The following is a 144,179-nucleotide window of genomic DNA, read 5'->3' on the forward strand; positions in this document are numbered from 1 at the left end:
GCAATTATAATTTTAAATTCAACCATATAAAAGTAGTATAATATTAGATATCACAATGCACAAAGAGAGAACAAGATTTACCTTGAGAAAACCAACTAAGGAGCAAAACCAACAACCTTTTCAATAGATAAATTCATCTATTCAACAAGAAACACGCCTAGTCTTTTAGTCAACAACTAGGTCAAACTTACCTTCAACAAATCTATGATTAAACCTAGTCAAACCATCCAAGACAATCCTTCCAATCTAATCTAGAAACTTGCTTTCTTGTTCTACTTTAGGCTGAATTCTAGCCTCCCAATAACTACCAGAATCCCAAAATTTTGGCCCCCTACAACTAACCAAAAATTTCACCCCCCCTACAACTGCAATTGCCTAAAAAAAATGTGAACTCGAGAGAGGGATTCCTTCCACATGTGCGAGCTAGATATAGATAGAAAGAAATGAATTTCATCCTTCTTTCATCTTTATTGTCCTTGTCCTTTGCTTGGATTCCCGAAAGATTCTTGATGAGAGAGATTGAAGTTTTACTTTGTGGAGGAGGTTGATCTATCTTTATATAGTGTTGTGATTAGTCGAATGGGTTTATTTTTCCTAGGCGAATTGACTTGGAGGGAGGCTGACTTGACTATTTTGGAGCCAAAATTTAAATTTTCTTCTTTTAAAATTCCAACTGGACATGACTCAAAAAAATATTTTTCTTTTGACTCTAGCATGAAGGACATGTTTTACAATAATCTTTTTTGCTAAGGCAAGAGCAGATCCTTCTATTCAATTAAAAAAGGGAAATAGTGTACAATAGGCGACCTCAATGGTAAGGCCCACCAATATGACAGGCCTACCCCAAAACATGGTCTCAAGACGACAAAGTAACCCAAGGACTCGGGCCCGTCAAATCAAACAAGCAGTCCAAAACTGGTCGTTGGATCTTGTGTTGCAAATCCAGTGGATGAAAAACACATCAGTTGGCCAACAAGCACACCTGTTAACAAATAAATCGGACCCGAAGAACCCAATGGACCATAATCTATAATCCAATCGAGTCCGATTTTGACTTATCCTTCGATCACTTTAACCACCTGAAATCCACCGTTTGCGCGCGATCCCAGAGAAGTCAAGTGAACAGCATGAAACATAACCACTGTTGTGGACCCACCAACATGCACACAAAAACCTGGCTGTAGATTAGCCTCTCTAGATCCAACAGTTCAGGATCATATCAGACGCACTAAAAGTGTTGATAGTTAGCGTGCGATGAAGGCAGTAATTCCTCCCCGCCCTTAGCCACGTGTCGCGTGGTGAGTGGAATCGCTCCCCATTGAGAAAAACCGCTTTCGACTTGATGAGCATGCGATATACCAGAAACCACTTCAAGGGTCGTAAAGCTGTTTACAGGGATAAAAGCTGGGGTTTTGCGTTCACCGCGGAAATCTGGGCTCTGGCGCAAGGGCCAAAGGGAGATGAAGATCCCTCCATCCAGTCGACCCCCTGAGACATCTGGATTGTCGATACCTGAGGTAATGAGGCCGACATAGACCTGCATCCTAAAAAGGATCTCACTTATGTCAAAACACTTCATGAAGAAACCAAATCAACTAGACCCTGTCTCTGTGGCTCTGTGTCATCAAGTACTGTCTCTCAAATTTTCCTGATAGTGTTGTCAGTCGATGAGGGCCCTGGATGCGCATCCCTCCTTCAACCTATCATCCATTAAGTCCTCCCACCAGCAACATAAATCGATATGCTTGTTTCGAACCCCCTCATTGGCCAGCCAGTCTACAAATTTGTTGGCTCCCCTATGAACATGCACCAACCTTAGGGTTCTTAGCATTCTTAGGTGCACTTGGATTCTTTGATAGACTTGCAGAAGCCTCCAATGTTCTGAGATTTTCTTAGGAGTAGCGCCGCATTTATCCTTTTCACTGAGTTAATGACTAATTCTGAATCTACCTCAATGATGACATTTTGAATGTTGTACTTGAGCAGTATTTCTAGGCATAATTCCATCGCCATGAGCTCAGCCATATTGTTGGTTTCTTTGCCTAGATAGCTATGGAAGATGACTTGTATGTTTCCTTCCTCGTCCCTCAAGACCCCTCCATAACCATCTTCTCCCGGATTCCCTTTTGAAGCCTCATCTATGTTTAATTTTAAAAATCCCTGAGAAGGGGGTTGCCAAGAAGACTTTTCTGCTGAAGTTTTCTTGCTAATCTGCATAGAACCCGGAGGGTTAATAACCCTGAACTCTAAATGCTCCAAAATTCTGGCCTCTCTTTGTCCAATGGGTTTACCTGTAGCTGCACCTCCCAAGATATGAACAGTTTCTTTGATTTGTTTAAGGACTAGCTTGAGGATGTTGCTCACCAGACTCACTTTCTCCTTGAAAATCCTGTCGTTGCGCTCCTTCCAGACATTCCAGATTAGGAATCCTAGCATCAACATCTAGGCGGAGTTTATGATCTCATTATCCGAGAAATTTTTCCTCCAATTCTTCAAAGTATTGATGATGTCATTAACATCTCTATCTATCTGCTCAAAGACTTCTCTAACCCAATTCCAAAGTGTTGTGGTGAAAGTGCATCTATTCAGGAGATGATTTGTAGTTTCTTCCTGTTGGCTACATAAGTGACATCTTGAGGGGCCAACAAAGCCTCTTTTTCTGAGATTATCCCATGTCAGAATCTTGCCCTGGTGAACCAGCCACTTGAACAATTTGACTTTCATCCAATGAGGATTTTCCCAGATTTCTTTCCACGTTTTATCTGTGTTTGACAGGTTCAACCCTGCATCTATCCTTTTGGCCTCCTTGAGGTTGAAGAGGCCTACCTTTTTCTTTCCCCATCTCAGTTGATCATTCAAGTTTGAATTTAAGATTTGTCTCTTGTCTAAAAGACCTTTAAGGGCTATAGCTTGAGTATGCAGCATTCCCATTCCTCTGTAATCTGGAAGTTTCCATGTTCTCCATTTCCCATTGTTCCTTGATTGGTCCCAGTAGTCACTTACCCACCTCAATCCTTTGTTGATGGTATCAGTGTGAATGTCTGCTAATTCTTCAGTTCAGATATTGTCCTCCTGTTGCCAGTTATCCTCCTAGACCCAAGGCAGGTTTCCATTTCTGATCTCCCAGAAACTGTGATTTTGGACTAGGGCCCTATTCTCCAATGCCCTATTCCAAATTGTAGAACCTTTTACTTGTCCTGTCATTCTGATTAGATTCTTCTCCTGCCATTCGCTAGCATATTTTTGCTTCCAAAGTTTTGCCAAGGGGGCTTGTATTTCTTTTAGCCATCTCCACTAGATTTTGGCACCAAGAACTCTATTAAGAATTCCTGGGTCATGAAGACCCAGGCCACCATGGGACTTAGGTTTGCACACTCTGTCCCATGCCACCAGGGCCCATTTCTTCTTTTCTTCACCTTTCCCCCAGAGAAAGTCTCTCTGAATGTTTCTTATATTAGTAACTACACCGGTTGGTGCTGGGATGGCAGATAGCATATAGATAGGGATACTTTGGAGGACAGTCTTAGTGAGAATTAGTCTCCCTGCTAGATTTAGTGCTCTATGTGTCCATTTGTTGATCTTGTCTTTTAGCTTATTAATTACAACCTCCCAGATATCTTTGTGAAGCGGTTTGCCAGTGAGAGGAACTCCTAGGTACTTCATAGGCAGTGACTCCCTTTGAAAGCCCAAAATTCTAGAAATATTTCTTTGAATTAAAATATCCGTATTGAAAAAGAAAATCTTAGATTTAGTAAGACTTACCTCTAAGCCTGCTACCCTGGAAAACTCACTCAGAATCTTTTTGAATACTTTGGCTTCGTTGACAGCGGGTGTGCCTTGAAGCATGGTATCATCCACAAATTGCTGATGTGTCACTGTGTCCCAACCTTGAGTGAGTCTCAGACCATGAATTCTCCCTTCCTCCTTAGCAGCTTTGATAGCTCCCCCTAACCCTTCCATCATTAGAATGAAAAGGAAAGAAGAAAGAGGATCTCCTTTCCTGAGACCCCTAGAAGGCTTGAAAGTTCTTGAAGGAGAGCCATTGAGAAGGATTGAACAGCTGGCGGTGATAACTAGCGCCATAACCCATTTAATCCAATAGTGATCAAAGCCATAGGCTTTTAATATTGCTCTTATGTACGACTAGCTAAGCTTGTCATAGGCCTTTGCTATTTCCAGCTGCATAATCATTCCTGCCTGTTTGTTGGTAATGAGTGAATGAACCATTTCATGAGCTGGAATTGTATTATCTAAAATTTGTCTTCCTTCCACATAGCCCGTTTTCTCCTCTGACACTAGGGTTGGGAGGAGAGGTTTGAGGCGGTTGGCAATGACTTTGGATATAATTTTTTATTTCACATTTCATAAAGCTATAGGTCTAAATCTGTCTGGAGAGGTGGCCTTTTCCTGTTTGGGGATTAAGGCTATGAAAGATTCGTTGAGTTCCTTTAAAATTGTCTTAAATATTCAAGAGTCTTCCACTACCTCCAAGATGTCTTGTTTCACTATCCTCCAACAAGCTTTGAAAAAATATACATTAAAGCCATATGGGCTTGGTGATTTCCCGTTTTGCATCTCTTTCATGGCTTCCTCTATTTCTTCCTTTGTTACTGGTCCGTTTATGTTGAAATTATCTTCTCTAGTAACCAATTTAGGGATGTACTGAGTAAATCTTTTCATGGACTGGTATCTGTCTTCCAAGGTTTCCTCAACAATTTTCTGAAAATGCTGGAGTAGAACCTTCTCCATCTCCTCATGAGTGTTTCTCTCTATTCCATGATGGTCTGTAAGTTTCACAATTCTATTGTTGTTTCTGTGAGCTATGGTGGATCTATGGAAGAATTTGGTGTTTCTCTCCCCTTCTTTTAACTATTGTACTCTGGATTTCTGTCTCCAGAATATTTCCTCTTGAAGACATCTATTGTCCCACTCCTGCTGAAGTGAATCTGCCATCTCTTTCCTTTCTTATATATAGCCTTCAGTTATAAGAATCTAGTTTATTTCCTTTAGTTTCTTTTCCACATCTTCCTTAGCTTTGAAGATGTTACTAGATTCTTTTTTATTCCACTCTTTGAGTTTTCCTTTAATGTGTTTGAGCCTACTGTGTAGAAGGAACATTTTTGTACCTTGCAGGTGAAGATCTTCCTTCCACCATTCTTCAATGTTTTTGAGTAATTTTGAATGTGTGAGACAAGAATTCTCAAATTTGAAGGGGGTGTTCCTTGGTTTTCCAAATAGGGAAGCTTCCAATTGGATAGGCCAGTGATCTAAACCTCCAAAAGGTAGAATGAGTGTAGTAAAGTTTCCTCCCTTGAGAAGAAGTTCCTCTGAAACAATAAATCTATCTAGTTTTGAGGCTACTTGGGTAAGCCCCCTCTTTTGTTATTCCAAGTGAAGATTACATTGCTTGTTTCCATGTCAACCAATTTCATATTGGTGATGAAGTTCTGGAAGGCAATTGAGTCTCTACCAAGTGTTCTAGTTCCTCCTTTCTTCTCCGTGAGTGATTTTGTTATGTTAAAATCACCTCTAAGTATCCAGGGTAGAGTTGGGTATCTCTTCTTCATATCCTCCAGTGTTGTGAGGAGTCGAAGTTTGTCCTCCATTGGCTGCAGTCCATAGACATTGGTGATCATGTAACATTTCCTGTCTCCCACCAGTTGGAAAATCAATGAAAGGTGATGTCTGGATGCCTCCGCATCAATCACACCAAATTTCTGTGGATACCATAGAGTGAGAATGCCACTAGAAGATTTATTTGCCTTAAATTCAAGGTATTCATATCTATTTAACCATTTGCTATGTTTTTCACGGATCCTCTCCACAGATCATTTTGTTTCCTATATGAATACTATGTCAGTTTTTTCCTCTTTGATCCTTTTACCTAGATTCCTCTGTTTTCTTCTGCTCCCTAGTCCTCTAATGTTCCAGGTTGTGAGTTTCATTGAGGTGGGGTTGTAAAGGAGTAACTGGAAAGTTCTTTCATCCTTCCTGAGTCAATCATGAGTTTTCCACACTCCAGTAGTAGTTCTTTCTGTCTTTTTCTTCCCCTCCTCTTGCCTAGATTCTTTGTTAGTTTTCCTGTTATTAATCCTATTGAGGAAGACCCTTTGTTTTCCTGGTTTTCATGTCCTCTTTTGACTCCTGCCACTGTTTGGTGTGACTTGTTAAGGAATATCTTTTGGACCTTGTCCACATCCTCCTGAGGGATGGAGTTTATTCCTAGGTTCCCTCCCTGTTCTAGAAACTTTTCTAGCTCTAGGTTTTCCCTTTCTAGGATCTCCTGTAAATCTTGATCCTCTGTGCCACTTTCACTTTGAGACATTTCCTGGTATTTTTCTATTTCCATGGTACTCAAAGGATCCATTGTGTATTCGTTCTATTCCTGCATGAACTCCTTGTTGGTCCCTCTTCCTTTCCCTTTTGTTGTCTTCTTCTCTATACTCTCTTGATCCCCTCCATCTGCCTCTTTTTCTCCTAAGATCTTAAACCTGTTGTGACTTTTTTTTATCATTCCCAATAGGGTTATTATGTGTTTTCCTTCCCCCTTCTTTTCCTCTTCCTTCTACTTTGGTAAAACCTATCTAGTCTTTCCCTTTGCTAGTATTTAGGTTTTCCTCCCTTATATTAAGAGGACAGTCTCTGGATAGGTGCCCATGCTCATGACATTTGTGACATCTGAACGGGATATGTTCATAGTCAACTGTTTGAACGCATTCCTTGTCATAGACTTCTAGGATGACCTCATCTAGAAGGGATCCTGATAGGTCTATCTCCACACATATACGGGCACAGAATGTATATTTTCCCCTTAGAGTTGCCTCTGATATTTTTAAGAAATGATCTAATTTATTGCCTATAGCTTTTAAATAATCTGGCATCCAATAATCTAAAGGTAAGGAGTATGGTCTAATCCATACCAGTACCAAAGTGAAGGTTTTTCTGGCACGATGTTCATTGTCCATGGCCGCATATAGAGACTAGCAGTTGCAAAGAAGTATGGCCCTCCTTCAAAAATCATGTCTCTGTCTTCCATGTTCGTAAACACCACAGTAAAAAAACCTTTGGATCTAAGATGTATATTTAACTCCCCCTTTGGTTTCCAGTTGTATTTTATCCAAGTGTACAACGCTTTCTCTGATGGCTAGATCCCCATAAATTTTCATATGATGGCATAGTTTGCCAAGTGATCCCTATGCACTTGCAGAGCTAGATGATTCAGAATAACCTGAGGTTTAGTTGTGGTGTTAGGTTTACAGGGCCCCATCTTGGCTCTGTTCTCTATTCCGTGACCTCTGTCTTCCTATTTTTCCTCCTAACACTCTTCTTCGTGGGCCCCTTGATCTGCATGGGTTTTGCTACCTTCTACCTTCTGAGTTTCAGTGTTTTTTGTCTTGCTCTCCAAGGATTGTGTAGCTTTGTTCTTTTTCCCTCTTCTTCCTCTATTTGCTACCATATTACTATAGGAGGGAGCGGAGCTCCCTCCTCCCTGTGTCTCCATGTGTGCCTGTTGCCCTCCTTCCCTCGCTTAGTGAAACCCTAGCACCAGAGTATTTCATAATACTCTTGAATATTCCACCATCTAAACAATGTCTCACATAATATTCAAAGTATATACTTTGAGATAATCATGTTTTACAATAATCAATATAAATACATCAAGTGCAAAAATACATTATGAATATATGACCATAGTTACAAAATTCAACACTTTCTTCATGATTCAAACATTGTATATGAAAAATATGATCAAGCCATCAAGTAAGTGGATTCCTTCGATTTGAAATGATAAAAACAAAGTTTTAAAACTTTCATTATCTTAGCTAGACATGAAGTTTTAAGGGGATAATGCTTTTTAGATATACAAAGACAATACAAAATTGTCATCTCAAAACCAACAATTATTCAAGTTTTCCAAGAAATGGTATAAGAAAGATAACTTATTATCTTTGTATAGTAATACATTGATTAGGATACCTAAAGCCAAAGAGAGGAGGATATATGGGTCATTTTTCTTTAATTTTGAGAATATTAGCTACCTCTTTGGTTTGGATGAGGACATGCAAATTTTCTAGTGTGGGGGAGATGTTGGGCCCTTATTTTGACATGATTTCGAAGGTCATTTTATCTCATATTCTATCATTTTCCCATTATTCTACATTCATTATTACCTTCATTGCCATATATTTGTCCATTTTCATCTCATACAAACTTCATAAGACATGAGCATTAATATGGTTGATTTCCATGATTTGATGGTTAGTTTGAATGGATTTTTTTTCCTAACTTTATTCTAAAGATTTTGTTGTTTTCTATCATTTTTGTAGCTACAAAAAACCTATTGTAGCTACAGAAAATTCGTAGATAAAAATTGCAGAGGAATTTTTCCCACATCATTTAAAAATCAATGAAGATGAATTAATAAAATATAAAACATTATTTTTGTGATAAATATAGTTGTTTAGGTGAATTGTGAGCATAATCCTCAAAAATAAAAAAAAGCAGATGTTTGGATGAGGTTTCAAAAGGGATTTATTAAAATTGTTCCCTCAAAATTTGTACTTCCCTATTTAACCAGCAAGCCTTGTGTATAAATTTTTGGCATGTGGAACTTGTTGAAGAATCTAGGGAAAAGTAGTGCAGTGTGATTCTTCGTTACTTGATAATAATTTGTGGCATCTTTTTACTTTTCTTGTTAGCTTATTATTATTCTTTTTATTATTAATGCATATGTGTGTACTTCATCAAACTACTACCAAAACATAAATAACAATAACACAAAGTTTGGCTCTCTTCCAGGGACAAAACCTGTCCACTCTTGAGAGGAAAACCCTTGGTAAGTTTTCTCTTATTGAAGCTTATTATTTGAATGACTTCCAAACCCTAGAACCTTGACTAGGATATCCTCCAAGCACAAGTCAAATCCTTCCTCTTTTTGTACTATAACTTCTGGCACATGGACCTCTGTGTTCTGGTACTTATCTCCTTAGCACTCTGTCCTCCTTCTCATGTTTGTCTAAGTTAGGAAACCATAGAACATTAGGGCTTCTTTACTTCGTTATAGAGAGAGTCTTCTTCGCTTTCCTTTGGATACCTTTTAGACCTAGATACACATCAAATGTTGTTGCCTTCTTCTGCTGTCAAATCTGCAAGGGTTTACTTGTTGCATGTGTGGACAGAAACCCTAAAACAATCTCCTTCTCCTCATTGTCTTTTCCTTCTTCTTCACTGGTTGGGGAGGCCTTATGGTCCTTGCTTCTTAGCCCAAAACCAAGATACTTGTTACTGTTGTAATGACCGTAGGAAGCCTCTTTTATCTTTGGATGTGTGGTTGTAGAAACCACAAAAAACATTTATTCTTCTTCATTCTTCTTCCTCCTTGCTTGTTGCCCTTGTAAAAACCCTTTACCTTAGCTTTCTTCGTCCTCCTTAGTACTCTTTTTCCTGCCTTATACCCTTGCTGATTTCAAAGAGAATTTTTTATACTTTTGAGGAGTGGGCAGCCTCTATAAATAGAGTTTTGTCCCTCCTCTTCAAGCCAACTTGACTGTCTATTAGGTTGACTTGACAGTTTCGCTATAATTCATCTTTTCTTCATTATTTTTCTGCTTGGAGACTTTGTTGATGCTAGGGGAGGATTTTGACTTGTCTTGGAGGTGTTCCCATGACCTTGTACATTGAAATTCATGATGTAGCATACCCTCAAAGGGTCTCATCATAATTACAATTTGACTTTGACTTTCTAGAAGCACTTTAAAATGTGCTAGACCTATTTTCATTGAGCAGGAAACTCATTGACAAATACTATAAACATAATTTATCTTTTCTTGAATAAATACAAATATTAAAATTACATTTATGAATACTGAACCTAGTTACATTTCCTTCAACACTCTCTCTTAACTAGGGAGGTATTTATACAACATTACAAGGTGTTTTTCAAAGTTCAATCTTGAAGAATTCACATAAGAGAAACTAGATTAGCAATCCATCTGTTATAGCATCATATCCATCAGAGTTGTCATAGTGTGAGGCCTTCACTAACAGCTCCATCTCTTTACGAGACCATGAGCTACAATTTTGGCGAGACCAATGATTTATAGACACCTTCATAATTGTCTCTCAAGGTACATACCCACCCGAGTGTTCACCGAGTATTACCTTCTAGGACTATTCTTATCTTGGGTTTCCAACCCTCAAAGAATATTGATCCTCTTGTCTACTCTTTTCTTGGATGCCCTACACATCCTCAAAGAGTATCGATGCCAAATGATTACCTAATACTCCCATTCTTTCTTCCTAAATGAATACAAGAATTTTTTGTCTATCTTGTGTCTACATTTCCATTCATGGTCTTCATCTAGACTTACGACTGTTAGTCCTGGTCTATTGCATAAATCATGAAATGAAAATCACAATTGTTACTCCTTTGTAATCAAGGGTGATTCAAAACTACCTCTTGATCAGGGACCTGTCAAAGCGCCCTCTTAACTAGGGACTCTTTCCTTCATCAGCAACTTCTTCTTTGTGGGTTCTTTAGCTAATTGATCTCCTTCCTTTCTTGATGTCATGAAGTCTTTGATCAAAATCCTTCCAGGTAGTGCACCATCCATCGATCACTTTCCTTATTGGTTTTTCATGTAATTGCTTCGTGGAAAGTGACTATCAAGTTTTCTTGTCATCTTGGCTACTCCTTTGTCATCTTGTCCATCCTTTGGAATACTCTCCTCATGGATGCTTCATAGTACTTGCTAGGTTACATACTTTGTCCTAGTAACCTATCATGAATTCATCCTGATATTGCTTCAGCAATTCTTTTTCTTTTGTTGGATGGCTTCTTCATCATGACATATCTGTAGAGTAGAATCAGTTATTTGCACCTTTATATCTCCAAGGCCTTCATAGGTGTCAAGGGTCCTTTCTTTCTTTATCAAAGTTTTCTTGCCTTCTTTCGGGAGATATCTTCAAGGCATTTTGTCAAATAGTGATTCTTGGTGATCATGGTGTCTTTCACATGATTGATCTCTTTCTTCATTTTCTTCTTCTCAAATAGATAGGTCAACCATATAATGCTTCTTTGTGAGAGAATTCCTTCATTTCTTTCTTTCTGTACTTATCAGCATTTCTTATTTCTTCTTAGTCAGCAATCTTATGCTCCTTATGTGGGGATATTCTTTTATTGACCTTCATTGCATTGGTACATGCCTTCAAGCATATTCTTGGTGAAAGAGATTATTTCATGCTTGATCATGTTATAGAATTGTACCAATGACTCAATAATATACAAATGAAAACATGACTTAAACTTTGATGCATACATACCTCATCTTGATTCTCCTTTGATCATTCGTAGGTGAGACCCTTATTGCTTCATCTTAGCTTGCCTGCATATCATTATTTTCTTGAAACCCATGAATGGGATTCCCAATGAGACATATGCTTTGTTCCATGAACCTTCTTTTGAAGATTCCATCATAGGATCTTAAAATATCCTTGCCTTGCAAATGTTTCCTTTCTTTTGATGATGTAGGTCTTCTAAGATTCTTATCATGATCAAATTTTATTTCATCATTTATGAGGTCCTATACTAGGTATTCTTCTTCTACATGAATATTTTGAGCTATATCTGTCATGATCCTAGATATTTCTAATTATGCATTTTTGTTCTTATAATAAATGCTACATCTACATGAGTATCTAGAACTCTATGTACATCATGTTGCTAGATTCTATAGGATGTTTCTAGTCATTCAATTTAAATTTATTTCTACATTCTCCTATTCTATTCAAAACTTTTAAACAAGTCTAGAAGTAAAGAGTTTTACCTAGTCATAGTAGAGATATAGAGGATATTCCTTCTTTTGATTATTTCCTTATTCTTTTATTTCTTGAGTTATTTGAGCTTCTTCCCTCTTCCTTTTGTTGTTTTCCTTTTTAATCTTAGGACAATTCGTTTTGTAGTGTCCATATTATTGGCATCCAAAACACTAGATCTTGGACATGTCTTTGTTGTTTGTTCTTTGTGGACCAAACTTACCAAAATTACCCTTTCTTTTGGCCATGGTAGAAAATGCTTGCTCCTTTGACCCCACATCTTCTTTTTACTTAAGTCTGGTTTCCTCTATTCGGCATAGAGACCACATTTCACTGAGAGTGATTGCTTCCTTCTTGGCATATATGCTAGATGTGAAGTTTCCCCACTCCTCAAGTAGATCATTGATTACCACAGTTGTCATCTCTCTATCAGACATGACTTCCCCAAGTTCTTGAAGTTGATATCTCATTTCAAAGATTTTCATGAAGTAGGTAGCTATACCTTCATTTGTTATCTTCATCTTGTATAATTCATTCCTTAGAGATATTACTTCTCCGGTTGTAGATACTGAGAATAGCTCTACTAGCTTATCATAGATTTCTTTCGATGTCTCAAACTTGAAGACATAGGGCTATCATAATCCTTTGAGCTCTTGTCTCGTCCTTATTGTACTTGGCTAAGGCTTGAGTCTGTTACTTAGCAGGGATAGTGATATTCCCTTTGACATGCTTTGACATGCTCTAGGAGGTCATTTTCCTTGAGTAGTAGATCAGTCCTCTTCTTCCATGCAAGAAAGTTATTGGTACCTACCAATTTATTGCTTTCCTAGCAAAAATAAATTGATGTATATTCAGAAGGGGACATGTAATTACTTGATAGACTTTGAGATGTAATGGTTTTGCTTCCTCCTAGAAGGCTTGATGGATTGTCTTCCTTGGATCTTGATGTTATTCAATTTTCCTTCTCCAAGTGGACTTGCTTGGTGATGATGTTTGCTTGAAGACTTGTACCTTGATGTAGGTCCTGCTTCAATCTGCTCTGCTTTGTAGGTTCTTTTATGTAAGGCTCTTCTTCTAGCTTTGTAAACCTCCTTGATGGATGATGGATTGTAGACCCTTCTTGTCCTTGAAGTGGTTGATACTTCTAGGCTTTATGCTTCAACTTTGTAGATGCTTCTTCTTGATGAGTGTTCTTGATTTCCCTTTCTTTGATGTGTCACCTTACTTCTGATACCATGTTGAAGAATATAGCGAAAAGTATTGTAGTTTGATTATTCTTTACTTGATAAAAAATTATGGAGTTTTTTTACTTTTCTTGTTAGCTTATCTTCTTCTTATTCTTATTAGTTCATATGTTTGCACTTCATCAAACTTCTACCAAAACATAAATAACAAGAACACAAATTTTGTCTCTCTGCCAGGGACAAAACCTCTCCACTCTTGAGAGGAAAACCCTTCGTAATCTTTCTATTATTGAAGCTTATTATTTGAAAAAATGACAAACCCTTGACCCTTGACTAGGATATCCTCCAAGCACAAGTCAAATCCTTCCTCTTTCTGCACTATAACTTCCAGCACATGGACCTCTGCCTTCCGACACTTAGCTCCTTAGCACTTTGTCCTTCTTATGCTGCTTGTCTAAGTTAGGAAACCCTAGAACATTAGGGATTATTTACTTAATTATAGAGAGTGTCTTATTCACTTTCCTTTGGATACCTTGTAGACCTAGATACACATTGAATGTTGCTTCCATCTTCTACTATCAAATCTGCAAGGGTTTACTTGTTGCACATGTGGACAGAAACCCTAAAACAGTCTCCTTATCCTCGTTGTCTTTTCCTTCTTCTTCATTGGTTGGGGAGGCCTTATGGTCCTTGTTTCTTAGACCAAAACCAAGATAATTATTACTTTTGTAATGACCAGAGGAAGCCTCCTTTATCTTCGCACGTGTGGCTGCAGAAACCCTAGAAAACATCTCTTCTTCTTCATTGTTCTTCCTCCTTGCTTGCTGCCCTTGTAAACACTTTACCTTTGATTTCTTCATCCTCCTTAGTACTCTTTTTCCTACCTTATACCCTCACTGATTTCAGAGAGAATTCATTATACTTTTGAGGAGTGGACAACCTCTATAAATAGAGGTATGTCCCTCCTCTTCAAGCTGACTTGACAGTTTCGCTATAATTCATCTTTTCTTCATTATTTTGCTGCTTGGAGACTTTGTTGATGCTAGGAGAGGATTTGACTTGTCTTGGAGGTGTTCCCATGACCTTGTACATTGACATTCATGATGTAACATTCCCTCAAAGGGTCTCATCATAATTACATTTCGACTTTGACTTTCTAGAAGCACTTTAAAATGTGTTTGACATATTTTCAATGAGCAAGAAACTCACTGACAAATACTATAAAAATAATTTATCTTTTCTTGAATAAATACAAAAATCAAAATTACATTTATGAAGACTGAACCTAGTTACAGCAGTTTGATGCCATTTTACCTTCTTATATGCCTCAATTATGCATTTATCCATACTACTTTACTACGTAGTTACTAGAGAGTGGTCTCGCCAATTATTGTTCTCGGTGTACTATTGTAACAAGGTGATCGATTAGCTTATCTAGAGTGTATTTAGGTAGACCTAAAGGAATTCTTATATACGCAGAGGTACATGGAATTGATATTTGTATACAATTATTGTCTAATTGGGTACTACTCTAAGGGGTACCAACATGGTTTATAGGGACTTCCAACAAGGTGAAACCATGTGTAGTTATGTTGTGTATTCTTCCCCAACCACAAATTTACCCATTGAACAAAAAATCATTATTGTTGTCTAAAGACATTAGAACATATGTCTAGATAAAATAAGAAAACTATCTGGATAACCCCAAATGAAGCTCTTAGAATGACCAAACAAGAACTTGTACAAGGTAGGGCTTGAGGCCAAAATTTTAAAATAATCACAAATTTTTATACTTACTAGATTGGTTGTTATGGCCCAAATTATGAAATGACACAAATTTTATAGATCTAATAGCATTGTTTTAACTAAAATATGTTATTTATCAAATAATATTCAATTTTTGAAACTCGCAATCTTCCCCACAATAAACCCTAGAAAATTTGTTGATTTTAAATTGTGGATAACTTCACTTCCTTGATGCCATATTGGATTATTATTTTCTTGAAATCAGAAATTTTTTTAGAGGAATTTAGTTCTTGGATTAGATTCTTGAAATTCAATGTAGAAAGTTTCAAAAATAGAACAAATTGTTGTCATCTTCCTTTGTTCTACCAAAAAGCAGCAAAAAGGGAAAAGAAAAAAAAAACACTTTGTGCCCAAAAATCTCCCACTTCATGCCCAAGAAAAATCTTTGATACCAATTGTATTATAATTCACATTAAATATAGTGCAAAACAGATAACACGAGAAAAGAGAGATAAACCATAAGAATTATCTTTTTGATCATAGAAAATAGATAGTTATGTTCACTTGCCTCTTCAAGATGGAAACCTTCAAAAGCAATGCTTTAAATATGATCACAATTCCTAAAAGAAAAATTACATAACTTTCCACACAATATGTATCTATCCATAGATATGATTAAATACCTATAGGCCCACTTATAATGAGATCCCCCTAACTAGTTTGGGTTTTATTAAAAAAATATTACCATTTTTACAATGAATGTCTATTAAGTAACTATTTAATGGGCCATATATAATAATAATTTGGAAATGTGAGGAAAAAACTCTATGGTGAGTAGTTTCAAGGAAGAAAGGGTGGCCGAAGTTACATATCCATAACCATAAATAAATAAATAAAAATAAAAAACTTGCATATATCATCCTAGAATCCTATATCTATTACGACTACAGGTGAGAGGGTCCTCTCTTTAGAAAATGTGAAAAGTATCAACCCTTCTAATTCAAGATTGACTCTTTTAAGCACATAGAAATCACCAATAAATTCATTTATTAGAAGACAAAACTCTTGGAAATCCACTTCTAAATCAAATCAAGGAGATTAATGGACTAAAATAATGGATGGACAATATCTCTACTTTGTGTTTGGAATATCTTAATGGGACAATTCCACCTCTAGTCTATAGAAAAAGTGGAAAACTTTAGACATTTACAACTCACCTAAAATATCAATGGGACATTATGATGTATAATATAAACATGGATACTCCATTGAGTAAATAAATCTCATTCAGCAGAGGCTAGGATCCATATGGAACTCCTTATATAGTTAAATATCAATTCAACTTTCAAATAGAAGAAATAAATAAACAACTAATACAGCCATTTAGAAGGTAACCTCAAAAAGAGATGGCTTTCCAAAAGTTAAGGTATTGTGCTAGATATTGATCCATGGAAAAATATTCATAGTTGAAAATTTGAAGGAAAAAATGGGAACTCATACTCCCACTTGATGCCCTCCATGAAATGAGAATGAAGAATCCTCAACCCATGTTTTCATATAATGTTAATTTACTAGGTAATAATGGAGTATTGCTTTTGCAAATCTAGGGAAATGATACGGCCATGCCTCAAAATAGGAGGGAGGTGATCCAAAATTGGAACAAAATTATGCAAGAACTTTCCAAAATAAACCATTGTTAAAGAGTCTAGATACCATTTCCTTTAAATCTATATTTAAAGTGGTTTAGATAGGTGATGTTTTAGCAATGATCTATAAACTATTTCGTATATTCCACTGGGCAGTTGGTAACAACAAATATATGAAATAAACCAACATATCTACTATGAATGGTTAATTCCTTTTAGATTCTAGATTTGTTATTATTTTTTTGTTGTTTATGCATGAAATAGATAATATACAAAAATAGAGAATAGGTACATCAATCACATGCATATTGTTGAAGAAAGTGTAACTAGGTTCAGTTTTCATAATGACATGATCTTTGTAAATGATGAAATAAAAGGAGTAAAATTATTTTTGTATGCCTTGCTGCATGGGTTTCATGACAAAGAGGTTTGTATATTAGTGGCTCCCATTGAGAGCCTTAGGATTTATTATTGACTCAAAGAGTCAAAGTCATGTATGAAGAGCTCTTCTTGAGCCTATGTTAAATGTATACAATTCTATAGAAATGTCTAACAACCCTCCAAAGACAAGCACAATCCCTCTTAAAGAAGTCAGCAAGAAAATAGAATTAAAAGAAGTGATGTCAGTTCATATAAGGAGACACATTGGTTCACTCAGTCAAGTCAGCCTATTATGGAGATGAAACTACTATAAATACCCAACTAGGGTCTGTGCAAAATTCAATCACAACAACTCGGATTCTCTTTAATTTTTGGATGGTACAACTTTGAGATTCTTCGCAGTGAGGTTCAATGTTCCAGATGGAGGAGCATCTCTATGTTTTTCGGATGGGTATCACATAAGATGATGTCTCAGCCTCTTCACAGTGAACATTTTCTTGGCATATTAAAAATGTAGCCATAGTCTCATGTGTAATGAAGAGTAATACACCCTCGGCAGACTCTCTAGACACGGTCACAGTCTCTGATGATAAAGATCTCGGTGATCTCATAGTAAACACTCTCTATCTCAATCTACATTCTAGATGAAGTCATGATCTCAACATACATGTTATCATGGTGTTCGCAGAGATACAGTCATGACCTTGATGGAGAAGATCATTATCTCGGTGGATCTAAGTGTAGCTCTCATACACATATATCTCTCAGATCTCGTTGTTATGGTGAATATCTCGGTGAGGGTGCAGCAGTCATGATCTCGATGGTGCAGTAATAATGATCTTAATGTTGCAGCAGTGATAAATTCAATAGTAGTGATGATGATGATGTCAGTAGTGACAAAGCAGAGGGTTGGGGTCTTGGTCCTGGAGTGGCCTAATAGTTCAAGGGTCATGGTCTTGGTATTCATCAATTGGAATCTCTATAAGAAGAATTTGTGCAGATTTTCCTCTCAAAGAGGCAGAGGTTTTGGCCATGCCTCATAGCCTACATGTTGTGTATCTTGTCTACTTTTGTTCATGCATTAGTTACTGTTTGATGAAGAATAATGTTAATAATCTAAACAAGAAGAAGAACCTAATCTAAACAAGTTAAAAATGCATTCACAAGCAGTTACTAATAAAGAATAAATCTCCTAATTTCAATGCCCTAGATTTCTTCAACATGGGATCAAAGTTATGGTTATTGTCTAAGGAAAAGGGCATCAAATTCAAGGTCGCAGTAACATTAATGTCTTGACACAATCGCAGGTAGGAAGATCCTAGTAAATCTTGAATAGGCAACTCGGTTTTGTTGGGAAAAATTGCAGTGATTACAGTATCACTCTATGCAGCAGTTCAAAGGCTCTGCAAATACATACTTTTATAACTGGATGGCATACCTCAGATGTGCCACACAGTGATTGATTCAACCTAGATTATACTACACATCACTTGGACAAATTTTTGATAAAAGCAGATTACAGTAAGGATAACAAAACAGAGTTTTTGGTGATATATTATAGTATGGTTCAGTGCTAAAGTTATCAACACAAAAAGGACATCAATATCATCATAGCCACATGTTCTTGATCCTACATCTTGGTGATACAATCTTGATGGAATCTTTGTAAGAGTCTCGATGTTATCTCAGTCAAGTGTAAGGGCACAAGTAATCTCAGTTCAGTGCAAAATGCTACAAATAATTCCACAGTAATATGCCTCAAGAATATACACATCAAAGTATCTAGGATTCTACACCAGCAAGGAGGATCTATAATGTATAGAAAAACATAAATCACATCAACTTGAAGATCACCCGAAAGAAGCATCAGTAACGTGATCAAGGTGAAGATTTCATCTTCACTTGTCAAGTATGTATTTTTCATTCTATAATCAAGTTTGGTTAAATGACTTTGTGTTTGCAAGGAGATCTATAAACTAGGTTGGGTCATCGAAATTCCTTGCATGAGAAAGGAGGATAGATAAACTCCCTGAAAAATAAGTCATTAATATCTATGGAAAAGTCCCTAAAGGTCAAGAATTTTTTGAATGCATGTAAAAGGATCAAGGGACTCATAGGATTCCTATGAAATCAGTCAAAGGTCCTCTCATCCCTATGTAGTAGAAGAGGAGACATAAAAGAGATATATGAAATGCTAGAAGATATACTATCTGAAATGCAATGAAGAGGGTCATATCACTTAGACCTGATTGAAGGTGTCAAAGAATGAAGGAATATCTTCATGAGATCTCAATTGGGAGATCCATGAGAGATGATAAGAAGATAATCATCATTGATATAACTGATAAGCAACGTAATAAATGTCTTTAAACAACAAGGTTACCTCATTCAACAACTTGTGGTCTCTATGCTAGATATAAAAAGACAAGTTGAAGGAAAAATTGTTGAACATTAAAGGACTCAAACATTTGCAGAAAGGAAAGGGAATTTTGGTCCTCAAGTAAGAAAAAACAGTGTTATGGAAAATTATGAAAATAAATCTCATATAGTTGGAAAAATATATGAATTTGAAGAAAATAACCAAGGAAAGAGGGAGTAATAGATCTATACTATTAGTGCGATGGTATCCCTCACAAAAGGGTCCTATCATAAGCTCCTAAGTCTTGTGTTATAGATATGACCATGATAATAAGATGCATTGTGGCATCATGAAAGCATTAGAAACAAGAGCTCCTAGCATCACCATGGGAATCATGAAGGAAAAAATCCATGGCCATTAAACATGAAGGATATAGCTCTTGGGAACCTAATTGAACATTGAAGGAAAGAAAGATGTCATTCAGGACAAGGCTCATCATACATCAAAAGGAAAACATCTTCCAGATGGGAATATACAACATCCTCAAGGTTCTCCGATGGAAACTTCATTGGAGGGTTCACTAATATAGAGAGGAAGCAAGTGTTTCATCAAGAAATCCAACTTTTGGAATTCATGGGATGATGGTAAGATGTAGCAAATCAAGGGATTGAACATATTCTCAATCAAGGAAGCTATTAGAAGAAGCCTAGATGACCTAAAGGTAAGAATGAGGTATGTATGCTTGTGTTTAATATTATAATGGAATGTCATATGGTTGCAAGTAACATGGATCGTTACTTCTATCTTGAGAAGCATGATCAAGGGAAAAGGATATACTCCTCTAAAAATATGCAGAAAGGTATAAGTCACACTAGATGAAATCAACATAATTTGTCCTCACATGAAGTATGAGCTGGTTGAATAAAATTAAGAAACTTTTATTGAAATCTCCTGGGAATGGAATGTGTGAGGAAGGAAGAGATCGTGATATATGCAACCATGATGAAGGCGATCAACATCCAAAATACCAAGAATATATGAATAGGAAATCTCCTCGAAGGATATGAAGGCTCTGATGAAAGTATGAAAAAATGAAGGCCCTTGACAATGAAAATCTTTGGGAGATGTGTCAACATGTATGTGGGATGTTGATACCTACAGGAATATGTCATGATGAAGAGCCATCTCGAAAGGTACAATTTGATTTAATGTCATGTTTTTATTTCTTGATTAATATTTGGATAAGTTCATGCAGGGCTACTTGAACAAGAGTTGTAAGCACAAGTACAACTAGCATTCATGTGGTGGATGGAAATTCCTGAAAGAAACGTGATGAGGAAGGAGTAGCCATATGACGAGGGCTCCATATATGTATCAAGAAGACCACTTTCCATGAATAAAGGAATGACATGACGAACCAAGAATGAAAGTGATGGATGGCTAATGCCCTACAAGGAAGAATATCAATTGAATTTCATGGCATCAAGGAAAGAAGTTGATCAAGCAGTTGAAGGACCCACAAAGAAGAAGTTTCTTATGAAAAAAGAGAGTACCTTGTTAAGAGGGAGCTTTGACAGGTCCTTGATCAAGAGGGAGCTTGGATTGGGTCACCCCTGATTAAGAATAAGTGACAGTTGTGTTTTTCTATTTCATGTGTCATGCACTAGACCAGGACTAACAATCGTAAGTCTTAGTGAAGGTTGTGAAGAAAAATGTAGACACGTGATGGATGTATCCTCCCTAATTGAGAGGGAGATATAGACACAACATTCTTGTCTTCACTTGGGAAGAAATAATGGAGGATTGGGTAATCATTTGGAATTTGATGCTCTTTGAGGATGTGTAGGGAATCCAAGATAAGAGTAAGCAAGAGGACCGATATTCTTTGAGGGATGAGAACCCAAGATAAGAATAGTCCTAGAAGGTCATATTCAGTGAACACCCAAGTGCGTATGTACATTGAGAGACAATGATGAAGGTGTCTATAGTCATTGGTCTGGCCAGCATTGTAGATCAAGATCTCGTGGAGAGATGGATTTGTTAGTCAAGGCCTTGCACCGTGACAATGTTGGTTGATATGCATTAGGGAAATTAATTAATTAATAAAAACACAATTAATCACCTAGACATTAATTATCAACCCAAGGAGCATCTTTTTATCAAGGCAATCGGAAAAATATATGCAAGAAACTACCAAAATATAACACTGGTTCTACATGATTGTGTTCTACACTACCAAACTCATTCAACAAGAAATAAAATGTAAGACTTGAAAAACAATACTAAATTAAAAAGAAAAAACTAAATGACAAAAAAATAATTATGATAATCACACGAATTAAATCAATACTGAATTAAACCATACCTTGTAGAATTGGAAATTTAACCTATTTCACCCAACATAATTCAAATGCTAATCTAGAGCAGTAAATTAAATGAGATCTAGAAATTGCAGGAAACAACAAATCTGGAAAATGCAACAACTAACAAATTACTTGATTAAAAATGAAATTTACTTTAAGTAATAAGAATTGAAATTCGAAGGAACAAACACATAACTAAACTACTTTAGATGCTCAAGGCAACACCTCGTCCAAGGTAGTGGGCCCAACTGCCCAAGACTCAGTTCTACCTTGAAAAATACTTCAAATCAGATTACAAGTAATAGATGTAGAACTCAATGGATAAATTCCTTCATTAAAATATCTATCAGAAATAATTACAACAAAATGAATTTCTTAGCTTTGCCTCAAATTCCACAATTGTTCATCCTCTCCCCTCTCCCTCTCTTTGATCTCTGTTTCCATTTAAATACACAGAGAGCAAAGGGAAGTTACAACAAAGTTGATTACAAAAATGATTTTACAATACAATTTTGGGTTGATTATATAATATCAATAAACAATATCAGATCTGAAATATCTTTCCATCAACATTCAACATGAGCAAGTCGAATTTGGTATTGCAATTGGAAGAATTTGGAAAACGGCCACAACAACAAATATGAGAAAATCATCTTTTAAGAACCTTGTGTTTCTCTCAATCCAAACCGAATTTTAGAAACCTTCTTTGTAGAAAACTAATTTGGTTCGTTATGCACAAAACCCATATCTCAGATTTTCAATATTCATCTTCATTTGCCCAAAACGTCCAACGCAAAACTGTCACTTCTTATCCCAACGAATTTCTGAGTTGGAATATTTGATTATGAGATGGAAATCAAATTTGCAATCTGGAAAAGATCTTGAAGGCTAAAATAATTAGTGATGTTATAAAAAGTTCATTAATAAACCATCATTAGCAAAATCATGCATAATAATCGTCAATTTATTAAAAATAAAGGAGAACAAGTATTATTTACTCATAAGAGTTTAAATAACTATAAAATGGAATTATATGATAGATTACAATAAATAACATGATAAAGAATGGTATAAATGGATGAAATAGACGTTAAAAAGTGATAATAATAATGACAAATTAGTGGTCCAACAATATGATGCTACATGGATGGGATTCTCAATTTGATTCTTCTTATAAGAATTTCTTCAGATTGAGAATGACCAAGTACTATTATGAATACCTCCCTAGTTAAGAGGGAATGTTGATGAAAGTTTAACTAGGTTCGATCTTCATAATAACATGATCTTTGTAAATGATTAAATAAAAGGAACAAAATTATTTATGTATGCCTTTCTGCATGGGTTTCATGAGCAAGAGGTTTATATATTAGTGGCTCCCATTGAGAGCCTTAGGATTTATTATTGATTCAAAGAGTCAAATTCATGTATGAAGAGCTCTTCTTGAGCCTATGTTAAATGTATACAAGTCTCTAGAAATGTCTAACATCCCTCCAAAGACAAGCACAATCCCTCTTGAAGAAGTCACCCAACAAATAGAATTAAAAGAAGTCATGTCGGCTCATATAAGGAGACACATCAGTTCACTTGGTCAAGTCGGCTTATTATGGAGATGAAAATACTATAAATATCTAGCTAGGGTCTGCACAAAAGTCAATCACAACAACTCGGATTCTCTGTCATTTTTAGATGGTACAGGTCTGATATTCTTCGTAGTGAGGTTCAGTGTTCCGGATGGGTATCGCAGAAGATGATGTCTCGACCTCCTCACATTGAGCATTGTCTCGGCATACTAAAAACATAGTCACAGTCTCATGTGTAATGAAGAGTAATACACCCTCGACATACTCTCTAGAAACAGTCACAGTATCGAATGATGAAGATCTCAGTGATCTCATAGTAAACACTCTCTGTCTCGGCCCACATTCTAGATGAAGTCATGATCTCGGCATAGATATCATAATGGTGTTTGTAGAGATAGAGCCATGACCTTGATGGAGAATATCATTATCTCGATGGATCTAAGTGTGGCTCTCATGCACATATATACCTCAAATCTCGTTTTTATGGTGAAGATCTCGGTGAGGGTGCAGCAGTAATGATCTTGGTGGTGCAGTAGTAATGATCTCAGTGTTGCAACAGTGATGACTTCAGTAGCAGTGATGTTCATGATCTCAACAGTGACAAAGAAGAGTATTGGTGTCTTGGTCTTGGAGTGGCCTAGTAGGTAAAGGGTCATGGTCTTAGTATTCGTCAATTGGAATTTCTATAAGAAGAATTTGTGCAGGTTTTACTCTCAAAGAGTGAGAGTTTTTGGCCATGTCTCATAGCCTACAGGTTGTGTCTCTTGTCTACTTTTGTTCATGCATTAGTTATTGTTTGATGAAGAAGAATGTTAATAATCTAGACAAGAAGAAGAACCTAATATAAAGAAGTTAAAAATTCATTCACAAGTAGTTACTAATGAAGAAGAAATCTCCTAATGTCGATGCCATAGATTTATTCAACACAAACCACAACCAAGATATGCTCTAGGAAACACAAATGGGAGGAAACTTAATTGGAAGGTGAGGTTTCTGTGCTCTCTTTTCTCTACGATGGAAGTGATGCATGTACAAAGGAGAAGGAGCTCTCTATGGATTTTATTGAGACCTGTGGCTCGTGGGATGATAAAAAATAGAAATCCCATATTTTATTCTCTCTCCCTCTCCCCACTAAGCTATTCTAATTTACTATAGACAAAAATGCAAGAAAATAGAATGGAGCCCATTTTCCTTTGAGTGGCTCAATTATAACTTAGCTTGTAGCTAACTAGGGGTCAAGTTTGACTCCAATTCTAAACTTGAGATACAAATTTGACCCTTATAGAGTATTCTTCATAGTTCCCACATGTATAGCCCCTTCTCCATGAGTAATGGGATTTTTTGTGGCATCCTCTCGAATTGTGGTGGTCATTAATGATAGGTCAAATTCCAAGAGGAATAACTTTCACATCTGAAATTTGACTTATATAATTCTTACATCATTGGAAATTTATTTGAGTGTAGAATAAAATCAAGGGGTCCAACATGTAAGTGGAAAATTTTATCCCCAAAATATGTCATTTAAGGCCTCAAAATGGCCTTAAAATGTTCTAGACCTCGATTCTCCAAATTGGGTCCTACCAATAAAACTTCTCTTGTAAGATGATTCATCCATTTTTTGCGCTCTAAAAGCATTGACATCAATGAAAATAATATAATGATCTAATATGGATTATACCTCCCCATTTAGACTTTCTTAGAAGTTATTATTTCAACCCAATCTAACAAAGTCATGCTACCCCATCTTGTAGTTTTTGACCTATTCTACAAAATTGCATAGCATCTAGTTTTAAATCCTCAATGGATGGTAGTACCTACTCCTCTTCCTAATCCAACATGGAAGGCTCATAGAGTTTCATATTTTCCACATTCATTGTTGAGTAAATGCACTTGTGTGGGGGTAGACTAAGTCTATAGCCATTATTCCCACCTTTCTAGTATCTCAAAAGGACTATATCGTAGAGCCTTGATTTTCTTACTAAGTCTTTGCATCCTCTTCTTGTTCAACTATAGCCATACTATGTCTCCCACTCTGAGTGACTTCTCTATTTTTTTTTATCATGCCTTGTCTTATATTTTTCCTGTGACTTCTTAAATGTATTCTATACTTGCAAATGGATCTAACGATTTTTTTCAATAATATTTTCTACTCTTAAATTTTCCCCTTTGAAATCCTCCCTTACTACTCCCTACTTCCTTTATACACATCTAAATTTGAAGGTGGAAAATATCCAAAACAAGTCTCAAATAGTGACTTTCCAGTTGAAGTGTGGACTGCTTTGTTGTAGGAGTATTGTATGTAGACTAGATTTTCATCCTATGTCTTTAGATTATCTTAATTGTAACCCCTCAAAAATTTACCAGACTTGTTGACTACTTCTGTTTTTCCATTTGTCTATGGATGGAATGTTGTAGACCTCTTCAATTTTATTTCCATCTTCTCCCAAAACATAATCCAAAATTCACTAAAAAATATAGTGTTCCAATCTAAAATAATGCTCCTTGGTTGACTTGTTCAAAGAACAAGTTTATTGCTTCTTGCACCCTAATGAGCCTTTTATATGGAATGAGAACACACATCTTGTTGAAACTATCAACTAACACAAAAAAGTAGTCATGTCCCTTCCTAAGACTTCGTAAACGTCCCACAAATTCCATGTAAATTCATTCCCAAGAACAAGTGGGTACAAGTAAGGGATGATATAGAACCTATTTCCAGTTATTGGGCTTGCTAGTATAGAAAATTATACACCCTATAATGAACCTAGCTAAATATTCTTTCATCCTAGGTTGGTACACATACCTATACAAATTAGCAATTGTCTTCCCAACACCAAAACACCCTCCAACCTTGAAGGTGTGAGCCTCTCTAATCAGCTACAATTGCTCACCTTTAGGAACACATAACTTGTCCAACCTATAGAGTAAATCATTATGGAGATTATATTTAATTGTGTTGTCACCATAATCCACATGTCAGTGAACTTTTTTTTGCTACCCTTCTTATACTTGATCACTAAATGGCACTACTCTAAGAACCCCATTCATTTGTAGTGTTTCATTCATTGTAACATACTCTAGGTCAAGTACTCTCACGACTGATGATCTATGTGGATGATGGTATCTTTACCCATCAAATAGTGTTTCCACTTTCCAATAGCGTGTACCAGGGCATAGAGCTCCTTGCCATAGGTACATTAGTTGAGAACCACCCCATGAAATACTATCTAATGGTAGCATATCCCTGAATTAATACCACTACCATAGCATACCCACTCCCATCCATCTCCACTTCAAAGGGTTTTTGCAAGTTCAATAATGCAAGAACAAATGTTTGATTGGTTTTCTTCTTTAACTCTTCAAAAGCCTTATGTTGACCCTTCCTCCACCACAAACCCTTGCCACTCATTTTAATGGCATGGAGTGATGCAACTAATGCTAAAAATGATTATATGAATTTCCTTAAGTGCTATGTTACCCTAACGAAACTCCTAACCTCAAACATTTGTATGCACTAACTAGGGAAAATTTTAAGGATGGAAATGTATTTAAAAGTGTAGAAGACTTAGAAAATATCAATAGACCATAATATGGGAACTACAAATTGTTTGGAAATATTTTATAAAAATATTCAAAATAAAATTGATTTTAAGTCTTTACAAAATGTTGGTCATTTTTAAGGTAAAATAATTTTATTCTATAAAATTTGGGTATATCACTTTTATAAAAACGAAAGTTAGCAAATATTTTTTTTTTTGGAAAAAAACATATAAAATTATCCCATTTGTGAAATCTAACTCGTATTTTTTTTTCTAGCACCGACCACTTCATGATGGCCTCCATCTTGGCAAGATCTATCTTGAGATCCCCTCCACCAATCACATAGCCTAAATACACCACAGATTGATATGCAAACTCGTAATTCTTGATATTTTCCAATAGTCGGTGTTTCTTCAAAGTCTTTTGCACTTGAATTAAGTGTGAGATGTGCTCATCCCAAGTAGAACTATAAACCAGTATATCATCCATATAAACAATGATAAATGAATCTCGATAAGGCACAATGCATCATTCATTAATCTCATCAACACAGTTGGTGCATCACATAGAAAAAATGGCATGAGTAAACACTCATACAAACCTTGTGTGGTTTTGAAAGTGTTCTTCTAGCTATCTTCTTCTCTGGCTCGAACCTAGTGATACCCTAATTTTAAATCTAGCTTGGTGAAGTATATTTGTTGTTGCAACTAGTCTAATAGGTCTTAAATCCTAGGAAATGGGTGTTTGTTCTCAAGTTTAATCTTGTTTAACAATTTATAATCATTGCACATTCACTAAGTCCCATTATTCTTTAGCATAATTATGATGGGTGACCCACATTCTAAGGTACTTGGTAGAATAAAACCCTACTCTATTCGTTGTTGCAAGTGCTTATTCACCTCATTTGATTTTAGAATGAATTTCTTATATATTTTAATGTTTATAAATGGAGAGTACGGTAACAATTAGATCATGTGCTCCACTTCCCTCTTGGGTGGTAGCCCTTTAGGCCCTTGGAACAATACCCTCTATACTTATAGAAACTCTTCTACTTTTTGTCTCTATTCCTTAGTGCACCCCTCCAAGGATGCGTTTTCTCTCATTGACTCTTATATAGACTAATTTTATCTTAATAATAATAAAACATATTTCTTGTGAAAATTGATCCATTTATTAGCTTGGTTGGCACTTTACCAATGAAATATTTGACTTTCCCTTATGTGCATTAATGATGACGAATTTTTTTTCCTTAATGAGGCAATATTGGCTGGCTCTCTACATGAATATTGCATATTGCATATACAAATAGGGACCCTCAAACATAACTCCACTCACATCAATTGGAACTACATCCATTTCTTCTTTATCAATAAAATCGGCACTGATAGAAAATTTAATTGACACTATCTAAGTACCTTTATCTCTACCTCTGTATTGACCCATCCCAATGGATATGAGTAGGGTTTTTGTGAACTTCCATTCCAAGTTTGCTGACTAGCTCTTTGAAAATGACATTTTCCTATGAACATAAGTCGAATAGAACATCTATCTTGGCCTTCTTGACCTGTATCCTTATATGGAAGAGTTTGGTCGTATCATTCTCTTCTTGTTACTGAAGGCTACTATATTCACCCCCTTTTGCACTAATGTGCAGAAATTATTCTCATCCATGTTAGAGCTACTTTCCACCTAATTGCTTGAATCTATGCATATGATATTTTTCTCCTTTGCATCCTTCTTATGGTTCTTCAGTTTGATCTTTGGACATAACTTCCAGCACTTCTCTGTGTGACAATAAATGTTGTAGTGGCTGGAGTGGTTTTTAGGATCCTTGTACTAGTGTGTTTTGGTTGTTGTCTTCTTGTTGTTTCCCTCTTTCCACTTCTTCTTTCCATCCTCGAAATATTCTTTTGTTCCTTCTCCTTTGAACCAATTGATTTCCCTTTCTTTTGGCCTATGTTTTCTAATTAATATGCCTACACACAAACCTTGTTCACCATTCTAGGTTTGAACAACATCACTAACTTTTCAAATATGGTTGTGTAAACCCTCTATATAATTTAGGAGTATATTTGGATTCTTGGGAGATATACCCAACATTATTTTGATATTCCTTAATTCTATGTTGTACTCATATACATTATGCCCTTGTCTCTACCTAAAGTAATTCCATAGGATACACTATTCCTCTACATACCTAATAGGGTAAAAATTTGACCTTATGAGTTTTAAAATCCTCCCACCTAGTTACAAGAGTATCTCGCTCTAGCCTAAGGGTTTCCATGTGGCTTTCCCATCAATTCAAGGCATGGACTTCTAATTTCAAATGGAAAAATGAAATTAAATGTTGCTCATATATGTGGTGAACACTAAAATAAACCTTTGAATCTTGATACTAGTGATTTAATTTTAGAGCACCGATCTAACCTCAATATAGCTTGATATCCACCTTTGCTTCCATTTCAAATACGGAATATAAATGGTTCATGGCTCTCAAACTAGGATGCTCTTTTTCATGTTATTTCTTGGACTCCTTCTGTAGTTCTTCGTGATCCCCTGATTTTCCCTACAATCTACCTCTAAGTTGAAATCTTTATCTAATCCAAACAACCTAATATTATTGGTTAGGACCTTTGTGAGGAGGCTCACATTAGGTTTATATGTGTGACTTATGATTTTGGCCATGCAAATATCCCCTCTAATGGATCTTGAGGATTATCATAAACTGATTCATTGGCCATGCCTTGGGTTTTATGGTTTTATACTCAAATTGATTTAATCCCCTACAACTTCCTATTGTTGGAAAATAAAAAATATTGTATATTATGTTTTACTTTCCTTTCCTAATAATTATTTGTGAAGTTATTTGGCCTTTTATTACTACTTTTAGTTCTCGATCCTCAATCAATTACCAAGCAAGAGACAAAGATACACAATATATAGGCTCCAAACCAGGGCAAAACCCCTCTAAGGGGAAAACCAAAAAATAATACTTCTCTTCTTATAGAATCTATCCAAAATGATACTTCCAAGACCCAAATACCAAAGCTCAGAATCGTCAAAAGCACCAAGTCATCACACTAGCAATAGCTCTTAAAAGCAACTTCAAAACTTCAACCTAGTAGCTTCACTCTAGAATGTGTTGTAACAGTTGCAACACCCTCCAAATTTTGGCTTGCACTCAAATGTCAAAGCCTTCCATGGTTTTTCCTTTGATGGTTGCAAACACTCGAGCTCATTCCTTGAGCTATGTCAGATTCTTTTAACCCTTTTGCTTTCTTAACCAATTGTCGTCTTTTGGCATGTTGATTTCTTTGTCATGCTTGTGATCTTGTTATGGTCATTTCGAAGGTTTGTATTTGTGTGTTTGGGTCACCTTAGCTATGTGAACACTCGTCACACTCTCACACAAATTTTTAAGCACTTTCGCACAAGCGTTGTCACGGTCGTCCAAAGGTCTATCCCAAGTGTCACACTTGTCACTTTCATCTCTAGACAGTCCCACAGAGGGTCATGCTTTGCTATGTTGTCCTGGTGGTTAGTTTTGTCATGTTTTTGAAGTATTCTAAGTGTGTGATCACAATGTCGAGTCATCACAAGTTCACTTGCCTCTCACACTTAGCCATTTTCCTAAAAACCTCTCAATGGAACAGCTTCACTTCACTGGACCCCGACTGAGTTTCATTGTGTAATCTCAACCCTTAGTGGTGCTTCTCTGCTTCCTGGAACTTCACAATGCTTAAGGTCATCCTTTGGGTTAATTTCATTGTGCAATCCCATAGGTGAGAAGCCTATCTTCCTCCCCAGAACTGTGGGTAAATTGCCTCATTTCCTATCTAAGTTTTGCACTTCGCAAAATCAGTCATCAAGCCGCCCTCCTATTTGCTAGAAACTTGCATTGCATAGATACCTAAGCCTGCACTTCTCCTAGAAATTGCACAGAGATGTCCTCCTAGTGACTTCCCTCAACCCGGACTCATTGCTCTCCAAAATCGCGCAGAACTATCCTTGGGTCCCTCTGTTGTCCTGCCTTGTCTTCCCTCTAGAAACTACGCAGAGGTGTCCCTAAGGGTCCCACCTTGTAGGTGCCACTCATGTCCTTGACTATGTAATTCTGCCTCCCAGTGTCATTTGTGCAGTTTTCCCCGACAATGAAGGTTGTGCCCTGGAGTTCCTTTTCCAAACCTGAGTTGCACTCTGCGTAGTCTCAGTGACCATTCCTCCCTCCTTGTTATCTTGAATTACACAGTGTGCAGTTACTAGGCCCTTTACCATCTTTTCATATGTCCCGGGCCCGAAACACAGAAAACAATGCATCATGCTAGACTATGAGGTTTTGTATTTGATGACAACCTATCATGAGTGAATTGGAGGAACAAGTACACTGATATATCATGGCAAGACGATGAACGGGATTAATAAGGAGAGCACATGCTAGAAGACTTACTTGAAACTGGACGGATGAACAAACCACACCAAGCAGCAAGCGAAAAGAACACATCCATGGAACCATCTTAAAATACCAAGACCATCAAATACCCTGCAACACTAAGCCATGCAGAGGAGAAGACAAAGTACACCAGAGATTACATCCATCACTTAGCAGTGCAGTATCTTGACATGGACACCACAGCCAACCAGTGCATGTCAACAGTGTCGTGTCAATTTGTGTCATGAGTTATCCAAGCCACATTACCACCACGGGCCATATCTGTTGTAACTGAATGTAATGTAGAGTGGAATTCCAATGGACGCACACAAGAAGTTGAAGATTCATGTCAGTTGAAAAATCATAGGAAGTTCAACGATCATGAGGGTAGTCCAAGAGTCACAAAGGTCAAGAATCACCCTTGCCTATATATACCCCTCCCATTGTATGAGCAAGGAATTTTCACCTTGGCTCCTCCCACATAGCCTTGAGAGTAGACAGTCAATTCTTTGAGGAGCGAGGAGTGGCTCCAATGTCCCACTACTGGGACTAGTGATGTATGGTGTACAAATGTGTCTTGGGACTTTTTCTTAATACAGAAGCCTTTTAAGGCCATCATGTTTTATAGATGTTTGTAAGACTATTCTTTCAACATTTGTAATGCATGTTTGTTTCACCTGTACTAAGATAGTTGAACTATTTTGGTTGTTTTAGTACTTACATTGTTGGGAATGTGTTGTATTGGTTATCACCATTGTCTCATCCCTATGGACTACTCCACGGGATACTAGACAAACCACCTTTGTGTATTGATTATCGCCATTGTCACATCCATGTGAACTACTCCAAGTGATACTCAATAGAGAATCTTTTTGTTCCGCTTACAACGATCATCACACCCATGTGGACTACTCCACTAGGTGTTGTACGTGTTGTCCCCTTCACTTTGATTTTAATGACTGCTGCATTCATTGTGGACTATTTCGTTGGATGCTAGACAAACATTTCTGGTTTGCGTGTGTCTCTTCCTCGGTGATGCTATTACCTCTCATTTAGAGGCTCACTTTACTCTCTCCCTTTGCAGTAAGAGAACCAAGACACAAGTTACATTGTGCACTCACCAGGCATACTCACCTCATTTTTTGAAGGCACTAGCATAATGCTCTCATGTGTTGAACAACAAGAGCTAAGGAAAATCTCTAAGTAAATGAAAATTGTGCCATCGTACTGGATGGGACTCCTACACCAAATGGTGTGAGGTCTAATTGGGACTTCATACCGGGGAGATCCCATAAATGTTGGCAGGTCTATCACCGTCAACAGAATGCCAGCCTTGTAGCTACACTTCATAAACTCGACCCTACAACTTTAGCTCATGCAACTTCGCAACTTCATAGAAACCCTAGTAGCTTCACATGTGTAGACAAAAAGAGATATTATCCTAAGAGACTTTGACTTATTATTCTTTTCTTCATCCTTCCAATTTTTTTTCCTTCTTCGTTATTACAGATCAAACTTGTGATGAAATGGATGCTCCAAATGAGCCAAGCTCCTCTTATTTATAGCCTTCTTGAGGAGTCAAATATCCCTCCTTAGGCCAACTTCATCTTGACTAGGATGACTTGGTCTTGGAGGATGAAATGTATTTCCTTGAATCAAAATAAATATTTTCGTTTGTTACAATGTGTCCAAATGGGATTATAATACATGACAAAAATTATTCTTTAACCAAGAAAGACCAAGAAATACCTAGAAGCACAAAGAACATGCTTTTTACCTAAATTAAAGCATGAAACCCATGCTTGAAAAAAAAACAAATTACATTTATATTTATTTATATACAAAATATACAATATCATGATTATAAAGTTCATTATGAAGACCGAACCTAGTTACAAATTCCAACACTTCCTCTTAACTAGGGAGGTATTCATAATCCCATCATGAAGTACAATAAATCTCAAACTTGAAGTATTCTCATAAGAAGAGTTGGATTGATAAGCCAACTTTCAAACATCTATATCACAACCAGCATTGTCAACAAGGCCTTAACTTAACAAGCTCTACTTGTATGAGAGCATCATGTTGGGAGGCTTTACATGAGATAGCACACTACCTTTAAAGAAACATACCCCATTCGAATGTTCATCGAGTATGTCCTTTTAGGAATATTTATATCTTAGATTGCCAATACTCAAACAATATCAATCCTCTTTGACTACTCTTATCTTGGATGCCCTACCTCATCCTCAAAGAGTATGATTCCGATGGTTACAATATTTGGGGACGATAGCTTTTAATTTTCAAGAACTTTTCTTGAATTTTTTTTGGGAAGGAAAGGAAGTTGAATTAAGGGGTATTGCAGGGAAACCAAGAAACATAATTAGCTTTAATGGAATGAAAAATCTTCTGAAGAAAGAATAATAGGGCATAATTACATAATTATTCTCACTAGACGTTCAAACATCAAAATCATCTATTTCTTCGAATCTCCAAAAAGCATTGGACAATCATTCCAAGGTATTTGAGACTCCCAAAGGCATCCCACCTATTTTTTATCATGATCATGCTATTCATTTGATTCTAAGAAGTGTTCCTCCAAACATCAAACCTTACAAATACCACTATGTCCAACATTTTGAAAATCTCATTCACTCATCACTATCTTAGGACACCCAAACCTTGTCAAGACATACTCAAATAGGAACTTCACGGTTGTAGCAGCACTACAATCCTTCACCAATTGTGATTCTGCCCACCTTGCCAAATACTTCGTTGCAGTAATAATGTATCGTGTGCCCATCTTTTTTCCTGGTGGTTGTATCGAACCCACAAAGTCAATAGCCCATTTTTCAAACACCTATAATGAAATCTGAGGATTCAAGGGAAATTCATCCCTTCGTGATGGCTTTCCCGTCCTCTGACATGCATCACATGCCTTGCAATATGCCTTAGAATCCTTATGTATCGTTGGCCACCATAACCTTGCACGCAAAATTTTCTGCACAGTTTCTCTACCTACAGTTTCTCTACCTGCATAGTGTCCTCCCTCCACTCCTCCATATGCTTTAGTGAGGATGCTAGAGCGTTCAAACTTTGGAACATATCAGCGCAATATTTCATCGGTACCCATCTTATATAAGTGTTTGCAATCACAGAAAAGTCGGCAGCGTGGACCACCAATTCCTTCTTCTGCTGAGTAGAATATACCTCTAGGGCTATTCCAGTAGTCAAAAACTGGATTATATCAACAAAATAATCATTCGTGACACGCACAGCAAATATTTTCACATCCATCAACCCTTCTTCCAAACTAGTAGGTTCTCCATCTGTCTCAATTCTAGATAGATGATCTAGTCCTACATTCAATCATCTAGGTTTTACAATCACTTCAAAATCATATTCCTGAAACAACAATAACCACCTACAATTCTTTCCCCCCAACATAGGCTTATTGACCAGGTACTTGAGAGAGGAGTGATTTGTATACATTTTTAAATGCACCTAGCAGGTAATGTCGAAATTTTTGCAACGCGTAGACCATCACCAATCCTTTGTGCTCTATAGTTGAATAATTTTTCTCAGCCTTTGATAGTTTCCTGGTCGCGAAGGCTATAGGATGATCTATCTCTCCTTCACCTGGCTGGGTCAATACCGCACCCAACACAATACAAGAGGCATCCACATGGACATGAAACTCTTTCTTCCATCCTAGAAACCCCAAAATGGGCACAGTCACCATCTTTCTTTTAACACATCCATACTATGCTAACACTCTTCATCCCAGCAGAAATTCATGTCCTTATTTATTAATTTCTCCATCGGCACAGTTATCTAAGCATAATATTTGATAAACTTTCTATAATATCCATTGTGTCCCAACGTTACACGCAACTACTTTACATTCTTTGGAGCTTCTAAATTGAAAATCACTGCAATTTTCGTAGGGTCTACCATTAGTCCTTGCTTGTAGACCACATGGCCAAGCAATATCCCGTAAGGCACACAAAATATACACTTCTTCAAATTTAAATCGATTTGGTATATGTGGCAAGTATCCAACATAAGGCGCAGACTTGCAACATGGTGCTTTACCAATCCAAACACAGTCCAGTCATCAAAATACACTTCTAAGAATTTATGGATGAATTCTTTGAATGTTGCAATTACAACTCTTGAAAAGATCACGGGCGCATTATTTAGTCTGAATGGCATCACTATGTATTGGAAGCATCCCCACTCCATCGTGAAGGTTGACTTGTTGTGATCTTTCATCGCAATCTTAATCTGATGGTACCCTGAGAACCCATCAGTGAACGAATAAGCTTCCTGCCCTCCAACATTCTCCAAAACTTCATCCGTAAATGGTGTTGGAAATGGGTCATGAACGCATGCATCATTGAGCTTCCTCAGGTCTACGCATATTCTGATTTCACCCTGTTGCTTCTTCTCTTGAACTACCATAGGGCTCACCCAATCAGATTCTTCTACTGGCTCAATAATTCCAGCTTCTAGCATTTTGTCTAGCTCTTTGCACACCTTCTCCTTATACTTTGGATTTAGGCGGTAGGGTCTCTATTTCACGGGCTTTGCATCAAGATTTAAAGTGATCTTCATCACTCCCAGATCCCCTACTATTCCTTTCAGGTCTGAGAACTTGGTGGGAAACAAGTCATGGTACTCACACAGTAGCTCTGCAACTTTATCAACTATATATTCATCCCAATAATTGCATATCTTTGCAAACTTAGGCTACGCATTGGACCCAATGTTTACTCCTTTTCTTCAAAGATTATAATATATCAAGGTTCACTACTTTAGGACCTTCAACCTCACATTGTCCTTCGGTCTCCGGAATGTTGATTTTTCACAGAACTTCTTCTTCTTCTTCTGTAGTCACATTGTAGCATTCCAACGCATGGCGCAGCTGTGTACTCCAATTTGGTTGATCCCATTCTACTGGCTCTTCAGACGTTCTAAAGATAGCAGCCTTGATTTCCTAGAGCACTTCATCAATGCACTAGAATCTGTCCTCAAAGCTAAAAGTTAATAAGAAGCTTTCCCTCGAGATATCCCATTCAGCTGTCCCATGGCGTAGATATGTTTCTAAATACCAATTCATTAGAATAGTATCTAGGGTATGACAAAAGACATGTACTCATTCTAGTTGAGGCTCTTCTCCCCAATATTTAGTCCACCATGCCAAATTCTCAATCATCCATGTATTAGCGTATCCAAACCTTAGCTTCATCATATGCTTGTATTTCCTCCAGTCAACAAAGCTTTCCTTATGCATACCCCACCAACGTGCAGGCATAGCACGCAGTGCTAATTCAAGTGCCTGGAAACAATGCTCTTCAGGCACCTCTCTTTCAAACTCATCCAAAACTAAATTAACATCATTTAATCCATCATAATGCAGAAGTTTTCTTACCACCGTAGATACGCACCGTGTTGAAAAGTGTGCAACAAGAAATGCTTGTTGAGAGTGCAACAAGATGATGGATCTTAGTGAAAAGAGTCACCTTCACTAAGTGGGCCCGCGGGCTATTTTTGGCGCAAGTCTATTTTTAGACTATGTCTATTTTTAGACATATGGATCATGTCTATGGATTGCAAGTTGCTATTTATGGATGATTGGTCAAGTTGGGAAAAATAGATGGACTTCTATTTTTTATCAAAGTGTGAATGATCACAGTGTGAGTGATCAGAGTCTATTTTTAGACTGGCTGTCAAAAATAGAAAAGTCAAATATTATTGTCTCCTAATAATATTTGGACTATAAACTTGATCTTATTCTCTTGGAGCACTTCAGGATGAGCTACGGATGTGGTACATGCAGATACCAGAGGGAAATACGTGGTTACCTATGGATGACTAATATTTTCATGCAGGACTTCAGTTAGAACTCAAGTGAGTTGAGTTTAGTGGACTGGAGGTGCAGTTGATGGAGTTGTGTTCAGTTTAGCTTTGTTAAACTGGTTGTATTTAGTCTAACTGATCAATAGACTAGAGATGAGTTGGGTGAATTAGTTATTAATTAATTCATAAGTTATTAACTCATAATACAACTATAGAATACATCAGTTAACTCAGTTGCATGTCAGTGCATGTTCAGTTCAATAGGGACAGGTGGTAGAGAATCAGATTGCTATCAGTTGTGACTCTAGTTGTGCACCAGATCTTGCACAATAAAGGGATTGAGTATGCCAATGATTTTTCTCACGTATTTTCCCAGTATTGTAGCCTTTTCTCACGTCCAACAAAGTGTGAGTGATTATTTTGAGGTGAAATACAAGTTTGGTGAGCCATTTTCATCAGTTCTTGAGCAGGTATTGAGCAGTGGAGGCAGGCAAGTAGTGGAATAGATTTGGAGATCAGATCTGAGCTGTATTATGTGTAACAGGTGGAGCTGGTACTGGATTTCTTGTGATAAGCATTGTACTTTGTAATATTACATGATTCAATCAATATAATATACAGATAGTGTGGGGTTTTTAGCAAGATGCTTTCCCCGGGATACATAATGTGTTAATGAGTTTGATTGATGCTTCTATGTGCGCCTGTGAATGTTTCTGCTTCTGTAAATTGATGATCAACGTAGAGGAGATTATGTATTATACATGTTCCACTTATAATTGTATGATCATGATAATCTCTGTGAATATGTGTTAAATTATTCAAAATTTATACATGGTATCGGAGCTAGATGATTTGTAGAAAAAATTTCTACATGGTATCAGAGCTGCTTGATTTGTAGAAGAGATTTTTACAGGATATCAAGCGAGGATTGATCATCGGATCTATTATTTAGAAAGTGTTTACATTTTATTTCTTCAGGCAGAGTCTGTAATCGGTCCAGGTATCCTCTGGATTCATCCTTCTTTTGGAAGGTGAGATATCCGGTGAATGCCCATACAGTCGATCTCTATACAAGAAATACTTTGTTCTCACGAATTCTAGATCGGAAGCGGTTGAGTTTTGAGCTGGTGGAATTCGAATTTAATTCCAAAGCAAGAGATAAAACTCAGAAACATTCAGTTTGAGAATGGAGACAGTATGCCCCAGTATCTCACGAAGTTCACCCAATGCCGGGATGATCTGGGAAGTGCGGGGGTGACTGGCGGATGAGGATGGTGAGTCTAGCACTCCTTGACCTTCCTAAGAGTTGGCATAGCTACCAGGACTTGGTCAATGGAAGGGAGAAACTGCCAAATTGGGAACGACTATGGTCGGATTTGATGCAGGAGGAGATTAGACGGAGCACCAGAGACAGTTCTTCATCCATGCAGGATGAGGAGAACTGTGCCTTAGCGAGTAAGGTGAAGAAGGGGAAGGGGAAGGTTTCTCTTTCCGAATCTTGTTCTTCCAGTGATGGGAAGAAGGTTGACAAGTCGAAGGTGAGATGCTTTCGTTGTCATGAGATTGGTTCACAGGTCAAGAACCTGTATGCTCTTGAGGTTCAAGATGCATGCAAATCATTGAGCAGCGAGGCAACTGATGGAGACTTGGTGGTTGAGAGGGAGCGTATATTAACTCTCAACATGCAGAGCCAGAAGAAGTCTCAGACGATTGTGGAGGAGCCACAATTGGTGCAGCAGCTTCAGGAGGTTGTGGAGGAGCCACAACAAGGGAAGTTGAGAGGAGATAGAGTAGACAAATCTACTCATCCAGAGACCTCCAGTAGGGGAAAACTTCGAGCCAGGTGGGCTAAGGGATCGCATGCAGCCATACCTCTAGGTAGGAGGTGGGGTGATGTGGATTGATCGTCCCAAGGAGGAGGGTCAGGATCCTTGAGGTACCCAACCTCTTGGATGAGACCTTGCTATAGGAGCCCCAATGTTTAGTAGCAGGAACTGACTGATTGGGTAGAGACAGATGCGGATGGAGCGACAGAGAGAGCGACAATGCAGGGAATCCCAGGACAGCGCATAGCTAGCAGGTTGTAGCAATGCGAGAGGCACAAGTGTTTTGCACAGTGCTAGGTGGCACAGAGAGGTGTGCAATGGTGCGAGATGCATGGAGATGTTGCAGTAGCACAGATGTTAGAGAGGGAGCACTTGTCAGCAGCAGGTAGAGCTTCAGCATGAGAGGGTGTTTCTATCCCAACAGGGAGGTCAGTTGGGAGGTGCAGTGCGGATGCAATGCTGGGAAATAGAACTAGCAGCAGCACCGATGCACTCAGAGATCAAAGTGACAGAGGCTAGAGCAGTTAGATACTGAAGAGCACAGAGATGCAGAGTTTCAGTCGACAGAGGCAATAGCAGTCAGAGACTTTGATGACAGAGCAAGTGGACCGACCAGATGTGTTGCATGGAGAACATTCCAGAGTTACAGGATCGGGTTTGAGAGGAAGCCTTTCTTGTTGAGAGGGAGTGTTGAAAAGTGTGCAACAAGAAATGCTTGTTGAGAGTGCAACAAGATGATGGAGCTTAGTGAAAAGAGTCGCCTTCACTAAGTGGGCCCGCAGGCTATTTTTGGTGCAAGTCTATTTTTAGACTATGTCTATTTTTAGACATATGGATCATGTCTATGGATTGGAGGTTGCTGTTTATGGATGATTGGTCAAGTTGGGAAAAATAGATGGACTTCTATTTTTTATCAAAGTGTGAATGATCACAGTGTGAGTGATCAAAGTCTATTTTTAGACTGGCTGACAAAAATAGAAAAGTCAAATATTATTGTCTCATAATAATATTTGGACTATAAACTTGATCTTATTCTCTTGGAGCACTTCAGGATGAGCTACGGATGTGGTACATGCAGATCCCAGAGGGAAATACGTTGTTACCTATGGGATGACTAATATTTTCATCCAGGACTTCAGTTAGAACTCAAGTGAGTTGAGTTTAGTGGACTGGAGGTGCAGTTGATGGAGTTGTGTTCAGTTTAGCTTTGTTAAACTGGTTGTATTTAGTCTAACTGATCAATAGACTAGAGATGAGTTGGGTGAATTAGTTATTAATTAATTCACAAGTTATTAACTCATACTACAACTATAGAATACATCAGTTAACTCAGTTGCATGTCAGTGCATGTTCAGCTCAATAGGGACAGTTGGTAGAGAATCAAATTGCTATCAGTTGTGACTATAGTTGTGCACCAGATCTTGCACAATAAAGGGATTGAGTATGCCAATGAGTTTGCTCACGTATTTTCCCAGTATTGTAGCCTTTTCTCACGTCCAACAAAGTGTGAGTGATTATTTTGAGGTGAAATACGAGTTTGGTGAGCCATTCTCATCAGTTCTTGAGCAGGTATTGAGCAGTGGAGGCAGGCAAGCAGTGGAATAGATTTGGAGATCAGATCTGAGCTGTATTGTGTGTAACAGGTGGAGCTAGTACTGGATTGCTTGTGATAAGCATTGTACTTTGTAATGTTACATGATTCAATCAATATAATATACAGATAGTGTGGGGTTTTTAGCGAGATGCTTTCCCCGGGATACATACTGTGTTAATGAGTTTGATTGATGCTTCTATGTGCGCCTGTGAATGTTTCTGCTTCTGTAAATTGATGATCAACATAGAGGAGATTATGTATTATACATGTTCCGCTTATAATTGTATGATCAGGATAATCTCTGTGAATATGTGTTAAATTATTCAAAATTTCTACACACCGCAGCGATTTTAACATCATATTGCAACATAGCGTAGAGACCTCATGCAATATATTCTACCATTGTTCGAGCTCTTTATTTGAGTCTGAGGTACAAAAGTTGTCTCTATCCGATGTGATCTGCCTGTCTACAGTGGGATTGAATCAATATTCATCACACACAGTAATCTTGTATATTTGATCCAAGTCATCGTCCTCCACATAATCGCGGACCAGTTCAATGTATTGCACCCCTTTAGTAGGATCTAGTTGTATAATAACCCTGAGCGCCTTCTTCTCAAATGTCATCTTTCGCTTCTTCAAAATAATCACCGCATCCATGTCAAAGGCCCAATCAATTCCTAGTAGCACAGGGTAAGGATTGTTGTCATCCACTATTTCAATTACCTCAAAGTCATCCAACATGCTTGCTCCTTCAATGACTACTGTTACCCCATACAGGTGCCCCATAGGTTGATTGATCATGCAAAACTGTATAGGAGACCATTGTAGCGCAGGCCTCCCCATTCTTTCCCAAGTCTTCTTAGGAAGTACATTAGCATCAGACCCAAGATCTAAGATGACTTGATCCATCTCATATTCTCCAGTCTACACAGTAAGCCTCATCTTACGCCTTGTCCGCTTCTTATGTTTACCCAGTTTCCTCACAGTGCGTTGTTCTGAAAAAATCTTAATTTTTCCCTTGCAATTGTCGATTAGCTCCTGGAGCCCTTCTACTACCTTCTGATCTCTCAACATCTTCATACAAGTTTTCAAAAAAGTAGCTAACAACAAAGGATTCACATCTTGCACTTCACTATTTCCAGCTGATTTCTCTTGACTCTCGGACGTATAAGCTTCAACAAAATTCTTCTTAGCCTCCATAAAAGTTTCTTTAGCTCGATTGAGGTCAAACTCAACTTCCTTTTTAGAAGCCTTATGCACCCATCCTTTAGTTTCTGGATACTTTCCCTTATCTTCTCCTATGTCCATACCATTGTGTGTTACGATATTGATGCTATGATCCTCTTCACGAGGCTCCGCCCTCATCATCTGGATATTCTGCGTAGGTTGTTGTGTATTTTTCTTCTGCATCTTATCAATCAGCATCAAGCATTTTCTATCACATGATCGAACTATCTGCAATATTGACAAGATGGATGCATTGGGTTCTGACATTCACACGCAAAATGTCCAGCTTCACCACAGTTATAACAAATAAATTTTCTACAACCTCTGCTAGCCCCTCCTCCTCTTCCTCTTCCACGGCCTTGGAATCTTCTATGCACTACACCCATCTTCTAATATTGACGTTGATTTCTACCTACATTTGATAGGTAGGGGTCCTTTCCATCATCAATTCGTAACTTCGGCAATTTCTCTCATCATGTCCAACAGATTTACAGAAAGTACAAAACAATTTTTGAGGTGTATGAACAAACTTTTGCAATTGATGACAATTATCAATTGCGTTCTTCCCAACTATCTAGAAGATAGCACACCATAATGGTACTCAGGTTCTTGGTTCGGCGATATTTTCAAGCTTTAGAGGCACAGGAACTCCTCCAATCAGGTAATCCTAATAAATAGGGAAATGATCCTTATCATGTCCCTTGACCTTGCATTTTATACACCATACTCCAGCGCGCACCTCTAGTTGAGCTTCCTTCCTTGTTTTCAAGCTCTGCAACTCCATGTGCAGACTTTCCAGCTGCGATTGAATCAGTTGTCCTCCAACATTCATATCTTGTACTGGCAAGGCTTCCAACCTCATCGTAATCTCCAACACCTATGCTTGTGTTCCTATCTTCTGTTGTGATAATGGTAATCTTAGGTGAGGCAAAAACGAAGCAATGTACTAGTCTTTATGTTGATCAGCCGTGATGTTCATATTAGCTTATTGAATCAAGCATTTTAGCCTCTGATTGAAATCCCACAAGGATTCATTTACCTTTTGTTGTATCTCCTTAAACCCTATGAAAAAATGTGCCTGGGTCTTAGGCTTCTTAAACTCATTGTTCAAATCTTGTTGAGTCTCTGCCAACATCGCGCTAGGTCCATCTCAACAGAATTTAATATTCCAAGTCAGTGCCCTATCCTGCAACGTTGTGACCAGCTATGCTTTTTTTAAATTATCATTAGTTATCTGTTGCATTTTCCATACAGAATTTGCAGCGAACCAGAATTGTTCGAGGTCTTCGCTTCCTACCCCTTTAAAAATTGTCATCTTCATTGTGTTTGCCATGTTGAATGGTTGATGCGAAGGTGGAGGTGGAGGTGGAGGTGGAGATGACGGTGTAGGTGTATGTGACAAAGGTGGTAGTGGAGGGGGAGTGGACGAAAGAGGTATCCATGGGAGACCTTGACTTACTATCTGCAACGCATTTCATAGTGTACCCAGAATAGTCCCTTCATCGTCACTAGAAGAGGATCCTAACAGCAGACTGTATTCAGCGCCTAATTCTTTGTTCCTTATGAAGGGTTTTTTGCTTTGCGTGGTCCCCAACATCAAGGTAATGGCATAACCCATTGTTCACACAGCAACATCTTAATCCAAGTTTTCAAATATTTTAAGTACTTACCTCGAGGTCCGTTAAAGATCCTACGCTCTGCTTTGCTATAGTTGATGATTGTATCAATCGCAAGTTTAGTGGAAAATCCTCTAATTATGCAATCAATCCAGTGATCAATGCGCTGTACGATGTTGTTTTTGAAGCTTCCAGATGCCTCATCAGCTCTAGAGTCCACACAATAGGGTCGTGAAGTCTCCACGTACCCTGACTATCCACTAATCTAGACAGCCACTCATGCAGTTCGCAGGGGAAGAAATAGAAAAAGGCTTTATTCTCGTCTGTGTACAGGTATTTATTCAACCACTGCTCCTTTGTTAACTGCGAGTTTCCGTTCTCCTGAGATGCAAATGCGTGCAACTTTTGATCAAGCCAATTTTCATTTTCCTTCTTAGTAGGGAACCACTTATTTGACATCACACAATTCTTAGATAGATCTCAGTCCCAGAAATGAAACCATTTGTTGGCTTCATGGGGCCTGACCCAGGTTCAGCTTTAATTGTGCCAACCAACAAAATCCTAAATTTCTGGCGCTTTCATAAACAACCCATGTAGCGCAAGTTGCAGTCTCACTCGAAGCAGTATTGGGGGATGCTAGAACTAGGTTTCTGCATCCAGAGGCTTGTGTGATGGCTTCCTGAAGTTCTTATGGCTTATATCTTCCTTCATGCAGCTTTATCCCTTCTGAATGGAAAACTACTACAAACCTATCTAAATGACTTCCAGATCTTCACGAAGGTAGTTAATTATACTTATCATGTGTAAATATTACATATCTACCAATTTTGTGCAGTAAATAAGAATTAATTCATATTAAACATATTACAGAGAGAAGATACATAAACTTTGCAAAAGTAAATAAAAGGACACAGATGCTTCAATTTCGGCCCAAAACAGTGTTTATTATATATAAACATTCAGATATAGATTGTTTATCTCTACACACTCAGCCTATGGACTTACCAAAGTCTCCGCATACTCAGCTACAGGAGCCTTCCCCTTTCGCCTAAGTACAGGAAATAGACCTTTCCTGCCTTAGCACCTTGCCCTTATAATGATTCTTTTCTTTTACCTCCTCTTCTAAGACTCGCTATGACTCAAGAACAATTACTTGTTGCATAGGCTCACTAGGACCTTCAACATCTTCTTGAGTTGATGTAGGATCTTGTCCATCATTTTCCCTCGAGATATCCTCAAAAATAGGTATCTCTTCTTATCATAATCGACTGGAATATATTCGGATCTCTTGTAAGCCACATTTTCATCAAAGATCACGTCCCTTCTTACTTCAATACGATGATCCTCTTTAATGTATATTTTATACACCTTTGATGAATCACTATAGCCAAAAAAGATTCATTTCATACTGGTAGGATCCAACTTCTTCCTCTTGTCCTTTGGAATGTGTATATAAATAGGAAACTCAAATATTTGAAGATGATCCACACTAGGATTATTTCCTTTAAATGATTCTTGTAAAGTCATGTTGTTGAGAATATTATGAGCACTTTGATTCTACAAGTAGACAGTTGTTACACATGCTTCTCCCCATAAGAATTAAGGGATATCTTGATCATGTAGCATGGCCTTGACACATTCTTCAATCGTTATGTTATTTCTTTCAGCCATGCCATTTTATTCAGGATTATAAGTAACAATAAGCTCCTTATTAATCCATACTTCCTTGAAAAATTCTATGAGATATTTAGAGGTATATTCTCCACTAGTTTTAGACCCGAGGGTCTTGATATTCCTTTTTTTCATATTTTGTACTTCACTCTTGAATTCTTGAAACTTCTCAAATACCTCATATTTTTTCTTGAGGAGGTATAACCATGTTTTTCTTGAGAAATCATTGATGAATGTTACATAATATTGATGACCTCAAAGATACTTTACTTCCATAGCACCACACACATCAGAGTGCACAAGATCTTAAGATTTCCTTTGATATGGCATCACTTCTAGCAAAGGGATTCTTTACATTCTTGACTAGAGCACATCCCTTACAGATTCCTTCATTTTCTTCCTTCAATTCGGGGTTACTATTGACCATTTGATTTAGAGATGGAAAAACTTTGTAGTGAAGGTGTCCATCCCTTCTGTGCCATAATTCAGAAGGGATGACATCTAGGTGAACTAGGGCTTGAGCAAGAGGAGTAAGTAGCATATACAGAGTTCCCTCGTGAATCCCAATTATCCTTGCATGATTATTACTAGAATCCTTTCCCCAAACCAAAACTTTTCCTTCAACAAAAGAAATTTTATAACCTTTATCTTTTAGACAAGAAATAGAGGGTAGATTTTTCTTCAAACCTGGAACATATAAAATATTATTGAGATGAATTCTCCTACCGATTTCTAGCTCCAACAAGGTAGATATAATTCCCTTCACTGGATGGCTCTTCTTTTCTCCAAGTTCAACCGAATGCGAAGACGTTCATTTTGATAGATTCTGGAGTTCACTACATTCACCTTTCATATGTCTAGAAGCTCCACTATATATAACCAATATATTTTCATCCTTGAAAGTGCCAGAGAGAGTGGAAAAGAAAGTTCCATCCATCACTTATTTTGCTAGCTTGGGGATGATCTTCAAGATGCTTTCTTTGATAGTTACAATGAGGTTCCAAAGAAACTTGAAACACTTCTTCATAATCCTTTCCATTAAGAAAGTTCCAACTAAGATGTGATCTTCAGTCTCCTCACACCCTAGCTATGATACCATGTTGGAAAAGAAAGAATCTTGTATATTATGTTTGACTTTCTTTTCTTGATAATTACTTGTTATGTTAGTTGGTCTTTTATTACTTCTTTTAGTTCTTGTTCATCAAGCAATTACCAAAACAATGAAGATCACAAAGAGAAAAAGTACACAATATATAGGCTCCAAGCTAAGGAAAAACCCCTCCATGGGGAAAACTATTGCATATCGAACTTGTGATGAGATGAATGCTCCAAATGAGTCGTGCTCCTCTTATTTATAGCCTTCTTGAGGGGTCGAATATCTCTCCTTAGGCCAACTTCATCTTGACTAGGACGACTTGGTCTTAGAGGAGGAAATGGCTTTCCTTTACTCAAAATAAATATTTTCGTTTTTTACAACATGTCCAAATGGGACTATAATACATGAGAAATATTATTCTTTGACAAATAAATAACTATAAAAATGAAGAACATGCTTTTGACCTAAACTAGAGCATGAAACCCATGCTTTTAAATAAAATAAAATTTCTTTTTTTTTCTTTCATAATATAAAAAATATACAATGTCGTGATTACGAAGGTCATTATGAAGGCCGAACCTAGTTACAATAACCAACATCTACAAAATATCTAAATAAACCTACTCTGATACCAATATGATCTATAATTTTTCATGGATATTCCATTAGAAATCTCATCACAACATATTTGTGAAATTAAATTTAAATTTGTTATTATTATTTTATTGTTTATACATGTAACAGATAATATATGGAAAATAAATAACATGTAAATACAATCACTCACAAACCACAATGAACAACAAGATATGCTCTAGGGAATCCATATACTTAAGACCCAACTAGAAGGTGGATTTTCTCTAGTCTCTTTTGTCTAGAATAAAAGTGATGCAAGTACAAAGGAGAAGGAACTCTCTATGGAATTTCTTGAGACTCATGGCTTGTGGGCTACAATAGGATGAAAAATCCCTTGTTATACTCTCGCTATCCACACTCAGTTACTTTTCTCTACTATGGAACAAAATGCAAGCAAATAGAATGGAACCCCTTTTTCTCCTAGTGGCTTGGTTATAAAACAACTCGTACCCAACTAGGAGTAAAGTTTGACTCCTTCAACTCTTGACTAGAGTTAAAATTTTGACCCTTCCAAAGTATTCTCATAGTTCCCATGTGGTCAGCCCCTTTTCCATGAATAATGGAGGATACCATGGCATTCTCTTGAATTATGGCAATCAACCATGATATGTCAAATTATGGGTGGCATAACTTTTGCATCTAAAACCTGATTGACACAATTTTCCATACTGTTGGAAAGGTATTTGAGTGTAGGGGGTTCAAAACTTAAGTAGGAATGTTTCACCCTCAAAAACTATCCTTTAAAGTTTCAAAGTAGACTTAGAAGGTTTCATACCCAATTCTCTAAATTAGTTCATGCTAATAAAATTCCCCTTATAAGTTGAATCCTCCATTTTTCCACTTTGAAATCATCAAGATGGATGAGAAATAATATAATGATCCAATCTAGATCAATAGAGAAGTCATTTCACCTAGAAGAGTGGAATTATAGGTCAAGTCCTTCTCTGTATGATGATTTATTCTAAAGTTCCAAAATAAAACCTGTTAGCTTTATAAGCTAAGGGAAAAATGTGATTGGAGGATATTATTTTCGCATGGAACCTCTCAAAATATAGGTTTATAGGCCCTAATAATACCTATCATCACTAATAAGAATGGCAAAGGATGATTTGAATTGTTGGATTTTAAGTAGATCGCATCATTCTATTTTATTTTTGGAGCATCAAAAGGTAACTCAAGGGTGAAAAGTGCAAGGGGGGTCATCCTTGACCCCAAAGAAAATTAGGGAACAAAGTTGTCATATAGAATTGGTGAGACCGCCAAAAATTAATATGAAGATTTGGTTCTTATCCAAGGGGTATCAATTATGAAGTAAATTAGAGTAAGAATATATTTGTGGTTGGATACTCCATAGAACTAATCCATCATATGGTCCATCTAACGTTATCTCAATATGGGTAACTAGGAAGAATAGTATTGACAACTAAAAGGCTAATGGAAGCCTATTGAATTTGTGCAATTTTTTCTTGTTTTCCAAGGGTTCAATACCTCAACAGACAGAGTGGTTAATAAGGCTTGCAATTTACAATTTTAGACCACAAGGAAAAATAGGGAAGAACTAATTCTTTGTCAACTCCCATGATAATTATTACAACCCATGAACACCAAATGACACCACTTCATGTAAAGGACAAGTGGTGATCTAAAAACATAATAACTAATGTTATATTTATGAGGCTAAATCATCATGCTCTGATATATCTCATCTTGCAAGGTGAATCCCATATGAATTATGTCATGAAAATATGATTAGAAGATTTTGCATAATTATTGTTCCTTGGATATTAATATCATTGACTGTTATTATTTCCCTCCATTGGATTTAGAGGATTGGAAGGAGTTCCATGCTCTATGTTCTAATGTAGGATTGGAAGTGGTTTCTTTTGTTTGAGGCTAGGAAATTTTTTGTGGGTTTAGAAGCAAGTACCTTCATTTGAGGATGAAATAGGTATTCATTGTCTGTGAAGGCATAAGGCCATGATGATGTCCAATCCTCATGGACGTTCAACAAGTTTTCATTCTATGAAAATTCTAACTTCGAAGAGAAATTCATAAGCATTCAATTCATTATAAGGATGCCCAGGAATGTCTTTCTTTATATGTGAGGAAGTGGGAAGCATGGAGAAAGATTAAGAACATAAGAATTCTAAGGAAAATGTAGGTGATTCAAATGTAGTTGATCACTTCAAAGGCCTAAGTAGAAAAACTAAAAGGAAATGTTATTCATATAGAAATAAGGAAGGGAAGCAATAGCGATATATTGGAGGAAAATGAGTAAAAATTAAGAATGTTGCAGAGGATAGAGTTTAAAAATTGGAATTGAGTGAAAGTTAGTGTATAAGGAGATAAGGAAATCATTGACCCCTGCTCTCTTTGCCAAAACTCTTGAATTGTACCAAATGGAAACTATGGAAGAGAACATCAACTAGCAACATAACAAGCAAGTAGGAAAACAAATTTCAATAAATCTCTCCACAATGGAAAAATGAGAAAAATACCCTAATAAGTATTCACCCAAACAAAATTATTTTTTTACTATCTTGCCAAATAATGTTTTTATTGAAATAATATATAAGGCTATAAACACATAGTCAATTCTAAGGATAGAACTTTAAGAATGGTTTAGACTAGAAGCATTTTCATTAGAATAACAATGTACTATGAAGTCCTCCTAATAGTTTTGCTAATAAAATTTTGCATTGGTTTATTATATGGTTCCACTACACCTCGCCTCAAGTCCATTTTAATACAAATGATATCATTTCTGTTAAAACTTGAAAAAAAAACAACAACAACAAAAATATTTTGTAACCATGGTCTTAAATCCTTCTAATGTTGCAAACTAAAACCTTAAAAACAATTTTTGTATGGAATACTAATTTTTCTAATATCATGTTTTTGAATCCTTCGTAGTTAAAATTACATGTTGTTACAAACCGTGGCCTTAATAACAAACACCATGACAACCAAAACTTTAAAATCAACCTCAAATCATCGTAGTACTAGAAGCACTCACTTTTGGCGTGCTTAAAATTGCAACAGTTTTTAAACCAATGCCATTGCAACCAAAATCTTAAAATCAACCTACTCAAAGAGTCATGTTATCTATAGCATTCTTTATCAAGGTTACAATTGCAACTTGGTTGAAACCATGACCTTAATAACTAGCATTATTATAACCATGTTCTTAAAATGAAATGTCCATATTAACCAATACTATAATAAATAAAATCAATTTTATAAAAATTATAAAATAAAATAAATAACCAAAAACAAATTTAAAATATATATATATATATATATATATATATATATATATATATATATATATATATATATATATATATATATATATATATAATTTATAAAAAATAATTCCTGCGAAGCGTAGAGTAGACGGTGATAGGATGTTCTATTAAGGCACACCATGGTTTAAAGGTCACCGGTTCAGAACTCTATGGGAAAAAATCTAGCCATGTTAAGAGATGGTGTGGCCTAAGCCGGGTGTGATCCCTAGGTGATTGTTACGGAATAGATGCCCATGGGTCACAGCTACTCAAACCACAGGTTAAGCGTGCCAATCATCTTAGCACTCATCTTACCTGACAAACAAAAAATGTTTTAAAAATAATAATAATAATAACAACTCTAATATTTAAAAAATAAGGAACCCTTTACCGTACACTTCTTTTACATTTCTTTGAAAAAAAAAACATTTTTTTTTTGTAAATCAATACAAAATTTTCTATTAATAAAAATATTTTACATTGAATACATGCTTATCAAAAAAGACTAATCTAGGAGTGCAAAACTCTAGCCATATTTCTCTGAGTAGCATCAAAGCTTCCAAAAAGCAGAAAGACTAGCTTGATCAGCATTTATCATTGTTTTACAAAATATCACCCGGGCAGTAAACATATATGTTCCCATTTTAGAAGTAGCAAAATTATGAGTAGAAAATTGCAAAACTACAAAAATAAATGTCATCTGGTGTAGTGAGACAAGATCCCAATGAAGATTGGCACTCAGTTTTTCGAGTTGATGCCATGAAAACTACCAAAGCCACTAGTGCGCAGTCCATGCTGAGGAGAAATGCCAAAATTATGCTTTACAAAACAAGATAATACCCTTAGTCTGATATGACACCAGAGAAAGGGGAGCTCCATTAGCTGGTGGAACACTGTTGGGAGATGGAGCATTGTTGACCGATTGGACATTGATCATTGCAGGAGTGTCATTGGTATCTTTAGAGTCAAAATCATAATCTAACACTACATAATTTTCCACCCTTTGTAGACATGTAAGTAAGTCATCCAAACAAAAACGAATATTTCTTAGGATGATTTTACCTCCTCCTGACCTACAAAAAAATTGTAATTATCCACTTGTTTATCGCGGAGCACCAAATTAAAATAGGGTATCCAACTATTGATGAACTACAACATAATGCAAGAAAAGTAGTCTTCTTCTTCTAAATTTCCCATGGTTGGGAATCCATTTGAAACCTTGATTACCCACCTCTCAAGTATAGAATTAGGCCTTACCACCAAATTCTCGAGATTTAAGGTGTTGAAACTTCTTTCTGATTTCCAAAGGAACCGATTCAAACAAGTTTGCTACTAAATTCCATCCAAATAAACATTTGTGCGGAGAAATAGAGCTAGTATTAGCACCTCGCTGATAGCTTTCCATTCTTTGATGAGGTGACATAGTCACTCTGAGGTGCACAATATTTTCACTAACTTAACTGACCCAAGACTTAGGAACGAACGCACAGAGCAATAAATTAGAGAGCTCCCAAATAGGATTATGTCATCCTCAAAACCTACAGAGAAAAGTACTGGAAAATTCCCAAACAAGATGAATCCCTGATAGAACGCAAACCCACACAGTGTAATATCATCCTCTATATATGAAGAAAAATAAACTCTGAATTCCAGTGACCATTGATAGATTTCAATTGCTTGTGACGGGAAATTAGTTTGAAAAATGAGAATGGACTTTAAAGTACACAATCTCATAACCTTAGAGAGTCAGTATTCTTCAACCTCGTAGAGACAATTTAAGACAACCAGAGCACCCACAAAATATAATGACTAAACATCCTCACCTATAGACCAAATTTTGTTTCCATACTCAACCAAAATAAATTGGTGGTGACAGTTGCCACAAACAGACTATTGACATAAGACAAAGGCAAAGAATTATCCTTCACAGACCAGAATTTGTTACTAGACACCATCATTAAACAATGTGGTCCAAAATTAAGCACATTAAGCCATAAAATTCTCCATTGCAACTTTAAAAATCCATGGTAGAAAATAGTATTAAAACCAAATCCAAAAATTTCTTGGATACCACACCCCACATACCAAAACCAAGCAATTGAAAAAGATACCTAGAAAATCCAGGTCTTGGTCAAGGAATCATGACCACCAACTTGAAGACAGACCCTGAGCTTGCACTGTGTAAAAAGAGGATGAAAAAAATTAACCTCATTCAAAACTTCGAAGGCATTTGAAATGATAAAAACCTAAAATCCCAATTCCCTTCTTTGGGTGAGTGTAACTTTTTTTACCAAGAAATGGATACCAAAACCACCAGCACATAGTACATATCATCATGATAAACAAAAACACAATGGTCATAAAACCTTTTAACATCTCCAAAGAAAACTATGTATGCTTGCCAACTTGTGACTGATCCATCATATTTATAACTACTAGAGGAGGATAAATGCCATATGTTTGAGATATTGTTAATTGTGGCAAACTTGTTAAGGAAGGCATTCCTTCTATGCTACAGCAAGCCATAAATGAGCTAAGGGTGTGCATCTTCTCTCCCATGGTTGAGCGTGTCAGAGTCATTATGGCAGCCCCACCTAATATTGCATGAAACACCCCAAGGACAATGAACAAAAATAGTAACTTGTAATGTCTCTCTCCCATTACCTTCGTTCTTTGATTAATAAGTGATGTTGATTATTGATTGTTGGGTCCCTATAATACTAGTGATTACCCCATTACTATTGTAGTTATACCCCTTATTTATATTGTTGTGCCCCTATTACCCCCATATTGTTATTTCTGTGCCCCATAGAATCCCTCTATTGTTATTTTTGTGGCTTTATATTATTATTGTTAGGTCGGCTGGATTATATTGTGACTCCTTAGACTCCTATATATAGAAAGGAGGTTTTTTCATTTGTATCATCCAAGAATTGTTCATTTATGTAATGTAAAGGAGGTTGCCCCCTCGAAGAGGCTGAATTCTAAGGCGTTGATCTTTCTTTTCTATCTTTTCTTGAGCTGGTTTCATAACATTTGGTATCAGAGCTTTGGATTCTAGGGTTTCGCTGCTCCAAACAGGTCATTGTGGAATTTTCACTATAACTTTTTTTCTGTGATGTTTCAGAAGTCACAAAAAAAACCCATTTGAGAAGAAATCGCGTTGAACCTTGGGTCCAAATTTCAGATCTTTTCGCGCGATATTTACGGAGATATGATCTGAGGAAGTTGGTCTTTTTGCAGACTCCTGAATTACATTCAAAACAGGTGACCTAGGGAAAATCGTCATAACTTTCTCTCTAGGGATCAGATTGAAATTTCGTAAGAAGGTACAGAAAGAGGACGGACTGTAGTTTCTTGTGTATCTTTTTTAGAACCAAAGGTTGAAAATGGTATACGTGGAACTTCATACAAGTTCACTCTTCTGGAAAGGTCTATAATCCGGTCATCTTGGGAGATTGTGCATAACTCTTTCTTGGAGAATCCAATTTGGATCAGACTGGTGGCATTGGAAAGAGGACACAGAGAGATACTACAGGTCACAATTTCAGAACTAGATGACTGGAAAGTACAGAGATACATCAGAGGCAATATCAAGCTCCTACAAAGTGAAAAAAGGTGTGTAGATTTTTTAAAATTTTTGCTTAAGCTTGGTTTGAAAATTTATTTTGAAGGAATTCAAAGGGCATAGTAGAGCATTATTATCGGTAACTGATGCCCTGAGGAAAGAAAATGCAAACACCTAGTAAGGAACCTGAAAGCTCTAGCATGACTCATGAAGAAGAGGAAGAAATGCAACATGATATATCAAAATTACAAGACTAAGTGCAACAACTGTCCCTTGCACAAAAAGGAACAAAATCTAAGATGGATGGTTTAAAGAAAGATGTAGAAGCTAAGATGGATGGTTTGAAGAAAGGTGTAGAAGCTAAGATGGATTGTTTAAAGAAAGGCGTAGAAGCTAAGATGGATGGCATGGAAGCTAAGGTGAATGGCATGGACGCTAAAATTGATGGCATGGATGATAAGATGGAAGAATTGAAGATAAATATGAATAAGTTCCTACAAGAAATGGTCACTAAGGGTGAAAGAGTACTAAAGGAAACTCATGATGAGAACAAAAGAAATGTTAATCATGATTCCATAGACTCTAATGTTGGATCGAAGACTCACCATGTTCCAAAAATCGATATGAGGAAGTTTGATGGCAAGGATCCCGCCACATGGATATTACAGATGGAGCAATTCTTCGATCTCAATAATGTGCAAAACACACAAAAGGTACGTATGGCAACTTTATATTTGGAACCAAATCAGTTTGTATGGTATCAATGGCTTTGTTCTCGTAAACAATTTATCACTTGGGCAATTTTTACGGAAGAATTGATAGCACATTATGAGGATACAAAAAGCAACACTTTTTTTAGCCAATTGATAAGTCTCAAACAAAAGGGTTCAATAATGGAGCACATTGAGGAGTTCCAAAAATTGAACATAAGGGTAAAAGATATTCCAGAGGAGCATAGGATTGATGTGTTCATAGGGTCTTTAAAGGATAATATCCAACATGATGTGCGCCTTTGGGAACCTGATTCATTAGAGAAGGCATTCAGGTTAGCAAGAAAAATGGAAAGCAAAATTATGGCAACTAGGAAGCATACCATTCACAACTATAAAGACGGAAGTGTTGTTGCCCATAGTCTTCCACAACCTACAAGGTTGACACCACAACAATTGGAAGAAAAAAGAGCAAAAGGGCTTTGTTACAATTGTGATAGCAAATACACAAAAGGTCATAAGTGTGCTGAGAAGAAATTATTCTACATAGATTGTGAAGAGGAAGAAGAAAAGGAGCAAGAAAGGTCAAAAGAAGAGGATATATTCCAGGAACAAAGCCTAGATGAAGAACAAATAAATCCGACCATATCTTGTAATGCATTGGCGGGAATTACCACTCCTCAAACCATCAAGATAGAAGGACAAATCAAGAAGAAAAAGGTAATAGTGTTGATTGATTCAGGAAGCACCCACAATTTTATTCATTGTAGGGTAGCAAAAGAATTGAATTGCTTCCTATATCCAGCACCAGAGTGTCAAGTGATGATTGCAAATGGAGGAACAATAAATTGTTCTGGAAAGTGCCATAATATCAAGCTATCCATGGGAGAATATGTATTGACTAGCCCAATGCTTTCCATTCCAATGGGAGGTGCTGATGTTGTACTAGGAGTCCAATGGCTACAATCCTTGGGTACAATAGCTTTTAATTTTCAAGAACTTTTCATGAAATTTTCTGTGGAAGGAAAGGAAGTTGAATTAAGGGGTATTGCAGGGAAACCAGGAAAGATAATCAGCTCTAATGGCATGACAAAGCTTCTAAAAAAGGAGCAAAGAGGTGTAATTGCACAATTATGTTCGCTAGATGTTTCCACATTGGAATCATCTATTTCTCCAGATCTCCAAAAAGTCCTGGACAATCATTCCAAGGTATTTGAGACTCCCAAAGGTCTCCCACCTATGCGTGATCATGATCATGCTATTCATCTGATTCCAGGAAGTGTTCCTCCAAACATCAGGCCGTACAGATATCCCTATGTCCAAAAAAGTGAAATTGAACGTATGGTTGCAGAAATGCTAGAGGCTGGTATAATTCAACCGAGTCAAAGTTCTTTCTCAGCTCCAGTAGTATTGGTGCACAAGAAGGATGGATCATGGCGCATGTGTCCAGATTATAGGGAGCTCAACAAGCTCACTATTAAAGATAAGTTCCCCATTCCTGTCATTGATGAATTACTGGATGAATTGCATGGATCAATTTACTTCACCAAGTTGGATCTTCGTTCGGATATCATCAAATCAGAATGAAGATTGAAGACATTCCGAAAACAGCATTTAGAACTCATGAGGGTCATTATGAATTTTTGGTCATGCCTTTTGGCCTTACCAATGCACCTTCAACATTTCAAGGTTTGATGAATTCAATTTTCAAACCATTCCTTAGAAAATTTGTGTTAGTATTTTTTGATGATATACTAATCTACAGCAAGTCTTGGAAGGATCATGTTGAACATGTTGACAGGGTGCTACAACTATTGGAGGAGAAACAATTATATGCAAAAAGATCCAAATGTTTCTTTGGAGTCCAGGAGGTGGAATATTTGGGTCATATTGTATCTCATGAAGGAGTTAAGGTAGACCCTAGCAAAATTAAAGCCATTAAGGAATGGAAAATCCCCACATCCATAAAGCATCTGCGAGGATTTCTTGGGTTGACAGGGTATTATCGCAAGTTTGTTAAGAATTATGGGAGAATAGCAGCACCTCTAACAACATTATTGAAGAAAGATTCATTTTCATGGACTCCGGAAGCAACAAAGGCCTTTGAACATCTTAAAGAGGCAATGTGCCAAGCACCGGTCTTAGCTACACCGGACTTCACAAAAACCTTTATTGTGGAATGTGATGCTTCAGGAAATGGAATTGGTGCTGTTCTAATGCAAGATGAAAGACCCATTGCTTTTGAAAGTCGTCCAATCAAGGGAAAGTTTTTAAGCAAAGCTATTTATGAGAAGGAAATGTTGGCAATACTCCATGCACTTAAGAAATGGCGACCCTACCTAATGGGAAGACACTTCAAGGTAAAAACGGATCATGATAGCCTTAAATACTTTTTAGAACAAAGATTATCCTCTGAAGAGCAACAAAAGTGGGTCACAAAGATGTTGGGTTATGACTTTGAAATCATCTACAAAAAAGGGAAGCAAAATGTGGTGGCAGATGCACTCTCAAGAAAGGATGAGGATGTGGAAGCATTGTTGTGTGCCATTTCTATTATCCAACCAGATTGGATAAACGAAGCAAAGGAATGGAAGAATGACGAAGAAGTGTGGGCACTTATTCGAAAGCTACAACAAGATTCCAGTACTTCTGATACATTTAGCTGGCAAAATGATTCGTTATGGTACAAAGATCGCTTATACCTCTGTAAGAATTCCCAGCTAAAACAAAAGATTCTTATGGAATTGCACACTTCTCCCTTAGGAGGGCACTCAGGATTTTTAAAAACTTACCACAGGGTTAAGAAGGAATTTTTTTGGGATGGCCTTAAATCAGATATTCAAAAGTTTGTGGCGGAATGTTTGGTTTGCCAACAAAATAAAGTTGAAACAATTAAGACACCGGGTCTATTACAACCTTTATCCATTCCAAGCCAACGTTGGGAGGAGGTTTCAATGGATTTTATCACAGGTTTACCCAAGTCTGAGGGAAAGAGTGTCATCATGGTGGTAGTTGACAGACTTACCAAGTATGCACACTTTTGTGCATTATCACATCCATTTAAAGCCAGTACAGTTTCTACTGCATTTATGGAAACAGTTCAAAAGCTACATGGAAACCCAAAGATTATTGTAAGTGACAGAGATCCCATTTTCACTGGAAATTTTTGGACAAAATTATTTTCTTGTCTTGGTACTCAGTTAGCTCATAGCTCATCTTATCATCCTCAATCTGATGGGCAAACTGAGATAGTAAACAAATGTTTGGAAGGATATCTTCGTTGCTTTGTATCTGATAAACAGACACAATGGGTCAAATGGTTGCCTCTGGCTGAATGGTGGTATAACACTTCCTTCCATACAGCAACAAAAATGACCCCATTTATGGCACTTTATGGGTATCAACCACCATCCATCACATCATATTTAAGAGAAAATTCTAAGGTTCAGGCAGTGGAACATCACATCGAACATCAACAACAAGTCCTCCAACTCTTAAAGGATAACCTCGTGTTGGCACAAAATAGAATGAAACAACAGGCAGATCAACATCGCAGTGAAAGAAGTTTTGATGTAGGTGATTGGGTATTCCTACGGCTACAACCATATAAGCAAATGTCCCTAAAGCAAGCTAAGAAGGATAATAAATTATCACCAAAGTATTATGGTCCGTACAAGGTGTTGCAAAAGATTGGTACTATGGCATACAAATTGGAGCTTCCTGCAGCTTCTCGATTGCACCCAGTTTTCCATGTTTCATGTTTAAAGAAGGTTATAGGCGACAAGCTCCCAGTTCAAACAATATTGCCAAAACTTGACGAGGAAGGAAAAATTATATTGGAACCAGAAGCAGTCACAGAAACAAGAACTCGACAGCTACGAAATCGATCAATTTCAGAGTATCTTATCAAGTGGAAGAACTTATCCGCTGAAGATTCCACATGGGAGGATGAGAATTTTATGCAGAAGTATCCAGAACTACTCAAGCGTTGAGGACAACACTTTTTTGAAGGAGAGGGGCATGTTGGGTCCCTATAATACTAGTGATTACCCCATTACTATTGTAGTTATACCCCTTATTTATATTGTTGTGCCCCTATTACCCCCATATTGTTATTTTTGTGCCCCATAGAATCCCTCTATTGTTATTTTTGTGGCTTTATATTATTATTGTTAGGTCGGCTGGATTATATTGTGACTCCTTAGACTCCTATATATAGAAAGGAGGTTTTGTCATTTGTATCATCCAAGAATTGTTCATTTATGTAATGTAAAGGAGGTTTCCCCCTCGAAGAGGCTGAATTCTAAGGCGTTGATCTTTCTTTTCTATCTTTTCTTCAGTTGGTTTCATAACATTGATATTCCATCCTCATAACATTTTTCTTGCATGTATGGAGCTCGTGTAGACACATACTAATGCATCACGCATTCCAACGAGAATTGGATGATGAGCTCGTTCCCACCCCTATCTGGGATCCAACTTCATATAGTTTTTTTCCCTTCTCAAGCAACACCATTATTGCTTGGTTATCCTCTTCCCAGTCAAAAATTGGCCACGACCTATCCATGTCCAACCCTGCAAAATGACAACCCATGTTCGCTAGGTAGTCTAACACTCCATTTCCTACTCGTTTTATGTGTTCGAAGAGTATATATTCAAATCGCTTCAATAGCCCCACAATATTGGCCACTACATCTTCTAATATCCAACTTTGGATTATTTTACAAGCTATTTGGTCGTTTAATAATCAATGAATCCATTGAATTACTAGTAGTGAATCCCCATGTATTTGAATTAATTTAAAACCTTGACAGGCAGCGATCTAGAGTCCTCTCTTTGTAGCTAAGAACTCAACTAGGTTGTTAATTGCAATTTTACAATCTACGCTGAAAATTCTTAAAGGGGATGACTTATTACCTCTAAAAATTCCCCTGAAACCTGCAGGTACTAAATTCCCCTTAGATGTGCCATCAAAACTTAATTTTATCAAATTTATTAGGGGAGGCAAATAACAATGATTCATCGCTAAGGAATGATCTAAGTTAGCCTGAGGAGGAGGATTCATCTTACCATCCAAATTCAAATTCCAAAGGATTATTTTTTTTTGTTTCATCAACTTCCTAATCCATTGATGACCATGTTCTTGATAATATAGTCTCTCGTAAATTGTAAAAAATAATTTATATTGACACACCTGGTTTTTTCTCCTTTTGTCTAAGAATTCAATTATTTTGTTACTTCAATAAGTTCCATAAGATGAATCCAAAGAGTAAATTCCAAACTCTACTAAAAATTGTGTTATTGAACTGTGTAATGGACCATTGGTTGACTACAGAATTTGTACCCTGAAAAATGTGACACCAGACGAGCAAAAAGGCTTATTATAAGTTCTCAAACCTTTGTTGCCATGCTTCGTCCAAAAAATTGGCCTTATCACTAGATATCACATCTATAAAAGGAAATATTTGCACCATTTCTCCACTACTACAAGCCCAATTCCATAGGTTGGATCCAACAATAGTCCTAGTATTTCACAATTTGCGTCCTCTGGCATAGGCAATTGGGCATATTTAATATGCCAAATTTGTATACATAATTGGTCTCCTCCTTTAACCCATAGCCACCATAATTTTTCTCCAAACACAATGCTCATAATGTTTGGATCTCTAAGCCCTAAAACACCTAAATATTTCGGTAAAATTAATTTCTCCTAGCCAACTAGCATCCATCTCTTTGCTCTATCAAAACCTCTCCACAAAAATTATCATCAAATTGCTCTGAGCTTGCCTTCTATAGATTTCGGGAGTGGCATAGTTGTCATTTGATACACTAGATAGCTTGTAATACTAATTTAGTCAAGACCAACCTACCTGCAAAATTTAGTGCTCAAAAAGTCCAATTTTGAATTTATTTCGATAATTTAGCTATCAAATCCTTCTAACAAATAATTATTCTTGGGTATAGGACTAAGGGTACTCCCAAATATGTAATTTGGAGGTGGTCCCTTTGAAATTCCAATACACGAGTCAAATGATTTGCAACAAATTCATTACAATTGAAAAATAAAACCATGGTTCTTTCCTTGTTGATCATAGTGCTTGAAGCTTCAGTAAAGATTTGCATGATTTTCTGAAAACTTTTGACTTCATGTAATGGAGGTAAACCAAATAGACATACATCATCAACAAATTATTGATGCACTAATTATAAATTATGTCCAAATAATTTGATTCCTTTGACAATTCATTTAGAGCATGACTGCTTTAAGAATATGCCCAAGCCTTTTGTTGCCAGAATAAAAAGAAGAGATATAGGATCCACTTTCCTTAAGCCCTTGTTGGTCTAAATTTTGAAAATGGTGAGCCACTAATTATTATGGAAAAGAAAGGGGAGGATATGAGAGAAAATATAGGAAATACACCACCAAGAAAAACCAAAAGCATCTAAAACCTAAGTAATCCCAACTAAAATGGTCATAGGCCTTTGATAAATATAATTTAATCAACATACTAGGTGTTATCACTCAAGTTTTTTCCTTAGAAATTATTAAAGAAGGAATGGCCCGAGGTAACCACAAACCAATCTTTTAGACTCAGGTCCTAGCCAACCTAAGTCCAGAGAGGGCTCTCTCTTTATAATTTAACTTTGTTTTGGGTGTGATTTTATGCTAGTTCTTAGTGCTTATGATTGTTTTCGTTTTGATTGGATGGTGGAATTAAGAGAACAGATGGGCAGACCAAGTATTCAGGCCATTAGGCTATGGAGTCAATCAAGAGTGGCTTAACTGTATCTGATCAATCACTTAGGTAAGAGTTCACAGGGCAGTCTAGCATAGCAAAAGCAAATCTGCAGGTTCAAATGGATGAGGTAGTCTTAACCAGGGCAAAGTGCAATGAAGAATCCTTAATCGGGATTAAGATGAAGAAAAGAAGGATGATCAGTAGCAAAGGGAAATGAATAATCCTTTACTATGAACCAAAGGGGGGGGGGAACTATGGAAGTAATGGAGAAATTAAGAATTCCAAGACCAAGATAGTTTAGTAAAAAACATATAGAAAGTAAACAGTTAAAACAGAGAGCATTCAAGCTAATTCCGAGATATTATTCCTTGTTTACTTTACAAATTTCATAAGAGACACATATGAATATTTATAACGTGAAGAAAAAACAATATTTAAACATGGAGAGATAATACTTATTTGTTCCAACTGTGCACAAGAATCTAGTGAAATGTCCTTAGCTTTATTTCATATCCAGAAAACCAGTCCAGCTTTGATTACAGTAGCTCCTTTAGCCCAAAACAACAGTCTACAGAAATGCTTTTTTAATCTACCCTAATTACTTCATTTTGTGAAGTATTTATACAAAATTTGATACAAAATATCTCATAACTACATGAGAATTAATCTAGGAAACAAAAAATATCTTCAACACGAAGATAGAGACAGATGGAAAACAGATTGTTTGTTGTCCCTTTATTTGTGAATGTGTTGGCTGTTGGAATTCGGATTTAGCTCTTGTAGTTGCCTTAGTAGTTATGTGTTGGATTTCACTCTTATCTTCACCTATTGATACTCTTTACCTGTGTTATCTCATCTTTTCATCCTATATTTCCAGAATTTACCACATTAAACATTTTTTTACTCTAGTAAGTCAGTCAAACAGGTCCACATTTCGTTATCTCGCAATTTCACCCTAATCATCTTCCTGTAAACTTCATCAGCTTCTGTGTACTTAGCAAAATTAGCTTTGCTGGTGAATACATGTTTTATTTCATGCTCTATGTAAAATAGATTCTCCAGACCATCATAAAGTACCTTTCATATAGGTAATGCTTTTACTGCTGAAGAAATTGCTTGACTCTTGGCTTGTTTCTCTAATTTTTTGAGATAGTCATCTTGTGTCTGTTATCACCCCAAGAAACTCACCTAGGTTGTATATCAGTGATGCTCGGGAACGTTACAAACTCAACAAAATGTTGGATAAATTATGGATGAATGAAAGAAAGGCTGCATTTTCAAGCCAGATAACCACTCCTACTATGATTGACCCCAAACATGGGTGAACACCCCCAAACTAAAAGGCTTTTAACCACCAAATATTCACAGTTTAAACAAAATGTGATGATGGAGAAGACTGACTACACCAGCAGATACACAGGACCCTGTGATGGCCAGCTGCAACCAGTTAGGAGGTCTGTAAATCTATTATCTAATACACAGACATGATGACAGCTCTCTAGTATTAAAGCAACAAAAACCTGTAAGCAAATTCAATGATATATGCTAAATTCTAACATAGAGGTGGGATCACAACCCCTCTGATCCTAAACATTCACAGCACATGAATAATTGCAAAACAGGCACAGCCTGGAACATAGAAGAAGTGAAAAGTGAGCAAATGACAGCAAAAGAAGCTATAATTAGTTGGAAATGAAGACCAGATGTTGCAGGTCTCACAGTAGTTACAGTCTCCAGAAGTTGAAGCTTACAACACAATAACATTCATCTAACACTCATAAAACTGATTACATTATTTTTCTGGGTATATATAGAATCTGTTTACAAAATATCTCTGCTAGGTTATGTGTGGAGGTGTCTTAATTGATCACCAACCACATTTACAGTTAGATATGGGTCCCTTGCTACAATCTGAATGTTTTAATAAACAAAATGTCTCTTTTTGTACTCTGGTGTACTTTTGAACAGGTGAAATATTATCTTTATAATTTTCAATAACTGCTACTGTCATTGATCTACTCGAGGATCATTCTCCTCGTCCTTGGCTGTGTTGTGTTGAATGTAGGTAGCTGAGAATTTAACGCACAGAGTACAGGGAGTTGATGGCTTGCTTTCTCCTTTGCGCGCGCAGAACAAGCCCAAAAGCACTGAAGAATACACTGAAAACACTTTGAAAACGAACAGAAGCCAGGATGAAACATTGGTCGTTGGATGGATTGCATGGGCAATCAAGATATGCTGGTGAAAGGCAATGGGAAGGCAAAAATGTGCAATCTGAATATGAGCCGCTAGATTAGAGAAATGGACGGCGGAGATCATGCTAGAATGAACTATCGGGAGGCGGATGAACAGGGTGAATAAGGGTCATCAGATCGCGGTCAAGCAGATCCGACGGCGATCGGGTGGCAGAAGAGGGCAATGGTTAATGGGCGGGGAAAACGGTACGATGGCAGGAAGTGGTTTTCCTGCACCACTTTTGTGTTATGGTAGTTTTTGTACAGGGGAAGCGCGATACAATGAAAATGCGCCATGTGTCAGCTACAATGTGTGAGAAATCACTTTCCCGGGAGCTAACAAGTGCGCAAGTAATGGGAGAGGGATGAGCGACTGCCATCGGATGATGAAGCGGGATGATTGGACAGCACAGAATAACTGCACGGGTTTATTTTTGACACGACCGGTGATGTGACAATTAAAACTGCGGGCTCGGGCTCTATCAAACTGACGGTTATAAATTATATTATATGCACGGTGTTTTAACAAAAACATAAGTTAATACGATTTATAAAGGGCTATCGGGGTTTTAACGTTAAACATAAAAATGCCCGGGGACTAAAGGGAAAAGGGGTAAACGGGGTTGTGAAGGGATTAAGCGGGAAAAATGAAAAGGGGAAGGGTAAAATAAATCTGCCATGAGCTCCTTAGCCACCAAAACCCATTTTCCAACCAGATTTTAATCCTTACACACTGAATTTGTAGCATAGCTAACATTGGCTCCTTCTGGGGATGAGATCCTCCCTGTGAGGTCTCAAGAACCTGCAGACCACTGGCTTTCCAGCTGAAAACACATTAAGCAAAATTCCTAGTGTTCCATTGGGCATGGAGTCCATTTTGCTTGCAAAAAACTGATAAAAAAAAAAATTATTTTGATCCTTTAAGGCTGAAGACCTTAAACTACATAAACTTTCAGAAAACGCCCATTGACTAGGCTATCAAAAACTATCTCTCCTCCCATACTTTTTAGTATGAAGGTGTTGTTCCCTTGAACCTGTGAAATGATGAAAGGCCCTGTCCATAAAGCATCAAATTTCCCATGATTGCCTTTCCTTTCCTTGAATGCGTCCCATTTCAAAACCAAGTCACCAATCTGAAAATTATTTGTTTTTGCCTTTTTGTCAAAGGCTTCCTTGATGCTTCTATGATGTGCTGCAACTTTTTCAAATAGTTGTTCTCTAATTTGATGCAACTCTGTTAAATCACTGATTCTTCTTGCCATGTCTTCTTCTTCATTTTGCTCTGCTTGAAGGAATTTTGCCACAGCGAGAGTTAACTAAATTGGGAATATAGCCTCAATGCCATATACCAGCTTGAATGGAGAACTCCCTATCGATTTCTTGATGGTCACTCTGTCAGCCCATAGTGCATACTTGAGCTTTGAATCCCAATTCTTTTTATTGTCCTCTAATAGCTTTTTAATTATCTTGATTAGACTTTTATTAGAGGATTCTGCTAGACCATTTCCTTGAGGATAATATGAGGTGGAATGAACAAGTTTAATCCCCATTGAATCACACATTTCCACCAGCTCTTTTTCCCTGAAGGCTGCTGCATTATCTGTTACTAGTTTATGTGGACAACCAAATCTGTCGAAGATATTCTCTGTCAAAAACTTTATGACCACATTATGATCAACCTTCCTTGTAGGGACCGCTTCAATCCATTTTGTGAAATAATCAGTGGCTACTAATATCCACCTGTGCTGGCCACTGGAATGCGGATTAATTTCACCAATGAAATCCAAACCCCACTGCTGAAAAGGTCCTTTTGCCTGAATTGGTTTTAGGGGCAGGGACTTCAACTGCTGCTTTCCTTCAAATATTTGGCACCTGTCACAAGATTTAACAAAAACAAATACATCGGAAAATAAAGTTGGCCAATAGTACCCAGCTCTGAGAATTTTGTGGGCTGTAGTCTTCCAATAATGGTGCCCTCCACATATGCTGTTATGAAACTGTTGCATGACTTCCTTTGACTATTCTTTGTCCAAACACCTTAAAAATATTCCAGATGGATCCCTCCAGTAGAGCAGATTTTCCTTGACGCAATATTTAGCTGCTCTAAGCTTTAAAGTTCTAGCTTGAATTTGAGTAAATTCTGAAGGGATTTCTAGCTTCAAAAATAAATTAATTATTGCAGCATACTAGTTACATGAAGCTAGATTCTCGGCCACTGACTGTTTTCTCTCTGATTCAGCTATTTCCCCTTCTTCTACTTGACCATTTTCTGCATTTGCATATAGAAAATCAATGTTTAAACACCTGCAATTTTCTTCAGCTAATAGCTTGGCAAGCCCCTAACCTCTGACCATATTGGTGGACTTTAGTTCTATATTAAATTCTATCATTTTAGCAATCCATTTTGCCCTTCTTCCATCAGCATTAGGTTGTGTCAGAACATCTTTTATTGCAGCCGAGGGCACATATGCAATTATTTTTGAATGCAATATATAAACTCTGAAAGCCTTTAAGGACTTAATAAGAGAATATGCTTGTTTTTCTATAATATCATATCTCAGTTCAGCATCTCTCAAATTCTTGCTGAAAAAAGCCACTGGATTCTCTGAACCTTCTTCATCGTGTTGCAATAAAACAGCTGCAATAGTGTCTCAGAGGCAAATGAGAAAATATGGAACTCCTTGCTGTAGTCGGGACTGATTAATATGGGAGCCTCCATAATAGCTTTCTTAATTGAATCAAATGATTTTCTTGTTGTTTTGGTCCATCTTACCTCTGCTTCTTTCTTCAACATGGAGGTAACATGCTTCACTAGTTCTGCAAAATTAGGAATAAACCTCCTTACAAAGTTAATTTTGCCCAGAAAAGACTGTATATCTTTCTTCGATCTCGGGATAGTCAAAACCTGAATTGCTTTGACTCTTTCTAGTTCAATCTGAACACCTGCAGCAGACACAATATATCCTAAAAACTTGCCTTCATTTAAAGCAAATTGAGATTTTTTTGGATTGACTGATATTGCAAACCTCCTACACTTCAAGAACACTTTTTTCAAATGCTGTAAATGATTTTGATGGCTGCTGGAGTAAACTGTTATATCATCAAGGTAGATGAGGACAAATTTATCCTTCTCCCCACAAATGCTATGTCCATAGCTCTCTGAAAAGTGCCTCCATCATTCATCAATCCAAATGGCATTTTGGCATACATAAAGGTGCCCCAAGGAGTGGTAAATGCAGTTTTTTCTTGATCATCTGGGTGCACAACAATCTGATTGAAGCCTGAAAATCCATCCAAAAATAACATCACTTTGGCTCTTGAGACCATCTGCAACAAATGCTCCATCTTAGGCAGAGGATAGTTATCTTTCTTTGAGCATTTGTTTAAATTTTGGAAATCAACACACAGTCTGATTTCACCACTCTTCTTCCTCGCCACCACCAAATTAGCTACCCATTTAGAATATCTGAGAGGCACTATGATCTTGGCAGCCAACAACTTTTTAATTTCCTTTTCAATCAATGAAAGAAGCATGGGATTGATTCGTCTCAACTTCTGTTTGAAAGGAACCGTGTCTTTCTCCAGAGGGATCTTATGTTGTATTATGTTCTTGTCATAAGTTTTCAGATCACTATACTCCCAGGCAAACACATCAGAAAATTGCCTCATTAAATTGTAGTATTCGGCACTTTGATCAGCGGAAAAATGAGCGGACAAATTCACATACTTCGGCTGACCTGCGCCTCCTATATCATGCTTACAGACTGCATATTGGTCTTCTTTTTGGGCAGCCTTGTAAGGTACATCGTTCTGGTCAAACAATCTTTCAAGAGGAATTAGACCTTTAGGAATATGGTTACTAGGAAGCTGGACTATGTTGTCTTTACCAATTTTATTTCTAAGATGGGATTAGGGTTTTTCTAACAAAGCTTCATTTTCTTGGTCAATTTTCATCTCAGAAAATTCATCAATGAATTGAAGGAACCTATTCAACTCATTATCATCTTCAAAAACTTTCCAATGGTGGACATTGTCAGGCAAGGAAGGTCGGTACTTCATTTGGACTTCATATACTAGTCTGGGAGGCATGGGAGGTATGAATAAACTAGTAGAAACAGCAAGGGAATCAACAAGCTGATTTTGCGGTCTAGGAATGTATGAAATACAGAAAAAATCAAAAGAGTCTCTGATTCTCCATACCTCATCTCTGTATGCTTTTAGCCTTGGGTGCTTTGTTTGAAAAGTTTTATTGACTTGTTGTATGAATAAATCGGCATCTCCAAATACCTTTAGATTCTTGATTCCTCTGTCTTTAGCTGCATTAAGGCATAACAGCAAAGCCTCATATTCTGCTATGTTGTTAGTCACTTGAAAAGCCAGCTTAAGAGACAGCTGAATATTTTCTTGTTGTGGAGATACTAGCACCACCCCTGCTCATGCAGCCTCCCTGGAACACGCTCCATCAAAGAACATCTCCCAAATCTGACTTCCTTGCTCTTTCTTGGCCTGAACTATTGGTTTCCTGAGCTTCATTTCAGCCTTTTGAGATTCTTCTATTTGGAGAATGCATGCTCCAAAATTAGTGTCGACTGCATAAATGGGATGATTTGTAGGAATCTTCTCATCACTAATGATGTATGCCAATTGTGCCTCTCTATATAACCTCCTGATTTCTCCCCCAAACACTGGGACAGTTGCATAATATAAATCATTCTGTAATGTCCCACCCAATCTCTTAATCCACCCTCTAGACAACAGCATACCAAACTTGGGAGGCACAGCTACTACCACAATATCCATCATCATACTTTTCATGGGCAGCTGAGTTAAGGTAATGGCCATATCTTTAATCAATCCAAGACATTTCACCTTCCTTGAATCAAAAGAGAATAAATCATGATATGGTCTAGTGATATCAAGGCCCAACTCTTCCATGACAGCTTTAGCCATTAGATTGTGGCTGGCCCCTGTGTCTAGTAGGCAATTGTAGAGGATTTTGTCATGAATGGTCAATGAGACATAAAAAGATGGAAAATTATTATCATTAGGTTCAATCATAGGGCTGAGCATAATGGCAGACTTGTCATCTTGCAAATTGACAGAGTCAGTGGAGGTTTGTTTGATTTCTAGCTCAAGGGCTTCAAGGATAGGCTTTCTAAATAGTTCACTCTTCACCAACTCAACCAGAGGCACAAATATTTTCAACTTCTGAACTTCTGACTCAAAGCTAAAAGAAAAAGATGATTTATCAGAACTTTTTACCTCTTGAACTAGAACTTTGAGGATGACTGGATCAGTTGCTGGTCTTCTCTGCTTGATATTCTGCGGTTCTGTCTGGATAGCAGCTCTTTGGGCAGGATTCTCCTTGTAATTTTTTGTATTAGACCTCAGATTATATCTCCACTGCTGTTCAGTTTGTAGAACAAATCCTTTGTCCCACTCTTGACTATTTTTCTCTTGCAGCAATGATTGTTCATACTCAACCAATGTAAAAAATGCAGCATTGCCTTTGTCTTCCATGTAGTGAATTTAATCCTCATCTTCTTCAAAATGTTCTTCCTCCATGACTACATTTTGTAAAGGGGCTTTAACTCTCTGATATTCTTTTGATTCTTCATCCCTCTGCATGATCTGTAATTGCTCATTTGCTCTTCTGAATGGATTTTGATTTCTTGGAGAAAAGGTGTTTTGCTGCCTTGTTTTTGCTGAATTCTGCTCAACCTTTAGCTTAGAAATTTCCACAGCCAATGACTCTATCATCTTAGTCATTTTGCCTAATTTAGGCTCTGAAGATGATGCAGAAGAAGTAGAAGCCTGATTTCTCTGTCTTCTTCTGTCGGCTTGATTCTTTAGTTTCTCTGCAGCCATGATATTAGATTCTACTTTTAAGGCTGCATCCTGCATGTCTTCCAGTGTAGCACATCTCCTTTCTCTCAATAACAGGCATAAATCAGAGTCAAAAGCATTGGCATAAGTGAGTTTGGCAGAGGTAGGAGTAGGCTTTACCTCATCTAGTATCTTACTATACATCCGATTGAATCTTTTATTAAAATCAGGTATTGATTCCCCATTGTCCCTCTTCAGATTACCAAACTCTGTGTGATAATACAGCAAGTCCTTTTTATCTCCCCATTGCTTAAAAAATGCATCATCTAATCCTTTAATATCTGTAATAGATCTCTGGGACAATTCTCTAAACCACTTCCTAGCCTCTCCATCAAGGCTCTGGACAAAAACTCTCATCCATACATCATTTTCACTTATATCTAAATTATCAGCATAACTGTAAAAGCTTCAAGGTGTTCTTCTGCTGTTACTCCCTCTGTACCAATGAATTTAGGCATATATTTCTAATATTCTCCCACAGGCATAGGATTCAAAGGCACAAGCAACACCAATGGTCCATATCTGGCAGCTACAATTCTCTCTATCCTAGTAGGTGCTTGTTGTCCTGCCATGATTGGAAAATTTGGAAGAATAGTAGCAGATGGAGCAGTAGGAAGTAATGTGATAGATGGCAATGACAATGGGATATTTTGGACTGAAATGGAAGCTTTCCTTGGACTAAGATTCAAAGGGGAACTGACTATACAAGGGGCTGAACCAATCTCTGAAGATTTTTCTTTACCAAGAATGCTGGTTTCTAAGTCTTCAATCTGCTTATCTTCAGCAACAACTATATCTTTCAGAGATGAATGAGATTTCTTAGGCTTACCTGATCCTGATGCCCCTTTCTGTGAAGATTTCTTCAATTTACCAGTCCTCTCAGGTTTAGGCACTGGTTCAGCTGGCAGCTTCTGTGGATTTCTTCGAGTATTTCTCACAAACTGAGCCAGAACTTCAATGTGGAGTCGCCAAAGGATGGTCTTCCTCCAATGGAGTCACTAGACAGATGATTACAACCAGAAACTGTGTTCAAACCTTGTCTATCATCAAGGCTTGAAGCTATGTCGTTCTCCCAGGGAAGCTGAGCTTCGATTCTCCTCTCCCTGGCAACGGCGCCAATTAATGTTATCACCCCAAGAAACTCACCTAGGTTGTATATCAGTGATGCTCGAGAACATTACAAACTCAACAAAATGTTGGATAAATGATGGATGAATGAAAGAAAGGCTGCATTTTCAAGCCAGATAACCACTCCTACTATGATTGACCCCAGACATGGGTGAACACCCCCAAACTACAAGGCTTTTAACCACCAATTATTCATAGTTTAAACAAAACGTGATGAAGGAGAAGATTGACTACACCAGTAGAAACACATGACCCTATGATGGCCAGCTGCAACCAGTTAGGAGGTCTATAAATCTATTATCTAATACACAGACATGATGACTGCTCTCTAGTATTAAAGCAACAAAAACCTGTAAGCAAATTCAAAGATACATGCTAAATTCTAACACAGAGGTGGGATGACAACCCCTCTGATGCTAAACATTCACAACACATGAATAATTGCAAAACAGGCACAGCCTGGAACATAGAAGAAGTGAAAAGTGAGCAAATGACAGCAAAAGAAGCTTGTATTGGTTGGAAATGAAGACCAGACGTTGCAGGTCTCATAGTAGTTATAGTCTCCAGAAGTTGAAGCTTACAACACAATAACATTCATCTAACACTCATCAAACTGATTACATCATTTTTTTGGGTATATATAGAATCTGTTTACAAAATATCTCTACTAGGTTATGCATGGAGGTGTCTTAATTGATCACCAACCACATTTACAGTTAGATATGGGTCTCCTGCTACAATCTGAATGTTTTAATGATCAAAATGGCTCTTTTTGTACTCTGGTGTACTTTTTGAACAGGTGAAATATTATCTTTATAATTCAATAACTGTTGTTGTCGTTGATATGATTGAGGATCATTCTCCTCGTCCTTGGTCGTGCTGCATTGAATGCAGGTAGCTGAGAATTTAACGCACATAGTACAGGGAGTTGATAGCTTGATTTCTCCTTTGCACGCGCAGAACAAGCCCAAAAGCACTGAAGAATACACTAAAAACACTTTGAAAATGAACAGAAGCCGGGATGAAACACTGGTCGTTGGATGGATTGCATGGACGATCAAGATATGCTAGCGGAAGGCAATGGGAAGGCACAAAGGCGCAATCTGAATATGAGCCGCTAGATTAGAGAAATGGACGGCGGAGATCATGCTATAACAAACTATCAAGAGGTGGATGAACAGGGTGAATGAGGGTCGTCGGATCGCGGTCAGGCAAATCCGACGGCAATCGAGCGGCAAAAGAGGGCGATGGTTAACGGGCGGGGGAAAATGGTACGAAGACGCTGGTTTTCCCGCACCACTTTTGTGTTATGGTAGTTTTTGTACAAGGTAAGCGTGATGCAATGAAAATGTACCGCGTGTCAGCTACGATGGGTGAGAAACCACTTTCCCGGGAACTAATAGGCGCGCAACTAATAGGAGAGGGATGAGCAACTGCCGTCGGATGATGAAGCGGGATGATCGGACGGCAAAGAATAACTGCACGGGTTTATTGTTGACACGACGGGTGATGTGACAAGTAAAACTGTGGGCCTGGGCTTTATCAAACTGAGGGTTATAAATTATATTATATGCATGGTGTTTTAACAAAAACCTAAGTTAATACGATTTATAAAGGGCTATCGGGGTTTTTACGTTAAACATAAAAATGCCCGAGGACTAAAGGGAAAAGGGGTAAAGGGGGTTGTGAAGGGATTAAGCGAGAAAAATGAAAAGGGGAAGGATAAAATAATCTGCCATGAGCTCCTTAGCAACCAAAACCCATTTTTCAACCAGATTTTAATCCTTACACAATGAATTTGTAGCATAGCTAACAATTTCATTAATTTGTCATGTATCACCATTGGGCTAGGAAGGCCTTTCTCTCTTAAAATGTCATATTTCAACATGAAGCTATCTATATTTGCATGAATACTCTGACACCTTTTCTCTAAGTTAAGCATCAAGTTCCTTTTAGTAAGAGCTTTCTTTATTTCAATGATAGTAGTTGTTCTATCTTCAATCCCCAAATCATCTAGTTGGTACCTGTTCCTACTGTTCAAAAAATAAATTAACTGATTTGCCTCTTCGGGCTTATCTCACAGTTCTTCTTTAGTCTTCTGTATAGCTTCTACAGCTACTTTTATTAATTCATTCTGTTCAAAAATTACTTGAATAGAAGGCCAAATATCATTGATGGAATCAATGATATTGGCCCACAATATATTTCTCACGTCTCCTAGTGGCTTTTCTAATGTCACTCCTTCTCCAGGACATTGATTCTTTCCTCCATCCTTTCTTTTTTCCTTTCTTCTTCTTTGTTTTGAATCTATACTAGCTTATAGTTTGCTTCCAAACTTGACATTTGTTCCTTAAGCTTTTTCAATTCTATGGCCTGGATACTCATTTTCTCCATGGCTTTAATCATCTCATCTATTTTTTATGCTGAGGTCCCTGCACTAGTTGATGTACCTATATTTGGAATAATCTCTACTACTACATTTTTGTCACTGGTGGAAGTGTTGGTGCCAAAGAAGCTACCAGAGTGGAGGGTACTGCTGTAGAAACTGTGGGTATGACAGTCTGAGGGGCAGTGCCCAGCTCGCTCTGCTTAGACTATATTGCTTTTTCCAATTCCTTTTCTGTTTCTTTCAACTGATCATTTAACTTAAGGACTAGGTCCATAAGTTCTTCCTCCTTTTGTTTCTCTATGACTTCTGCAGTTTGAGGATGGTGGAGAGGAGGGATCTTGAGCTGCTTCTTTAGTGCAGCTATATCATCATTCTTCTTTTTAATCAATTGTTCAGCTGCTTTGACATCTTTGGGATCATGTCCCAATTCTATCACCAAGTCTTCTAGAGTTTTTATCCTGGTGTCTTTAGCTTGGGAGGAGACCTTTTCCAGTTGTGGTTGTGCAATGAGTTTTGCAATTGATGTGTTGTGATGGCCTTATTAGTCAATGTAGAATAGACCATTTCACCAGTTTGTTTGTGCAGTTCTATTTGGTCAATAGGATGGATATCCTTTGCCAAAACTTCAAAATCAGTCTTTAAATAATCAGCCATGGATCTTGGTTGTTGCACAGTTGGCTTGAGGAATCTCATCTGCATTTTTCCTTCCTTTATGTCAAAAGCTGACATAAGCCTGGTCTGGTTAGTTGGAGCCATTTTGAGGTAGTGAGCATAGGTTTGAGCTTTTAGTTTCTCATTCCTTGCTTTAATTTCTTTATACTTTCCTTTAATGTCCAGGCTCTGTTCAGAGGGAGCCCTGAAAGAAGATACCTCTGTGCTCTATTGCCTTTCTAATGCTTGTATCTGTGAGACATATGGTGTGTCTTCTATCGGAATGGTTGGCCTGCGGTCACTCCTTTCAGCTGTTGAGTTGCCTGAAGTTTCCTCACTGTACTCCTCCACTGCATATGGGTTTAACCTTTGTCTTTTAACAAAAGTTTGATCAATATGCATAGTAGAAGGAGTGGCTTCATCTCGGCTTCTCTTTAGATTTTTCTCCTCATTTAGAGGAGTTTTCAAAACAGGAGGTTTGCTCATGATTTGTTTAGTTTGAGCAAGCTCCTCTGAAATTTTGCGCTGCTCTGACTCTTGTTGTTGATTAGAAGTTCCTGCTTGTTCTGAGGTTCCTTGTTGCTCTAATGGTTGTGTGTTGTGTTCCAGTGATTGCTTTCATGATGAAGTTTCTCAAAACACCTGTACAAATGAATCTTCATCAAACCTTCTTTCTAAGTCCACCATTACATTGTCAACTTCAACTTGTGTGCTGTCTTGATCTATCAGGGTGCCTTCCACCCATTCTGATTGATTGGCATATTGTTCAATTTTTGGGATCCTATGGTGGATATAAGGAGATAGCTTATGTTTCTGCCTTCTGTTACAAATGAAGCCATGGGAGTCATAGGCCCATATGAAACTCTATTGCAATTTCAGTATTTGGAGGATTTCATTTTCCTCCTTTCCTAATCCTTTGTTATTGCAAATAAATGGGCCTAGATTATCCTTTATTCTTAGCTGGTCCTTCTTCTTGGTTTTGACAAAGTGAATCTCATCATAATTGATCATTTGCCTCTAGTACTCCAGAGAAAATAATCACATGGGGAGATATCTTGGTAACTTGTAAGGAGGGAGCTCGTACCCATAAATTCTGATTTCAATATGGTTTTGGTACAAGTACCAATCCCCTACTTTGTATTTTTTGGACAGCTGGAGAACCCTCTTAATGTCTACACTAATTCTATGAGGGGGACTTCCTAATAACATTGTAGTCACTGGATGTAGAAATAGGTCAATAAAATCCATGTATGGATGGTGGGAATAACAAGACCTGTGGAATAGAGTAGTCTAGAAGATGACAAATATAGGATTCCCTCTAGTATCAAGCTTTTGGACAGAGAAGGGAAACTTATCAATTTGGTCGTAAAGAAACAAATGATACAGGACTAATGAATACTTGAATACCCTCTCATTTTCAATTCTCATAAACTGATCATGCATTTTATCTGCGATGAATTTTGCATAATCAAACTTGACTGCAGGAGGTTGACCGGGGGTAAAAATATACATGCCAGCAAAAATAGTCTCATCTACATATTCATTAGTGGTAGAACCTAAAATTCATGATAACATTATTGTGATATCTCTGCCTAGGTCAAAAAAGAAGCATGATATGTAAGGAGGGGGGCCTTTGGCATGTGTTTTTCTTCAGAAATGAAAGTCTGGAGGATTTGAGTACTTCTGGAACTAGACAAATTGGAGAATATTTCAAGAAAATCAACAATGGACAAGGGGGTGAGGTCTTGACCTGGCTGCAATTGTAACATCTCGTTTGTGGACTCAATTGTAATGGTGAATAGGATTTTCTGGTCTGCGGACATTACAGCTTTCATGATAGGGTCATATTTAGCATGGTAGTAATGAATAAGTTCCGGGAAAACATGAACACTGGGGAATTAATACTTGGGTAGGTTTGATTCCCAGAGACCTATCTTATCTGCATGATTCAAGTAGATATCTTGGTATTTGCAATGCAATTTCAAAGGGGTTTCGTCAAAGGTGAGTTCTTTTATCTGGAAGTCTTTGCCGGCCAGAGGAAGATGGTCTAAGTCTCTGTGAGGAGTGGTAACTAGCATGATATTTAAGGTGACTGGGGCATCCATCCTTGTTTCTTGTGGATTCAAGGACGAGGGCAGGGAATTTTTGGAGAATTATGGAAAAATGGGTCATCTCAGAGAGTGTCAAGACTGTTAAACAACTTAATTTCACTAAATTACTTAATTCTTACAGCAATTTAGTTCAGGTTCAATATGGAAAACAGGGTTTCTTAGTTTCAACGGGGTAAATACCTGGTTATGGTTTCATGGAGAGATAAATGGCTCTAGTGCACTCTTGGCATGGAGCGCATGGGTCTGTAATGGCAATCCAGAGTTCAGCGGCTTCTGGAGGTTAATGGTTGGAAGCAGGGTGACGACTTGAATGTACTCTGAGTGTGCATGGAGAACAGAAGGTTCTTTTCTTGGTAAAACAAAAATAATGAGTATTTTTGGGTTTATTGGAAAATTCAATGCTTTTGGCGCGTATAATGGAAATGCGACAGTTGGCGCTGGAAAGTGACAGCTCGCGCCAACTGACAGAAGTGATGTTTTGTCGTTTAGCGAAGGTGGTATGCGGAGGCGGTAAGCGGAATCTATCGCACCGCTTATGAGGGTATGGTAGTATTGGGAGAGGTCTGCCCAATGACATTCATCGGGTGATCATAGCGGTAGGGTGAACAGTAAAACCACTCACAACGGGCAGGTAAAGTTCGGTATCGGAGGCCACCCGATATGAGCGTCAACCGTTAAATTTGAAGGGGTCAGATCGTACGGTGGTCGGGGAAGGGACTTTATCAGGATTTAATGGACGGACCCGACAGGATAATAACGATGGATTATGGAGATTAATGATGTCAGGGGCGATGTAAAACTGCTCACATTGGGCGGGTAAAGTCCGGCATCAGAGGCCACCCGATATGAGAGTAAATCGTTAGATCTGAAGGGGTCAAATCATATAGTGGTCAGGGAAGGGACTTTATCAGGATTTAATGGAGGGGCCTGATGGGATAATAACTACGGATTAGGGAGATTAATGATGTCGAGGGCGATGTGATTGGAGGAAGGCTCTTAATCAATCACAGGTTTATTTATCAATTCCTTTTTAATGCAGCAAAGGGTTATAAATCTAAATTGATCACAGATAGATTAATTAATCTATCGATTAATTAAATGTATCTAATTATTTCATATTTAAGGTTTATATTTCAAACCAGTGTGGGATATTAACATGAGGGATTTTAATAATAGATATGGGGACGGGGTGTATTTTCTGGGAGTTAACTATAATAAATTAATGCTAGTTTTAAATGGAAACAAAGATAAGAATGCTCTAAGTAAAATGTTTCGAAATATATTCACATTTTTGCATTTAAACATTATAACTTAGGCTTAGGTGCATTTTGTGGGTTTTTTGTGAGAAGGAGTTTTATATGTAGATAATTACTTTTCCTAAGAAAATAGTGATTTTACTCTAGGAAAAGGGGTTTTGGGGGGGAAATGAGTGAATGATGAAGGGGGATGTTGATGTGGGGTTTTAGCACTTTAGACCTTATAATTCATTGGGCCGAGGGTTCGGTCCCTCCAGAAGTCAAAGAAATACTCTAAGCCCCTTTGACTTAAGGTTTTAGGTGCTTAGATTGTTATTTGTGGGAAATTAGCGAAATTAGGGGTAAAAGGAATGAGGAAATTAATAACTTGCCTTTGTAAATGTCTCATTGTTATCCATACTTTTTAAAGTAATATGATGATGAAGGTAAATGATATTAGTTTCAACTAATCATTCATCATACACCATTATACAACCATTCATCTACTTACCCACCTACACATCCTACCATTTTTTCTACTTTTTTGTTAGGGTGCACTTAAACTAGCAAACCCTTATCAAACTTTTCTTTTCTTTTACAATGGAAATCTATCTAAGTCTAACCTTATTACATCCAAGGGCTCAAATTAAACAATTGAGCTCCTTTTATTCACTCTACCTAATTTAATTATCTACCAAGATTACACTGTTTGGTCAGATTTTATTCTCTATCTATAGACATAGAAATTGAAAACATGAAATAGCCAAGTTTACACTATTTGACCATTCATGGATTGTGGCATAAGTGACAAGTTGCACACAATCATTTATTCTGCATAAAAATTAAATAGTAGTGGCATTTTAACTTGCACACTTTCATGGTATTTTCTTTTTCTTGGGGTTCATTTTTCATCTTTTTTGACCTTTTATTTTTATTCTTTTTATCCTTTGATTTTTTTATTTATTTTTTTAGGATATACCCTCTTTAAATTTTTTAATTCTTTTGATTTTTTTTGAATATGGAAAACATTTGCAGAAAGCAAAGGTATGTACATATTACAGAGATAAGCTAAGTCAATCATAAATTATGACACCTATTGGTATAGGAACATAACAGTGGCTCCACTTGGGGATGGCTTTCCCTAGTGGAAAGTCAAGAACTGTAGATCAATGGCCTTCTGAAAGACTGTGATTTTCTTCTGCAATTTTTCCTTTGTTCTGTTGTTTTATTGATATTTATGAAAGTGACACTTTTGAAGCTTAGGGTCTTCTCTTCAAGATTCAACTCCAAAACTTTATCATCCAATCCACTCTAAACATTATGAAGGATATAGTATGTACAACTGAAACTGGTAAAATTAATAACTTGGCTCAATATAGTGCTTCAGCATTCGACCATTGACTGGTCCTCCTTCTACCTCTACCCCATTCATTTCTTTAAGAAAGTAAGCATTATTACCTCTGAAAGCATATATAATGTATGGGCCTTTCCACAGGAAATCAAACTTTCCATGTTTCCCTTTATCTTCTCTTCTGGAGTCCCACTTCAAAACTTTATCACCAAGGTAGAAATCTTCTGCCTTGGTTCTTTTATCAAAAACTTTCTTGAGTTTCTCCTGAAGTACTTGGGCTCCGATGTATACTTCCTCCCTGGTTTGTTGCAAATGAATGGTTTGATTGATTCTCCTCTAAATATCATTGGGCTCAACTTGGAATTCCTGGAGTTCATCACTGGGACTCCTAATGATAAAGGGAAAACTACTTCCATCCCATAGACTAACTAATAGGAACTGGTACCAATATATTTCTTAGTTGTAAGCCTATCTACCCACAAAGCATTGATCAATTTCTTGTTCCATGTTTTCTTATTGTCTTCCAGTAATTTTTTAATAATATTCATTAGGCTTTTGTTGGAGGATTCTGCAAGTCCATTCCCTTGTGGATAGTAGGCTGTAGAGTGACCAAGGGTTATATGGTATTTGTGGCAGAAATCAATCATCCTCTTTGATTTAAATGTTGCAGCATTGTCTATGATAATTTTATTGGGGCAACCAAATCTGGATAGAATATTGGCCTCTAGAAAACCTATGATGACAGTATCAGTGGCTTGTCTGGAGGGAATGGCTTCTATCCACTTTGTAAAGTAATCTGTGGCAGTCAAGATCCACTTATGTTGAGCAGAAGAGGGGGGGTGAATTTCACCAATGAAGTCTAGACCCCATCGTTGAAAAGGTTTTTCAGTATAAATGGTCTTCAAAGGTAAAGGCAAAAGTTTTCTTTTTCCTTCAAAGATCTAACACTTGTGGCAAGAGGTTACAAATTTTTTTACATCAAAAAATAAGGTTGGTCAGTAAAATCCAGCTATGAGGATTTTATCAATTGTTGTCTTCTAGTAGAGGTGTCCTACATTATCACCTGCATGAAATTCTTGGAGTACTTTGCCAGATTCCTCCTTTAATAAACAATTCAACAGAATGCCTTCATGATTTTTCCAAAATAAAGTATTATCAATTATGCATAATTTCAAAGATTTCATTTTCAAAAACCTACTCTTGGTTCTGGAAAACCCTGGAGGAGATTTTAAATTTTGTAGAATGTATATTATATTAGCATACCAAGGTGAATCTAAAAAGGCCTCGCTAATCTGTGGAGTCGCCATCTCCTCTTCATTATCCAGTTCTACAATAAAATTTGTATCTAAGGCTTGGCAATTTGTTTCAGCCATAAGTTTGGCCAATCCCTGGCCTTTGATTATTTTTGTAGGTTTGATCTCTATGTCATACTCTAATATGGTAGCTATCCACTTTCCCCTTTTGCCATCAATTCCATTTCATGTTAGAATGTTTTTGACTACAACATTGGGAACATAAGCTACTATGTGAGAGTACAAGATATAGACCCTGAAATCTTTGATAGCTTTTACCAAAGAAAAAGCATGTTTTTCCATTATGTTATACTTTAAGGATGCATCTCTTAGAGCTTTAATAAAGAATTCTATTGTTTGTTCAAATCCCTTATCATTCTTCTGTAGTAAAACTACAGCAATACTATGTTCAGATGCAAAAGAAAAAATGATAAATTCTCTGTCAAACATTGGACTTATGAGGATTGGTGTTTGAGTCAAGGCTAATTTTATATATTCAAATGATTTCTTAGCCTCTACTGTCCATTTAATAGCCGAATCTTTTTTCAACATGTTATTTAGCAGTCTAATTAGTTCAGCTAGGTTAGAGATAAATCTTCTTAAAAAAATTATTTTTCCTAAAAATGCTTGAAGTTCTTTGATGTTTCTAGGGTGAGGTATTTGCAAAATAGCTTCAATCCTAGTTGGGTCAATCCTGATACCATCTTTAGAGATAATGTGGCCTAATAATTTTCCTTCTTCCAAACCAAATAAAGAATTTTTTGGATTTAGAGAGATGCCATATTTCTTGCATTTAATAAAGACTTGCGTAAGATGATCCAGGTGTTGTTGATTTGATCTGGAAAACATTGTGATATCATCAAGGTATATAACTAGGAAATCATGGATTTCCTTAGCAAAGGCAATATCCATTGCCCTTTGAAAGGTGGCCCCTGCATTTTTCAGTCCAAAAGGCATTTTAACATACATAAACGTACCCCATGGGGTAGTGAAAGCAGTCTTTGCTTGATCATTAGGATGGACTAGGATTTGGTTGTAACCAGAGAAACCATCTAACAATGAGATCCTTGTGGAACCTACTACCCTTTGCAAAATGTGATCCATTTTAGGTAGGGGATAGTTATCTTTGAGTGAAACTTTGTTTAAATTCCTTAGGTCAACACACAGTCTTATTTCTCCAGTTTTCTTTCTTGTAGGGACAAGATTAGATACCCAATCTGAAAACCTAATGGGTGCAATAATTCTTGCTTCATACATTCGTTTAATTTCCTTTTCAATAGAAGGTAGTAGAACAGGGTTAATTCTTCTAAGCTTCTGTCTAAAGGGCTTTTGATCTTATTTTAAAGGGATAGTGTGCTGTATAATGCTGGTATCATAGGATTTTAGATCCTCATAACTCCAGGCAAAAGCATCCTGGAATTCCTTCATAAGTTCCATATATTTCAGTTTTTCATTGGGAGGTAATGATTTAGACAGTTTTATTAGCTTGGGATTCTCTTTAGATCCTATATTACATTCCTCAATGTCTGATTTCAAAGGTTCCATTTTAGGCTTTTTAGAAATATCATTTGAGTCGAATAAGTCCTCCAAAGGAGTTAATCCCTTGGGTAAAAAATTATCTTTGAGGTTTATGACTTCGGTTTCATCATCAATTACTTCATCAATTTCCATTTGTTTTAAATCTTGAATATCTGTTTTTGTGAATTTTGTAGGATGCAATCTGTCTATTTGATTTTCTTCTAGTTCATTAATTTCTACTTCAATAAGGCAATCAAAATCTACTGCTATGTCAGTGTCTATGTTGGTATTTACAAATTCATTATCTAAAGTTAAAAAATTGTTAATCTGTTTATCATTTTCAAATACTTGCCAGTTCTTTAAGTTGTCAGGAATAGTTGGTTTGTGCCTAACCTTAGCAGTGTACTAATGGTTGGGCTGGAAGGGCAACTTACAAGTACTGGCAAACATGGCCAAACTGTGAGCTTGCATATTATGTTTTCTGGGGATAACGGCAAGCTTGGTTTCTAAAAAAGTGTTAAGGATTTCTACAACTATACCTCTATAAAATCCTAGTCTAGGGTCCCTAGTCAGGTAGACACCATTAATTTGTTTAACTATCAATTTAAAATCTCCCATAATTGATACCCTTATAGCTCCTAACCCTTTAACCAGTTTAAGACCTAACAGGAGTGCTTCATATTCTGCCATATTGTTTGTACATTTAAAGTTTAGTCTGTAGGCATGGCCCTCTGCATGATCATTTTCTAATTTATAAATCCATACACTTGCTCCTGCACCTAGCTTGTTTACCGAACCATCGAATTCCAGATGCCATAAAATTTCATGTTCATAGTTTTCATCAGGGGTAGTGGAATCCTTCTTAACTATGGCATCTAGATTTTCATTGTTATCTGATATCTCATGAATTTGGACATTTGAATTTTCTTTTGAAATTTCTTTTGGTTCTACTGTTATATCACTTGGAGTATATTCTCGATTAGTTTTAGCATTGTAAAGAATAAAAGAATCCATGTCAGAATGTACTGAATATTTAGGGAAATTTTGAGGCTTCTCTTGACTACTCACTACATCATAAAAGTTTCTCTATATAATTTCTTGGGATGTCCGAAGACTGAAATGGTAGCATAAGACATATCCAATTGCAGAGATCCTTGGAGTTTAGCACCCCAGGATCTAGATAACAGCATGCCATACTTGGGTGGTATATCAGCAACAATAATGTCCATGAGTATAGTTTTGGCAGGGTATTGAACCAGGGAGACACACAAATATTTTATGAGACCTAAGCATTTAACATGGCTTGAATCAAAAGAGAATAGATCTTTATAAGGTCTGGTGATATCAAAGTTAAGATTTTCCATTACAGACTTAGGCATAGGATTCTGCGAGGCTCCAGAGTCCAGCATCGCATTGTGTAGGATTTTATCGTGGATGTTAAGGCTGATGTAGAAAGGTGGTATCCCTCCTTCAACTGGCTTTCCATTAACATCTGGTCCGCATAGTAACTCAGGTTGGTCATCAAATAAGTTCACAGAATCCTCATTTTCTATACAGTTCAGAGATTTATTGATTTGATATCTTTAGGTTTCATGTTTGATCAATTTTGTCAAAGGCACTGAAATTTTGAGCTTGGCCACCTCTACTCCCAATTGAAAGGCAGAGGGGATTTATCTGTTTGGATTTTTGGAATTTTAGAGCCAAAGCTCTGAGCAGTGTGTTTTTCTTCTTCATTGTTAGGAGGATTTTCAATCGGATTTTCTAATATGATTTCTAGGGGTTATTCCTCTGTTCCTTTGAGGGGGACTGAAGTGGAAGGTCGCTCATTAATAGGCTGGTTATCTGTTACATCTTCAATGGTGGGGCTGGGAGGATTTTGATGTGGTCTAGAAAGGATCTGTAAGGTTTTTGTAACTTGAGGATTCTGATTTGTAGCTTTTCCTTTCTTAGGCTGGCTAGGCATTGCTTTTTTATTCTGATCGGGAACATCAAGGTTCTTCTTGCTCCTTAAGTTATATTGTTTATGAACCTCGAAAATAGCAGAGTCATACCCTTGCTTATAGTTGAAAGATTCCCCTGTTTGAGTTTGTAACTGTTGAAGCATGTATAATTCTTGATCATCCTGAGTTAGAAAAACAGTTTCTTCATCATCTAGGCCCATCAAATTTATCTGAGTGTCTTGTTCAGGGTCTTCTAGGTGTGAGGTCTCTGCATAGTTTTCTTGGAAAGGTGGTCTAATGTTTTGATCAGGACCATTCTTTCCAGTGTTTTGGTTCTAGTTTTTCCTAAAGTTTGGATTTCTCACTGGATTAGCTTGTTGGTTATCCCAGTGAGGTTTCCTTTCAATTACTTCTATTCTATCCATTAACCTTTCCATTCCTTTGGCCAAAGCATCCATTTTTTGGTCAACAGGTGAAGTTTCTTCTTTCAAGGGTATTCTTGTCTCACTTCTTGTTCTGGCTCTTTTGGAAAGCAAATTAACTTCGACGCGTATTGCCACACTTTGCATTTCTTCTAGAGTGGGGGGATTTCTTTCTCTGAATTGAAAAGCGATATCTGTATCAAATCCATCTGGAAATTTGATCAGGGCTAAGCCAGGTGGAGGTCTAAGGTCAAGTGGAATGGAATTATATACATTATTAAACCTGGTGCAATAGTCCTGAACAGTTTCATTTGGCCCTCTTTTAAGGTTTTCATATTCAGATAAAATTTGAAGGGGGTCTTTCTTCTTTTCCCACCTATTCAAGAATTGTTGGTAAAGGACTCTTAGACTATCTATGCTCTGAGGGGTTAAAGATCTAAACCATGTTCACACTTCCCCAACCAAACTTTGGACGAAAATTCTCATTTGGACATCTGTTGTGTCAATCTCATGAAGTTCAAAGTAGTCTGTCATCTTCCTAGTGTGTTGTTGTGCTGTGTATGTCCCAGTGCCATCAAAAGTAACAATTTTACTCTGGTAGTCCTGTGGCATAGCACCTTGGGGAGAAGGCATCACAAGGGGAGAATATCTATTATCCATGATTCTAGGTTGGGTAGGAGTGTGAAACAAAGTTGGGGTAACAGGGGGTGTCTAGGTTGTGGAGGAAGAACTAGACGTAGTGGTGGGATGTTGAGTGGTGATGGGCTGAAGAGGAAGTGAAGGAATGAATGAAGGGGTGGACTGGACTTTAGAAAAGTGAGGGAATAATGATGAATTAACAGAAACTGAAGCTATTTCAGAGAGTTCAGGGGTTCTATCGGTGGTAAGGGATGACTGAGGGGAATTCTGTAGATGTCGATCAATTGACAAATTGGCTCGTTAGATTTCAAGTTCTCCGATGAATTCTAGATCTTGGACTAAGTCCAAAAGTTCACTATCAGATGTGGTTCTAAACAGAGAAGTTTCAAAATATTTGTCAAAAGGAAGGTCTTCTAAGCACAGCCACACAACAGGGCATGAATGTGATCTAAATAAAGGTCTAGGGTTGACTGAACTCTCTTGTCTTCTGATGATTCTTGGAATCAAGTTGGGATTTTCAAACATAAGGGGAGGATTTGGATCAGGGTTAGCCCTGGTGTAATTAGTTCTCCTAGAAGCCAGATTTCAAGTCTTTTAACTGCTTTTCTTTTATGAAAGTTCACAATAACTTCTAACAATCCTCTAAGATGCTTTAAATTAAACTTATAGGTTTCTCAAAGTTTTATTTTTATGGAGGATTTGTTAGTTCCCCAGTATGGTCACCAATACGTTATCACTCAAGTTTTTCCCTTTGAGGTTATTAAAGAAGGAATGGCCCGAGGTAACCACAAACCAATCTTTTAGACTCAGGTCTTAGCCAACCTAAGTCCAGAGAGGGCTCTCTCTTTATAATTTAACTTTTTTTTGGGTGTGATTTTAGTTAGTGCTTATGATTGTTTTGTTTTGATTGGGTGGTGGAATTAATAGAAAAGATGGGCAGAGCAAGTATTCAGGCCATTGGGGTATGGATTCAATCAAGAGTGGCTTAACTGGATCTGATTAATCACTTAGGTAAGAGTTCACAGAGCAAGCTAGCACAGCAAAGGCTAATCTGCAGGTTCAAATGGATGAGGTAGTCCTAACCAGGGCAAAGGGAAATGAAGAATCCTTAATCGATATTAAGATGAAGAAAAGAAGGATGATCAGTAGCAAAGGGCAATGAAGAATCCTTTACTATGGACCAAAGGGGGGGGAATACGAAAGTAAGGGGGCAATTAAGAATTCCGAGACCAAGATAATTTAATAGAAAACATATAGAAAGTAAACAGTTAAAAAAGAAAGCATTTAAACTAATTCTGAGATATTATTCCTTGTTTACTTTACAGATTTCATAAGAGACACATATGAATATTTATAACATGAAGAGAAAACAATATTTAAACATAAAGAGGTAATACTTATTTGTTCCAACTATGCATAAGAATCCAGTGAAATCTCCTTAGCTTTATTTCATATCCAGCAAACCAGTCTAGCTTTCATTACAGTAGCTCCTTTAGCTCAAAACAACATTCTACAAAAATGATTTTTTAATCCACCCTAATTACTTCATTTTGTGAAGTATTTATACAAAATTTGATGCAAAATATCTCATAACTACATGAGAATCAATCTAGGAAACAAAAAATATCTTCAACACGAGATAGAGATAGATGGAAAACAGATTGGTTGCTGTCCCTTTATTTGTGAATGTGTTGGTTGCTGGAATTTAGATTTAGCTTTTACAGTTGCCTTAGTAGTTATGTGTTGTATTTCACTCTTATCTTCACCTATTGATACTCTTTACCTATGTTTTTTCAATTTTTCATCTTGTATTACCAGACTTTACCATAGTAAACATTTTTTACTCTAGTAAGTCAATCAAACTGGTCCACATTTCGTTATCTGGCAATTTCACCCTGATCATCTTCTTGTAAACTTCATCAGCTTTTGTGTACTTAGCAAAATTAGGTTTGTTGGTGAATACATAATTTATTCATGCTCTATGTAAAATAGATTCTCCAGACCATCATAAAGTACCTTTCTTGTAGGTAATGTTTTTACTACTGAAGAACTTGCTTGACTGTTGGCCCGTTTCTCTAAATTCTTGATATAGTCATCTTGTGTCATTAATTTTTCATGTATCACCATTGGGCTAGGAAGGCATTTCTCTCTTAAAGTGCCATATTTCAACATGAAGCTATCTATATCTGCATGAATACTCTAACACCTTTTCTCTAAGTCAAGCATCAAGTTCCTTTTAGTAAGAACTTTCTTTATTTCAGTGATAGTAGTTGTTCTGTCTTCAATCTCCAACTCATCTAGTTGGTACCTGTTCCTACTGTTCAAAAAATCAATTAACTGATTTTCCTCTTCAGGCTTATCTCCCAGTTCTTCTTTAGTCTTCTGTATAGCTTCTACAGCTACTTTTATTAATTCAGTCTGTTCAAAAATTACCTGAATATAAGGCCAAATATCATTGATGGAATCAATGATATTGGCCCACAATATATTTCTCATGTCTCCTAGTGGCTTTTCTAATGTCAAGTCCTTCTCCAGGACTTTGATTCTTTCCTCCATCCTTTTGTTTTCCTTTCTTCTTCTTTGTTTTGAATCTGTGCTAGCTCATAGTTTGTTTCCAAACTTGACATTTGTTCCTTAAGCTTTTTCAATTCTGTGGCCTGGATACTCATTTGTTCCATGGCTTTAATCATCTCATCTATTTTTTCTGCTGAGGTCCCTACACTGTTTGATGTACCTGTAGTTGGAATAATCTCTGCTACTGGCAATACTGTCAGCGGTGGAAGTGTTGGTGCCAAAGAAGCTGTCAGAGTGGAGGGTACTGCTGTAGAAACTGTGGGTATGACAGTTTGAGGGGTGGTGCCCAACTCACTCTGTTTAGACTGTATTTCTTTTTCGATCTTCCTTTTTTGTTTCTTTCAACTGATCATTTAACTTAAGGACTAGGTCCATAAGTTCTTCCTCCTTTTGTTTCTCTATGACTTCTGCAGTTTGAGGATGGTGGAGAGGAGGGATCTTGAGTTGCTTCTTTAGTGCAGCTATATCATCATTCTTATTTTTAATCAATTGTTCAACTGCTTTGACATCTTTGGGATCATGTCCCAATTCTATCACCAAGTCTTCTAGAGTTTTTATCCTGGTGTCTTTAGCTTGAGAGGAGGCCTTTTCCAATTGCAGCTATGCAGTGGTATTGTGCAATGAGTTTTGCAATTGATGTGTTGTGATGGCCTTATTAGTCAATGTAGAATAGACCATTTCACCAGTTTGCTTGTGCAATTCTATTTGGTCAATAGGATGGATATCCTTTGCCAAAACTTCAAAATCAGTCTTTAAATAATCAGCCATGGATCTTGGTTGTTGCACAGTTGGCTTGAGGAAGCTCATCTGCATTTTTCCTTCCTTTATGTCAAAAGCTGACATAAGCCTGGTCTGGTTAGTTGGAGCCATTTTGAGGTAGTGAGCATAGGTTTGAGCTTTTAGTTTCTCATTCCTCGCTTTAATTTCTTTATACTTTCCTTTAATGTCCAGGCTCTGTTCAGAGGGAGCCCTGAAAGAAGATACCTCTGTGCTCTGTTGCCTTTCTAATGCTTGTATCTGTGAGACAAATGGTGTGCCTCCTGTTGGAATGGTTGGCCTGCTATCACTCCTTTCGGTTGTTGAGTTGCTTGCTATTTCCTCACTGTACTCCTCCTCTACATATGGGTTTAACCTTTGCCTTTTAACAAAAGTTTGATCAATAGGCACAATAGAAGGAGTGACTTCATCTCGACTTCTCTTTAGATTTTTCTCCTCATTTAGAGGAGTCTGAAAAATAGGAGGTTTGCTCATGATTTGTTCAGTTTGAGCAAGCTCCTCTGAAATTTCAGGCTACTCTGACTCTTGTTGTTGTTTTGAAGTTCCTGCTTGTTCTGAGGTTCCTTGTTGCTCTGATGGTTGTGTGTTGTGTTCCTGTGACTGCTTTCATGATGAAGTTTCTCCAAACACCTGTACAAATGAATCTTCATCAAACCTTCTTTCTAAGTCCACCATTACATTGTCAACTTCAACTTGTGTGCTATCTTGATCTATCAGGGTGCCTTCCACCCATTCTGATTGATTGGCATATTGTTCAATTTCTGGGATCCTATGGTGGATATAAGGAGATAGCTTATGTTTCTGTGTTCTGATACAAATGAAGCTATCGGGGTCATAGGCCCATATGAAACTCTGTTTCAATTTCAGTTTTTGGAGGATTTCATTTTCCTCCTTTCTTGCTTCTCTATTATTGCAAATAAATGGGCCTAGATGATCCTTTATTCTTAGTTGGGCCTTCTTCTTGGTTTTGACAAAGTGAATCTCCTCAAAATTGATCATTTTCCTGTAGTACTCCAGAGCAAATAATCGCATGGGGAGATATATTGGTAACTTGTAAGGAGGCAGCTTGCACCCATAAATTTTGATTTCAGTATGGTTTTGGTACAAGTACCAATCCCCTACTTTGTATTGTTTGGACAGCTGGAGAACCCTCTTAATGTCTGCACTAATTCTGGGAGGGGGACTTCCTAATAACATTGTAGTCACTGGATGTACAAATAGGTCAATAAAATCTGTGTATGGATGGTGGGAATAACAAGACCTGTGGAATAGAGTAGTCCAGAAGATGACAAATCTAGGATTCCCTCTAGTATCAAGCTTTTGGACAGAGAAGGGAAACTTATCAGTTTGGTAGTAAAGAAACAAATGATACAGGACTGATGAATACTTGAATACCCTCTCATTTTCAAGTCTCATAAACTGATCATGCATTTTATCTGCGATGAATTTTGCATAATCAAACTTGACTACAGGAGGTTGACCGGGGGTAAAAATAGACATGCCAGCAAAAATAGTCTCATCTACATATTCATTAGTGGTAGAACCTAAAATGCATGATAGCATTGTTGTGATATCTCTACCTAGGTCAGAAAAGAAGCATGATATGTAAGGAGGGGGGTCCTTTGGCATGTGTTTTTCTTTAGAAATGAAAGTCTAGAGGATTTGAGTACTTCTGGAACTAGACAGCTTGGAGAATCTTTCAAGCAAATCAGCAATGGATAGGGGGGTGAGGTCTTGACCCAGCTGCAATTGTAACATCTTGTTTATGGACTCGGCTGTAATGGTGAATAGGATTTTCTGGTCCAGGGACATTATAGCTTTCATGATAGGGTCATAGTTAGCATGGTAGTAATGAATAAGTTCCAGGAAAACATGAACACTGGGGAATTGATACTTGGGCAGGTTTGATTCCCAGAGACCTATCTTATCTGCATGATTCAAGTAGATATCTTGGTATTTGCAATGCAATTTCAGAGGGGTTTCGTCAAAGGTGAGGTCTTTTATCTGGAAGTCTTTGTCGGCCAGAGGAAGATGGTCTAAATCTCTGTGAGGAGTGGTAACTGGCATGATATTTAAGGCGACTGGGGCGTCCATCCTTGGTTCTTGTGGATTCAAGGACGAGGGCAAGGAATTTTTGGAGAATTATGGAAAAATGGGTCATCTCAGAGAGTGTCAAGACTGTCAAACAACTTAATTTCACTAAATTACTTAATTCTTACAGCAATTTAGTTCAGGTTCAGTATGGAAAATAGGGTTTCTTAGTTGAAACGGGGTAAATACCTAGTTATGGTTGCATGGAGAGACAAATGGCTCTAGTGCACTCTTGGCATGGAGCGCACGGGTCTGTAATGGCAATCTGGAGTTCAGCGGCTTCTGGAGGTTGACAGTTGGAAGCAGGGTGACGGCTCGAATGTACTCTGAGTGTGCATGGAGAACAGAAGGTTCTTTTCTTGGTAAAACAAAAATAATGAATTTTTGGGTTTATTAGCAAAGTCAATGCTTTTGGCACGTATAATGGAAATGTGACAGTTGGCGTTGGAAAGTGACAGCTCGTGCCAACTGACAGAAGTGATGTTTTGTCGTTTAGTGAAGGTGGTATGCAGAGGCGGTAAGCAGAATCTATCACACCGCTTATGAGGGTATGGAAATATTGGGATAGGTCCACCCGATGCCATTCATCGGACTACACATAGCGGTAGGGTGAACAATAAAATCACTCACATGGGCCAGGTAAAGTTTGGCATCAGAGGCCGCCCGATATGAGCGTCAACCGTTAGATCTGAAGGGGTCAGATCGTACAATGGTTGGGGAAGGGACTTTATCGGGATTTAATGGAGGGGCCCGACGGGATAATAACTGCGGATTAGGGAGATTAATGACATCAGAGGCGATGTGATTGGTGGAAGGCTCTTAATCAATCATAGGTTGATTAATTAATTCCTTTTTAATGCAACAGGGGGTTATAAATCTAAATTGATCGCAGATAGATTAATTAATCTATCGATTAATTAAATCTATCTAATTATTTCATATTTAAGGTTTATATTTCAAACCGGGGCGGGATATTAACATAAGGGATTTTAATAATATATACGGGGATGGGGTGTATTTTCTGGGAGTTAACTATAATAAATTAATGTTAATATGAAATGGAAATAGAGATAAGAATGTGCTAAGTAAAATGTTTCGAAATATATTCACATTTTCGCATTTAAACATTATAACTTAGGCTTAGGTGCATTTTGTGGGTTTTTTGTGAGAAGGAGTTTTATATGTGGATAATTACTTTTCCTAAGCAAATAGTGATTTTACTCTAGGAAAAGGGGTTTTTTGGGGGAAATGAGTGAATGATGAAGGGGGTTAATGTTGATGTGGGGTTTTAGCACTTTAGACCTTATAAGTCATTGGGCCGAGGGTCCGGTCCCTCCAGAAGTCAAAGAAATGCTCTGAGCCCCTTTGACTTAAGGTTTTAGGTGCTTAGATTGTTATTTGTGGGAAATTAGTGAAATTAGGGGTAAAAGGAATGAGGAAATTAATAACTTGACTTTGTAAATGTATCATTGTTATCCTTACTTTTTAAAGTAATATGATGATGAACGTAAATGATATGAGTTTCAACTAATCATTCATCTTACACCATTTTGCAACCATTCATCTACTTACCCACCCACACATCCTACCACTTTTTCTACTTTTTTGTTAGGGTGCACTTAAACTGGCAAACCCTTATCAAACTTTTCTTTTCTTTTACAATGGAAATCTATCTAAGTCTAACCTTTTTACATCCAAGGGCTTAGATTAAACAGTTTAGCTCCTTTTATTCACTCTACCTAATTTAATTATCTGCCAAGATTACACTGTTTGGTTAGATTTTATTCTCTATCTATAGACATAGAAATTGAAAACGTGAAATGACCAAGTTTACACTATTTGACCATTCATGGATTGTGCCATAAGTGACAAGCTGCACACAATCATTTATTCTGCATAAAAAACAAATAGCAGTGGCATTTTAACTTGCACACTTTCATGGTATTTTATTTTTCTTGGGGTTCATTTTTCATCTTTTTTGGCCTTTTATTTTTATTCTTTTTATCCTTTGATTTTTTTATTTTTTATTTATTAGGATATACCTTCTTTACATTTTTTAATTATTTTGATTTCTTTTGAATATGGAAAACATTTGCAGAAAGCAAAGATATGTACATATTACAGAGATAAGCTAATTCAATCATAAATTATGACACCTATTGGTATAGGAACATAACACTAGGATTCTTCTTAACTTTTAGGGAGTGGATGATTTCCTGAGATGTAATAATACCATCCATAATTTTCCTTCCTTCCACAAATCTCGTTTGTTCTGGAGAAATGAGACTAAATAGTAGAGGTTTTAAACATTTGATTATAATCATGGAGATGATTTTGTAAATTAAATCGCATAAATAAATTGGTCGAAAAATGTTTGGATCCTCTAAACGACCATGCGTGGCACTAGTGTAATGAAAATTACATTGAGACCTATCCATAATGACTAGGTTTGTCTCAATTCTTCCACTAGCTCATATATCTCCTTTCCCATAAAATACCAACATGCTTGATAAAATCCGGAGGTGAAACCATCTGGGCTCGGTGCTTTTTTTGTTGGCAAGCCCATGACTATCATTTCCACTTCTTGGAAAGAAATCGGTTGCACCAATGCTATATATTTCTTCTTAGATATAATTTGTGGTATACCTGTTAGTAACTGACTTATTTGGGCCTATTTTTGAAAGGAAGTTTCTGATAAGATATTCTTGTTGTAATCTACTAATTCTTTCTCTATCTCGAGGATTTTGTGATCACCATATGCTCCCAATATGAATAAAATCATATTATTATGCCTTCATTGCAACATTGAGTTATGCAAAAACTTAGTGTTTTATTCTCCCACATTTAGAAACTATACCCTATATTTTTGTCTGCATAATAATTCTTTTTAATGGCATCATTATCTAGCTGGAGTAGTGTACGCCCTTCTTCCATAATCAGGTCCATAATTCTCCTGTTATGAAACCAGCTCACAAAATAGAAGAAAAGATAGATAAACATTCAAAATCAACCTCTTCGAGGGGGGAACCTCCTTTACATTACACAAATGAACAATTCTTGGATGATACAAATGATAAGACCTCCTTTCTATATATAGGAGTCTAAGGGTTCACAATATAATCAGAGTCGACATAACAATAATAATGTAAGGGCGCAACAATAACAATAGTGGGCTTCTATGGGGCACAATAATAACAATATGGGGACAACATGGGCACAACAATAACAATAAGGGGCTATAATGACAATAATAATAAGGGAATACACTAGTATTACAAGGACCTAACATGCCCCTCTCCTTCAAAAAATTGTTGTCCTCAATGCTTGAGTAATTCTAGATGCTTCTGTATAAAATTCTCATACTCCCATGTCGAATATTCAGTGGGTAAGTTATTCCACTTGATGAGATACTCTAAAATTGATCGATTTCGTAGCTGTCGAGTTCTTGTTTCAGTGACTGCTTCAAGTCCCAATATGATTTTTCCTTCCTTGTTAAGTTCTGGAAATATTTTTTGAACCCGGAGCTTGTCACCTATAACCTTCTTTAAGCATGAAACATGGAAAACTGGGTGCACTCGGGAAGATGCAGGAAGTTCCAATTTGTATTCCATAGTACCAATCTTTTGCAACACCTTGTACGGACCATAATACTTTGGTGATAATTTATTATCCTTCTTAGATTTCTTGAGGAACATTTGTTTGTATGGTTGTAGTTGTAGAAATACCCAATCACCTACATCAAAACTTCTTTCGTTGCAATGTTGATTTGCATGTTGTTTCATTCTATTATGTGCCAAAGTCAAGTTATCCTTTAAGAGTTGTAGAACTTTTTGTTGATGCTCGATGTGAACTTCCACTACTTTAAGCTTAGAATTTTCGCTTAAATAGGATGTGATGGACAGTGGTTGATATCCATAAAGTGCCATAGATGGGGTCATTTTTGTTGCAGTATGGAAGGAAGCGTTATACCACCATTCAACCATTTGACCCATTGTGTATGTTTATCTGATAAAAAGCAACAAAGATATCCTTCCAAACATTTTTTCACTATCTCAGTTTGCCCATCAGATTGACGATGAAAAGATGAGCCATGAGCTAACTGAGTACCCAGACAAGAAAATAATTTTGTCCAAAAATTTCCAGTGAAAATAGGATCTTTGTTGCTTATAATAATCTTTGGGTTTCCATGTAGCTTTTGAATTGTTTCCATAAATGCAGTAGCAACTATATTGGCTTTAAATGGATGAGATAATGCACAAAAGTGTGCATACTTGGTAAGTCTATCAACTACCACCATGATGACACTCTTTCCTTCTGACTTGGGTAAACTTGTGATAAAAGCCATTGAAACTTCCTCCCAACATTGACTTGGAATGGATAAAGGTTGTAATAGACATTCCGCCAAAAAAAAATTGAACAGCAGATTTAAGGCCATCCCAAAAAACTTCCTTCTTAAACCTGTGGTGAGCTTTTAAAAATCCTAAATTCCCTCCTAAGGGATAGGTGTGCAATTCCAGAAGAATCTTTTGTTTGAGTTGGGGATTCTTACAAAAGTATAAGCGATCTTTGTATTATAACGAATCATTTTTCCAGCTAAATGTATCAGATGTACTGGTATCTTGTTGCAACTTTTGAATGAGTTCCCACACTTCTTCGTCATTCTTCCATTCATCCCTTGCTTCGTTTATCCAATCTGGTTGATAAATAGAAATGGCACAAAGCAATTCTTCCACATCCTCATCCTTTATTGTGAGTGCATTTGCAACAACATTTTGCTTCCCTTTCTTGTAGATGATTTCAAAGTCATAACCCAACATCTTTGTGACGCATTTTTGTTGTTATTCTGAAGATAACCTTTGTTCTAAAAATTATTTAAGACTATCATGATCCTTTTTTACCTTGAAGTGTCTTCTCATTAGGTAAGGTCGCCATTTCTTAAGTGCATGTAGTATTGCCAACATTTCCTTCTCATAAATAGATTTGTGTAAATAGTTTCCTTTGATTGGACGACTTTAAAAAGAAATGGGTCTTTCTTCTTGCATTAAAACAGCACCAATTCCATTCCCTAAGGCATCACATTCCACAATAAAGGTTTTTGTGAATTATGGTGTAGCTAAGACCAGTGTTTGGCACATTGCCTCTTTAATATGTTCAAAGGCTTTCGTTGCTTCTGGAGTCAAAGAAAATGCATCTTTCTTCAATAATGTTGTTAGAGGTGTTGTTATTCTCCCATAATTCTTAACAAACTTCCGATAATACCCTGACAACCTAAGAAATCCTCACATATGCTTTATGGATGTGGGGATTTTCCATTCCTCAATGGCTTTACTATTTCTAGGGTCTACCTTAACACCTTCATGAGATACAATATGACCCAAATATTCCACCTCTTGTACTCCAAAGAAACATTTAGAAATTTTTGCATATAATTGCTTCTCCTCCAATAGTTTGAGCACTCTATCAACATGTTGAACATGATCCTTCCAAGACTTGTTGTAGATTAGTATATCATCAAAAAAAACTAACACGAATTTTCTAAGGAAGGGTTTGAAAATGGAATTCATAAAACCTTGAAATGTAGAAGGTGCAATGGTAAGGCCAAAAGGCATGACCAAAAATTCATAATGACCCTCATGAGTTCTAAATGTTTTTTCAGAATGTCTTCAGTCTTCATTTTGATTTGATGATATCCTAAACAAAGGTCCAACTTGGTGAAGTAAATTGCTCCATGCAATTCATCCAATAATTCATCAATGACAGGAATGGAAAATTTATCTTTAATAGTGAGCTTGTTGAGCTCCCTATAATCCGAATACATGCACCATGATCCTTCCTTCTTGTGCACCAATACTATTGAAGCAGAGAAAGAACTTTGACTAGGTTGAATTATACCAGCCTCTAGCATTTCTGCAACCATACATTCAATTTCACTCTTTTGGGCATAGGGATATCTGTAAGGCCTGATGTTTGGAGGAACACTTTCTAGAATCAAATGAATAGCATGATCATGATCATGAATAGGTGGGAGGCTTTTGGGAGTCTCAAATACCTTGGAATAATTGTCCAATACTTTTTGCAGATCTGGATAAATAGATGATTTCGATGTGGGAACCTCTAGCGAACATAATTTTGCAATTATGCCACATTGTTCTTTATTTAGAAGCTTTTTCATGACATTAGAGCTGATTATCTTTCGTGGTTTCCCTGTGATACCCCTTAATTTAACTTCCTTTCCTTCTGGAAAAAAAAATAAAGAAAAGTTCTTGAAAATTAAAAGCTATCGTACCCAAATATTGTATCCATTAGAATCCTAGTACAACATCAGCACCACCCATTGGAATGGAAAGCATTGGACTATTCAACACATATTCTCCCATGGATAGGCTGACATTATGGCACTTTCCAAAGCAATTTATGGTTCCTCCATTTGCAACCATCACTTGACACTATGGTGTTGGATATAGGAAGCAATACAATTCCTTCGATATCTTAGAATGAATAAAATTATGGGTATTACCCGAATCAATCAACACTATTACCTTTTTCTTCTTCATATGTCCTTCTATCTTAATAGTTTGAGGAGTGGTAATTCCAGCCAATGCATTACAAGATATGGTCGGATTCATTTCTTCTTTCTCTAGGGCATGTTCCTAGTGTGTATCAAATACATTTAGTGTATTTGCTATCACAACTATAACAAAGCCCTTTTGCTCTTTCTTCTTCCAATTGTTGTGGTGTCAACCTTGTAGGTTTTGGAATGCTAGGGTAACAACACTTCCATCTTTATAGTTGTGATTGGTAGGCTTCCTTTTTGCCATAATTTTGATTTCAATTTCTCTTGCCAACCTGAATGCCTTCTCCAATGAATCAGGTTCCCAAAGGCGCACCTCATGTTGGATGTTATCCTTTAAAGTCCCTATGAACACATCAATCATATGCTCCTTTGGAATATCTTTTACCCTTATATTCAATTTTTGGAAGTCCTCAATGTGCTCCACCATTGAACCCTTTTGTTTGAGATTTATAAATTGGCTAAAAAATGTGTTGCTTTTTTTATCCTCATAATGCGCTATCATTTCTTTCGTAAAAATTGTTCAACTGACAATTTTTTTACGAGAGCAAACTCATCGATACCATACAAACTGATTGGGTTCCAAATATAAAGTCGCAATGCGTACCTTTTTTGTGTTTTGCACATTATGGAGATCGAAATATTGCTCCATCTGTAGTATCCATATTACGGGATCCTTGCCATCAAACTTCCTCATATCGATCTTTGGAACATGGTGGGTCTTCAATCCAACGTTATATTCTATGAAATCATGACTAACATTTCATTTGTTCTCATTATGAGTTTCCTACTACCTTCTCTCCATTAGCAAGAATTTCTTGTAGCAACTTTTCCAAACCTCCTTTCAAACCTTCCATGTCTTTCTTCCAATCTTCAATGTTTACTTCTAAACCATCCATCTTAGCTTCTACACCATCCATCTTAGCTTCCACGCCATTCATCTTAGATTCCACGCCTTTATTTAAACCATCCATCATGCCATCCATCTCAGCTTACATGCCATTCATCTTGTCCACACATTTCTTTAAACCATCCATCTTAGATTGTGTTACTTTTTGTGAGATTGAAATTTGTTGCACTTGGTCTCGTAATTTTGATATATCATGTTAAATTTCTTCCTGTTCTTCATGAGTCATGCAAGAGATTTCAGGTTTCTTACTAGGTGTTTCCATTTCTTTCTTTGGGGCATCAATTAATAATAATTATGCTTCATTATGCCCTTTGAATTCCTTCAAACTAATTTTTCGAACCAAACTTATGCAAAATTTTAAAAAAACTACACACATTTTTCAATTTGTAGGAGATCGATATTAAATCTATTGTATCTCTGTAATTTCGGATCTCCAAGGTATAAAATTTTCTCCCGAGGTAACCCTTTGAGTCCTCTTTCCAACCCTGCAAGTATGATCAATATTGGACTCTCCAAGAAAGAGTTAGTCCAAATCTCCTAGGATGACATGATTATAGACTGGTTCAATAGAGCGAACTTGTACAAAGTTCCATGTGTCATTGTTTCGACCTTCGGACCTGGAAACGATACAAAGAAAACTAAAGTTCGTCTTCTTTTTGTATTGTTTTATGAAATTTCAATCTGATTCTCAAAGAGAAAGTTATGACAATTTTCCGCAGGTCACTTGTTTGTGATATAATTAGGGAGCCTACAAAAATCTTAACTTCCTTGGATCATATCTCCGAAAATATAGTGACACAAGATCTTAAATTCGTACCCAAGGTTCATCAATATTTCAGCTCAAATGGGTTTTAATTTCATTTTCTGAAACTTCATAGAAAATGGCTTATAGTGAAAATTCCACGATGACCTGTTTGAAGCAGCGAAACCCTAGAATCCAAACCTCTGATACCAAATGTTTTGCAATCAACTCACAAAATAGAAGAAAAGATAGATAAACGACTTCAAAATAAGCCTCTTTGAGGGGGAAACCTCCTTTACATTACACAAATGAACAATTCTTGGATGATACAAATGACAAGACCTCCTTTCTATATATAGGAGTCTAAGGGGTCACAATATAGTCAGAGCCGACATAACAATAATAATGTAAGGGCACAACAATAACAATAGTGGGCTTCTATGGGGCACAATAATAAAAGTATGGGGACAACATGGGCACAACAATAACAATAAGGGGCTACAATGATAATAATAATAATAAAGGAATACACTAGTATTGTAGGGACCTAACATCTGCCCTCTAAGATCATGCATTACTATAGTTTCTGCATCTTTTGTTCCAACTTCAGTTATCTTCAAAATATTTCCAAAATATTGTTTATTCCAAATTTTTATTTTTATTTTGAATGCCTACATCTTTAGTTAAAAGGAATGTATTCTATTACGACCCTTCATCAATCCTTCTTGTCATCATGCTTTCACTTGCTCTATAAAATCTAGATCACGTAACCAAAAACTTTCCAACTAAAATAGTTGATCTTTTGGAGTTTCTTTTAAATATATTTCCAGTATAAGCGGTTAGTGGTCTGACTCTAAACAAGGAAAAATAGTGGCCTCTATGAATATGTCCATGTGCAGAATGGCCTTCGTTATAAGAAAGTGGTCCAGGCGACTAGCTATTTGATGACTTTTGCCTCTTTTGTTATTCAAGGTAAAAGTGTCATTTGTTGTAGGTATATCTACTAACCTCAATTGATCAATGAGACTATTAAAATTTTTAGATACTGTTTCAAGTTTGCTTAGACCCCCTTTTTTCTCTGATGTTGACCTTATGATATTAAAATTTCCCCCTAAATTCCATAATTGGTGAGGGAAACACCTCCTAAGATACAAAATTTGACTTAAAAATCTTGGGTTTTCTATGGATATCTATATATTGTTGGTAAGGAAACTAGGTCTTTTGTACCTATATATCTGAAAAGACTAGTTAAAACTCTTGAGCTTGCCACCCAGTCTTGAAAAACAATCTCCCAGGGGTTCCATAATACATCCAATCCCCCAGAGCTACCTTGAGCATCAAGTGCCATGAATTGGCAACCCTTCCAAAAACAACAACAACAACAAAAAATCATTTTATCCCATACTAACTTGGTTTATTTTAGAATCAGAATTGTTAGCTTCTCTTTTTTAATCTAATCTCGTACATATTTTTTCTTACCTTATATATTAAGGCCTCTAATATTCAATGTGATTACTTTCATTGAGAAGGTTTTAGAATTGTAGGAAAGGAATCTGGGAGTGCCATAGTTTAACTAGAGTTCACTAGAACATCTCCTGCCTCTTGAAAAGAGTCCTTTCTAGTTCTTCTTCCCTTTTTTTTGCTTCTTTAACCAATTCTTTGACTAGAATATCTTTACCTTTCGCTCTGTATTCCTCTATGGAATGTATTCTGAGTTCCTTCAAAAATTTCTTACATTTTTTGGTTTTCCATTCAAACAAATCCTTCACATAATGCTCACCTTTCTCCCCCAACAAAGTCTCCTAATTTCTCTCCACCCATCCATTGAGAAGATCTGCTAAAACGATTTCCTCCTTAGACAAATAATCATAATTATGTCTTGTTAATTGGGAAACCTCCCCAATATACGGTAGGTTAGTAACATCGATTTTCTCATTAACCCCCTCTGCATCCTCTGGAGTCTTCCTCTTTGACGATTGCTTCATTTCCTTCACATGTTGGGTTTGTTCCATCATTTGTACATCGTTTGGTATTTCCTCTATAGGGTCCTCTTCCATAACTACTAGGGCTTTGAAAGAATTTTTCCTGAGGAGTACTTGTTGATTTGTGGTCGTGCGTGGTCTAAGGTTTCTTTTGCGAGTGAATACTTTAGTGAAGCCTTCATTTCCCACTGAGCCCACACTATCTGGTTCCTTCTTCCTACTTGGGAAATCTATAAAAAGGTGACCATGTTCATGGCATGGACGACAGTGAAAAGGAACATGTTCGCATAATTAATTGGTCTAGACCATATTTCCCCTTGGTAATTCAAATGGTCGACTCCAGCAAGGGTTTGAGAAATATTCATATATATGCATAGATGAGCATATGACATATTTTAGCCTGTTTAGTTACTTCTGAAACTTTTACAAATTGACCCAGTATATTACCAATTCTCTCTAATATTATGGGATCCAAAAATCAACTGGTAGGGTGTACAATCTTATCCAGATAGGTGCAAACATGAATTATTCTTTATCAAGGTTGAAACATTCTTCCCAATGCCTAATATACAAGCCCGCATTATTGTAAAAATAAGTCCCCCCTTCAAAAATTCAAGCTTTGTCTTCCAAATTGGAAAAATTTATTGTGAAAAAACCTTTGGGTCCTAATTTGAGATCAATTTCTCCCTTTGGTTGCCATTTTTGTAGTATCCAACGCTCCAGTTTTATTTTTGTAGGCCAACCTCCTGTAAATTTACAAATAAATGCATGATCTTTCAGCCTTTTACGATGATCCTCCAAACATTGAGGTGGGATTACAAATATTGGGTTTTGAGGAGCTTTGGGTATACATCTACCTTGAAGACTAGCTTGCCATTTTTCTCCTAAAATCGGTATTTTTGAAGAATTTGCTTCAATCTTTTCTACCTTATCTGATCCTGTCGTAGATCTAGACACAATATCCCTGAAGAAGGGGGAGGGGGAAATGGTTCCCCCTTTCAGAACACTCATAGTAAGTTAGAAACCCTATGAAAACCTAGATACCATAATAATAGAGTTGCAGATTGGCTCCCAACTAATTGCAGAATGAGATCTGTGTTTGAATCTAGAGAGAGAAATTATCGCTTGAAAATATCACAATTTAAAGAAAATGTACTTCATGTACAAAAAGTTCAAAAAGGAAGAAAATTAAATCAATAATAACAATGATAGTAAATTAAAGTTTAAAAGATACAAATAAAACAAAAATAAGTATATTTTAATCCCTACTTCTCCAATATCTACCACATAAATGAGTGATAGATCCAATGCATTACTCATTTAGGTGTAAATGGCATGGGAATAGTAGGGAAGGAAGAGGTGATTTTAAGAATGTGATGTGTAAGGTAGATAGGAGAGATCGATAGAGTTATAGGATATTATTTTATTTTTTTATTCTTTTATTAGGGTGGATTAGTAATTTATTGGAGTAATTTGGGGAAGGTTCAAAATTAAATTTAGTGGCTACCACTATAACATCAACAGTGTATCTAATATCTTGTAAGCCAGAAATATCAAGAATTTATGACTTAGCAAGAGTTGAGACTCCACAAGGGTGGGGAGTCTACTCCCTAAGCCTTATCATAATGGGTCAAAGATGTTCCCGTGTGGGATTTGAAACTGGGTGGAGATAACATCCCATTGTGCCAACCACTCGATCATTCCATGAGTAGATGATACATTGTGGATATTATGAGGCAGAAGGGTTAAGAGAAATGTAACATGTAAGCATGGGAGGTTCTTAGAATCATCCCCTTGACCAAAACATGTTTTTTTTCAATTTTCAATTTATTTTTATTTTTATTTTATTTTTATTTTGTTATTTTCTTTAGGTTTCTTTAATTAGGTGGATTTTTCAACTTTATGTGTGTTAATTAGATGTAGCTCGAGTGGTTTGAAAAAATTTTGGTATCCCCCCACCTAATTCATTTTCCACATACAACATGTTGAGTTCATAATGAATATATCCTTATAATAACTTAAAACTTTTTAATTTAAAAATTCCTTAAAACCCAAAACACAAACATATTCAAACATGTATCTTTTTCGGATAAAATAAAATAAATATTTACTCATCAACTCATGTGAATTAGCCATGCTTCCTTGAAAACATCTACCCTACACTCATATTTTTCTTTTGGTGATGTGTTGAACATATTGCTCGAATAAAGATTAAAAAGGCAAATAGAATAGTCACTCACCCTTTCATTACCCAATCAAAAGCAAAGAGCACAAAACTAAGAAGTAAATATTATTTTTACTAAGTTGCTTATACTTTTTTATTAGGATTTTCTTATTTTTCTCACACCAAATAGGTTCTACTTATACATAAAAATAATCAAAATACAAAAGAAGTGTATCACCACATCTCCTCATTTTAATCTTCTCCTTTTAATTATATCAAAATGAAGATGAGGGAAGAGCCAGTGCCAATAAGTGTAGCATTCTATCTCCTCTATCTCATATATGTATGCTTTCCTTTAGCATTAATCAGATCAAGATGTCGAATAACTATGGAAATTCATACTCTATGTATAAGTAATTAAAAATGAATATGAGGGAAGCTAAAGGTAAGTTTTTAAAAAAATCATAATTTTATTTTCTCTTTTTAGTTTTTTTTCCTTTTTACAGTTTTTTACTTTGTTTTTATGATTTTCTTTATAATATTTTTTTCATAGCTTGAAAAATGTAATTTGAAGCTCATAAAATAATATTACTATAGTATTTTTTATTCAAATATAATCTTAATATTTTGATTATAATAGTATTAATTGTTATTGTTATTGCTATTGTTTTTTTTAAATAAGCAAGCAAAATTTCATTAGATTATTGAAAATTTAAATAGAGTATAGGTATGGAGAAACATTGAAGGACCGTGTTCGAATTGAGCATATTGAGGAAACGAAAAAACTTATCTAACTGAAATCTAGCTTGGGGATGACCATCATCCCTAAAGTGGGAAACCAAATGGTCTCCATGAGAGTCTTGAGACCAGTTTTTAACAACAAAATATTAGACTAGCATGTAGAAAATACAATAGAATAACAAACACTAATTGAAACTGATCAAGGTCGTGATGTGACTTACTTGAAGGGATCATCCTGTCCTTCTAGCAGCTATGGTGGTATTTCCCATTCAACAAGTGTCCCTCTAGTGTTGATGACAATGGTACCAATTGTTACAACCATAATTTCCAATAATTTTCAAATTTGAACCAAAAAAAGAATGTGCTAGTAATGCCACCAATTTTAAATTAAAAGAGTTGATTTTAAAATTTTAATTACAACATATTTGTTAAGATCGTGCTTTCAAAAATGTTACAATTATAACTCCAAAAAATATTGACACCGCTAATAAAATCCCTTTTCAAGTTAGAGATTAATTTTAATGTTCAGCTACAACAATACCTAGTTGTTAAGGTCACAATTTCAAACAGGTAATTTTAACCCTGACAAAAAAAAATCCATACTAGCACGAATTTTCAATTCAATGTTTGATTTTAAGATTTTTGTTTACAACATTAAAATAATCTTGTGCCAGAGTAGAAAATATTGTGATTTTAATGGAATTTTTTTTAAGTGATTCTAGAAAGATACTTTTTTAAATGAAATTAAAACAATCACTAAATGCAACTTCTGAAAAAGGGAACTCTAGAGAATTTTTTCTAGTTGGTAACCATATTGTTTTTAAATGCTTAGAGTTAGGGTAAACTTTTCTACTTGTATTCTTCCTCAATTATAATTACCCTCAGTGTATTAAGCACTAATATTTTGGGGGGGAATTTGAAGAGAAAACTAGGGTTTGGATTTTTCCCCAAGGAGACAAAGAAGAATGGGTTGGGATAACCCCTAAAAAAAGAAAAGATATCACATTTTCTTGTGCTTTTGCAAGAGAAAAAATTGTGGTTTTGTGGCATCTAGAAACCATGGTGCTCTTTGATGTGCTTGCCATGGAAAATAGATGAGACATTCTTGTACACTTATTAGATGGAAGTTAATTTTTAGAGATAATTTTCACGTGTTGATGCTAGCGTGTTGAAGATCTATAGTGAAGGGACCAACTTCAGTTAGTAGTTCCTAGCTAGGAAGAGTTGGTAGCTACTAATTTCTTATGGCTCCCTAGTTATGGGTTGGAGCTACACTTGTACCAACTTATGATAAGTTTTTGGTATGTGCACATATTTCATTACACACAAACACACAAGCACACACACATATTCATTCTAGTCCTCCAAATTTTGTATACTTGCAAATTTTATTTTCATCTAATGTTTTCTTGATGATTGAGTAGATTCTAACATTTGTTGTGCATGTTGATTAGAAAAACACAGAGTTGAATTGGTTAAGATATATATTTTAAAATATATTTCAGATCCATTATAGGCATGGAAAAGTATGTCATAAAGGTGACATCATTGTGGCAATAAAGTACATGAGTGATACTTATTTTTGGGTTGTGTTGAACACATAAAAATAATATACTATAATTAGATAATTGGGTGATACATATTATTAACATATTATACATATTACCCTTGGTTTCATATTCCAAGAGGTCTCTTGGACTTCTCATGATTTTTGGCCTTCACTTGAGTCTATTCGCCTTCCACTCAAGTGAATGTGCCAAATTTACATAACTCCAAGGATTATGTTTCCAAAATCATATCTCCCTCCGCCTTAGTTTGAAGGGGTGTATATGATTCCAAGAAGAGAGCTAAAATACAAAATTGTATGGTAGCCAATGGTTGGATGTGCTCTTTGACATGGTGGTTTAAGACCGAAACCCAAATAAGGTAGCAAAATCTAAAGTATTTTACCAGTGTTCGTTTAAGGATTACCACCAAATATGGAACTTGGCTCGAAGTAGTTCCTAGAACAATTATGAATCTAGCTATAAGTTGAAGTAATCTGCAACGTGAAATTTTTCCCTAGTGATGGTTTAAAGATGACCACAAACTGATGAAATTAGTAGTAGACGCCAAAAAAAATCAAGGGGTGGTTTAAGGTTGGCCACCAACCAAATCATGCTCATGGAACATAAATTTGTCTATGGATACATATTTGACTCTAATATTGGTTGACTATAGCTCTGTGCTCTGGCAGCAGGATCTAGTTATGGTTGTGACTCATGCTTTCTTGATATAACTTTGAATCTAGTATATAATTATCGATTCCCCCCTATCAGATACAAGGTGAGAATATGGTGATATATCCACTAGAAGACATGTCAATACTCAATAATAAACTCTAAGGTATGACTGATATATCTTCTTGGTCGTTCAATACCATTACTAAGAGTAATCCATCCAAGGTGTATATTTTCTCTTGCAAGAGCCTTGTGTCTATAACATATGTATGAATGATAAGTATGTTTTCCACAATGCTCACAAGGGTAAATATCAAAACATTGATCTTTCATGTTTGCATTTAACGATCTAAAGCGGAAGTGGAGGAGCAAGAGAATATTAGTTGGCTTGAAGAAATCCAACTCTCTAAAATTGGATGGTTTTAGACTAGTCTGGAATGTGAAAGGACACTTACTTTCATATCTAAGACCAAATTTTTACTTGTTATTAATGAATTATTACCAAGGTCAAATGATGGGCTTGGGAAGTGCAAGAAGAACCTCTACGCGTTCATATGAAATTGCTCCTGAAATGTGATCATGTATTGGTTGCTGATAAGACTATGTCTGAAACTCAAACAAAGAATTACTTTGAACGAGAATTAGTTAATAATGTTGGCTCTTTTGCTATAATTCATCTCGTTGGAGTTGTGACACGTTGGAGAGAGTTTATCTTCTCTTATGCATATTTTGAGTAGACTTGAATATAGTGAGAGTGACTTTGCTAATTATTAATTTACTATCAACAATAGAGACTATTAGAGTGTTCAGTAATTCTATGTCATGTCTCTTGCTCAAATATTCCAATCAACTTGCAAAAAATTTGATATTTCTCTTTCATGCATTTTGAAAAACACTTTGAATGCAATGATTTCTTCAAACACTTTGTAAGTGAATAAAATGAAACATTTACAGTAGAGACATTTATTCAAGAATTGTGCATGCAATTAAATATGAAACCTTTACTCAATAAAGTTCCCAAATGAACCAAAGTTATTTATTTAGCAAGTTGTTGTGCTCCACCTGTTGCGTGTTCATGGCTTCTTGTTGAGGGGTTTCTTCCCTCCCTTCCTCCTTATCCTGCTTCACCTCTTATCCCTTCTCCCTTCCAGACTTGGCATTTTTTCTTCCGTTGGTCGGACAACCTTGATGGCTGCATCAACCCAGGACATCTCTCTAGTTGTCGATATCGCGGCCTTAAACTCCCTTGTTTTTGTTGTGCCCAAGTTCTACAAACAGGTCCCTTCTCGTTTTGTTAAAAAGGTATATGTGATTCCAAATATTGACATTAGTTCCCCTCATGCTCGCTCTCATGCCTTGCATCTCGCAAGCTGGGGCCTAATTGGTCAGTTCATGGGCCTTTGGTCCTCTCTGCACTCAATTCGGTCTTGGATAGAGAAGAATTATAAGCCTCTCATCAAAAGAGATTTCATCTCGTCATTATGTGGTAAGGGATTCTACACCTTATACCTTGAAAACATGATGGATCGAGACTTAGAATTCAGGAGTGATCCTTATTTCATTGGAGCCCAGGGTCTTTATTTGGATAGGTGGAGTCCCAACTTCAACCCAGAGAGTGATGTTCCTTCTTTAGTCTCGGTTTGGGTGAATCATCCCTATTCCCCCCTCCATCGTTGCAACGATGCAACCTTTCGCATGATTGGGAACTCTCTAGGGAAGTATATAGATTGTGTTAAGCCAAAGGACGATCTCTTTTCTTATGCAAGGATTTGTGTGGAATTCGACCTAGAAAAAGGGCTCCCGCTCACTGTCAATATTTGTATGGATAGTTGGACACATGTTCAGGAAGTGGACTACGACTAGCTTCCATTCAAATGTAAACTTTACCATGAATACGACCATTTCGCCAAAATCTCCCCAAAGCATGAGGACACATCGGAAAATCAACAAGGAGAAGCAAATGAGCAATGGCAACAAGTTAAACGAAAAAATGGGAACTCAAAGCATAATAATGGGCCCATAACAAATACAAAGGTTCCCCCCCCATAATGCAAGTTTGAGCCAAAGCATGCCCACCCCTTCCATGGGGGCCTCCAGTTTGGAGGGAGGAGATGGAAAAGAAGAAAATAGGTATGCAGCCTTGGCATATGTTTAGGAGGATGGAGGCCCTTCCCTTTCCCTAAAAGTTCCTGACCTTAGTGGGCTTGAGGTTACTATGCTCTCTTCAGACACAAAAAATCAGAAATAAATTCCCACAAGCCTAGAAACATCTAGTAACTCAGAAGACACCACAGATGAAGAGGAAGATGAAGAAGAGTTATTATCTTCCAAGGAACTGATGGGACCAAAAATACCGACGAGATCAGCAAATGAGAAATTAGAAGGCACAAGAGTTAGAGATATGGATAGAAACGTAAGAAGATCAAGATGAAAAAAAACCAAGATATAAGGTTGGAACAAATGGAAAAATATAAAGAGTTGGGCTTTCAACACACCATCCCTCGATAGTTAGTAGACTTGGGGGCCAAAGGAGGTGAAAAAGGAAGTATAGTAGGCCCTGCAAAAGGGACGCCCTCCTCAAAGAGTAAATAATGAATATTATCTCTTGGAATTGTAGGGGTCTAGGATCTGGAAAAAGAATAATGGAAGTGAAATCACTAATTCAAAATGAAAAACCAGTGGTCAACCTTCTCTAGAAGACGAAGTTAGGGGAAGCATAAATATCCTCAATGCACTCCATAATTTGGGGGAAAAGAATTATATTAGCGGAAATCTCAAGAGGTGCTTTGGGAGGCCTCTGCACATTGTGGAATCTAGCAAAATTACAATTGGTAAGCTCTATAAAAACAACCCACTAGATTGCAACTACCTTTAAAATTTTAGAGTTGCGTCAGAACTATATTGTAATCAATGTATATATGCATGTTCACTTTAGAGAGAAACAGGAATGTTGGAAGTCCTTGACAGAGTTGCAAAACTTTGATTATGGACGCAATTGTATTCTGGGATGTGACTTCAATACCTCTATGGGCCAAAGCGACAAACGGGGAGGCTCCATTGTCCGGGATGCCTCACAGGAAAACATGAATGATTTAACCCTCAATCTCAATCTATTTGATGTAAAACCTTTTTAATTCCTTTATACATGGAATAATAAACGCTTTGGCCTGGGCCATATAGCTACTAGGCTCAAACATTTCCTGGCTTCTGATAGCCTCCTTAATTTGAATATGTGTCTGAAATACTTTATCCTTCCTTGGTGCGGCTCATATCATCATCCTATTCGCCTCCTCGTCTCACCCTTCCTTAATATTGGGCATATCCCCTTTAGGTTCTCCCCCCTTTGGTTGGACTCTTTAGGGTTCTCTGATTTGGTCTCTCTTTCATGGTTAGTTTGGGTGGAGGGCAGCCCAATCTCTATCTGGGAATCCAAAATCAAAAGACTTAAAGGTGATATTAAGTGGTGGCTCAAGGAAAATAAATTTGAAAGGCAATATGCAATAAAGGATACGGAACACCATCTAGCTTCTATTTAGGGGAAAATTGAAACTTCCTGGTTAATTTGATTGACTTCCAAAAAGAAGTTGAAACCTTCAAGGCTTTCCATGGCCTCCTCAGATGTGAAGAAGAATACTGGAGGTTAAAATCTAGAAACAATTGGCTCTTGGCAGGGGATAGAAACACAAATTTTTTCCATAAAAAGGTTAATTTTAGGGAAAGAAAAAACAACATATCCTAGAAACAACAAGGATGGCATACACTCACTGAATTTGAGGACATTAATAAAGTTGGTGTGGAGAATTTCAAGAACCTTTATCACAAAGACCTCTAGAATTATCAAGAAAGTGAAGAGTTCTTCTTGGAGAAAGTCTGCGCTCTGGCCACTACAGAAATGCATAGTGCCTTGACCTCCCCTCTGACAGATGATGAGATTAGATCGATTGCGTTCTCCTTTTTGCTTGATAAAGCCCCTAGCCCGAATGGTTTCTCAGCTGGTTTCTATCAGCATTCCTGGGATTTGATAAGTAAATATTTGTGTCATATGACAGGATACTCTTTCAAGAGATTCATAATGCGAGGAGGAATCAACACTTCCTTCTTAGCTTTAATCCCAAAGGAGTCTAACCCCTCCTCCTTTTCCAGATTCTGCCCAATCTCTCTCTGTAATGTATCTTATAAGGTCATCTTAAAGTTGCTTGCCTCTAGACTCTAAAATCTCTTGCCTCTATTGATCTCGGTCAACCAAAGGGGATTTGTGTCAGGGAGGAAAATATTTGATAAAATAATTCTACTCTAGGAAGCTATATATTTGAGTTGGAAAATAAGGGACCAAGGAATGCTAATAAACTTGTATAAGGCAAATTCCTTTGATAGGGTCAAGCATAGCTTCCTGTTGAAATTTCTAAGGAATTTGGGATTTGATGCAATTTTTACAAAGTGGATTTCTCTTTACATCTCTTCACCTTGGATTACTCCTCTAGTCAATGGTCGAGTGGTCGGTATCTTTAAATATTCTAGAGGACTACGGCAATGTTTCCCGCTTTCCCCATTTATATACATAATAATGGTGGATTCATTGAGTAGAATATTGGAGCATGATCGTAAATCCCACAACCTGCCAGGTATCATATTTAAAGAGGGGATCAGAAGTATCAACCACAGGTAGTTTGCGGATGACACTATTTTGTTAGGTGGTGCCTTTGTGGTGATTTCCAAGCACTTTAAAGTAAATTTGGACAAGTTTCTCAGAGCCTTAGGAGGAGCCACAAATAACAGCAAAATTCATATATACACTTGGAATATCACCCCTCAGAAAGCAAAAAAGATCGAAGAAATTATGGGATTCAAAACTGTTTGGGATTAGAAGGACTTCAACTACCTAGGAGTTCCAATCTCCTAAGGAGAGTGGTTCCCTATGCTTGGTTGCGGGTCCTAGACAAAATCAAAACCAAAATTGTGAATTGGGGGGGAATCTTTGGGAAGAACTATCCTAGTGAAATCGATGCTATCAGCCATTCCTTTGTACCAATTCTCATCTCTTCAGGCACCTAAATATGTTTTGCATCAACTTGGCATCTATATTAGGAAATTTCTATGGGAGGGAGGAAAGCAGGACAATAAAAAATTCCACCTAGTAAAATGGAAGACCCTTCCATGACCCTTCCATGGTCAATTTGACCATGGGGACCAAGCTCTATTGGCTTCTAAAAACTAAGCTCGACCTTTGGTGGGTGAAAGTAATGAGAGAAAAATACTTACATCAGAAAAACAACAAGGAAGAAATCAATGAAACATCACAAGGTTCTCCTATCTGGAAACTATTGCAATCATCTTTGAATCTCATTTTGAAGAATCTCTGCAAAATTTTGGGGAAGGGTGATTCTATCAATATTTGGTCAAAGTCGATCCTGGGGCTTCCTCCCTTAGGTTTGGTTCCATATATCTCCCCCCTTAGGGTGTTCTTGATGTAGGGCATTGTTTTCCACTTAGAAAAAATTTCCAATTGGGACAAGCATGGCCTTTAGGAGGGTTGGAAAATTTAAAATATCCTGACACACTTGATCCCTATTCGAGATATTCTAATTAAGAAACTAATTGGATGTGCCCCCCTTGCACAATCAATGGAGGACAGGTGGGGGTGGAAGAAATCCTTGTTTTCGGTTAAGGAAGGCTACTCCCATCTTCTTTTCAATGCTCAAATTCCTCCAAGGTCCTCAATTTGGAGAAAATTTGGAAGACAAATGCAATTCCCAAAGAAAACTTCTTATGTTGGTTTCTAGCCCATAAGGTAATTCTCACTACTATAGAATCTCCAAAAAATGGGTGTTATTGGTCTCTCCCGTTATCCCCTTTGTGAGAACTCGGAGGAAAACATCCTCCATATCTTCCTCAGTTTCCCATTTTCTAGATCGGTTTGTTTTTTGGCCCTTGGCCCACTTTTCCTTAAAACTAGCTGGCCAACTGATCTACTCCGCTTCTTTTCCTCCTCACCCAAATTTTATGCAGGCTCCCTTCAGGACAAAATTTCCTTCAAAGATCTCTGGATTCCTCTCCCCAAGTATGTTTGTTGGCACATTTGGTTATCGAGAAATAAGGTGATCTTCAGTTATTCTTTCCCTCCCGCCAGGACCACCGCCCTCAAATCTCTTTTGTCTTGTTTTGAATTCTGTCGACCCACGGTTGATCCTTCTCTAGATCCTAAAGAATTGGTTTGGATTTCTCCTTGCGCTTGGCCCTCTTCCTCCTCGTCCCCAAAGAAATTACCTCCACTTCACCCTCCTATCATTCTCTGTTTGACCCAAGATGAGCTCGAAGATTGGAAGCAAAAATAAAATTCATGGAATCTCCAATTTGATGGTGCCTCAAAAAGAAATCCTATGGTGGCAAGAGGGGGAGGTATTCACTTTAATCCTGAAGGAATAATTGTTTATCATTATGCCTAGGGCTTGGGAAAGAAGACCAACAACCAAAAATAAGCCTATGGATTATATTTTGGCCTCAATATAGCTCATTCAAAGGGAATTAAGGAAATGAACATCTTGGGCAATTCACTCTTGGTCATAAAACACATGAGCTATAAATATTAAGCCCAGAATAACAAGCTTAATCAGATTCTTTAGAGAGCACTTGGCATGCTCCCTCTATTTGTGAAACTGCAATTTTTCCACATCATAAGAGGCCTAAATAAGGAAGTGGATGCTCAATACAATTTAGCTTTCCAATTGAAAGAAGGTTATAACATGGTCAATGAAATTTAATGTTATTTACCCATCCCTTAAGCCTTTGAATGAAAGCCTCAAATTTGATGATAAATTTCCTCTCCTCCAATAAGGATCTTGTCCAAAGTCAAAAAACATGGTTATTAAGGATTTTATTATTTCCTAAAGTCTCTCCTTTCCTCCCCTCGAGTGAAATCACCCTCCATGCATGTATTCTCTTCTCCCTTTCCCCCTCCCCCCCCCCCCCCCCCCCCCCCCCCCCCCCCCCTCCACTACACCACCCCCCCCCCCCCGACCTCGCTCTCCCAGCCTTCCCTCTTGCCTCCTCACCATCCTCCCCCTCCACCCTTGCCTCCACATCATCCTCCCCACCTCCATCTCATCCTCCCTCTTTGTTTGTGCCCTCTCTCCCCTCCCATTTGGCATCAACTAAGTAATATCCTACATAATCTCTCAACACGAGGTGACAATCCTAAGCAGGCAAGGCCACTTGGCGTGGAGGTGATGTTAAGTGTGGGAATGTCACAGTCTGTTCCTCGTATATAGGTCCATAGCATGAATAATCAAGCAATATCAATGTGAAATCCCTCAGAGCAAGAGCTGCATATACTGCCCTTGGTATGGATCAGATGGTTCGCTCACGTGAAGGTCCATATGCTTGAGGTGAAGGTTGTTTCAAGTACCAGGGAAATCATGGCAGCGTAGTGGGATCCCAGAGGTAAGCTCGTCGCCTCTCAAAGCCACATGAGGGCTCTATTCGAACATCTCTATAAATTGTTGATTAACAATCCAAACATCTGCAATAGGAAGGTTCCTAACTCTGTCTAAAGGGTCATAGGAGATAGGATTATTCAGAAGAGTCTGGGTTGTCAGTGGATGATCTTAGTAGTTGGGGGAAACTCATTCCCCTAGTCTGGTGAGTTTCTATTACTGGTAGCTCAAGTCAGGTTGGGAGAGATGAATTGGAACAAACATACAGTTGAGTCCCACTATGAAAGGTCCTTCCACTGTTTGAATATTTGGGGTTTCGCTAGTTTTTTTGTCCCTCTGTTCCAATTGGCTCACTGGGAAAGGACTCAAAGTCTCAATGTTAATTGTCTCTCTGTGTCAGTTATATTTTTGCAATATTTTTCTCACGACATCATTGAAGTTGGCTCCTTGGGACATTGTCACATATGTTCGGGAAGGTTGGTTGGCCGTTCCAAAATTAAGTGGGAAAAGTGTCCACCTCTAGCCTCTTACCCCCCCCCCCTCCCCACCCCCGCCCACCTATGGACCATGTGAAAAGGAACATTCTGAATTGCATGCAGGTATGGCAGAACTACATAAGAGTCTTCAGCAACAAAGACTAGAGGCTTGCAAAATGTAGGAGATGAACGTCGAGAATAGAAAAAAAATCTGGCAGCTAGAGGACGAATTTGACACATTGAGAAGAAATATTGAAGATCTCCAAATTCAGTTGGTGATGCATAACTCCAAACCAGCAGAAGAAACCACTGGCTTTGATCTCAACCTTCCAGCTGACCCAGAGGAGTAGTCTGCAAAATATGCTTGTTTAAAATGTTGAATTTTAAATGTATTTTGTTACTATGGAAATTATGTAAGGTCTACACTAGTAATTATGTAGTTGCTCAGTTTCATTTTGTAATTTTGAAATAAAAATGGGCTTGGATAGTCAGTCGCCAGCTTATGAAGCCTATCAATGGAAATGTAGTTGAATTGTAAATATCTCGTTCTTTTTTTCCACGACCAGGTGTGGATTAATACATATATAGTACTCTTTCCTGTTAAAAAAAAAAATCCCAAATGACCTACAATATTACCAATTTTTTATTAAATATGATCATGCAATTACATGCAAAGATCAAATTCTAGAACATGTGAATATTTCCGGAAAAATGGCATAGCATCCTCTAAATGAATCAACCTCCACAATTAATCTCACCTTCACAAAAGAACCTAGCTTCCATAGAATGAACATGTCCCTTTCAAGGAACTTCGACCTCAACAAAATTAATATGGTCTCCTTAATTAAATTATGTCTCCTCAAGGACAAATGTGACCTCCACAAAGATACATGCAGCCTTCATAATAATAGATGTGGCCTCCACAATGATGAGCTTAGCCTCCAAAATATAAATGTAACCTCCATGAGATACTTGCAACCTCCGCAAGGATAAATGTGGTCTTTACAATAGAAAATTTGTGTTGGAAATACTGAGAGGGGGGTGAATTAGTATTTCTTAGAAATAACACTTTTAAATCTTTTTAGAGCATTAGTTAATCTTCAATTATTATTAATGTTTATGCAGTAATAACAGTAAATAAAAGAACAGAGTAGAGACAAGAATTTTGGGTGGAAAACCCCCTCTGGTTCAAAAACCACCGAACTCTTTTCTAATAGATTCTTTAATCTTCAGCCCCAACTGAAATGAAAGCAACAACTTCCTATAATTCTAGAAAAGAATTCTTCTACAGTTCCCACAGGAAGGACACCCCAATGCCCTGGTTTCTTCAGTAGTCAACTGAATGGATGCCCCAACATCCTAGACCAACCTACCACCCTGAAGTGTTCACAGGCTCCAACCTGTAGGCAACTTCATGCATCAGCCTAGCACCTCCCTGCCACACTAAAATGATTGAAATGAGACAAGAGTGTGGATTCTCGTACCAGGGACAACAATCCACGATACTATATGATTTACAATGATTTTGGTCGAACACCCAATCACACTATGACCTGCAACCAAACCATGACATCATCCCAACAGAGACTCCTTTACCTCCCAATAATGCCTTTTTGACTCTAGGTAGATTGACTATCTTACAATAATGACTCTTCCAATGATGCCACTTTTACAAATGACTCTTTTACAACTTTATAATGATGACTCTTGGCCTTGACACTCCTTCACAATATACGGATGGATGTCATGTCTTCAAAGGATGTCCCATTGCAATGCTTCCTTTGATTTGATACTTTTGCTCTTGAATTCTTGCTTGAAGTTTTACTTGAATCTTCTTCTACCTGCATGCAAAATTTGCCTAGTGAAACCAATCCCAAAACAAAACAAAATACCCTTCAACTTACCTCTGCCTACAAAACACATGTAAGTGCATAATAATCAATAAATACAAATTAAAATTACAATGCGTACCTAAAGTGTGCTTGTCACTTTTGTTGTTTAATTTTTGCAGCAGTAGACAAAGACTTCCACTCTTGATATAGGCTTGGACTCTATGCAAGACTATATCCAAAACTGACCTAAAGATATATACAATAAAAATTGATGACAGACCCTAGACTTATGATGAACCAAGTTCTAAGTACAAAAACAAAGACCATTCTATCAACTATGACAAGAAAAGTAACATGAACTTACAACATTATATAGATTTAGCAAACTTGGTGTAGCATCAAGAATATGTAGCATAAAATGTGTAGTATCAAGAATAGGACATCCGAAAAACTAATTGTGACATATAGAGACATACAGATATAACCGAGACACTGTATATACTTATGTTTTCCTACAAAAACATATGTCAAAGATTATACACACTAATCATACATACCTTCTTGTAGGATACTTACCCTTGGCTGTTGATGTGTGGTCCTTACTGCAGTGATCCTTGAATGCATGTTTTTTCTTGCCTTCTAGGAGCGTGATATTGAATCTGTTGTATCTATGTAATTTCGGATCTACAGGGTCAGAAATTTCATCCTGCAGTAGCCCTCTGAGTTCTCTTTCCAACTCCACAGATCTGATCAAGATTTGATTATTCAAGAAATATTTATGCCCAATCTCCCACGATGACCTGATTATAGACTAGTTCCATAGATCGAACTTGTATGAAGTGCCACATGTCATTGTTGTGACCTTTGGCCCTGAAAATGCTACTCAAAAAACTACAGTCTGTCCTTTTTCTGTGACTATTTACTAAATTTGAATCCAATGATCATAGAGAAAGTTATGAAGATTTTCCCAACGTCACCTGTTTGACATGGAATTCAAGAGCCTGCAAAAACCCTAGCTTCCTCAAATCATATCTCCGAAAATATAGCGAACAAAGACCTAAAATTAGGTCACAAGGCTCATCAATATTTCAGATCAAATGGGTTTTAATTTCAGCTTCTGAAGCTTTGCAAAAAAAACAAACAAACAAACAAACAACAAACAAACAAACAACAAACAAACAAACAACAAACAAACAAACAAAACAAAACAAAAACAAAACAAAACAAAAACAAAACAAAACAAAAACAAAACAAAACAAAAAACAAAAAACAAAAAACAAAAAACAAAAAACAAAAAACAAAAACAAAAAAACAAAAAAAAAAATAAATAAAAAAAAAAAAAATAAATAAATAAATTAAAAAAAAAAAAAATGGTTATAGCGAAAATGCCACAATAACATGTTTTAAGCCACAAAATCCCTACTAGAGGAGGATATGACAGTCATTATTTATATGAATGTCTTGAGTTGAGAGGGTCCTCAACAAGTGAACATTGGAGGGATTTTAGGAGGAAAAAATTTATTGATTATTTACTATTTAATGATCACAACTAATTATGAGTGTCATGCCACAACCCCATAGGGTTTTAGCCCAACTAACTGGGGTTACTAACTTCAAACATGAATATCTCTCAAACCATGAAGAATTACTTGGCATGCCATATATCAACGAAAACATATCGACGATTAGAATCCATATATAATATCCTTGAATCATAATAGAATAAATTGTCAAGTCGAAATTCCCATGCAATATCGGGGTAGCCCCTGGCGTTGCTTGGGTTGACACCAATGACAACCATTGATCAACAATCTCCCCCTTTGGCATTGATGGAAATACAAGTACTCCCCTACGATCATGACACCTCTTCCTACTACCTTCTCTCACCCTTTGTCATCAATGGCAAAGGGTAACTCCCCCTAACAAACTGTCATTCTGTGGACCCATACACACCTCCACTCCCCATTTCAACTTAGTTAGATAAGAGAAAGATTCTAATGAGAACTTGGGATAATTCCAAGCTTTTGGTGAAGATACTCAAATGCTTCATGAGGTAATGGTTTGGTAAAGATGTCATAAATTTGTTCCTTTGTGTCAACATATTCAAGCTTGATATTCTTTTCGGCGACCTACTCTCTAACGAAATGATATTTGATCGAAATGTGCTTTGTTTTGGAATGCATCACACGATTTTGGAGATATTGATGGAACTAGTGTTATCGCAGAAGATGGGAATAGGCTCATCAAACTTAACTTGAATATCTTGCAAGGTTTGCTTCATCCAGAGAACTTGAGTACAACAAGTTGTTGTCGCAATGTATTCTGCTTCCGTTGTGGATAACAAGATTGAAGACTGCTTTTTACTTAACCATGAGATAAGGCAACCACCTAGGTAGAACGTTGCTTTACTGGTACTCTTATGATCATCAACACTTCTTGCCCAATCTGCATTTGTATAAGATTGGATGACCAGATCATTTCCTTTGGGATACCAGAGACCATATTTCGTTGTGCCCTTAAGCTATCAAAGAATTCTTTTGGTGACAATGATATGATATTCTTTTGGTGTTGCTTGGAATCATGTTACTTGTCCATCTGCCTGCATCACATTTGGTTGGGAGGCTATCACATATAGGAGACTACCAATCATGGATCTATAAAAACTTTGGTCCACATCCTTTGATGAGTCTTCTAAGCTTAACTTGCAAACTATTGCCATGGGGGTAAGGACTGGCTTGCAATATTCCATCTGGAATTTCTTAAGCATTTCTTTGATATACTTGGTTTGATATATGAATATTCATTTATCCTGCTAAGAAATCTGAAGCCCTAAAAAGTATGTCAGTTCACCAAGCATAGACATTTCAAACTCACTTTGCATTTTTGTGGCAAATTATTTACTTAATTTGTCATCATTGCTTCCAAAGATTATATCATCCACATATACTTCGATAATTTTTAGGTTATCTCAATCCACTTTCACATAAAGATTGTTGTCAGCACTTCCTTTCTTGAATCCCTGTTGATGTAGATATTCGTCAAGACGAGCATACCAAGCCCTAGGAGCTTTCTTGAGACCATATAGAGCCTTCTTTAATCTGCAGACGTAGTCTTCTTTGTCAGAGAGCAGAAAACCTTCAGGTTGTTCAATGTAAACTTCTTCCTCCAATTCACCATTTAGAAAATCTAACTTAACATCCATTTGGTAGACCTTGATTTTTCTCGAGCAATCATAAGCGAGAAACATCCTGATAGCTTCCATTCTGGCAATAGGAGCAAATGTTTCTTCAAAATCGATTCCTTCAACCTGTGCATATCCTTTGCAGACTAATATTGCCTTGTTCCTGGTAACCTGTAATCCTTCAACTGTTTTGCTCCCCTTGAACTTGTAATGAAACTGCCATCTTGTTCAAACTACCTTCCTGTCAATCGTAGACTTGTTCCATATACTGCTGCATAGACTCCTCCTCTACAAACATTAAGGAGTCAACAAGCCGGATCATTCAAAATAGTGAGTCACCTAACGGGCCATCTTGACTTGAGTCATTATCTAAAGAAACTGCTAATTCCTCATGACCTTTTGCTTTTATAAATCTTGAAATCATAATTGTTGAAACCTTGTTATCTTCTTTGTCTACATCTACCTATTTCCTTTTCCAGACCTTCTCATTCCTACAATATCGAGCCATGTTCCCATAGTTATGACACTTGAAGCGTTTAATGTTGTCCATAGGTGATTCCATTTGATATTTGCAACTGTGACCGTTATGGCCATAGTTATGGCATTTGAAACATTCAATGTTTAGCCCATCTAGCACATATTCTCTTCTGAAAAAATCATTGTGGAACCTGTCTCATGATCATGCAAACTTGCTTCTAGGGTTTTGTAGATAATGATTGTACCTGTCAAAAACTTCACAATCCCTAACCATATTTCCATAGTTAGCACATAAAAATCAATAACCATTAAATAAATGTGTGTACCTAAATGGCTCATTCGTATGTGATGGTCCTTGATACTTGTACCTATCAATAACTTTACAATCCTTGGCCATATGTCTATAGTTAGCACATGAAAAACAATAACCATTAAATAAATGAAGATACCTGAAAGATTTTTCATTCTTATTTGGAGGCAGTGTTGTAGTTTGTTGTGGTCCTTTGTTCTTGATTGATTTGGTCTTGTTCTTTGCAGTTGCAACATTCTTCTTTAGCTTTTCACTTTTATCAACTTCCTTCTTAGAATCATCCTGTGAAGATGTGGAGCTTGTATCTACATCAACTGGAGTTATACTATCTTTAATTGCCTTCATTTTTTCTTCTTCATATGTCTTATCTTGTAATTGTTCTTTTTGCGATCCCCTGAGTTTGTTGATCTCATCATGGGTTGCATCAAGTTCTTCTTACTTTTGAGCAAGATCTTATTGAAAGCATCTTTTCAAGATCTTCATTTTTTTTCTGCCTCGTCAACCTGTAGCTTGAGAATAGTGGTCTTCTCTACTTCTCTATTGAGAACCTGTATCTGTTCCTTCTGCTTCTCATTTTCAATCCTGAACCTGCTTGTTTCTACTGAAGATGTTTCTAATTCCTTTTGCTTTTTTTCAATAGAGGATATGCATCTTTGATCAGATTCCTTCCCTTCAATTTCTACTTCCTGCATCTGTTGTGTGATCCTACTAATCTCTGCAAATGTTATGTTGAGTTCTTGTTGATTATGTTGGACTTCTCTCTTGAGGTCTCGCGTCGTTGTATTCTTGATTTCTTCCAATTGAGTTCTAAGACTACTAATCATCTTCTCAGACTCTTCATTTTCTTTGATGAGTTCTTTTGTTGTCTTCAATTTTGCTTCCAAAAATCTTATCTTTTCCTTTTGACTTTTGAGTTCCTTTATCACCTTGATCACTTTATTTTAAAACTCTATTTTACTCATTTCTCCCATTTCTTCATCATAATGAGAAGGATCTGAATTTTCAATAATATATTGACCTGATTGCTTTGTTGAATAGAGATTATGAATATTTTCCCAAAGAGCTTTAGCTGTTGAACATTGACCAACTTTTGTTTTCACAGAATTTATCAAAACATTCAAAATTGCATTCATGGCCTTTGAATTGTACCTTTTATCTTTTTCGGTAGATGTGTCTCTAGAAACAATTGATTCCCATACTCCATGTGCCTACAAATGTACTTCCATCCTGAATTCCCATATCCAGTAATTATTTGCATCAAAATCAAGGGTTGGTACACAATACTCACTTTCTTCAGATTTTGTTGTACTTGTACCTTCCTTTGAATTCCTTATAACCTGCTTCTTTGACTTTCCCATCTCTATGCTCTGAAAATTGACTTCCAGCAATTAAGTTGTTACTGAAGGAACCAAGCTTTGATACCAATTGTTGGAAATACTAAGAGGGGACGTGAATCAGTATTTCTTAGCAATAACACTTTTAAATCTTTTCATAGCATTAGTTAATCTTCAATTATTATTAATGTTTATGCAGTAATAACAGTAAATAAAAGAACACAGTAGACACAAAAAATTTAGGTGGAAAACCCCCTCCGGGTCAAAAACCACCGAACGCTTTTCTAATGAATTATTTAATCTTCAACCCCAACTAAAATGAAAGCAACAACTTCCTAGAATTATAGAAAAGAATTCTACTCCACCTCCCACTGGAAGGACGCCCCAATGCCCTGGTTTCTTCAGTAGTCAACTGAATGGATACCCAAACATCCTAGACCAACCTACCACCCTGAAGTGTTCGCAGGCTTCAACTTGTAGGTGACTTCATGCACCAGCCCAACACCTCCCTGCCACCCTAAAATGACTGAAATGAGACAAGAGAGTGGATTCTCGTACTAGGGACAATGATCCACGAAACAATATGATTTACAATGATTTTGACCGAACACCCAATCACACTATGACCTGCAACCCAACCATGACATCATCCCAACAGAGACTCCTATACCTTCCAATAGTTCATTTTTTACTCTAGGCAGATTGACTCTTTTACAATAATGACTTTTCCAATGATGACACTTTTACAAATGACTATTTTACAACTTTACAATGATGACTCTTGGCCTTGACACTTCTTCACAATATATGGATGGTTGTGATATCTTCAAAGGATGTCCCGCTGCAATGCTTCCTTTGATTTGATACTTCTACTCTTAAATTCTTGCTTGAAATTGTACTTGAATCTTCTTCTACTTGCATGCAAAATTTACCCATCAAAACCAATCCCAAAACAAAACAAAATACCCTTCAATTTACCTCTGCCTGCAAAACACATGTAAGTGCATAATAATGAATAAATACAAATTAAAATTAAAATGCATACCTAAAGTGTGCTTGTCACTTTTGTTGTTGACTTGTTGCAGCAATAGACAAAGACTCCCACTCTTGATATAGGCCTGGACTCTATGCAAGACTATATCCAAGACTTACCTAAATATATATACAATAAAAATTGATGACAGACCCTAGACTTGTGATGGACCAAGTTCTAAGTACAACAACAGAGACGATTCTATCAACTATGACAAGAAAACTAACATGAACGTACAACATCATATAGATTTAGCAAGCTTGGTGTAGCATCAAGAATATGTAGCATAAATTGTGTAGTATCAAGAATAGGACATCCAAAAAACTAACTGTGACATATAGAGACATACAAATATAACCGAGACACTGTATATACTTATGTTGTCCTGCAAAAAAATATGTCAGAGATTATACTCACTAATCATACATATCTTGTTGTAGGATACTTACCTTTGACTGTTGATGTGTGGTCCTTATTGCAGTGATCCTTGAATGCGCACTTTTTCTTGCCTTCTAGGAGCTCGATATTGAATCTGTTGTATCTATGTAATTTCGGGTCTCCAGGGTCTAAAATGTGGCCTCTCCAAGCAATTTAGTGTTCCCAAAACAATATGATTTCTTCAATGAAATTCGACCTCAACCATGAATTTGGCCTCCTTATTTAAATCTCAATTTCACAATAAAATTTGGCCTTCCAAGATGAACTTGGTCTCCTCACTAAAATCCGGTCTCCACAGGAACTTGAGTTGTTGCAAAATAGATGAATCATTTCTTTTTCAAGATCCCACAATCTTAGTTAAGATGTAGCTTCTCCTTGAATATAAGGACATGTGAAGAACCTGAATTATTACTCCTTCTTGATTAGCTAGGGTGGGATGTGCCTCACTATTGAAACCAATCTTGATTAGCTAGGGTGGATATGTTTCACCACTGAAACTAATACTCATTGGATTTTTCGTCCTTTACTCAAAATCTCCAAGAGCTAACAAAATTTAATTTAGAAAAATAACTAATTATTGATCGAAAGTGAGCTCCAATTCTCTTTTTATCATGTGGCTATACCATGGGTCATCAGAGTACTATGGGTCATTTTCTTGATAAAATAACACCAATAGAAATATTTTTTTTTCCACCAAAATAACATTAAATAATTAAATTAATTAATCCCTTTCTTTCGACTATAGCCTACTAGAATCAAATAGGCTACTAAGTCAACTCCTATAGTCACTACTCAAAAAGGAACATGGAAATCCTCACTTCTCGATATTTTTTCCCTCAAGAAACTACAAACTAAGATGTTGCAAAATCTTATCTCATTCCCACGTGGCATCCTCTATTAGAAAATATCTCGACCTAATAAGGTATTCCCTAATTACTATATTCCTTAAATTCATTTTCCCTACATGCAAAATCTCCTCAGAAATCAAAACCATTTTCCCTTCCTCATCCAATGGGGATAGCTCATTTGAAATAACAACCTATTGTCCCAATGCCTTCTTCAAGCAAGATACATGGATATGGATCCTTCTCCCCTCTAGAAACTCAAGCTCATAAGCCACTTCCCCAACTCTCCTTATTACCCTATAGGGACCATAAAAACGTAGTTTCAATTTTTCTACACAAATTTTCTTTATTGGAGACTATCTATATGGTTGTAATCTTAGAAAAAACAAGTCTCCTTCCTCAAAGTTGCATTCAAACCTATTTCTCTATGCATACATCTTCTTATGATTCTGTGAAACTTCTAATTTTTCCATAAGATCCTTGAATACATATTGGCTCTCATGTATCTAATCTTTGGCCTCGGGAGGTTTGTTGTCCCCAAAATCCAACTCCACAATTGAAGGAGCATCATAGCCATACAATGCTTGAAACAATGTCATACAAATGGACATATGGTAGGAGGTGTTGTAGCAATTTTCACCTAGATTAAACCACTTAATCAAAGCCTTTCGTTGCCCTGACACATAGTTACGCAGATACCCCTCAACCCATTTTTTCACAATATCAGTATGACCATCCATATAAAGGTGATAATTGGTATTAGGAGCTAACTTTGTGCAAACTAACCTGAACAACTCCTACCAAAACGCACTAAGAAACTTGTTGTCTTGATTACTGACAATGTGTTCAGGTAGTCCATGAATTCTAAACACCTCTCGGAAAATAGCTCTACCACCTGTGTTGCCTTATACTCCAACGAAATCGAAAAAAATAAAAAAACTTGGTCAATCAATCAACAACTACATAAATATAATTTTTGTCTTGCACCTTTAGAAGACCTATGATGAAATCCATGGACAAAATCTACCACTTATGCTCTGGAATGGGCAAAGGTTGTAACCATCCTGCAGGATGAGTATGCTATGGCTTGTTCTATTGACAAGTCATACACTCCCTCACATGTATCAATACATCATCCTTAAGGACCTTCCAAGAAAACCTCTCCCTAATCTATCTATAAGTTTTAAAATACCAAGGTTCCCTACTAATGGTGAGTCATGAACAACTCTCATAATTTTCTCCTTGAGTGTGGACTCACAAATTAAGTAGATCATATCTTTGTGGAAGATAATATCATCCATCACGTTGTGCCTGTCATCCTGAATATGCCCATCCCTCAACTCACAAGCAAATGTATTCTTGGAATACTCCACCAACAAGGGTGATTTCCAATCCGCTGAAATCTACATAAAAGAGCATGTTATCCATCTCCTGGAAAGGGAATCTGCAACAATGTTCTTCTTTCCCTTCATATGCTTAATGTCGAAGTCATTAGATTATATCTTGCTTACCCACTTCTATTTCCTCTCGTTCAAACCCTTCTACTCCGAAATACCATAAACTATTGTGTTCATTCCTAACGATAAATATGCCACCTACCAAATACTACCTTAACTTATCCAAGGCATGCATAATGGTGAGCATCTCCTTGTCGTAGATGGAGTAGATCCTCTCTTTTTCCCTAATCTTTTGACTCTCATATGTTATCATATGTCCATTTTGCGTCAAAACAGCCCCTATACCATACCTTCTCTTGAAGCATCACACTCAAGCACAAAAGGTTGAATGAAATCAAGAAGTGCCAAAACTAGACAAGTGCTCATCACCTCCTTGAGCTTGTCGAATGCCTAAGCTCCCTCTATCCATATAAAACCCCCTTTCTTCATCAAATTTGAAAAACCCTTTAACAAAGTGTCTGTAGTCGCTGCATTAATCCATCAATCCTCGTAACTCTGTAAGTGTACTTAGTGTTGACCAATCTGATATATCCTTGATCTTCTCTTAATGCACTTATACACCCTGTGCATTGATCACATGGCCCAAATATAAGATCTATATTAGGCAAAATTCACATTTTGACTCCTTTGCATATATCGATTGCTCCTCCATGATACCCAATATCTCATTCAATTGTCTCATGTGATCATCCCACATTTAGTTGTATATAAGAAGATCATCAAAGTACACTTATAAAATTTTCTACAACTACTTGTTGAAAATGTGACTCATGTAGGACTGAAAAGTGGCAAGTAGACTAAAAAGTGGCAAGTGCATTAGTAAACCAAATGGCATGACCAAGAACTCATAGTGCCCATAGTGACATTGGAAGGAAATCTTGTCTACATCATGTTCCATGGCCTTGATTTGATGATATTATGATCAAAGATCATCTTCAAAAAGTATATAGCCCCATGCAAGTCATTCAGCAACTCATTGGTCCTGGGAATGGGATACATGTTCTTACTTTTGTTTTTATTTAGGGCCCAATAGTCAATGCGCATATATATGGTTCCATCCTTCTTCTTAACCAAGACAACTAAAGAAGCGAATGGGCTTAAATTGGGCTTGATATGCTCCATCTCTAATAATTCCTTGATGGCATTTTCTATTTCATCTTTACATTTCTTTGGGTTCTTGTATGGTGTAGTTATCACTAGTTTGACCCCCTTCTTCTAACTGTTTGAGAAATGGTGTAGTTATCACTAGTTTGGCCCCCTTATTTTAACTCATTGATGTGCTCAAAAACCCCTGTCGGGGGTCTCCCTAAAGGGATATCCTCAAAGAACCTGTCATCTTTATGCAACAATGACCAGATATCGATATTATAATGTTGGCTATCATCTATAGGTTTTTTTGTTGTAACCAAACACTCTCCTACACAAGATACATCACCATGCCTAAATATATTTTCCATCTGCATGGCTATAACATCCCTGGGAGCACCATTGGACATGCCCCTCAAAACTACCCTGTTACCATCCGCTGCAATGAATTCCATCTCCATTGTCTGGTTCCTTTTGAGTGTTTCCCTATAGAGATGAGCCACTAAACACCCAAAACAAGCTTGGTGCCCACCAACTTCACCACATAGAAATCATCAATCACAGTGTAGTTACCCATCTTTAGCTCCAATTATGGGCCCATTTTTTTGCATGTCATATCGTACCCATCAACCACCTCTCCTAGCTACCCAAGTCGAGTCAATGAAGTTGTGGTTTGACCCACCATCAGTCAAGGTAGTGACACTATCCCTATACTACTCCTCTGACCCTGAAAGTGTGATATCTAGGGACACTAGATTGTGTGGTTATAGTTTCACCCTTAGTATCCACATGGGGTTTCTCATCATCTGTACCGCTATGCTCATCCTCTTGAGAATATCTTGCCTCTTCTTCCCCATCACTATCTGATAGCACCTCTATATAATGCACCTTGCCCTTTCCCATGCACCTATAACCAAGTTCCCAAGGCTCCTCGTTATTAAATCATAGTTTCCTCCTCAGTTCATTTCAAGTCTCATAATACATGTTTTTCCTAGACCATTCCTTCTGGAAGTATTTATTGTCTTTGTTTTCGTGAGGAAGGGTGGGCTTGGAAGGGACTTTGCTCTTGGGCACTGCGTCCTCCATATCCTGAATTGTAATGGTAGCATCTTGTAAGGAACCTGGTTTGAAGACCTTAACCCAACAACGTAGGGGTTTAGATAATCCCTTAACAAATATCATTACTAATATATGCTCCAACACATAGGTCAACATGAATTCTAACCTCTGAAATTCAAAAATGTATGTATATGGCGTACCTATTTTCTTGAGTTGTACTAGTTCTTATCAAACCATTCAATCAACCTCTATGTGAACTCCAAGCCATAGGTGATGCTAAAATACCCGAAGGTGACTAGCTCATAGTGCAGTCATGAGCCTCTCCCTCCAAATTCAATGTAGTATATTTGATGGCCTTTATCTGTCATAGGATTGAGTTAGAGGTATGTGTCCAAATTTTGTACCCATTCTCTAACGGTGCAACTAGATGATCCAACAATAGAAGGAATGGATAGCTTCCCCAATTTGCTTGGAGTTCATAATTTACTGAACCCATGTTGTACTCTCTAGGCATGTTCATGTATTTTATAGTGCAAAAATATTGCAAGGAGATAGTTGCATGAAACTCCTCCCATGGCGCCTCATACTCCCTTAGGTAGTTAGAAAATTATTTTCCTTGCCCTTGTTTCCCTTGATTTTCTGTTGGTTATTCTTCCAAGAATTTTGGTAAGAGGGGCCTAGGCGTTGCTCTACTTGATGTCTAAGGATTATTTTGAGTTGGAATATGGGTGTTGTTCCCTCAGCATGATTCCCATTATGATCATTCGACTCTAATGCACCACTATTGTTGGCATTATGTTGTTTCCTGCAAATGTTTTCCATAGACTGAGTGATAAACTACACCCAACTCGTGTTTCCCTCTTTCCAAGCCATTTAAGGCATTCACAATGCTTCCAAGCTATTGTTCAATTTTTTCACCCATTTCCTCTTCTTCTTATAATTCTGAATGAGTGAGGTCTTTAGCCCTTCTCTAGCTCCTATAAGTGATGTATTCTCTATCCCTAATTTTATCAAAGTAGAATGTACTTACAAGCTGGCAAGAAAACCAACGTTGATACCATTGTAACATCCCTCTCTCAAATATTCCAAATCAACTTGCAAAAATTTTTAAATTGTTCTTTCATGCATTTTGACAAACAATTTGCATGCAAACATTTCTTCAAACACTTTGTATGTGAATAAAATGAAGCATTTATGGTAGAGACATTTTTCAAACATTTTGTAGCCAACTAAATATGAAACTCTTACTCAATAAAATTCCCAAATGAGCACCATTAACTTAGCCAAAAACCCCAAGGGTTAGTTCAATTGGTCGAGTCCCCAATGTTATGTGTCTCTACTATTGGGAGGTCATGGATTCAATTCTCTCAACACATTCGGGCCAGGATCCATGTTTGAGCCAGTGGGAAGTGATCCCTTTGGGTGGGTAGATCTACCTAGAACAATATTTTGTGGACATAGCAAGTCACCAGTCTCCAATGGATTAACAAAAAAAAAATCTTAGCCAAGTTGTTATTAAATTTGATTATGAAATTACATGCAAAGATCAATTTTTGGAACTTGTCAATAGATCTTGAAAAATGGCATGGCCTCCTCCATATGAGGCGACCTCCACAATTAATTCAACCTTCACAAAAGAACTCTACTTCCACTTAATGAAAACCCTCTCAAGGAACTTCAACCTCAACAAAATCAATATGGCCTCCTTAATTAAATTTGATGTCCTCGTGGACAAATGCAGCCTCCACAAAGATACATGTAGCCTATGATGAACTCAGCCCCCAAAAGATAAATACAGCCTTCGCGAGATAGTTGTGGCCTCCACAAGGACGAACGTGGTGGCCTCCTAAATGATAAATTCAACCTCCAAATTATGAGGTCTATTACTTCAGTTAAATTTGGCCTCCATAAAAGTGTGGGTTGTTATGAATAAAATCAACCCTACAAGATAAAACTAGGCCTCACAATTATTTCTCTCTTCAAAAATAAGTGCAGCCTCTCCAAGCAATTCGGCCTCCTAAAAAAATATATATAATTTCTTCAATGAAATTTGACCTCAACCATGAATTCAGACTCCCTATTTAAATCTCGATTTCACAATCAAATTTGGCCTTCCAAGATAAACTCGGTCTCCTCACTAAATTCCGACCTCCACTAGAGCTACTACAAAATACATGAATCGATTCTTTTTCAACCTCCCATGATCTCAGTTAAAATGTAGCTTCTCCTTCAATATGAGCACATGTGAAGAACCTAGATCATTCCTCCTCCTTGACTTGCTAGGGTGGGATGTGTCTCATGATTGAAACCAATCTTGATCAACTAGGGTGGATATGTTTCTTATCCTCACAAATACTTTTACCCTTTACTCAAAATCTTCAAGAGCTCACAAAAACCAATGCATGATCAAAAGTGAGCCCCAATTCTATTTTTATCATTATAATGCAATGTGTCTATACCATGGGTCATTTGCTCAATAAAACAACATTTTTTAATTACTCAACATCACCTTAAAAATGTTGTTTTTTACATCCAAATGACATTAAATAAATAAATTGGTTGATCCCTTTCTTCCAACTATAGCCTAAGGGAATCAAATAGGCTACTAAGTCAACTCTTGTAGTCATTACTCGAAAAGGGACATAACACTCTAATAATCCATCAATTCGAGCTATTTCGACGTCAAGGAATTTATTGCTACTCCACCCTTTATCAATCAGACTTAGTGAGCAGAAAACAACACCCTTCAACTCCCTCAATTTCTTGAAATATTTATGATATACCATATATATTTTTTAATTGCTGCAACAAGCCTTGGGAAATGCCAACCAAGACTTTGAATAATTACAAGTCAAGATTACAAAACCCACCATTTGATTGAGAGAAACAGCATGCACCTCTCGTATCATTTAATTTATTACCCTTACTTCTTCCAAGTTGTTCTTGCATTCTCAAGAAATGCCAACCAGGACCTTGAATAGTTACAAGTCAAGATTACAAAGCCCACTATGTGATTGAGAGAAATAACATGCACCTCTCATATCATTTAATTTATTATCCTTACTTCCTCTAAGTTGTTCTTGCATTATCCCATCAACAATCTCTATAGGTCACCCATCACTCATGTGATTTAGTATCTATTTGCAAACCAAGATTCTATGCTCGCAGTCTTTATAACAATATTCCATAGTCCTGGCGGTAATACGAAAATAAGGGTTATTCTCACACAAACTTCCATTTGAAAACTAAAAGGACATCCTTTCCTGCACTTTATGATTATGAATCATCCAATATGCTTGTGCATTCCTTATGCAAATGGTTCGGATGCTCGCAGCTCTGGCCACAACGTATGAAAAGTGAATAAAATTGGTTGGAGGTTTGTGTTTTGATTACCTCCTTGCTCAAGTGAAATTTCATAATGTCGATGATAACTGCGGAAAAAGTTGATCTCTCTCCTGCAAGTCCTTTGACTCCTATGGTCACGACTCTAACTGGTCGGCCAAGCCCCTGAGGCTGGTCTGCTGTGATGACAAGGGCAAGTTTAGAATGGACTCTGAATCTGTCGCCAGTTTGCAACTCGTGAAGAGGCCTCTCGTTGTCGTTTTCATTTGCATTCAGGCGCATAAACGGAAGAGCTTCATCTTTAATTCGGCTATCTAGAAGGAGCAATGTCCTTCAGGCTATATCTACACATCAACCATGTATAAGGGGGAAGCATAGATTCTAGGAAACAGCCAGAGAACTGAGCATTACAACGTATAGGAAAGAATATGAAGCACTTAGTGAATGCAAGGAAACGTTATGCCATGCCCTATCTCGGTGACATACCAGTATTACATTCACAGTATTTGAGATAAGGCATGAAATGGCAGAGCACTGACAAGCAATGGGCCAAAATGGCAAAAAGGAGTTACAGTGTGCTCCCTCATGCAGTGGTTCTAGTGATGCTAGGATTCAAAGTTGAGATTGATGGAGAGGCAGGTTTGAGCAGGCCAGGAACGCTCTGTTTCAGGTCAGACATCTGGCAAACATGGAAGGCAAAATTGTTATTCATTAAGATGATACAGATATAAATACAAAGTTTTGACCATTGAATTCAACTTCAAAGGTCTCTTGGATTCCCCGTAACAGTTCACCTTCCCCACTATAACCTTGACAGATCAGGTGTCCACTCCGTAATGATGGTTTAAAGATAACCACCAACTCTGTCTAGAAGTAGTTGGAACAATTTTGGACCTCACTAGAGTTGATGTCTTTTACAAGGTTTAAAGATAACCACCAACTCTGTCTAGAAGTCAGAACAATTTTGGACCTCACTAGAGTTGATGTCTTTTACAAAATGGAAGTGCTCCTTGATGATGGTTTAAATATAACCACAAACTGTTGAAATGGTGGTTGAAGTTGACCACAAACTATTGGAACTTGGCTGTAAGGCTCAACCATTTCTAAAACATTTTCAAATTTGGCTAGAAGTTGTTAATCTTCTGCTGATTAGAAGTGCTCACAAATGGCGATTTGAAGATGAACATGTCTGCTTGAAGATAACTGTGAATTAAATCGCACTCATGGCTTTGATTCTGCTTTAGGCTTGAGGGTCTAGTTTTAGTTGTTTCTCAGGATCACTTGTACATGCTTGATTGATAAGGCTTCATAACAAGAAGCCTCACTGTCAATCAGTTATATCAATCCCTTCTTGTTAGATAAAAAGACTAATATCTTTTCACAATGCTCACATGGGCGAAGATCAAAACCCATGATCCTCCCCAAAACCAGTGCATGTCCAAAAACCAAACAACAACAAATATGTTTAATAACAGCAATCATTTACTATCAGCAATTAATAATCAATCACATTTACTAAAAGAAGTATTTGAATATCTTTGCTTGCAAAGACAAGCAAAAATTTTGGGATGGCACCACTCCACTACATTCACACTAGTAAAGTGGTCAAATTCAATGATAAGTGTATAGGTGTTTAACTAGAAACAATATAGGAGGAAAATCCTATTGTCCACTCCACAATTGGCTAGAATATCCAAATCTCTAAAGCAAATTCCTTTGATAGGCCCATGGTGATGTCCAGAAAAGGCCCTCTCTACTTCAATGTTGGAGGCCCCGCAAACCTAGGGCCTTCACTTTGGCCCTCTAACACATCCAAGTATCTTTGCAATGAATGGATATCCTTCAATACCATATTCTTTAATGGTCGTCGTACCTTTGATGGTTATAACTCTTCCCTGTTTGTCCAGAACAAGGCACAGATTGCCATCGACCTGAAAGGTCTAATGAAGCTTCTTCAATGGTAGGGAAATCCATGGCATGGTCTGGCGGTATTCCTTGAATGGCTTCTCATTATGATTTGCAAAAATAAACATGATGTTGAATTCGCCTTCTCTAGAGATTCAGAGATTCTCGGACCCTCCCCGACTTTTTCAGGTATCCCGATCAGAGATGTTTGGCCCTATAAATGCATGAGGCTCTCAGGTTCCGAGCACATATTCTTCAACCTCCCATCAAACCAGACCCCACACAGAGGATCACGACATCTTTCAGGGTACTACCTTCAGACAAGGGCACCAAGAGATCAATTGATACTAGTACGTATCCAGACTCCAAATCAGTGAGAATCCATGGTACCTCACCCTATCACACGAGATCTCAGTAGAATATCCGTCTCAGATCTGTTCCTGGGAGATAGAATAGGTCCTCCAGCATTCAACAGCGTGCGAACCCCCCAGGAAACGATTTAGTGGACAGTGTCAGGCCAGGAGGTAACTCCTCAAATGAGACTCTGTATATTCATTTAGGTTGTTCATAGTTATATACATGAGGGAGTGACTATTGAGTTTCATCTCCCGATGACTCTCCATTTTCTCTTATTATTTATTTACACTATTTACAATTGTTCACCCAATCTCGATGATTAGGTGTCAACATTTCCCCCCTTAATCTGAAGGGATGTTGATGAGTCCAAGCATCATTCTGAATCTTTCAAGCTTTTATCTTCCAAGCGCTTTGGTGAAGATGTCTGCAATCTGCGCATTAGTGGAACAATGGTGAAGATGGATTGTTTTGGCCTCAACATGATGTCGAATCAGATGATATTTTGTATTGATGTGCTTCGTTCGATCATGGAACTTTAGGTTCTTGGCCAACTTTATTGCCGAGGCACTGTCAATCATGAGTGGAGTCGAATGAACTTGTTTTACCTACAAATCTTCCAGAATTTTCCTGAGCCACACAATTTCTTTTGTTGCCTCAGTTGTTGCCACATATTTTGTCTCTATTGTGGAATCTATTGGAACTGATTGTTTGCATGATCTCTAGGAGACATCTCCTGATCCAAGACTCATAGCATAACCAGAAGTAGATACCCCAATTTCTTTATCTCCATCAAAGTCTGAATCAGAGTATCCAATCAAGCTGAAGTCACCCACCTGTGTATACTTGAGTCCAAAGTTTTGAGTTCCCATCAAGTACTTTAGAACTCTTTTTGCAGCAAACCAATGTCCCTCACAAGGCTTTTGCATATACCTGGAGAGGATTCCAACAGCAAATGGAATGTTTGGGCTTGTAACAGTCAGGTAGTTGAGACTTCCTACAAGTTGTCTATACTTTGTTGCGTCCTCAAATTCTTTTTCTTCAATGGATGTGAGTTTTAAGTTTTGTTCCATTGGAGTAGTCAGAGGATTGCATTTAACCATGTCAAAACTTGTTCAACAGATCTCCAATGTATTTCTTTTGAGAAAGGAATATGGACTTTGGATGTTGAGTTACTTCAATACCAAGATAGTAATGAACATAGCCTAATCAGTGATTTCAAAACCTTTCCTCCATTCCTTCTTTATGTATGCAATGTAGCTCTCATTGTTCCCTGTCATCAAAATATCATCTACATATACCACAAGATATACAATTGGTTTGCCAACTTTCTTGACAAACAAATTTGCATCATCAAGATCATAATGTTTGGAATTGAGTTTCAGAAGATGCTCAGTTAGTTTTTCATACTAGGCTCGCGGTGCTTGTTTGAGGCCATACAAGGATTTCACAAGTTTGCATACTTTATGTTCATGTCCTTTCACAGCAAATCCTTCTGGTTGGGACATAAAAACATTCTCTTTTAGATCTCCATTCAAGAAAGCAGTTTTTACATCCATTTGATGGAATTTCCAACCGTCCTGAGTTGCTAGGGCAAAGAGTGTCCGGATGGTAGCCCATTTTTATGTGGGGTCAAAAGTCTCCTCATAATCGACCCCTTCCTTCTGTGAAAAACCTTTTGCCACAAGCCTAGCTTTTTGCTTGTCAAGTGAGCCATCAATTTTATACTTGTTCTTGTAGACCCACTTGCAGCCAATTGGTTTGGTTCCTAAGTTGCACGAAACGGGGAAACGGGTACGAGTTTCCGAAACGGGAAGCGATACGAAACGCGACCTCCCCAAATTTTGGAAACGGGGAAACGCGAATATATATATATATATATATATATATATATTGAAAATATAAATATATATATATATATATATATATATTGAAAATATATATATATATATATATATATATATATATATATATATTGAAAATATATATATATATATATATTGAAAATATATATATATATATATATTTTCAATATATATATATATATATTGAAAATATATATATATATATATATATAGATGTGCAATCATAAAGCATAAATGATACATTATAATTTATTACACTTAAACATTAAGATTTAATTTACATCACATTTACTCATGAATGATCACATAATGAAAATAAAAATATCGGAATATCCAAAAGCAACGTTTATTATATATGCAAATCTCAAAATCAGCCTTTATTTATATTAATATATGAGGCTGCAAGTACAATAAAGACTATAAGGCTGCAAGAGAGAGATCCAAATCAGGATTTTCTGCATCGACATCCCATTCTTTAGAAGGACCATTGTTGTATTAGGAGTCTCCTCCTACATAGTTGAACGACCTTAGTGCTCTTGATTAAATACACATTTCATACCCTAGTACCCTACATGATCTTGATTATTGGGAGTTTCCCTTCCATAGAGGGCTTGATTCTCTTGATTAAATACAAATTCCATACCTTAGTACATGATAAAATCCAATGGAAACATTGCAATCCCCCCAATCCTGAAATCCTGAAAAACAAATAAGTCTGTTGGATTTTGAGTGAAATCTAAAATTCTACTTTCTCCATATGAAATCCAATGAGGGCGAAACCGCTCTCAAACATCCTGAGTCATTTCATGGTAATGTTAAAAATTTAAGTAAAAGGATGAAAATGAAAAATAAAGGAGAATATCACTTTTACTTTAAGAATTTAACATTACCATGAACTGCATATGCCTCAAACTTCCTGATGAACTGCATATCAACACTAGGGCAAAAATTCACTTTTATAACTTTAGACACACATCTAGAAGTCACTAACATACCCTAAAAGTAAATTTAAAAAAAAAATAAAAAAACACAAGTTAATGAGGAAACGTGGGTCGTACGGCCCTGAAACGCGTTTCCGGTCGTACTGGCCACGTTTCCGTTTCGGGAAATGTGGCAGTACGGCCGGAAATGCGTTTCACAGCCGTACCAAACGCGTTTCCGCGTTTCATACCCGTTTCCGTACGAAAACGGACCTCTATGCCACGTTTCCTGCAACATAGTTTGGTTCCCAACGGAGAATCAACCAGCTTCCAAGTGCCATTCTTTATCAAGGCATCACACTCCTTTTGCATCGCTTTTTTCCATTCATCATGAGAAGCGGCTTCTTTGAAAGAAGTTGATTCAAAATCTGTAAACAAATTCAATTCACAATCATAAGAAACATCCATATCAACAAGTGAATCAGAGTCATCTACATCACCTCCATTTTGTCAGGTTAAATTTCTAGTTCTTGTTTTTCCAACCTCATCAGGATGAACACTTTCAAGTGTTTTTGTCTTCGACTTTGGGGGACCTTTCTGAGATGGTCCAGGCTGCTCAGTTGATTGAGTTGGGACTGAATCAATATTGAGTCTCCCAATTCTGTCAATCACATCACTCAAAGTATCATCAGTTTTTGGAGTTTCATGCGAGGGAGGGAGTGCTTCAGCAGAAGATTCCACAGGTTGATCTAGTATAGGAATCACCCCTTCAAGATGTCGAATCTGATTATCAAATTCTTGAAATGATTTTGCATTTGTGAATCTATCCAAGCGATCAAGTTGCCGCTCAACAACATTGTCAGCTTTGGATGATTCAAGAAAGATTACATCTCTAGATACAACAAACTTTTCATTGACTTCATCATAGAGACTGTATGATTTGGAGGTGTTTGAATACCCCAGGAAGATACACTTATGACTCCTTGCACCAAGTTTGTTTCTATGTACCTTTGGTATCAAGGCATAACATGTGGAACCAAAGACCCTAAGATGTTTTACCGAAAGAATGTGCCCATACCACATTTCATAAGGAGTCTTGTTTCTAATAGCATTAGATGGACATCTATTCTTTACATATACAGCACATAGAACTGCATCAGCCCAAAACATCGATTTTACATTCTTAAAAAACATCATGGAGCGCAGCATATTTAAGATTGTCCTATTCATTCTTTCAGCGACTCTATTCTATTGGGGATTATAAGGCACTGTTGTTTGATCTTTGATCCCATGTTGACGAAGATAGTTTTCAAATTCATTTGAAGTGTGTTATTTTCCATTATCAGTGTGAATAGAGCCAATATGAGATTGTGCATCATTTTCAATCCATGTATGAAAGTTCTTGAATGTTTAAAAAGCATCACATTTGTTCTTCAATAAATAAACCCAACACATTCTGGTGTAGTCATCAATAAATGTCATCATATGTTTATTTCCATTTGCAGAAGGAACAGGTATTGGACCACATAAATCTGAATGAATGAGTTCAAGTTTTCTACGTGCTCTGGAATGTGAATCATGAAACACTATTTGTTATGCTTTCCTAGAATGCAAGCATCACATTGCTTAAGTTTCCTAGGAATTGTAAGCAAACCAGTAACATCATTTTTCTTCAACAAGCGGACGTTGTCATAGTTCTAGTGTCCAAATCTAGCATGTCATAATAAACTTGATGGAAATGTACCTTCTTCATAATGAGAATTGTATGAAAAAATTTGTGCACAAGCAGAGGTAAACTTGATGGAAATGTACCTTCTTCATAATGAGAATTGTATGAAAAATTTTGTGCACAAGCAGAGGTACCTTGCAACTTGAGAAGTCTTTCTTCTTCTATCCCCGTCATGACAAGTGAGTGATCTGATTCTTTTCTCACCTCAACCTTGCCATCAAACATATGAATGGAGTGTCCTTGCTAGTGGATGTGGACCGAGGATAGTGACTTTTCCCTAAGTTGTGGGAGATATAAAACATGATGCAAAAGAAAGTCTGGAAGACCAGGCAATTTAAGCTTAATTGTGACAACCCTTGATGGCTTGAGTTTTGATTTTTCTGCAAAGTATACTGCTCCATCAACATTGTCAATAAATTCTTCAAAAAAATATCTTCTAAAGGTCGTGGCAAGTTGCTCCTGAATCAAGCAACCAATCATTTTCCCAAGAAGCAAGTGAAGCATTAAATAAGTCTTCATTTACTCCAATATTACAGTGTGCCACAACATAGTGAGCGGATTCAGGGGCTTTACCTTTCTCTTTGTCATTAGTTTTACCTTTGGGTTGGTTTCTTTCCTACTCAATTCTGGCCCAAGGCAACTTTCATGTGGATGCATCATGTGATCCATCTCTTTTGCAACGTATGCAATGCAAATCTGACTTCTCTCCTTGAGAGTGTCTGCCCCCCCTGCCTTTGAAATTTCTTTTTCCTCTTCCTCTTCGACCACCTCTTCCTCTGGAAGAATCTTGAGCAAGATTCTTCTCTCTATGTGCAAGACACACAGTCTCTTCAAAATACTAAGGAGTTGTCTTCTTCCCAAAATCTCTCTCTTTCAGCGATTTTTATCACAAGGGAGTCAAAGGTAATTTCTTTGAGATTTCCATTTGCTTGCAATGACTCAAGATAATTTGAGTAAGTGGGATAAAGTGCCCTGACAAAAGCTATTAGAGGAATGTCCAATTCAACATTAGTGACTTTGATATCATGCATAATAGATTTTACTTCTGATGCAAGAGCAAGAGGATCATCATTTTGTAATTCAAAGCTGAACAATTTAATCATGAGTTGAACAACTTCAAGTGTAGAGTGTGAGTCATAGAGTTTCTTCAGTTTTTGTAAGGCTTCGAAAGCATTTGAAAATGGCGAAATGTGGCGACTCACCTCTTCATTCACTGATGTTGCAATCAAGGCATAAGCCTTGTTGTTCTTATTTTCCCAAATGGTGAATTCCTTGTCTGAGGTAGGTTGTTATGGTTCTTTGTCTTTGTCTTTGTCTCCAACACACACTCATTTCCACAGCTCATTAAAAATGAGAGTGTGTTTAATTTTCCGCGACCATTCTGGATAGTTCTCGTTGCCGGTGAGAACCACTCCCACAATGGATAGTAATGAATGTATTTTAAAAATCTATGTACTATACAAAAAAATATACTTCCACTGCCAACGTAGAAGAAAAAAAAATTCACCTCTAGTGTTAAAAAAATGCAGTTATGGTGTGAAACTGGAAAAAAAAACACTTTAATATATGGATAGAGATATTTTGTGGGGGAGGTGATATATCTGGCACATGGTGTATCTGGAGTGTATTGGAGCAACCTATGTATGTATGGGAGGGAGAAACATATTGATACCACATACCAGGAGCAACATATTTCAAATCTGGGCTTTATTGGTTTGCTATTTGTTAAATTTGGACAACTAGGTCCAAACTCCATGTTCTGATGCTCAGATTAAGAGGCTAATATTTTTGTTGGATTCCTCTTTCTGAGAGGTGTAAAATCCATATAAAAATAGTCTTAATCCGATGAGCAGAACTTATATTTTGAATTTATTATTCTTAATAAATTATATGTGCAAAGGTCAGCCAGTTTTGTAATGTAGGCTCACATGCCCAACAGATGTGTCACACACCCTCATTGATGGATATATATATACAGGAAAAGTTGGAGAGAATTTGATCACAACACAACTCACATCTTCCTCTCTCATCCTAAAAAGTACGAGCTACCTGGAGGACGAATTTCAGCCACACGTGGGAAGGACGAAGAGGATTTTTCTGCTGCTAGGGTTTCACAGAAGTTTGACCAGCGCTGACTTTGGTCAACACTTGGTCCAAACAAGCTGAAAACTTGTGGGAGGTTCGATTTTTGAAGGCCATACTACCTGGCACAAAAATCGAGGTCAAAGGGTTGACCGTTTTGCTGCTGCATTGACTTTTAGCTTGCTGCCCCTGCGTTGACTTTTCAGGACAGCGTTGACTTTTGTAGAACTGACTTGGGTTGACTCATCTACTGGTTGGAGGGTTGTTGTGACACATGCTGGGCTGCCTGACCAAAGGAGACTTTGCTGGTTGAAGCATCTTGTTGACCGTCGAAACAAACACATACATTTTTCTTGTTTCTGATTTGTCTTCTGTAAGATCTGCTTATATGTTCTATCTGCATTTTGCTTATCTACTTGTATGATTGCTGTGAGAAAAGTGAAACTTCTCTTAGCATAGAACATCTACAAAACTTTACATGGTATCAGAGCTGAGGTGAAGACAAACTCTATCTATAGCAATCATCATCGAAGGAAATGGATTCCTCTAAGCTTGAATTCAGGGAGAATGACAAGCTGACTGGAAGTGATGACTTCCATGCCTGGAAGATGTTATTAGATCTCAAATTAGAAGATCATGATCTCCTAGATCATGTGACAGGGAAGATTCAAGAACCTCCATCAAATGCCTCTGCTGCTGTTAAACACAAGTATAAGAAGGGAGAAATCAGAGCAAAACTGCTGATCAGAGAATCCATAAATAAGAGTCTGGTTGCCACATATCTGAACTAGGCACATCCAAGGAGATGTATGACAAACTGATACTTATGTTCCGAGTAAACAATGTGAACCAAGTGTTATTCCTCAAGAACAAGTTGAAGAATATGAAGAAGGGCCGAGACGAGTCTATTCAAACTTTCTTTATGAAGTTGACCGAAACCAGGAACAATCTGCTAGCTATTGGGGAGACAATCGCTGATCGTGAGATGGTTCTCACCGCACTTGGAGGACTTCCATATGAATGGCAAGTATTCACAACTACCATTCTCAACAATAATACCATCCCTAACTTTGATGAGCTTCTGTCTAGATGTATGCAAGAAGAAACAAGGATGAAGGAATTTGATAATGAAAGAAATACTGCCTATGTTGCTCATTCCCGAAAGAAGAACTCTGGTGGTTCCAAGGACAAAGGAAGGACTAAGACTCAAAAGAAGAAGGGTAAATGTTTCACCTGCCATAGGACTGGACACTATGCTAGAGAATGCCCCTTCCAGAAGAATTCTCCCGATAGTGACGACAACAACAACAACCAAAGGAATGGGAATCAAAGAAATGACAAATCCAAAGGAAAGAGGAAGGCTCACTTTGAAGGAAACCATCCACCTTCTAAAAGGACCAGAAATACCAGGTATGAGGAGTCTAATGTTGTTGATAAAAGAAATGAGTATATTCTAATATCTGCTCTCTCAGTTGCATCTCCGCCCGACACTATGGATGTCTGGCTAATCGATAGTGGTGCCTCAAGGCACATCACCGGATTCAAGGAAGCACTTTCTGACATGGTTGAAAGGGATACTAATATAGAAATTATCCTTGGGGATAATGCCACTTATCCTGTGAAAGGGACCGGGACTGTGACCCTCCACTTGTCTCAAGGACAAGTCCTCCATCTACAAGATGTACTCTATGTACCCAAATTGAAGAAGAACCTTGTGTCTGTATCTGCCATGGAAGACAAAGGATTCAATGTAACTTTCTCTGATGGAAAGGTACTCATGTGGAAGAAGAGCTTCAAGGAAGCTATCTCAATTGGTTTTAGAGTTGGTACACTCTACCAAGTTGGAGGGAGTCCGTTAGGAGCTATGACTTGTGATACTATCTGTCAAACCGAACTATGGCACCGAAGATTTGGACACCTTCATTACAAGGCTCTTCCCGAAGCAAGGAAGGTGGTGACAGGGATGCCTGATTTTGGAAATAATCATAAAGGTGTATGTAAGGGCTGTGCTGAAGGAAAACATACAAGGGGACCTTTCCCCTCAAGTGTCACAAAGACATCTGAGATATTGCAACTGGTCCATTCTGATCTTTCCGGTATGTTGCCTGTAACATCCCTGGGGGGATGTTCTTACTATATGACATTTACTGATGACTTCTCTCGCAAAACCTGGATATACTTCTTGAAGAAGAAGGATGAGGCTTTCATGTGGTTCCGTACCTTCAAAGCCTTGGTGGAAAATATGACCGGAAAGAAGATCAAGATTTTGAGGACTGACAATGGCACTGAATATGAGTCAAATGAGTTCAAAGACTTTTGCAGAGAAGCTGGCATTAAGAGGGAGACTACCACTGCATATACTCCTGAGCAGAATGGTGTTGCTGAATGCAAGAATAGGACTATTGTGGAAGCTGCCCGTGCCATGCTATGTGACCAGGGTCTTCCAAAGTTTCTGTGGGGAGAAGCTGCAAATACTGTTGTGTACATTCAAAACCGATGCCCTCATTCCGCTTTGGACTCCAAAACTCCCGAAGAGGTTTTCTCTGGTAAGAAACCTGATGTCTCACATTTTAGAATTTTTGGATGTCCTGTCTATTTTCATGTGCTGAAAGAAAAGAGAAGTAAGCTGGATGCTACTGGGAAGAAAGGAATGTTTGTGGGCTACAGTGAGACTTCTAAGGCATATAGAGTCTATGTACCTGGTCAAAGGGAAGTAGAGATAAGCCATGATGTCACTTTTGACGAAGATGCTTCCCTGAAGAAAGTAGTAGATCTTCCTAGATCTGAAGAAAACCATGAAGAAAGACCTGGAAATCTGGAAGAACCCCAGGATGAGACTATGCCTGATGTTGAAGGGCCAATGGACCCTATTGATCCTTCCCTTTCTCTAGGAAAGAGGCCATCATGGCTCAGGGACACCCTCGAAGATGCTGAGGGTCATGCTGCCCCAAGGGGAACATTCCGAGAAAGCAAGAAGCCGTGTAGATACCAAGGGTATCTAGATGCCATGAGTACTATTATACAATCTGAACCTGGATCTTTTGAAGAAGCCATCAAGCATCAAGTCTGGAAGGATGCTATGCATGAAGAATATGAGGCTATTATGAAGAATGATGTCTGGGATGTGGTCCCGAGACCGAAGGACAAATCTGTTGTCACCGCTAAATGGCTCTACAAGATTAAACATGGATCTGATGGGAGTGCTGAAAAGTTTAAGGCAAGATTTGTTGCCCGTGGCTTCTCTCAAAAGGAAGGAATTGACTATGACGATATATTTGCACCTGTGGCTCGATATACCACCATCCGATCCATCATAGCCCTTGCTGCTACGCAAGGATGGAGTCTTCATCAGATGGATGTCAAGACCGCTTTTCTGCATGGTGCAATAAAGGAAGAGGTGTATGTAGAACAACCTCTGGGATTTGAAGTTCAAGATCGAGACACCTATGTCTGCAGGTTGAAGAAAGCCCTCTATGGGTTAAAGCAAGCACCCAGAGCTTGGTATGAGAGGATGGATAGTTACTTGATGAAGCTGGGCTTCACTCGAAGCAATGTTGATCCAAACCTTTACTTTAAGGTTGAGGAAGGAAAGCCTCTCATTCTAGTGTTGTATGTGGACGACCTCTTCCTGACAGGTGATGACCCTCTCATTCATCAATGTAAGAGGGAGCTTGCTGCTGAGTTCGAGATGAAAGACCTAGGACTGATGCACTATTTCCTAGGCCTGGAGGTCTGGCAGAGACCTGGAGAGATTTTCCTTTCTCAAGGAGAGTATATTGTGAAGCTTCTGGAAAGATTTGGGATGGTGGACTGTAAGTCCGTGTCGACACCAATGGAACTCAACTTTAAGAAGTTGAGTGGCAGCGCTGCAGGGCCTATCTTGGCCAATCCTACTGAGTATCGTCAACTCATAGGAGCTTTGATGTTCTTAGTGAACACCCGTCCGGACATATGTTTTGCAGTGAATACTTTGAGTCAACAGATGGTTGAGCCTCATCATTTTCACTGGGTTGGTGCCAAGAATATTTTAAGATATCTTCGGGGCGCGATAAACCATGGGCTGAGATACACTGCCGGGAGTGTGATACTCCGGGGATATACTGATGCCGATTGGGCTGGCAGTGTGGTGGATCGTAAGAGCACATCTGGATGTTGTTTCAATCTTGGTTCTGCTTCGATCTCATGGATGAGCAGGAAGCAGAAGTCGGTGGCTTTGAGCACCGCGGAGGCCGAATACATTGCTGCTAGTATGGCCTGTTGTGAAGCAGTTTGGTTGAGGAAGCTCTTTAGTGAGCTGTTCCAACATGTGCTAGATACCACTGTAATACTCTGTGATAATCAGAGTGGGATTCGTATGACTGAGAATCCTGTGTTCCACGACCGATCCAAGCATATTGATATCAGGTACCACTTTATCCGGGATATGGTACAGCGAGGCGCCGTAAGGCTCGATCATATAGGAACTGATGAGCAGGTCGCGGATATTCTCACTAAGCCCTTGGGGAAGGTCAAGTTCCTAACCTTCCGTGAGAGTCTTGGTGTCGTGGAAAGACCCTATGATGTGGGTCATGTTGGACGATGAGCTCTGGGAGCTCTGGGGGGCTTTGGGGATAGCTTCTCGGAGCTATAAGCACTCATAATGCTTCTGCCCCACCCTTGTGATTATTGAGCTGGTTCGCCACTCATTTAATCTGTGCCCCGTATGCATCCTACCCATTGAGTTCAGGGCTCATGGGAAGTACCTCTCATTTGGCCAATGAGGTGTGGAAAAGCTAGAGACTATTAGCAAAGACTGATGGACGCATCAGAGATTGCCGTACTCTCTATCTAGGATGGCATGGTCCAACCACTTGATCTGGGATCAAGATTTGTGAGGTCTGGGACCTCTGGACTGATTATGTCAGTCGGGGAATGATGTCTTTGTGACTAACCCACTTCTGTTCTGAAATAAAGAAGCCACCAAAGCAAGTTTCGGCGGGATGACTCACGATGTTAATTGCACTAATAGATGGAGTTCTCCCTAGTTGAGAGGGAGTGTTAAATCTGCACAACTAGGTCCAAACTCCATGTTCTGATGCTCAGATTAAGAGGCTAATATTTTTGTTGGATTCCTCTTTCTGAGAGGTGTAAAATCCATATAAAAATAGTCTTAATCCGATGAGCAGAACTTATATTTTGAATTTATTATTCTTAATAAATTATATGTGCAAAGGTCAGCCAGTTTTGTAATGTAGGCTCACATGCCCAACAGATGTGTCACACACCCTCATTGATGGATATATATATACAGGAAAAGTTGGAGAGAATTTGATCACAACACAACTCACATATTCCTCTCTCATCCTAAAAAGTACGAGCTACCTGGAGGACGAATTTCAGCCACACGTGGGAAGGACGAAGAGGATTTTTCTGCTGCTAGGGTTTCGCAGAAGTTTGACCAGCGTTGACTTTGGTCAACACTTGGTCCAAACAAGCTGAAAACTTGTGGGAGGTTCGATTTTTGAAGTCCATACTACCTGGCACAAAAATCGAGGTCAAAGGGTTGACCGTTTTGCTGCTGCGTTGACTTTTAGCTTGCTGCCCCTGCGTTGACTTTTCAGGACAGCGTTGACTTTTGTAGAACTGACTTGGGTTGACTCATCTACTGGTTGGAGGGTTGTTGTGACACATGCTGGGCTGGCTAACCAAAGGAGACTTTGCTGGTTGAAGCATCCTGTTGACCGCCGAAACAAACACATACATTTTTCTTGTTTCTGATTTGTCCTCTGTAAGATCTGCTTATATGTTCTATCTGCATTTTGCTTATCTACTTGTATGATTGCTGTGAGAAAAGTGAAATTGCTCTTAGCATAGAACATCTACAAAACTTTACACTATTGTTTATTGAAAGAAACAATAACAAATGGATCTAATACACAAAATGTGTTGATGTGGAATCTGGGCATTATTGGTTTGAAAACAGGGATAAACGCTACAAACATGGCTAATATACAGTGAGAAATGTAAGCGGGATAAACGCTGGGCTCTGAGATGCAACACAGCCAAGAGAGGCAACGGAGGTTGTGTTCTGGTATAGGCGCTGCAAGGGGAGGCATGGAGTTGCAAGAGAATCTACAAACAGTGAGCCCCTGTTTGGTAAGCAAGAGACGCTGGCAGGGAGCGTTACACCAAATTATCACCCAGAGGGCAGAGAACTGATATGAAGAATATGGCAGACTACAAGAAATGCAGGACAAATTTCTGAAAAGTGGCAAAATGGAGTTACAATGGCAGACTGCAATGCCAAAAATGGCATTGGCTCTGATACCATGTCAGGCCAGGAGGTAACTCCTCAAATGAGATTATGTATATTCATTTAGGTTGTTCATAGTTATATACACGAGGGAGTGACTATTGAGTTTCATCACCCGATGACTCTCCATTTTTTCTTATTATTTATTTACACTATTTACAATTGTTCACCCAAACCCTATGATTAGGTGTCAACAGACAGTCTGCACATGCCATCGGCTCTTCATCTAGCCAACAGAGTTTGTTGAGTTTCTTCAGTGTTATTCATTCAGCCTCAGATGTTAGGAG

Source organism: Pinus tabuliformis, chromosome 6 (genome assembly GCF_031772625.1).
Source record: "Pinus tabuliformis cultivar Carrire ecotype Pingquan chromosome 6, CPIR1, whole genome shotgun sequence".
Lineage (NCBI taxonomy): Eukaryota > Viridiplantae > Streptophyta > Pinopsida > Pinales > Pinaceae > Pinus > Pinus tabuliformis.